Source organism: Schistocerca gregaria, chromosome 7 (genome assembly GCF_023897955.1).
Source record: "Schistocerca gregaria isolate iqSchGreg1 chromosome 7, iqSchGreg1.2, whole genome shotgun sequence".
Taxonomy (NCBI): Eukaryota; Metazoa; Arthropoda; class Insecta; order Orthoptera; family Acrididae; genus Schistocerca; species Schistocerca gregaria.
Genome location: NC_064926.1, coordinates 497,815,117 through 497,928,134, shown reverse-complemented (window position 1 = coordinate 497,928,134; position 113,018 = coordinate 497,815,117). Strand labels below are relative to the sequence as shown.

The 113,018-nt window shown below is 39.8% G+C and overlaps 2 protein-coding genes and 1 non-coding gene across 3 annotated transcripts; 1 reads left to right on the top strand and 2 right to left on the bottom strand.

Moving 5' to 3' along the window:
* Positions 1 to 39,564: 39,564 nt before the first annotated feature.
* Positions 39,565 to 111,955, bottom strand: LOC126281183 (alpha-N-acetylgalactosaminidase-like). Its single transcript, XM_049979883.1, has 10 exons — positions 111,858 to 111,955; positions 95,458 to 95,617; positions 81,435 to 81,609; positions 80,756 to 80,930; positions 69,475 to 69,569; positions 69,056 to 69,217; positions 54,852 to 55,049; positions 47,911 to 48,075; positions 47,739 to 47,811; positions 39,565 to 39,779 (listed from the first exon to the last, which is right to left on the bottom strand). The coding sequence occupies exons 2-10, from the start codon at positions 95,613 to 95,615 to the stop codon at positions 39,745 to 39,747; spliced, it is 1,236 nt and encodes a 411-aa protein (XP_049835840.1). The 5' UTR covers positions 95,616 to 95,617; positions 111,858 to 111,955; the 3' UTR covers positions 39,565 to 39,744.
* Positions 53,256 to 53,330, top strand: Trnas-uga (transfer RNA serine (anticodon UGA)). The gene has a single exon. It is a non-coding gene; the product is annotated as a tRNA-Ser (tRNA).
* Positions 109,406 to 111,115, bottom strand: LOC126282447 (uncharacterized). The gene is made up of 3 exons (XM_049982103.1): positions 110,821 to 111,115; positions 110,436 to 110,703; positions 109,406 to 109,457 (listed from the first exon to the last, which is right to left on the bottom strand). Exons 1-3 carry the CDS (start codon positions 111,113 to 111,115, stop codon positions 109,406 to 109,408), a joined length of 615 nt encoding a protein of 204 aa, XP_049838060.1.
* Positions 111,956 to 113,018: the final 1,063 nt, after the last annotated feature.

Here is a 113,018-nt window from a genome sequence, read left to right as displayed (position 1 = left end):
TGTGCACTTTATTTCTGTCGAATTCACTTACGCCCTGCTCGGTGGTTTTTAGTTTTCTATGATCATTTTCAAGACATTTGAGTCTATCAGTTAACACTTTGTTTTCTGCCAAGGATCTGCGCACAATTTCTTGCAACGAATTAATAGTTTCAACTAGTTTTGCTTTGTCAGGATGGACTTCACATGTTACACACTTATATTTTGATCTGGATGATTTTTCACTGGGAGTTTTTTGCGTGGCACTAGACTTGAAACTTTGCAAAGCACTTTTGTTGATCATCTTCTTCCTATTTATGCCGGATGGCCAATACAACACAAAAAGTAGTGTCAAATGGAAAAAAAGTTCCTGGAATTAAACTGGATTTGAACTTGAGTTCCTTCATACGAGAAACCAAAACACAAGCTCTGAGGTATTGGTGTATGGAACTTTGGGTCTGGTCATGAGTCGTGCTCAGATACCCCAACGCTATGCAACCAATCTTGATAAGCGGGAAATCCGGATTCGAGTCCTGGACTGGGACAAATTTTCATTATCGTCATTCCATTAACAGTTGTAGGAATTATACCTGATATACCGGTATAACAACTTGCTCAACAAGTTAAGTATACTTGCTTATTTCTCCATTATTCATCAGTGCTCATGCAGTTGCCATAGCAGTTTATTCATGTCTTCAATGGTTTAAAAAAATAATACTCATTGTATAGTTACTGCTACTAGAACTGAGAGAGAGCATATTTATAATGAGACGATCAATCATTATTGGCTGTTGCCAATATCAATTTTCCTTTCTTACTCTGCTGCTGAGTGTCTATAAAATATGTCGAAATTAATCACATAAATTGCGAGATGTCTCCAAGAATTGTTATGATATTAATTTTTATCTGCACTCATATGTACGAAACTGATAAGTCCTTTAACCTAACCTTAACTATTTGGAGCTTCAGCAGTGTGGGAATAGCATATCTGTTAATAACAACTTCTTTATTATTTCAGTTTGAATTTGCATAACACTGATGTATTGTTTTGTAATGTCACTTCATTTAAACTGATGATTACATTTGAACCTGATTCTGATCTGCAAATTTTCGCCAAAGTTGACCCTACTTCACCATGATATAGTCTCGAATTAAAGTTTATACAATGCAGATTTCAGAGTTAAGCTTGAGCTGATTTCATTTTCTGTGTTAACCTGTTCCAGCAGTTCAAATGCCTTATACAATCTGCCCCAAGTCCGACTGAACCTGTGGTACATTCCTGGGCATTAAGATTTTGTTTTCTTGCTGCCTTATGTGAACGAGCTGTCATAACTGTTACTGCACAATAAGTTAATCAGGGATAAGCTTGGGTAGCTTAATATCACTGTGTTTTAGTTGTCTGATGGCAGTAATTATGATAGATTAAGCAGCAGTTAGAGGTTATGTAGCTGACCCTACGTAAGTTTACGTTTTCTTTGGTACAATGAGTGCTTCAGTTGTTATTTCTGATTACGGGCAAGTGGCAGACATTGTAAACTCTTATATTGTTACTGGTTGCCAATTATAGGTTAAGAGTGAATTTGTTCCAAATTTGAACTTTTCTATTATTGTTAACAGGGTGATCGGTTTTGTCTATCACATAATCATAATTAATTGAATTGTTAGATCAAATAAACTGTTCTAACAAATCATATGAACATAATATTTTGTAAATAATTTTCTTTCGCTGATAAAGTTATATTTAATGTATATTTTCCCCTTATATCACAAATTAACTTTGTAACATGAATAATTTTAGCTTAAAACCTACATTTAAAATAGATAATGCAATCATTGCGAAATAATTTTAAATTAAGACTATGTACTAAAGCAAACAGAGTTAGAAATCACTTAGCTGCTTTGTTTGATGAAGCACAGTTCCTTGATAGTATATTTTAGGAGGAACCTAGCAGTCAAAATACACAACGTGGTACATCATTAAAGGACTTACAGCGAAGAAAAAAGAGGTGATATTAGATTTCAATTAAACTTTTTAGAAAATAACTTGAGTCACTCACCATTTGGTATAACCATTTGATATAATCTAATTACCATAGTATAACTACAAAAAAGCAGCTCACGAAATTCAAAGAAAAACAAAATATCTGTTATGAAGCATTGCATGGATTTAGAATAGAAAAATCTAAAAAAATGACAGCAGTGAGTGAAAGATAATAATATTATTGGGAAGGAGAGAAAACTATGCTTTTGCTTCTACTTTCTTGAAACCCTTTGGCAATGCTCGTATTTCTGCTTTATGCACCCCTCATGATTTTTGTGCATTTTCCTGTTTCTGTTATGCTCTAGAAGCAGGCTGAATACGACACCTGACATTGGCATTAATAAAAGAGGTAGTCATTACAACTAGCTGTGAATGGAAATGGCGCAACAGATAATTGGGGGAGGGGTACTTGAGAACACTGCCTAGAGAACAGAGCATGTCCTATTTTGCACATTACTAAGCAAGGGGCTGAAGGGCTCAATGCGGATGTGTGGGTCCTTCCATTCTATACTTTTTTATTTTATAACTCTTTTCCTTCTATAAATGAATGCTCTTTACACTGACCTCATTCTGATTTCAGGGTATGTTAAGGATTGATGATCATTGATAACCTATTTATTTTAAACATAAATGTTCCACTTTATGGCAATTACAGTAATTTTTCCACTTTACAGTAATTACAGTTTTAGAATATATAGCTTAGCTATATTGTATGCTAATCTGCACACACATTGTTGTTTTACAGCAAGAGAGAACTGCATTTGGCCAAAATGTGTACCGCCAAATTCTACCATTACTTTACTATGTGAGAGAGGATAACGGACAGGCTGAGGACCAGAGACATTAAAAAAAGGGGGTCGAAGCAGATTAGCAGAGTTATGTCTGTTTTGTCGCTATTTGAAACCCATGCCCTCTGGCAACAAACGATCGACCACGTAGAATTACAGTTCATCCAACTACAAAGAGAGTGGAAATGACAATCAATTTAACTGTGCCATGAGGTGGTGAATTATGATGTGGCCGTTCAATGTTATAATTGACTACCCAATAATCAACCACATTCACTATTACTAGCATGGGGCATACCACGTGTTCTAAGACCCGTTCACACAAAGAAACATTTTTACGGTTCAAATTTTTGGACCAAAGTAAATCACTCGCATTTGAATATATATTGTTGCACTCGATTTGCACGATAGAATTTATACATTGGAACTATTGATGAGACTTTGTAGCATACGACACCATGTGGCTTTGTAGAAAGGATGGGAGCCTACTCTGTTTCTACACAAAATTTTCGAAATTTCCGAGAAAGCAAGCATTGCATACATTCGTTTTCCTACATAAGCTGGAAATAAAAAAGCATCAGTTCCAACATTCAAATACCTTTATTCCTGTGAACACCAAGACAGATGCACTGAGGGCACGTTTGCTCACTAACCGTTTTCTGTAGAAGTTCTAGAATATGGCAGGCATCCGGAGGTCTTCCTGGATCCCAGTGGAGGGGATGGCCGAAGCACTTGGCCGTGACCAACCTCTCCACCCCAAATCTTATGATACTGGAAAACCTTTGACTTTGACCTGCCTGTGCTGTATGTATGATCCCCTACCAAGGAGTAAGGTTGGCATTACTACACTACAGAACTACTTCTGTTGTTTCCCAACTAGTATTAGGCCATGCTTTATGGAAATGTGAGAGGAGGCTTAGGAATGTTCAATTGCATGATTTGCATTCAAGTACAAGTAATACATGAAACACGACATATATAAATATGAATAATGAGGACTAACAAGTGGCTGGCCACGCCGTGCAATAAATTGGCGGCAGAGCCAGCTCAGTTTGTATTCCTGGTGCGAGTGAGCAGCAAATCTGGTGCTTATGGAGCAGTAACTACTGTACCGTTTCATCGCCCCCTGCGTGGATGGAAAGATATGATATGGAATGTTCTTCTAATGGGAGGACAATTCCAGTTCATTTCTTCTACCAATGCTATGTTCCATGATTACGTAAAAAATGGAAACATTCGCAAACAATAGTCTGCACTATAGAACAAGTTACAAAAAAAAGTTTGCAAGGTTCTGCTCTCCTGCCACAAGTGGAACAAATATGAGGCCACTTGGCATAAAGCGATGTCATGCAAACAATATAGCAAGTGAATAACAGTCTAAATTAATGTCCTAGGCAAACATTATTATGACCCTTACACATCAATTGTTAAGATCATCTGATGGAATAGTTAAGTTAACATCAACAAAAAAAATGATATTTGTAAAATCAGATGGTGCTGACATAAATTTAAAAGTCTAAGTGGAAAGCGCAAAATCAGAAAATCATTAATAAGTTATGTGAGAGTGATGTCTAAACTTTAATTGATATAAAAAAACAAATGCAATGATGCTAAAATCGTTAATACAAGTGGAACAAAAATAAGGCCACTTGGCATAAAGTGATGTTATGTAAACTACATAGCAAGTGAATAAGTTAACATAGTAGGCAAACAAGTGATGATCATTCAAAATCATTCATCATGTGATGAAAAAAGTTAAGTAAAAATGAACCAAACGAACGTCATTTGTAAAATCAGATGGTGCTGACATTCACACAAAAGTCTAAGTGAAAAGTGCAAAATCAATGATCAAATGAAATGATGCTAAAATAATTAATTAATACATGAAATTGAGGGTGATCAGTCTATAACCATTAATGTTGTAAAGAAAATGTTATACAAAATGAAACATATAATCTTACAATAAACCTTTGGTTGACTAGTGGAATTAGCCAAGAAGGCTGTGTACCTTTGTCCTTGATTGGAGAAGCTGAAGTATTTGCTTTTCATTAAGTTCTACTGACATTTCCCAAATTGGGCATAAATGAAATTTTGACTGATTAAATCAACTGCTAAAATTCAGAGTCCATAGTGAACAATGTAACTGTCAATTTTTTTATATAACTCATCAAACATTTGAACTCCTCTCTGGGACCTTTTTTCACTTGTTCATTCGTTGACAAGTAAAGAACCACACATGCAAAAAATCACAAACACATATATAAATGAACTCATTTACACCCTATTTTTCTGCAGTTTTCTCACACAATAATTTCACTGGGTATTTTTTCGGTGCTGGGGTGGATGTCTCTTCTAAAGGCGACTTGGAGGGTAGGCTACCAGGGAACCACAACACTGAAATGGGGAGTTCAAAGCAGTGTTGGGTGTGACGTCCGTCGTGTCGCCCTGGTTGTCTTTTCTATATAGCAGCCTGCAATGTTGCCTCACACCTAGTTCCACCACCTGTGTCCACACAATGGGATGGGTCGACGTTGGAGGTTGGTAGGACCTCACTGTTTGTCGTCCCTGTCTCGTTGTCGAGAAGTCAGCTTGGCGGTTGGCGTCTGCATATTGTGGAGGGATGAACTTGACGACACACGCCCCGTTCTTCGTCGCATCATCTCGTGGTCACTGGCAGTTGGTGCGTGTGGTATCGGTGACATGCCCCCTTCTGCTGGTGTGTGCCAATGGTGAGACACATCCCCTTCGTTGTAGCATCATCCTATGGTCGCTGTCAGTTGGTGTGCGCATCAATGATGAGACACGCCCCTTTCTAAAATGATTTTAGTTATGACTGGTCTCATTGGTGTACAATAATAAATACATCATTGATGACATATAAAACAAAATACATCTGCCAATGTGGCATGACATTGTTCACAGTTGCAGCACATACCATATTGGCTTACAATTGCTCTTTCTAATTTATGAGTTCCTATCTGTCTGTGATATTATGTCTCATGACATAGGTAGACTATTGGAAATGGGATCAAAATGGTGTCAGGTGGTTTTGGATAAGTTCCATCACCAGTCTATTCTACGTTTAGTTCAAAGCTATTCTCACAACTACCAAGAAATATTGATGTGATTACATGAAAAATGCCACTACCTAATACTTTGTCACTTTCCCTGTGTTATTACGCACATCTAGTTCAAATCGCCAACTCTTTTTCATGCGTTTAAGATACATACATGAAGTTGCTGTTCAAGCATAAAATAAGCATACAAAAGTGGGTGCCTATTTTACAAAACAAAATTTTGTCATGGAATGACACAAAACTATTCCAGCTTTACCACAGTTGTTCTGTGTTGGCCTCTTGAAGGTTTCCAGCTTGTAGTTAATATTGTTACCCTTCGTTTTGTCAGTGGGATGTTGGGAACGAATTACCGCTGTTTTAGCAGGTCGTTGTCTCCTGGACTCATTTATTCACTCTTTCCTTTGGCTCTGTAGACATAATTCAGATGCATATAAAACATATATTCTCATTAGGGGTACTAGATCACCAACATTTAAAGCAAACGTTTCAAACAGTATATTTAACATTTATTTGATTGCACTCATTGTTCTACATTTAAAAGATATTTACTTAGAGACGTATGTATACTCCCTGTTCCATTTATTTGTTTATGGTTTCTTTGTACAGATTATTGGCGTTGTTATTCGCCTGTCTCGATTCCTCTTTTAGTGCGGTCTTGCTTTTATCCTTCCTCTACATGTCGCTTGCCTTCACTGCATTCCTGAAACAAACACTGCAGGGCTTTCCTTCTATGAGGGTCCCTTCTACAAAATCACATTGGCGCACTGAGGCACAGAGGGCCAATTAAAACATTCTGCAACTTACTGCGTCTAGAATGTTCTGGAACAAACTGAAACTCAGTTCAAAATTGAACCCACCAATCGTGTGTCTCTGTTCGCTCTCGCATAACGAGGCGCCGTCTCTCAAAGGCCTGCCTGTGTTGTCCACACAATGGGTGCCTACCTGCTCCGGCGGCGCGTCTCCTCCAGTGGGACGCTCTCGCATGCCGACTCGTAATGGTCGGTTGTAAACTTCCGCACCCCTCTGCCCTTCCTTTGAGCAGTACCGCTCGTCTGCTCCAGCAAAACTCCGTGAAAATATCACCTGAACCCCGACTTCATGATGAGTTGGGTGCGTGTCTGTAGGCTGTGCAACATGGCCCAGGGCACATCTGGGTGGGTGTTTTGTGATAGCGTGATAGATATTCTGTATGGCTAAATAAATTGTTTGAAAAAATAAATAGGGTGCTGTCAATCATTACGCGCCCCTGCAGTGCAGATCAGAGTGATTGGCTTTCCGTCACCATCTCGTTTGCAGGCGAGTACTAAGTGTTTTCGCGGCGGCGTTAATTGTGAGTGTAAACAAGCTACGGGCTATTCTGTCAATACACGTGAAGGCAGGTGCAGACCTGAGACGCCGGCGGTAAACATGAGAAGAATAATGCTGCTTTCAGACGTGTCAGAGGAGAGTACCCTTTCTGGCCGGCTGTCACGAGCGCGCGGAAGCTGAACTTGGTTGGAGGCTCTGGAACTCCCTCTCCCGCCGACCGCACGCGTGCGCGGCCTGCATTGGAGTGTAATCTAAGGCGCATAGGTGTTAGGCGCGAATGCGACTGTGTTGAGGTCATGTTTGGGGGAGGCCGAGCAGAGACTTTTGGTCGGTTCGGCAGCTGGGGGTGTCTGGGCCCGTCTGTTGCACTATTTTGCAAGCATGTCTGTGCACTGTGCTGTTATTTGTTCGGAGAGTTTAAGCGTACAGAGCTCATCTGCAGATATTGTGTACTGCATTATTTAAGAGCAGTTTGCTATTGTGTGGTGAAATTAGGAGTTGTTTACGTGTTTGTGCCCTGTGTCAGATGACCACAGTCGGATCAGTGCGGGTGTTTTGTGACAAATATACTCCACGACTAAATAAAAGGGCTCAAAATAAATAGAGTGCAGTCCTTCCTCACTTCCCCGAGCAGCACAGTGCAGTCTGAGCGGTTTTTGCGCAAAAACGGCAATCTGGTCAGACTGTGAGTGAGTCAACAAATAACTGGACAAATTTATCTGTAGAGGAGTTACAGGTCTGGATTGGAATGAATATCTTGATGGGTGTGGTTGTGTTGCCAAATGTAGTGCACTACTGGAGTTCAGAACCTGCCTTAGGTCAGCCTTATATTTCGAAACCTATGAGATCCAAAAGTTTCAAAAAGATATGTCCCAAACAAATAAAGTACAATCCTTCCTCCTCCCATCAGCCTACGCACTGAAATTTTTTCCGAAAATTAGGAGTTGTTTGGCTGTTTGGAGGTAAATGTTTAGCATTCTTTACGAGTGGTTCACATGTCTGTAGGCTGTGCTATGCGTTATTTTTAACTGTTTACAATTAGCAAGTGTGTCTCTAGAACATTATACATGAGTTATGTAGGAGTGGTTTGCAGGTCTGTATGGTGCGGGACATGTCAGTGCGTGTGTTCTGTAATACATATACTCCATCCCTAAATAAAGTAAATTCGTTCCTCCATCCATGGGCCTAGTGCCGGAAGAGTCCTTTTACCTGAAACGCATAGGAAGAAGTTGAGTCCTGGTGGCTTAGTTGAGTGGTGATGAGCTTCGTTTGCAACAATTTTCTTAGATTGGTTGGCAAAGCGCAAATGAGCTTTGTTTACTGGCAGAATTCAGACTTGGCGCTGGTACCTAGGAGGAAGTGGCGGTCGTAGGCTGAGGTTAGTTTCTGTCCAACAATTTTCTTAGGTTGGTAGAGAAAGCGGAAGAGACGTTTCTTTACTGCCACAATTCAAACTTGACACTGGTTCCTAGGAAGTGGAGGCGGTCTGGTCCTTGAAAAGTAGTTGAACTTAGGTAGTTGAACACCTTTGCATATGTATATGAAATTGTAAATTGAATTATTTAATATGATTAAAATTGAAATGGAATTAAGTACTTAGGTAATTGATAGGTAAGATGAGCGACGTGGGAGTTAGCATATTTACAAAAGACTATGTTCGTCGCGTGTATGGAGGGTGCGTGACGTAAGCGGTCGGTCGTCAGCGGGACGGCGGCGCTGCGAGCGTCCAGTTATAAGGCGCAAGAGAGAGTCAATTAGCGAGCGTTCTCGTGGCGATCAAACGTGTTGTTATACAGTCATGGCGGATTCCACTGTCGAGCAAACTTTGGCGCCAGAAGTGTGGCACGGCGTTCTCGGTCGCTCAAAGACACGTGATGGACGGTGAACCGTCGGCATCGACAGGTTTGAACGTGTCCAGCGAACAGCTTTGGCGCCAACTGGTCGGTGGGGGCAGAATCCCCTGTCCACGAAAACATGTTGTTGATGAGAGATCTGGACTGGCCGTGACATAGGGCGATGCTGCCGCTTTCTTACCTGTGGCGCGCAAGGCTGTGCGACCGCTCGCTCGGCGACCATGGCGCCATGTGCGTCGACGATTTAAACTAATTCATTTGTAGCGCGGACATCGTGACGACTGCACTGGGATATCGAAGATGTGTACTGATTGTGTTGGAGAAAAAATGATGACCATACTGCTTGAAATAAAGACATAAGCCTTTTTTCCCACACATAATCAGGGGGGGTGAATTAGGTTACTATAAGTGCACTTTATTATTTGACGCGATTTTGATAAGTTACCAGTGAAAAAAGATAAGTAACGACAAAAGTTTGTACGTGTTATAGATTATGGTGTTGGAATTTGAACTTGTAACAGGTTTTTTGCTATGTATGTAATGCAAATGAATTTCTGCCCACCGAAATCAGACATATTGAATAAATAATAAATGATAATAATTAATAGAAGAACAGTTTTCGAGACATTATCATGTTGGAATTCGAATTTGGTGCAATTTTATAGTGGAGGTAGGCCAATAATAATAATAAATAATAATATATGATAATGAATAATAATCAATAATAATAAAGACAAGTACCGTTTTGCATGCATTATACTGTTGGAATTTGAATTTGACACCTATTTTATGGAGGGGCGGGGGTTAGGTTAGGTTAGTGAACATAGCCCAACTGGTGTATTTTCGCGCGAAAATTCAAAATTCCCCCAATTTTTTCTGCGGATTAGGTTAGTGGAAATAGCGCAGTCGGCCCTGTTTCCCGCCAAAATTCAAATCTCGCCCTATTTTTCTGGAGGGTTAGGATAGTGGACGTAGCCCAATTGGCTTATTTTCCCGCCAAAATTCGCCATCTTGGATGCCGTCACGCGCTGTTGCCAAGTCTACATGCCGCCATCTTGGATTACGCCACCATCTTGAATAAATTTGGCAAAAATGCAGAGTAAAGCCGCACCCCCTTGCTCTACTTCTGACGACATATTAATAGCAGAAAATACGTGGACTACATCTACGTGATTACTCTGCTATTCGCAATAAAGTGACTGGCAGAGGGTTCAATGAAACACCTTCATGCGGTCTCTCTACCGTTCCACTCCCGAATGGCACACGGGAAAAACGAGCACTTTCATTTTTCTATATGAGCCCTGATTTCTCTTATTTTATCGTGATGATCATTTCTCCCTATGTAGATGGGTGCCAACAGAATATTTCCCAATCGTAGGAGAAAACTGGTGATTCAAATTTCATGAAAAACGTCTTTGTTTTAATGATTGCCACTCCAATTCACGTATCATGTCTGTGACACTATCTTCCCTATTTCGCGATGATACAAAACGAGCTGCCCTTCTTTGTACTTTTTCAATGTCATCCCTAAGTCCCACCTGCTGCGAATCCCACACTGCACAGCAATACCCCGAATAGGGCGGAAAAGCGTCTCTTTGGTAGACCTGCTGCACCTTCTAAGTGTTCTGGCAATCCACCACAGTCTTTGTTTTGCTCTACCCACAATATTATCTATGTGATTGTTCTATTTTAGGTTATTTGTAATTGTAATCCCTAAGTATTTAGTTGAATTTACAACCCTCAGATTTGTGTGACTTATCGCGTAATCGAAATTTAGCTGATTTCTTTTAGTACTCATGTGAATAACTTCGCACTTTTCTTTATTCAGGGTCAATTGCCACTTTTCGCACCATAAAGATATCTTACCTAAATCATTTTGTAATTTGTTTTGGCCATCTGATGACTTTACAAGATGGTAAATGACAGCATCATCTGCAAACAATCTAAGACAGCTACTCAGATTGTCTCCTATGTCGTTAATATAGATCAGGAAGAATAGAGGGCCCATAACACTTCCTTTGGGAACGCCGGATGTTATTTCTGTTTTACTCGATGACTTTCCATCTATTACTACGAACTGTGACCTTTCTGACAGGAAATCACGAATTCAGTCGCAGAACTGAGGCGATACTCCATACGCACCCAGTTTGATTAGAAGATGCTTGTGAGGAACGATGTCGAAATCTAAAAATATGGAATCAATTTGACATCCCCTGTCGACAGTACTTATTACTTCATGAGCACAAAGAGTTAGTTGTGTTTCACAAGAACGATATTTTCTGAATCCGTGCTGACTTTATATCAATAAATCGTTTTCTTCGAGGTACTTCATAATGTTCGAATACAGTATATGTACTAAAGCCCTACTGCAAATCGAAGTTAGTGATATAGGCCTTTAATTCAGTGGAATACTCCTACTTCCCTTTTTCAGTATTGGTGTGATTTGAGCAATTTTGCAGTCCGGAACCGCGGGACTGCTACGGTCGCAGGTTCGAATCCTGCCTCGGGCATGGATGTGTGTGATGTCCTTAGGTTAGTTAGGTTTAAGTAGGTCTAAGTTCTAGGGGACTGATGACCATGGATGTTAAGTCTCATAGTGCTCAGAGCCATTTTTTTTTTTTTTGAGCAATTTTCCAATCTTTTGGTACGGATCTTTCTGTGAGCGAGTGGTTGTATATAATTGCTAAATATGGAGCTATTTTATCAGCATACTCTGAGAGGAACCTGACTGGTATACAATCTGGACCGGAGGCCTTGCCTTTATTAAGTGGTTTAAGCTGCTTTGTTACACCGAGGATATCTGCTTCTATGTTTCTCATATTTGCAGTTGTTCTTGATTGGAATTCAGGAATATTTACTTCCTCTTCTTTGGTGAAGGAGATTCGGAAAACCGTGTTTAATTACTCTGCTTTAGTGGCACTGTCATCAGTGACTTCACCGTTGTAATTGCGCGTCTTGCCACTGGTGTGCTTTATGTATGACCAGAATCTCTTTGGGTTTTCTGCCAGATTTCAAGACAGAATTTCGTTGTGGAAATTATTAAAAGCTTCTCACATTGAAGTAAGCGCCATATTTCGAACTTCTGTAAAACTTTGCGGATCTTGGGAATTTTGCGTTCTTTTAAATTTGGCATGCTTTTTTTCGTTCCTTCTTGGGAATTTTGCGTTCTTTTAAATTTGGCATGCTTTTTTTCGTTCCTTCTGCAACAACGATCTCAGCTGTTTTGTGTACCATAGGGATCAGTACCATGTGGTATATATCTCTCAATTGCTGTTGATACTATCTCTTTGAAAACATTCCATAACTTTTCTACACTTACATGATCAAATCGGACTGACTGAAGACTGTTTCTTTAAAAGGTATTAAGAGCATTTTATCAGTTTTTTTAAATAGATATACTTTGTGTTTCTTTTTGATGGTTGTAGGTGTTATGGTATTCAGCCTAGCAGTAACTCCCTTGTGGTCGCTAATCCCTGTATTTGTCACAACACTCACTATTTGTCCAGGATTATTTGTTGCTAAAAGATCAAGAATGCTTTCGCAACCATTTATGCTTCGAGTGGGCTCATGAATTAATTGTTCAAAATAATTTTCTGAGAAAGCATTCAGTACAATTTCGGATGATGTTTTATGCCTGCCGCCGGCTTTAAACGAATAATTTTTCCAGGATGTCGAGGGTAGATTGAAGTCACCACCGACTATAATTGTATGAGCGAGGTACCTATTTGAAATGAGACTCAAGTTTTCTTTAAACTGTTCAGCAACTATGTCTTCTGAGTGATAGGGTCGGTAAAATGATCCAATTAATAGTTTAGTCCGATTGTCATGTATAACCACTACCCATACTACTTCACATGAACTATCTACTTTAATTTCGCTACAACGCAAACTACCTCTGATAGCAATGAATACTCCACCACCAACTGTATTTAATCTCTCCATTCTGAAAACTGTTTCGTTTGAAAAAATTTCGAATGAACTTATTTCCGGCTTTAGCAAGCTCTCTGTGCCTACAACTATTTGAGCTTCAGTGCTTTCTATTAGGGCCTGGAGTTCTGGTTCTTTCCCAACACAGCTACAACAATTTACAACTACAATACTAATCGTTTGTACAACTACCTTACTGTGTTTTGCCTGCCCACTTTCGGATGGACGCCCCTTCTGTGGTTCCCTGAGATCCTCTAACCTAAAAAAAACGCCCAGTCCCTTCCACACAGCCTCCATTACCCAAGTAGCCGCCTCCTGTGTGCAGTGGACTCCTGACCTATTAAGCAGAACCTGAAAACCCACCACCCGATGGCGCAAGTCAAGGAATCTGCAGCCTACGCAGTCACAGAACCGCCTGAGCCTCTGATTCAGACCCTCCACTAGGCTCTGCACAAAAGGACCACAGTCAGTTCTATCGACGATGCCGCAGATGGTGAGCTCCGGCTTAATCTCGGAAGCAAGACTGGCAGTCTTTACCATTTCCGTTAGCTGCCCAAAACCAGACAGAATCTGCTCCGATCCAAAGCGACACACGTCATTGGTACCGACATGAGCCACCACCTGCAGTTGGCTGCACTCTGTACTCTTCATGGCATCCGGAAGCACCCTTTCCACATCCGGAATGACTCCCCCTAGAATGCACACAGAGTGCACACTGGGTTTCTTCCCCTCCTTGGCAGCCATGTTCCTAAGGGGTCCAATTACACGCCTAACGTTGGAGCTACCAACAACCAGCAAACCCACCCTCTGTGAATGCCCAGACCTTGTGGGCCGAGAAGCTTGCTCTGGAACGAGGCGGACGACTGCATCCGGCTCAGAGACATCGTCAGCCACACATAACACCCGAAACCTGTTCGTCAAACGAACCGGGGAGGCCCTACGATCGGCCGCACGGAAAGTTTTACGCTGCCTGCCAGGCTTTGGAATGGTCTCCCACTCGACCATGGGTGAGGGGTCAACCTCAGTGCAGGCAGTACCTGGGGAGGTCACAGCAGTGGACCGATCGGAGGACACGTGGGACGTGCTCGACGTCCCTCGCAGCCCCGCGTCCGATCCCCCACAGTGAAGCCACTTGGCAGCAGCCTCAAGCTGTGTGACGGAAGCCAATGCAGCCTGAAGCTGAGAGCGAAGGGTCGCCAGCTCAGCTCACATCTGTACACAACAATCACAGTTCCTATCCATTATTGCACTCCTCTTGTTTGAAGCTCGTAAAAATATGTAACAAGCGGACGGTGTACTCGCCTTATTAGTAGCAGGAACTAGCGGTGCGCTCTCGCTGACGGTCTAACTGCCACTGAGCTGTTCTAACCAAACAAACAAAAGCCTGCACGATACGAGAGTCGATACAACGGTCGATAGCAACGGCGGTGCTGTACACTACACTGTTATTGAAAGAAAAGGTTGTGCCTAGTAAGCACTCGAACACTGAAGAAATTACAAAAATTAACTAGTAACTACACAGATAACTGAAAATAAGTCACTCCTGTTTGAAGCTAGTAAAAATATGTAAAAAGCGAACGGTGTACTCGCTGACGGTCTCACATTGAGAAGTCTTGTTTTGAGAGCAGTATAGGGTTAGGTCTCTGTGACACGTGATAACAGGAGAAGGGATTAGTTCCCGCCCAGAGAGGATATTGGCAATTGCAAAGTTTACCACTCCTACAACCAGAAAACAACTGAGAGGGTTTCTAGGAATAATAAATTTATATAAGAAGTTTATCTATGTGGAAACATTAGCAAGTGCCCTATTCTGCCAATTAATGGGAGAAGGAGCACCCCGGGTGTGGGATGAGTGTGCAGACCGAGAATTCAATAATTTGAAGACGGCATTCGTCAATGCTACTATTCTCCGTGCGAATTGGTATGGGTGGAGGTTATACTTAACAGCCGAACTAAGTTAATAATTGGCTCCTTCTACCGACCTCCAGACTCCGATGATATGGTTGCGGAACAGTTGAGAGAAAATTTGAGTCTCGTAACAAATCAATACCCCACTCATATGGTTATAGCTGGTGGGGACTTCAACCTTCCCTCGATATGTTGGCAAAAATACTTGTTCATAAGCGGTGGTAGGCAGAAAACATCTTCTGAGATTGTCATAAATGCTTTCTCCGAAAATTATTTCGAGCAGTTAGTCCACGAACCCACGCGAATTGTAAATGGTTGCGAAACCATACTTGACCTCTTAGCCACAAACAATCCAGAGCTGATAGAGAGCATCATGAGTGATACAGGGATTAGTGATCACAAGGTCGTTGTACCTAGGCTCAATACCGTTTCTTCCAAATCCACCAGAAACAAACGCAAAATAATTTTATTTAAAAAAGCGGATAAAGTGTCACTAGAAGCCTTCCTAAGAGACAATCTCCATTCCTTCTGAACTGACTATGCAAATGTAAACGAGATGTGGCTCAAATTCAAAGATATAGTAGCAACAGCAATTGAGAGATTCATACTTCATAAATTGGTAAGAGATGGAACGGATCCCCCGTGGTACACAAAACAAATCCGAACGCTGTTGCAGAGGCAACGGAAAAAGCACGCGAAGTTCAGAAGAAGGCGAAATCCCAAAGATTGGCTAAAATTTACAGACGCGCGAAATTTGGCACGGAATTCAATGCGAGATGCCTTTAATAGGTTCCACAACGAAACATTGTCTCGAAATTTGGTAGAAAATCTGAAGAAATTCTGGTCGTATGTAAAGTATACAAGCGGCCAGACGCAGTCAATACCTTTGCTGCGCCGTGCCGATGGTACTGTTACCGACTACTCTGCCGCTAAAGCGGAGTTATTGAACGGAGTTTTCCGAAATTCCTTCACCAAGGAAGACGAATCGAATATTCCAGAATTTGAAACACGAACAGCTTCTAGTATGAGTTTCTAGAAGTAGATACCTTAGGGGTTGTGAAGCAACTCAAATCGCTTGATACGGGCAAGTCTTCAGGTCCAGATTGTATACCGATTAGGTTCCTTCCAGATTACGCTGATACAATAGCTCCCTACTTAGCACTCATATACAACCTATTGCTCACCGATAGATCTGTACCTACAGACCTATATCATTGACGTCGGTTTGCGGTAGGGTTTTGGAGCACATACTGTATTCAAACATTATGAATCACCTCGAAGGAAACGATCTATTGATATGTAATCAGCATGGTTTCAGAAAACATCACCCTTGTGCAACGCAGCTAGCTCTTTATTTGCATGAAGTAATGGCCGCTATCGACAGGGGATCTCAAGTTGATTCCGTATTTCTAGATGTCCAGAAAGCTTTTCACACCGTTCCTCACAAGCGACTTCTAATCAAGCTGCAAGCCTATTGGGTATCGTCTCAGTTGTGAGACTGGATTCGTGATTTCCTGTCAGGAAGGTCGCAATTCGTAGTAATAGACGGCAAATCATCGAGTAAAACTAAAGTGATATCAGGTGTTCCCCAGGGAAGCGTCCTGGGACCTCTGCTGTTCCTGGTCTATATAAATGACCTGGGTGACAATCTGAGCAGTTCTCTTAGGTTGTTTGCAGACGATGCTGTAATTTACCATCTAATAAGGTCATCTGAAGACCAGTATCAGTTGCAAAGCGATTTAGAAAAGATTGCTGTATGGTGTGGCAGGTGGCAGTTGACGCTAAATAACGAAAAGTGTGAGGTGATCCACAAGAGTTCCAAAAGAAATCCGTTGGAATTCGGTTACTCGATAAATAGTACAATTCTCAAGGCTGTCAATTCAACTAAGTACCTGGGTGTTAAAATTACGAACAACTTTAGTTGGAAAGATCACATAGATAATACTGTGAGGAAGGCGAGCCAAAGGTTGCGTTTCATTGGCAGGACACTTAGAAGATGCAACAAGTCCACTAAAGAGACAGTTTACACTACACTCGTTCGTCCTCTGTTAGAATATTGCTGCGTGGTGTGGGATCCTTACCAGGTGGGATTGACGGAGGACATTGAAAGGGTGCAAAAAATGGCAGCTCGTTTTGTATTATCACTTATAGGGGCGAGAGTGTGGCAGATATGATACGCGAATTGGGATGGAAGTCATTACAGCAAAGACGTTTTTCGTCGCGGCGAGATCTTTTTACGAAATTTCAGTCACCAACTTTCTCTTCCGAATGCGAAAATATTTTGTTGAGCCCAACTTACATAGGTAGGAATGATCATCAAAATAAAATACGAGAAATCGGAGCTCGAACAGAAAGCTTTACGTGTTCGTTTTTCCCGCTCGCTGTTAGGGAGTGGAATGGTAGAGAGATAGTATGATTGTGGTTCGATTAACCCTCTGCCAAGCACTTAAATGTGAATTGCAGAGTATTCATGTAGATGTAGATGTATTTTATCACATCCTGACTTATCACAGGGTTCTTTTGGCCGCTGATATCTCGAAGACCAGTCTGGGAGTTATGGTGTTTCAGGAGTTTGAACAAGATGGCAAATTAGTACACAGAACAATCGCCTTTGGTAGCAGGGTACTATCCAAAAGTGAAAGGGATTACTCTGTTACCGAACTTGAGGCCCTCGAAATTGTATGAGGATTTAAAAAGTTCAGGTACTTTCTGTTAGGTAGAAAAACAAAAGTCTATACGAATCATAGGGTCCTAGAGTTTCTCCTAACCGCCAAACATCAGCATGGAAGACTAGCGAGATGGGTAGCTGTGCTTGAGGAATAACAATTTTCAACGATCTATGTACCTGGTCCAACAAACGTCTTTCGTGACGCCTTGTCCTGCTTACCTATTAGTATAACAGAAGAGATGGCTGAAGCATTAGAGCAAGAGCACTTTTCGTTGTTCTACCTCAAAGGCGTGACATTTGAAACTTCGCTACTGGAACGATGCGGAATATCCAGAATGAGCATGACAGGGACCCAGATTGAGTCAAAATAAAAGAAAAAGGAAGGGATCGGACGTAGGCCTGCATAAGACCGCACTACCTCTTGCGGAAAGGGATTCTGTTCTATAGGGCAAACGTTAATGATTCGCTGTGGGTGGTGTGCATACCAAATGATTTAATAAATAAGTTTATATGTTATACACATCTAAGTTGCGCACATTTCGGCCCACAAAGACGTTTTATGACAATGAGGAGTTTCTGCTACTTTAAAAACATGGAGAACCGCATATGGAAAGTGCTAACCATATGTAAAAACTGCCAAAAGGCGAAATCCATAACTGTAGGAACCCAGGATCCTTTATACCCAATTATTCCTGAGACGCTAATGCATACGGCAGCCACGGACTTAATGGGACCATTACCCAAGTAATGTATTGCAGTATTTCGAGTAAAGAAGATTTTTGTGAGGTAAGTGATTCATGTAAGGTACAGATTATTTTCAGTCAGGGCCATTCTTTTGTAGGGATTATTGAAAGTCAGACTGCGTTACGCTAAAAATATTGTGTGTCAGTTTAGTGTTGATCAGAATAAGTAAAGAGAGAAATGTCCGAGTAAGTTCAGTTCTGCTCAGCTGTTTGAAAATCAAATAACGTATAGGTTTTCCAGCACTATCCATTCATAAATTTTGCTAAGGGGACGTCTCACAGTGCCATAAGATTTACTATTACCCATATTTCCTTTAAAAGAAATGACAGGAAGGCAACCATATTTCTGTTGTGGACTCAGACTTTTGCTTTTCGGTTTCATGAGATTTATCTGACAGCGCACAATCCACGGCATGGTAGTCGCAATAAGGCTTTGAGAGATTCCGACAACAGCGAAAGAATTGAAGCCAGAGCAGTGCATCTCCTAACTAAGAGAAACCACTTAACCAGCTGAGCACCGCATCTCGTACCCAATAAGCCGTGGATGCAAGGAGGAGCTGATCCTGCGAAACTCGTATGGTGCTTCAGGTAGGCAGTTTTCTCAGCTGTGGAACCAACGTTTGCTTAAAAGTTTAATTTTTACCATGCATTATAACGACAAATATTTCGGCTTTCATAGAATTCTGCGAGCTCTACGCAGCTATGGAGCAAGGGCTGCACAAAACTGTTTGCCTACTCTTAGTCAAAAAAGTACTACAGTCTGTGGCTGCAACCGTCAGGAGCATAAATAATTCGAACAACGGAGATGGCTAAGGTAAGACCGTTCTGCCAGCCACTGGAAGTGAAGCCAGACGATATTCAACAATTACCCAGCGACATTTACTAGTTTCCATTGCCTGTTGTTTAGTTTCGATTATACTCGTACAGAGGAGGACAGTGTATCTACTACATACTCCACTAGCCATAGAACCGTGCATGGGGGAGGGTACGAAGTGCCCCTACTAATCGTTTCTTCCTGTTCCACTCACAGATAGAACAAGGCAAAAACAAATATGTTTATACCTCCATACAACCCCTAATTTCTATTATCTTATCTTCATGGGGGAGGGTACGAAGTGCCCCTACTAATCGTTTCTTCCTGTTCCACTCACAGATAGAACAAGGCAAAAACAAATATGTTTATACCTCCATACAACCCCTAATTTCTATTATCTTATCTTCATGGGGGAGGGTACGAAGTGCCCCTACTAATCGTTTCTTCCTGTTCCACTCACAGATAGAACGAGGCAAAAACAAATATGTTTATACCTCCATACAACACCTAATTTCTATTATCTTATCTTCATAGTCCTTACGCAAAATGTACGTCGGCGGCAGTAGTACCATTCTGCAGTCAGCTTGAAATGGCGCTTCTCTAAATTTTCTGTATAGTGTTCCTGGAAAAGAACGTATTCCCCCTCCGGGATTCCCATTCGATTTCCCGAAGCAGCATGTAATATCTGAATGTTGATCGAACGTACCGGTAACGAATCTAGCAGTCCGCCTCTGAATTGGTTGGATATTCTCCCGTAACTGGACCTGATGCAGATCCCAAACACTCGAACAGTACCCAGGAGTGGGTAGAACTAATGCTCTATACATACTCTCCTTTACAGAAGAATCGCTCCCAATAAACCGGAGCTGACCATTCGCCTTCCCCATTACAATTCTTACATGCTCCTTCCTTTTCATATCACTTCCTATGTTACAAGACTGCTTTGTGTCTTAGGGTCATTAAAGATACATGAGTGGGCCTTTGACTCCTTCCTATGTTACGGGACTGCTTTGTGTATTAGGGTCATTAAAGATACACGAGTGCGCCTTTGACTCTGAAACCCCATACAGACGATGTTTCATTGAATGGTTAACAGGCTGAACCTTGCTGATGGCCCAGCATTGAAATCCGCAGTAATTTGTGGAAGCGTTGCACCTCTGTCACGCTGAAAGATCCTCTACAGTCATCGTTAGTCCCATTCTTGCAGGATCTTTTTTCGGCAGTAGCGATGTCGGAGATTTGACGTTTTACCAGATTCCTGATACTCACACTACACTTGCGAAATGGATTTTATGGAAAAATCCCCACTTCATTGCTACGTCGAGATGTTGTCCCATCACTAGTGCACTGACTATAGCACTCACTTAAATCTTTATAACCTGCCATTGGAGCAGAAGTAACCGATCTAACAACTGCGCCAGACAGTTGTCTTATACAGTACTGGGCCCATCAACACCGACAATGGACTGTTCATGACTGGAAACATATTGCCTGGTCAGATGAGTCTTCTTTAATTGTATCGAGTGAATGAGCTTGTAGCAGTATCGAGACAACCTCATGAATCCATGGACCCTGCATATCAGCAGGGGACTGTTCAGACTGGTGGCGACTCAGTAATGGTGTGGGGTGTGTGCAGTTGGAGTGACATGTGACATCTGATGTGTCAGGGTATGACTCTGACAGTGATATGTACATAGGCATTCCCTCTGATCACAGTTAGATTATATTGTGTTAGGTTGGGTTAGTTTGGGTTGGCTTAGGTTGGATTGGGTTGGTTAAGTTAGGTTGGATTAGGTTGGGTTGGGTTAGGTTGGGTTTGGTAGTGTTTGGTTTGGGTTATGCTAGGTTAGGGTAGGTTAGGCTAGGTTAGGTAAGAACAGAGGTAGGTTAGGTTAATTTAGTAGTAGGTTAGTGTTAAGTTAGTGTTAGGTTAGTGTTACGTTAGATTAGGTTAGGTTGAGTTAGGTTAGGTTAGGTTGAATTAGGTTGGATTGGTTCGGATAAGGTTGGGTTAGGCTTGGATGGGTTGGGATGGGTTAGGTTACTTCGGGTTACGTTAGGTGATGGGAGGTGAGGTTAGGTTAGGTTAGGTTAGGTTAGGTTAGATTACATTAGACTAGGTAAGTTTAGGTTAGGCTAGGTTAAGTTAGAATTTAGGTTGGCTTAGGTTAGGCTATGTTAGTTTAAGTTAGGCTGGGTTAGGTTCATTAGGTTGGTTAGGTTATGTTAAACTAGTTTAAGCCGGGTTATTCTACATTACATTACATTGGGTTACATTACGTTGGGTTACTTTATGTTGGGTTACATTATATTGGGTTAGGTTGGGTTAGGTCACGACACATTGGGTCGGGTTGGGTTGGGTTGGGTTGGGTCGGGTCTGGTTGGGTCAGGTAAGGCCAGGTTAGGAACGGTCAGGTCAGGTCAGGTTGGGTCGGGTCGGGTCGGGTCTGGTTGGGTCAGGTAAGGCCAGGTTAGGAACGGTCAGGTCAGGTCAGGTTGGGTCGGGTCGGGTCTGGTTGGGTCAGTTAAGGCCAGGTTAGGAACGGTCAGGTCAGGTCAGGTTAAGTCAGGTCAGGTCAGGTCAGGCCAGGTCAAGTTAGAATATGCTAGGTTAGTCTAGGCTAGGTTAGGCTACAATAGACTAGGTTAGGCTAGGTTAGGTTAGCTTAGCTTAGGTTAGGTTATGTTAGGTTAGGTTAATGTTAGGTTACTGTTAGTGTTGTATTAGTGTTAGGTTAGGTTAAGTTAGCTTAGGGTAGGTTAGCTTAGGTTAGGTTGGGATATGTTAGGTTAGGTTAGTGTTAGGTTAGGTTAGTGTTAGGTCAGGTTAGGTTAGATTATGTTAGTTTAGTGTTGGGTTAGGTTAGTATTAGCTTTGGTTAGGTTAGGTTAGTGTTAGGTTAGTGTTAGGGTAGCTTAGGTTGAGTTAGGTTAGGTTCATGCAAAGTCTTAAGGTCCTCAGGCACCAAAACCGGCCAATAACTGAATTTTCGATAACTAAAACTTGGCTTGTACTACTTCTTACTTGCCGATTGCATCAAGTTAGAAGCTTCTATTTTGTTGTTTCTGGTCCCAACGCATACCCCAGCATGCGATTTTATTTTCCAGACAATAACTGTAAACGTTTACGAGAGAAAAGCGACCTATGTGACGATCTGGCATTACGTCATTACGAAAGCAAATGACGAAAACGGGAGGTTTTCTTAGATTTTTACTACATACTAACTCGTTTCGCAGTTTCACGTGTAATGTGGCTGCCAGACCTCGGGTCATGCAAAATCTTAAGGTCCTTGGTAAACTGCAAGGCACCAAAACCGGCCAATAATTGACATTTTGATAACTGAAACTTGACTTGTACTACTTCTTAATTGCCGATTGCATGAACTTAGATGCTTTTGTTTTGTTGCTTGTAGTGCCACAGCATACCTCGGCACATGACATAAGTTTCCAGACGCTAAATGCAAACGTTTCCGAGAGTAAGCGACCAATGTGACAATCTGGAATTACGTCGTTATTTATTTATTTTATTTTTATTTATTTATTTATTTATTGTTCCGTGGGACCAAATTAATGAGAAATCTCGATGAGCATGGAACGAGTCAGCACATGAAATTATAACACGATAGTAGAAACAGATAAAATGAAATACAAGAAAGGTATTCAGGCGACAATTCTTAAGTTCTAATAATGAAAATGAACATTGTAACACTGGAATTTGCTTACTTTTTCAGCTCTTCCTGCAGCTCCTCGACAGAATAGAAGGAGTGAGCCACGAGGAAACTCTTCAGTTTAGACTTAAAAGCGTTTGGGCTACTGCTAAGATTTTTGAGTTCTTGTGGTTGGTTACTGAAAATGGATGCAGCAGAACAGTACACTGCTTTCTGCACAAGAGTCAAGGAAGCGCATTCCACATGCAGATTTGATTTCTGTGTAGTATTAGCTGAGTGAAAGCTGCTAACTCTTGGGAATAAGCTAATATTGCTAACAACAAACGACATTAAAGAAAGTATATACTGTAAGGGCAACGTCAGAATTCCCAGACTATTGAATAGGGGTCGACAAGAGATTCTCGAACTTAACACCACATATAGCTCGAACAGCCCTTTTTTTTTTAGCCAAAAATACCCTTTTTGAATCATAAGAATTACCCCAAAAAACAATACCATATGACATAAGCATATGAAAATATGCGAGGTAGACTACTTTTCGTGTTCAACTATCACTTATTTCAGATACTGTTTTAATGGTAAATAAAGCAGCATTTAGTTTCTGAACATGATCCTGAACATGGGCTTTTCACAACAGCTTACTATTTATCCGAACACCTAGGAACTTTAACTGTTCCGTCTCGCTTATAATATGCCCAATTCTGTCTGATCAAGATATCAGTTGTTGTTGAATTGTGGATTAGAAATTGTAAAAACTGAGTCTTACTGTGACTTAGCATCATATTATTTTCCACAAGCCACGAACTTATTCCATAAACTGCATTATTTGATAATGTTTCAATATTACACACAAGATCATTCACTACCAAGCTGGTGTCATCAGCAAACAGAAATATTTTTGAATCACCTGTAATACTAGAATAATATAAATAAGAAACAGCAGTGGCCCCAGCACCGACCCTTGGGGAGCGCACCACTTAACCGTGCCCCATTGGGACTGAACATCACTACCACTCTCAATATTGCGGAGAATTACCTTCTGCTTTCTGTTCTTAAAGTAAGAGGTGAACCAATTGTAAGACACTCCCCTTACTCAATAATGGTCCAACTTCTGCAGTAATATTTTGTGGTCAACACAGTCAAAAGCCTTTGTTAAATCAAAGAAAACGATAAGCATTCGCAACCTTTTATTTAATCCGTCCAAAACCTCACAGAGAAAAGAGAATATAGCATTTTCAGTTGTTAAACCATTTCTAAAACCAAACTGTACATTTGACAGCAAATTATGTGAATTTAAATGCTCCAGTAACTTTGTATATACAACCTTCTTGATAACTTTAGCAAACACCAATGGCATAGAAATACATTATCCCTGTATCCCTGTCGAAATACACCGAGGGTCTCACTGAAGCCTTCACTGACTACAATTATCCACCCAACCTTGTATAAAAAACAAATCTCCCACGCCTTATCTTTTCAGTCTCCCACCACTTCCCAAAGCCCACCACCTGGCCACAGAGTACCATTCCCGTCATAACTCAGGACCACCCAGGACTGGAGTAACTGAATTACATTCTCTGCCAGGGTTTCAATTACCTCCTGTTGTGCCCTGAAATGAGAAATATCCTGCCCACTACCCTTCCCACCCCTCCCACAGTGGTATTCCACCACCCACCGAACTTACACAATATACTCGTCCATCCTTACACAACTCCTGTTCCCAATCCCTCACCTCATGGCTCATACCCCTGTAATAGACCTAGATGCAAGACCTGTCCCATACATCCTACCACCACCACCTACTCCAGTCCGGTCACAAACATCACCTATCCCATCAAAGGCAGGGCTACTTGTAAAACTAGTCATGTGGTCTACATGCTAAGTTGCAACCACTGTGCTGCATTATATGTAGGCATGAATGGCCATCGACAAACTGTGGCCAAGAAACAAGTGGACCACCCTGTTGCTGAACACGCTGCCAAACATGATTCCTTCATTTCAATGACTACTTCACAGCCTGTACCATATGGATCCTTCCCACCAACATCAGCTTTTCTGAATTTCGCAGGTGGGAACTTTCCCTGCAATACATCCTACATTCCCTAACCCTCCTGGCCTCAGCCTTCGTTAGTCGCTGTCCTCAACCATCCAGCCCCCTGTTCCTATTTCAGCACTACAAAGCTGTCATTCCACCACCACATCCAGTCTTTTTTATTTATTTTATTTTGTTTTTATTTATTTCTCTCTATTTCTCTCCATTTCCACTACTCTCCACCCCTCCCCACCTCACGCCTGGCCACTGTCCAACCTGCAGCACTTCACTGTCTGCCATACCCACCATACTATCCCTTCCCCTCCTCACCCCAGCTTCCTCCTTTCCTCCACTCAGTCCCCACTCCTATCATGGACTGGTGCTGTTGCTCGCAGTGTGGTTTCAGTTGCCTGAGATTGCAGTCGTGTGTGTGAGTTGAGTTTGCATGAATGTGTGTGTGTGTGTACGTATGTGTGTCTATTGTTGACAAAGGCCATTGGCCGAAAGCTTTAAGTGTGAAAATCTTTTTGTTGTGCCTATCTGCCACTCAGTATGTCCGCTATATAGTGTGCACAGAAATTTTTACAAGACGGAGCTAGATTATAAAATTGTCAGTTTTGATACACTATGTGATGAAGAGTATCCAGACACCCTGAAAAACATTCTTTTTTCATATTAGGTGCATTGTGCTACCACCTGCTGCCAGGTACTCCATATCACCGACCTCAGTAATCACTAGACACCCAACTACCTGACCACGTTCAAGGTTTGTGAGTTCCCTGGAGAACCCCAGCTCCATGGAACTCACAGACTTCGAACCTGGTCAGGTGGTTGAGTGTCACTTGTGTCACATGTCTGTATGCAAGATTTGCACACTCCTAAACATCCCTAGGTCCCTTGTTTCCAATGTGATAGTGAAGTGGAAAAGTGAAGGGACACATACAGCACAAAAGCGTATGGCCGACCTCATCTGTTGACTGACAGAGACTGCAGACAGTTGAAGAGGGTCATAATGTGTGATAGGCAGACATCTATCCAGACCATCACACAGGAATTCCAAACTGCATCAGGATACACAGCAAGTACTATGAGAGTTAGGCGGGATGTAAGAAAACTTGGATTTCATACACTGCAAGTACTATGAGAGTTAGGTGGGATGTAAGAAAACTTGGATTTCACAGTTGAGTGGCTGCTCGTAAGCCACACATCACACTGGTGAATGCCAAAAAATGCCTTGCTTCGTGTAAGGAGTGCAAACATTGAATGATTGAACAGTCAAAATATATTGTGTGGAGTGACCCCTTGTTGTTTTGCATGGCACTATCACTGCACAGATCTACATTGATGTCTTAAGCACCTTCTTGCTTCCCACTTTGAAAGGCAATTTGGGGGTGGTGATTGCATCTTTCAACACGATTGAGCACATGTTTATAGTGTGCGGCCTGTAGCGGAGTGGTTACATGACAATAACAACCCTGTAATGGAGTGGCCTACACTGAGTTCTGACCTGAATCCTACAGAACACCTTTGGAATGTTTTGAACGCTGACTTTGTGCCAGGGCTCACTGACCGACATCAATACCCTTTCTCAGTGCAGCACTCCATGAAGAAAGGGCTGCCATTGCCCATGAAACCTTCCTGCACCTCATTGAATGTATACCTGTGGGAGTGGAAGCTGTCATCAAGGCTAATGGTTGGCCAACACCAAATTGAACTCCAGCATTACCGATGGAGGGCGCCACGAACTTGTAAGTAATTTTCAGCCACATAGTGTATCATGGGTTCAGTGACATTGAAAATGTGTCATACCAAAACATCAAAATTTGACAAGAAGTATAGAAAACGAATTGCGCCTAAAATTGATAGTTAGCCACTGTTTTTAAGATAGAGTACTTTGATACCTGAATGGTAAGTGTATTTCAATAATATATGGAAAGTACGTTTTTTCCACACACTGCTCATGAGTGGAAAAGTGAGGAAATAGCTTGAATGTAGTTCAGTGAACCCTCTGGCAAGCACTTAATTGTGTACTGTAGAGTAATCATGTAAATGGAGATGTAGATGTAGAAAATCATATTTTTCAACATGTTGTGACAGTGCCACGGCATTTAACAGTGCCGCGACGATACTACGCGCAAACGGCGATACAGGCGCTCCGCAACACGGCTGGGCGCGGGAGCGCCACCTAGCTACGAACGGCGCAGGCCGCATGTCACGGCACGGCAGTCGAATAAGAGATATTGAGTTGTTATCGTGTAACCAGCTATTGTTTCTAAGTGAGTGTGTTTGAATATCCACGCAATTATTAGTGATTGAAAGTTATAACACTTCTTGGCGACGAGGTCGGATATTTTCACTCCGTTGTGGATTTGTGTGTTCGTGACGGGACAGACATGGAACAGCTTATGCAAGCGCTCATTGAACAAGCACAGCTGACGGCTGCTATTCAGGCGTTGTCGACGTCGCTTACTCATTGTCTGTCTTCCTCTTCTCCGCCTCCATTCCCTCCTTACGACGAGGCCGCTGAAGACTGGGAGGATTATGAGAAGCGTTTGCGGCAACACTTCTTGGCTTTTGGCGTTGTCCAATGTGTAAGTCGTTATTTCTGTCTTGGATTTCCCCACGGATCTATCAGCTACTATCTCAGTTAGCCCCTCTGCGGGAACCTGCCTCTCTGTCCTTCCAAGAAATGTGTGACTTACTGTCTATTACTGAAAAAACACCCACGTCGTTGCCGCCCGCGTGGCGTTCTACCGGTGTCGGGCTTGGGCGGCGGAACTACACGGTCTGAGTAAGAAATGTCAGTTTGTCACGGACACATCATGAGTCTTATGCTGATTCAGTGGTTAGGGATGCTATTCTACGGCTTGCTCCTGATAAATAAGTTCGGCAACGTGCCCTACAACTGCCAAACCCGTCGTTGTCGGAAGTTCTAAGCATCGCTCAATCCTTTGAAGTGTCTCACGCTGCTGGCGCGCAAATAGAGGCGTGGTGTGATGTAGGCGCTGTACAGTCAACTTTCGACACGGACAATTTGCCTGTTTCACAGGAGAACGAAGATGTGGCGGCGTCAACAACGTCGCGTTGGGCCGCAACGCTCGCAGCGAAAACAGCAACCACAGAAGCCGGTTCGTTCAGCACTTCCTTCATGTCCACGTTGTTTCGTACAGCATGACAGGGCCGATAAGTTGTTTGTTACTGTTCGTGTTCTGGATAAAGACATTCGCATGCAAGTGGACACTGGCTCTGCAGTAACTCTCATTAATTCACGCACGTATTTGGAGTTGGGCTCCCCTCCCTTGTCTCCAGTTACGCGAAATCTGAGAACTTAAAATAAACAGAAAATTCCTATCATTGGCCAGTTTGATGCTTCCACTGCCTAAAAGTCTGTTGTTAGGCCCCTCACGTTCTATGTGGTGGATCACGCGGGCACTGAAGACCTGCTCGGTTATGATGCTTTCCAGTTGTTCGGGTTCTCCATTGATGATGATGTGCACCTCATATCTGAGGATTTTCCATATCAACAGCTGGATGGATTGTGTTCTGAATTTTCGTCCGTGTTCTCTGCCGGTCTGGGTCATGCCAAGGATTTTGAAGCCATGGACCTTGCCGTTGGTGGGGAGGCTTGCGTGCCTCAGCGATACAGATGGCCGTACCGTAGGTGCAACCACAACGGAGGGGTATCTGTTGAGAGGCCAGACAAACGTGTGGTTCCTGAAGAGGGGCAGCAGCCTTTTCAGTAGTTGCAGGGGCAACAGTCTGGATGATTGACTGATCTGGCCTTGCAACATTAACCCAAACGGCCTTTCTGTGCTGGTACTGCGAACGGCTGAAAGCAAGGGGAAACTACAGCCGTAACTTTTCCCGAGGACATGCAGCTTTACTGTATGATTAAATGATGATGGCATCCTCTTGGGTAAAATATTCCGGAGGTAAAATAGTCCCCCATTCGGATCTCCGGGCGGGGACTACTCAGGAGGATGTCGTTATCAGGAGAAAGAAAACTGGCGTTCTACGGATCGGAGCGTGGAATGTCAGATCCCTTAATCGGGCAGGTAGGTTAGAAAATTTAAAAAGGGAAATGGATAGGTTAAAGTTAGATATAGTGGGAATTAGTGAAGTTCGGTGGCAGGAGGAACAAGACTTCTGGTCAGGTGACTACAGGGTTATAAACACAAAATCAAATAGGGGTAATGCAGGAGTAGGTTTAATAATGAATAGGAAAATAGGAATGCGGGTAAGCTACTACAAACAGCATAGTGAACGCATTATTATGGCCAAGATAGATACGAAGCCCACACCTACTACAGTAGTACAAGTTTATATGCCAACTAGCTCTGCAGATGATGAAGAAATTGAAGAAATGTACGATGAAATAAAAGAAATTATTCAGATAGTGAAGGGAGACGAAAATTTAATAGTAATGGGTGACTGGAATTCGAGTGTAGGAAAAGGGAGAGAAGGAAACATAGTAGGTGAATATGGATTGGGGCTAAGAAATGAAAGAGGAAGCCGCCTAGTAGAATTTTGCACGGAGCACAACTTAATCATAGCTAACACTTGGTTTAAGAATCATGAAAGAAGGTTGTATACGTGGAAGAACCCTGGAGATACTAAAAGGTATCAGATAGATTATATAATGGTAAGACAGAGATTTAGGAACCAGGTTTTAAGTTGTAAGATATTTCCAGGGGCAGATGTGGACTCTGGCCACAATCTATTGGTTATGACCTGTAGATTAAAACTGAAGAAACTGCAAAAATGTGGGAAATTAAGGAGATGGGACCTGGATAAACTGAAAGAACCAGAGGTTGTACAGAGTTTCAGAGAGAGCATAAGGGAACAATTGACAGGAATAGGGGAAAGAAGTACAGTAGAAGAAGAATGGGTAGCTCTGAGGGATGTAGTAGTGAAGGCAGCAGAGGATAAAGTAGGTACAAAGACGAGGGCTGCTAGAAATCCTTGGGTAACAGAAGAAATATTGAATTTAATTGATGAAAGGAGAAAATATAAAAATGCAGTAAATGAAGCAGGCAAAAAGGAATACAAACGTCTCAAAAATGAGATCGACAGGAAGTGCAAAATGGCTAAACAGGGATGGCTAGAGGACAAATGTAAGGATGTAGAAGCTTATCTCACTAGGGGTAAGATAGATACTGCCTACAGCAAAATTAAAGAGACCTTTGGAGAGAAGAGAACCACGTGTATGAATATCAAGAGCTCAGATGGCAGCCCAGTTCTAAGCAAAGAAGGGAAGGCAGAAAGGTGGAAGGAGTATATAGAAGGTTTATACAAGGGCGATGTACTTGAGGACAATATTATGGAAATAGAAGAGGATGTAGATGAAGACGAAATGGGAGATACGATACTGCGTGAAGAGTTTGACAGAACACTGAAAGACCTGAGTCGAAACAAGGCCCCCGGAGTAGACAACATTCCATTAGAACTACTGACGGCCTTGGGAGAGCCAGTCATGACAAAACTCTACCAGCTGGTGAGCAAGATGTATGAGACAGGCGAAATACCCTCAGACTTCAAGAAGAATATAATAATTCCAATCCCAAAGAAAGCAGGTGTTGACAGATATGAAAATTACCGAACTATCAGTTTAATAAGCCACGGCTGCAAAATACTAACGCGAATTCTTTACAGACGAATGGAAAAACTGGTAGATGCGGACCTCGGGGAGGATCAGTTTGGATTCCGTCGAAATGTTGGAACACGTGAGGCAATACTGACCTTACGACTTATCTTCGAAGAAAGATTAAGAAAAGGCAAACCTACATTTCTAGCATTCGTAGACTTAGAGAAAGCTTTTGACAATGTTGACTAGAATACTCTTTTTCAAATTCTAAAGGTGGCAGGGGTAAAATACAGGGAGCGAAAGGCTATTTATAATTTGTACAGAAACCAGATGGCAGTCATAAGAGTCGAGGGGCATGAAAGGGAAGCAGTGGTTGGGAAAGGAGTGAGACAGGGTTGTAGCCTCTCCCCGATGTTATTCAATCTGTATATTGAGCAAGCAGTAAAGGAAACAAAAGAAAAATTTGGAGTAGGTATTAAAATTCATGGAGACGAAGTAAAAACTTTGAGGTTCGCCGATGACATTGTAATTCTGTCAGAGACGGCAAAGGACTTGGAAGAGCAGTTGAACGGAATGGACAGTGTCTTGAAAGGAGGATATAAGATGAACATTAACAAAAGCAAAACGAGGATAATGGAATGTAGTCAAATTAAATCGGGTGATGCTGAGGGAATTAGATTAGGAAATGAGACACTTAAAGTAGTGAAGGAGTTTTGCTATTTAGGAAGTAAAATAACTAATGATGGTCGAAGTAGAGAGGATATAAAATGTAGACTGGCAATGGCAAGGAAAGCGTTTCTGAAGAAGAGAAATTTGTTAACATCGAATATAGATTTATGTATCAGGAAGTCGTTTCTGAAAGTATTTGTTTGGAGTGTAGCCATGTATGGAAGTGAAACATGGACGATAACTAGTTTGGACAAGAAGAGAATAGAAGCTTTCGAAATGTGGTGCTCCAGAAGAATACTGAAGATAAGGTGGATAGATCACGTAACTAATGAGGAGGTACTGAATAGGATTGGGGAGAAGAGAAGTTTGTGGCACAACTTGACTAGAAGAAGGGATCGGTTGGTAGGACATGTTTTGAGGCATCAAGGGATCACAAATTTAGCATTGGAGGGCAGCGTGGAGGGTAAAAATCGTAGAGGGAGTCCGAGAGATGAGTACACTAAGCAGATTCAGAAGGATGTAGGTTGCAGTAGGTACTGGGAGATGAAGCAGCTTGCACAGGATAGAGTAGCATGGAGAGCTGCATCAAACCAGTCTCAGGACTGATGACAACAACAACAACATTACTCTTAAACCTACAGCTCGCCCTAAGTTTTTCCGGGCACGCCCTATTCCGGTGACGTTGCGTGCACCTGTCAAGGCTGAGATAGACAGGTTAACAGCTTCAGGGATTCTCCTTCCTGTTACCTCCAGCGAATGGGCATCGCCAATCGTGGTGGTTTCTAAACCAAACGGGAGTCTCCGATTGTGTGGTGATTTTTAAAGCCACTGTCAACGATCAGAGCAGCTCCGCAATTTGCGTTCACTGTTTCGGGTTTTGCATTCGGCTGTGTTGAGGTGCAATCTGGACAAGTCACAGTTCTTCCAACCCTCCATTGTGTATCTTGGTTTCCACTTGTCCCGTGAGGGTATACGTCCTCTACGTCAGCACGTTGCGGCCATTAACGCTCTACCCCGGCCGTCTACGGTCAAAGAACTTCAGGCGTTTCTAGGCAAGATTGCTTATTATCACACATTCATTCCATCCGCGGCGGCGGTAGCTCATCCTCTGCATCAGCTGTTACGCAAAAACGTCCCTTTCTGTTGGTCCGACGAGTGTGAGCAGGCTTTTGTCCGCCTGAAGGCTCATTTGCAGTTGGCGCCTTGTCTTGCCACATTCCGTCCGGGTCAGCCCTTGGTTCTGGCGATTGACACGTCACAGTATGGCCTAGGGGCTGTTCTCGCCTATGCTTCCAGGACCCTCAACGATGCGCAACAACGTTACTCTCAAATCGAAAAGGAAGCGCTGGCTATCACTTATGCTCTAAAAAAGTTCAGCGTTTTTTTGTATGGTTCTAAGTTTCACCTCATCACCAACCACAAACCGCTGGTCTCGCTGTTCAGCCCATCTGCGTCGCTTCCGGATAAGGCAGCTCACCGCCTGCAACGTTGGGCCTTATACTTGTCTCGTTTTCACTATGAGATTCACTATCGCCCCACGGCCCAGCACGCCAACGCTGACGCATTGTCGCAATTGCCGATGGGCCCCGACCCGGTTTTCGATCGTGACGAACTACTTGTTTCCACATTGATGAGGAAGAACGTCGTGCGGTCGAGGGTTTTCCACTTACAGGTTCGCAGGTCGCGTCGGCTACTGCGCGGGACTCGGTCATGCATCAGGTGATCAGTTTTGTTCAATTGGGTTGGCCGGACAGGACCAAGGATCGGGCATCGGATCCCCTTCGCAACTACCATGCCTTGCGCCTTTGTCTGTTTGTGATGGTGTTGTTCTTCTGGCCACGCATGGGGCATCTCCAAGGGTCGTGGTGCCAGCCTCTCTTCACAAAGATGTTCTCAAACTGTTGCATGAAGGCCATTGGGGTATTTCTCGGACTAAGTCCCTGGCCCGCAGGCACGTTTATTGTCCCGGTATTGATTCGGACATCGCCCACATGGTTGCTGCGTGTGATCAGTGTGCTCAACAACTGGCTGCACCTCGTACAATGCCCTCTCCGTGGCCTGATCCGGCACAGCCGTGGGAACGGGTGCACGCTGACTTTGCCGGTCCCTTCCTCGGTACTTATTGGCTGCTGTTGATTGACACCTTCTCGAAGTTTCCGTTTGTTGTTCGATGTCGGTCGCCCACCACTGTGACGACGACACTGGCTTTGTCCAAAATCTTTGCGCTAGAAGGTCTTCCATCCACGATCGTCACGGACAATGGCCCTCAGTTCTCTTCAAAGGCCTTCCGTGATTTTTGTACTGGACAAGGGATTCATCATGTTACAGCACTGCCCTTCCATTGGCAATTGAATGGGGAGGTCGAGCGCCTTGTCCGCACTTTCAAAAGCCAGATGAAAAAATTCCTTACTGATTTTTCCACATATGACGCTGTGCTGCAATTTCTGAGTTCTTATCACTTCACGCCTCTGGGTGATCGCAGCCCTGCTGAACTCTTGCATGGCCACCAACCGCGCACTCTACTGCAGCTGCTTCACCATGTCAGGCCTTGTGCTGTGTCCCCTAGTGTGGGAAAATACTCGGTGGGCGCCGACGTGTGGGCACGAGGGTATGGATCTCGCCCTAAATGGATCCAGGGGTGGTCAAGGCTCTTCGCAGCCGCCAGCTTTGTGAAATACATACGGACGACAGCATGGTTATTCGCCATTATGACCAGATGCGTCCACGAGTGGTGGCCACGCCGGTGCCACCGCCCCTTCCTTCGCCTCCACCAGCGCAAGAAGCCAGTCCTGTCACTGCTGCCAATCTACCATATGTGTTGATGCAGCTGATGTCGCTACTGCTTCCGAGTACGCCAGAACCGGCCCCAGTCGCAACACCGCCTTCTCTGGGACCCATCTTGTTGGAGCACACCCCCAGGTCCACGACACCTATGGATGCTGCTCCGGAGTTTTCACCCATCATCTCGTCCAGGAGGCACGTTTCACGCACGAGCTACTGTCCTGGACATTTTCGACCGTACTCTCGTCTCTCTCCGTGGGATCTTTTCAGGGCCTCACAAGAGGCCATGGATGTCTTCGCAATGTCCATGTCTCCAAGGATAGCGTTTTTTTTTTTCCAGGGGGGAAAAGTGTTGTGACAGTGCCACAACATTTAACAGTGCTGCAACGACAGTACGTGCAATTGGCGATAGAGGTGCTCCGCAACTCGGCTGAGCGTGAGAGCGCCACCTAGCTATGAACGGCGCCAGCCGCATGTCACGGCATGACAGTCGAATAAGAGATACTGAGTTGTTATCATGTAGCCAGCTATTGTTTCTAAGAAAGTGTGTTTGAATATCCACGCAATTATTGGTGATTAAAGGTTATAACACATTATTATATCCATTCACTGTGACAGCTTTACAACAACTTGCTGGCAGGACCTGTAGGGTCACATGGTACAACTGCACTGGTGGAAGCTGGAGCCTATGTCTTGCTGCATGGATAGCCTCCCCATCATCCATATACTGCTTAAAGTTGAATGCATCCTTCATTGGGCCAAACAGATGGAAGTAGAAAAGTGCAAGACTAGGGCTGTAAGGTGGATGAGGAAGAACTGTCCAATGAAATTTGAGCTGCTCTCAGGTGTGCAGATGTCATGGAGAAGGAAAATTTCACTTGCATTTTTTGTAGTGATGAACACAGTGATGATATTCTTCAATTTCTTGGGAGTAGTACAATACACTTTCGAACTGATTGTTGCACCATGATGGAGGATATCAAACATAATAACCTCTTCAGAGTCCCAGGAAACCATCACCATGACTTTACTGTCTGAGGGTGCAGGTTTGAACTTTTGGTTCAGAGGAGCGGTGGTGGGGTGTCATCTATGGATTGCCATTTTGTTTCCAGTTCAAGTGATAAACCCATGTTTAGTTATTTGTGATAATGTTACACAAAAAATTGCCAAGATCAGCCTCATAGGGAAAAAGCAATAACACACAGATGGTCCTTTGTGTCTTCTGCTAGTCAAATGTTCAAATGTGTGTGAAATCTTATGAGACTTAACTGTTAAGTCCCTAAGCTTACACACTACTGCATTTCTGGATGAGGTATCAAATATATTGCTTCCCCCTACTTATACCTCCCGAGGAGATCATGAATGTAAAATTAGAGAGATTCGAGCGTGCAAGGAGGCTTTCTGGCAGTCGTTCCTCCTGCAAACCATACGAGACTGGAACAGGAAAGGGAGGTAATGACAGTGGCACGTAAAGTGCCTTCCGCCACACACCGTTGGGTGGTTTGTGGAGAACAGATGTAGATGTACTTAACCTAAATTATCCTAAGGACAAACACACACACCAATGCCTGAGGGAGGACTTGAACCTCCGCCGGTACCTGCCACACAGTCCATGACTGCAGTGCCTTAGACTGCTCGGCTAATCCTGTGTGGCTTTCTGCTAGTCACATAGGAACCCTGAGGACACACACCTTTTGAATATCTCAACTTGTTGATGAGTGAGTCAGCACTACCAAAGGAAGACATCCAATTGTACAGCTAGTGTTGATTGTAGCCATCTTGAAGGGGAGTGTCTGCACTTTCCAACATTCTATGAGTCACAGCTGTGTGTGGCTAGCCAGCACCTGGGAGATCGAACAAGTTTGTGCAACTTTGTGATGATGACAGATGGCTTGCGTAATGGATCACCATGCTTTTGTTCAGTGACAGGTCTCCAAAGACATTCTGCAAGCTCCTACGAGTATCTGCAATCCTCTGGTTTTCCACCAAAAGAAACTTACCAGCACTTTGTTTGGAACACACCTTTGTTGCAGATGCAATTTTGAAGGCTACGTATAGTGCCACCACCTATAGAAAGTTCATAAAACTATAGGGGTTAAAGCAAGAATATTCCACAATGTCCCACAACAAACTCTGCATTTTTCAACCAAAACCACTGAGAAGAAAATCTGTTGCATTACTTACTGAAGCACACTATTAATACTGTATTCAAACATTATGGGATTTTTTTTCTACTCATATGCTTTAATTCAAATTTTTCTACATTAAACAATAGCTACCATTTTCTTTGGTTACTGATGTCTTTGAGCTGTGGATTAAAAATTAATATACACATGTACATTGTTGGGTTCTTCAGAGTCTTTTACAGTAGTTGTGCCAAGTAAAACTGGATGTCGAATTAGCAAGCCATTATAATCTTTCTTGCAGGTGCATATGAACGACTATCACAAGTAATATTATGCAAAATAATGGCAGTTTATTGTTAACATTCTGCTATCCAGTGATACCACAGAGGTGTCGTGCTCAAAATAGCAATAAATGGCTGGTGACACCACAGTGGTGTTGTGTACGTAGTATCACTCAGTGGCCGATGACACCACAGAGGGGTCATGAGCATAGTATTGGGCAGTGTCTGACAACAGCACTTTTGTATCTTTTGCATTCTGTTGGTGTTTTGTTGAGGTAACAATAAGTTACACACAACAAAACGTTTTTTTGTATGTACTTGTGTCCTTTCAGTGTGGCAGTCAAAAGAGACAATAAGATTATTTACGATGAATGTGCAGAGCAAAACTTGGAGGTTGCCACTACATCATGTACATCTCATCGTGATCTGTTTGACAGACTTTCCAGTCATGTAAAGCAACACCAACTAATTGGCCTACATATTTCTGAAACCAATAAATGAAAACGAAGAAACTGCCATGTATGTTACAAAAACAAAAAAAAAAAAAAAAAAAAACAACAAACTTAACGTGCATGTCTTGTGGAGTTGGATTACATATTGGAGACTGTTTTGCTGTGTGTCATATAAAAGAGAAATATTAAGAACCATAGACAATGCAAATAAACAAATATATGAAACAAACAAATTTTGTATGTATTTACATATACATATCTTCGAAATCCCATGAAAGTAGGGGAACAGGGTTGAGAACTTATGAGAACTAATGATGAGATTAGTAAAATGTAACAACTGATAATCTCCAGATAATGTCAAGAAGGGCCAGCAACAAGCCAAGTGATCCGAAATAGCACTGCCAGCGCCAAGCGAATAAATTTGTACAAGACGTGCGGATGGCAAAGTGTTAATACTGTGTACAGTAAATTTCTACAGATATATTTATTGACTCGGTCTGCATCCATGAAGGTTCTCTTTTGTAATGGGATCTATGGAACAAAAATGATAAATGAACTGAATGAATGATTGTTTCTACACTACACTGCAATAACACCAGTCAAGCTGCAGGACTAGGAGACAACAACAGCAACAGGTGTGTGTGTGTGTGTGTGTGTGTGTGTGAGACAGTGAGACAACAACAGCAACAGGTGTGTGTGTGTGTGTGTGTGTGTAGTTGAAATAGGTTAATACAATGCAGTAAAATTGAGCAGCTAATATTTATATTAATGCGCTGTGGGAATGAAACGCTGCTTATGTACTATTAATAAATGTATCATACACAAAATACCTAATCTTGAATGTTGTGTCCAAGTGTTGTCAAAACTGAAATCTAAACAATACTTTTACTTAAGCTGGCTTAACAGTCTCTGCTAAGATATTCATTTATGGAGTAGAAGGAGTTGGCTATTGAAAAGTATTTCAAACTCTATTCAAACCATGCTTTATCTGAAACATTTGACATTAGGAAATTCATAATTGAATTACAAGGACCTATCCTTATAAAATTTAACCAAATACTTAGATTCTGAGTCTGCAAATCCCTCTTACCGCTGTAGCAACCACATTTACTGAAACTAAAACTTCATTCCCCCACTAATTACACCTATTATGGTTCATAATGCTTACATAATTGTTAATTATATACAAGGTCAGTTCAAAAATTTTGCACCAATGGTATGTTGGACCAAAATTCAGTTGGTATCCCTGCACCCTTCTGTGTTTAATGTATAGCTGTCAGAAGTTTCTTTGGTGTATATCTGTTAGTCATTTTTCAGTGCTGTATTGAGTAGAAAATTGTGCCATACAGTTAGCAAATTTTGGGATGGCAGAATTAGAGGACCAACATATCTGCATTAAATTTTCCATGAAATTCAAGAAAACCTTTACATAGCTACACCAAATTATGCAGGAAACCTGCATTGATGAGTGCTTAAGCCATATACGGTGTAAAAAATGGTTCACATGGCTTTAAATGGTCAGGTGGAAGTTAAAGGTCACCCTCATTCAACATGTCTGCTGATAAAGCTCATGTCAAGAATGTAATGAAATTGTGCATGCCAATCATAGATGGCTGTCTGAGAGATTGCAGAAGAATTTAACATTTCAGTTGAATTAGGTCATGAAATCTTGATACAGCATCTTCGAATGGATCATGTTGCCGTTAAGTTTGTCCCATGACTCATGAGTCAAGACCAGAAAGATCTTCACCTCACAATCTGTGAAGAGTTTTTGCATTGCACAAACGAGAATGAGATGTTCCTTAAGAGAATCATAACTGGTGATGAGACATGGGTCTATGGTTATGATGTTGAGACCAAGGTTCAATCTTCAAAATGGGTAGGGAAAGGTTCTCCAAGACCAAAAAAAGTTGTCAAGTCAAGTTAAATGTCAAAGCCATGCAAATAGTTTTTTTACTTTGAAGTATTAGTTCATCATTAACTTGTGCAATGGGGACAAACTGTTAATCAATGGTACTATCAGAAATTGTTGCAATGCCTGTGAGAAAATGTTAGAAGGAAATGGTCTGAAAAGTGTGAGGTGATTCAAGGCACTTGTATCATGATAATGTACCTGCACATTCAACCCTGTTAGTCCACGACTGCTGCACAAAAAACTAAATAACTGTGCTGCTCATCCCCCATACTCATCAGACCTGGAACCAGTGGACTTTTTTTTTATTTCCAAAGTAGAAAACCCCATTGAAAGGAGAAAGATTTGCAATGATAGATTAGATAAAGGAAAATTCGCAGACAGCGTTTTGTGCAATCCAGCAGGAGGCATAACAAGACCGCTTCTGGAAGTGAAAACGGTGTTGGCAGTAATGTGTCAATTGTCAAGGAGAGTATTTCAAAGGAGACCATATACAATAAGTGAAAGGTAAGTGTAGAAAAATTTTGTGGGCAAAGTCCTGGGATGTTTTGAACAGACCTGGTGCTAATAGATAGATAGAAGTCTTTTTCCCCTAATGAGTTAATTTTATGCTGACTGTTTATGATACAAATTTATAACATTTTTAAATGTAAATAAATCTTAACAAATAATGGAAACTAAATATCAATAGCGATAGTAGTTAATGTAGTCATCAAAGGAAACTAATCATAGCTGCAGTGTTTTATGGTAACATACAATTTGATTGTTCTCCATCTCAAATAATTTTTCCTAATGACAGATATACAGAAAATGGTGCAAATGTGTGACTAATTAAAAGAATGTGTGTATTAAAGCATGTACAGAATTCAAAGACTGTGTGTCACGCTAAAGAAAGGAAAAAATATTCGTTGTTGTAGGTAGATATTTTATTGTCTTACAACATTACATCATCTGTACTCTTTGGTAGACCTGTATTTCCTTAAATATTTGAATTGTACATTAGTAAAAATTTCATTTTTGTATGTAAAATTATCACAGATAATATTGGTTGTTTGAAACTGATAATTGTATTAAAATCATGTTGATATTTTGAAAAGAAAGACTACTCTGTGTATATATAAATTGGTAATATGCTATTATTCTATTACAGTAGCCCTGTAGAACTTCACTCCTGAAAGAAGTAAAAGAAAAGCAGTAGTTAGAATTTCATGTCTTTCAACTCAAAATAAATATTTCTTTTTGTGATGATATAAAAGCCAAAGTCTAAATATGAAAGTCAAGAATGATGGTCTGAAAATAGGAAATAGTTTGACAAAAAATTTCTGATCACCCATAACTTGGAAAATAATTTCACTGAGCAGTGCACACACAACAAAGCATGTTACAATGTGCCAGCCGTGGTTTATGATACAAATGGCCACAATTGGTATACTTCACTGTAAAGAAACCAGTTTCTCATCTTCTCATGTCCTGTTCATATACTTGAAAAAGTCTACCTTCCTCTCCATTGCTTATTGTGGCATCCCATACTCCCAGGGCTACCTGACATTCATCCCTTGTCAACAATATTAGGAGACATCCCATCCTGGTGTTTCCATTGTTTGATCCATGTCATATATTTTACTAATATCCTTGAATATTCTCTCTGTTCTGACATTAACAGCTTGTGGTGCAGGCCTGGAAATGTATATAATGGTAGTTTGTAATTGCTTTGTCCGAGCTGTGAGAAGAATTTGTCTGCCATTGCACTGCTTCCAATAATTTATCCTTTAGCCACTGTCCTGCTAAACAAGTTGCCAACAGCTACTACATTAATCACTGTTGCTATTCTATAACTGACCAAATTCCTTGGCAACATTTCTCATCTCTCTTCTTTCAATACATACATATTTATTCCCCTGAGTACATCCCAAAATATTTGTGTGTTCTCTGCTTTGTTGTACTCTATAGTGGCTTCTCCTCACGTGACAAGTGAATGAATTATATTGAAACAAATCTGCTACATATATTTTGGCTTCTCTATCTCTTAAGAGGATTTAGAAGCATTGCTTTGTTTTTTAGTGTTAGAAATATTAATAATTTATATGTTAAATTATAACAGTAACTATTTTTCTGTTTGCCTTCAATTGTGATCTATCAGTAAATTATATTTTTCACTAGTTTCTCATCTCTGTACAATGTTGCTCCTTCTCACATAGCCCAGCAGTAAGAGATTTTAGATAATTTTTTTTATTTGTATCATTATTGTTTTCTGCTGGCCCCTTTGAGCTGCAAGCATTTCTGTCAGAGGAAGAGAGTTTATTTTTTAGACTATATTTCATCATCCACTCTCCTTATGAAGTGCAGTTGTTTACTTATTGTTAGTGAAATGTCTATTGAATCACAGTGACCATCAAAAAAGTTTTCAAACAATTAAGCATAAAAACCTTCTAAGGCCAAGGTCGCATAAGTATTTCTTTATTTACAGCAACTGGTTTTGACAAATTTTGCTGTCATAGAGGTCCTCAAATTTTTTGCTACAAAACATGTTGATTGTGAGCTGGAACCTCATGGCCAGTTGTCAAGTTAGTGAAAAAAAAAAAAGATAGCACATTATAAAAAAAGTTTGTCAGGAACAAACAAACCGTTTACTATCAAAATGCTCCTTGTACACATGGCCATCTCCATACATGTAATGGTTCAAATGGCTCTGAGCACTATGGGACTCAACATCTGAGGTCATTAGTCCCCTAGAACTTAGAACTACTTAAACCTAACTAACCTAAGGACATCACACACATCCAAGCCTGAGGCAGGATTCGAACCTGTGACTGTAGTGGTTGTGCGGTTCCAGACTGAAGTACCCAGAACCACTCGGCCACTCCAGCTGGCGCCATACATGTAATGCTCACAGATGATTGTTACATTGTAAAAATCACATTATGCAATAAAATGCATATTACCACAGCAGTTTGTTAGCTTGACATGTTCTGTTCATTGATGATCCACCTTATACAGCATGTATTGTAGTGTCAGCATTACATGTATAGTCATGGCCATGTGTACAAGGTGCATTTCGATATTAAATGTTTTATTTATAACTAACATTTGTATAATGTGCCACATTTTATACAGTAACATGATAACTAGGCATGAGGTTCCAACTCACAAGGAAAACGTTGGCTAGGAATGTGGGAAGGGTGGCAAGTATATGAGTTGGGACCCCGTACTGGCCTGAGGAAAGCAGTACACACAGAAGGCAATGAGAGGGTGTGAAATGGGATGGGATGAAAGGACAGAGGAACCAGAGACTGTTGGGTGGAGGATGGATAAACAGTGATTTAGCTGAGATTGAGGCCAAGACAATTATGAGAGCAGAGGAAGTGTTATAAGAGTAACTCCCGCCTGTGTAATTCAGAGATGCTGATGGTGGAGGGTAGGATCTAGATCAGGGATAGTCATCCTTTTTTACCTAACACCCACTTTTGTATCTCTGTTAGTAGTAAATCTTTCTAACTGCCCACATGTACCATATTAAAGGTGATTTATAGACTAGGGAAGTAACTTAAGCTCATAAAATTTATAAAGCAGAGTTACAGCAAGTTAAAACAAATAATAATAATTATTTACTTTAGGTCAAAATTTTATGAAAATCTAATGAAAATGTTTTTAAAATCCCCAGTCTACTGCCCACCATGAAAGCAGGAACACCCAATAGGGGGCAGTTGGGAACAGGTTTATTACCCCTAGATGACTCAGGTTGAAAAGCAGCCACTGAAATTGAGAATGTTGTGCTCAGCTACATTCTCGGCAAGAGTTTGGTAATGGCCATTCAGCCTGGTGGACAACTGGTTGGTAGTAATACCAACATAAAAAGCTGTGCAGCATTTGTGGCAGACTTTGTGTATGACATGGCTGCTTTCACAGGTGTTCGGGCACCTGATGTGGTAAGTCTGTGAGAAGACTGGAGTAAGAGGTACTGAGTGGGTGGATTTGGTGGATCTTTTGGTCCCTGTGGCAAGGGGTTAGGAGTGGGAGTGGTCAAAGGGTGGACTAGGATGTTGTTTTAGTTGGGTAGGTGACAGAACACCACTTTGGGAGAGGTATGAAGGATCTCTGGTAGAATGTAGCTTTTATCAGCACAGGATGAGAGATAAAGCCCTGGTGAAGGATATGTCTCAGTTGTTCTGTTCCAGGATGATAATGGGTGGTGACGGTGGTGCTCCTTTGTAGCTGTTTCTTGGGGCTGATGGGAGGATTATGGATGTGTGGGAATATGGCATGAGGATCTGTCTGTAGACTAGATTCAAGGGGGCGTACTGCCTGTCTGTGATGGGATTTGTGAGGCCTTCAGTATATTGGGCAAGGGAGTTCTCACCACTGTAGATATGGAATCCAGGATACGAGGAGGAGGTGGAGAGAGAGTGGTGGGAGGAGGAGATGGCCAAAGAGATGGGGGAAAAATGAGATGGGGAGAGAAAGGGAGGCAGGCATACTCTGGTGATGCCATGGTAAAACACTCTTTTTTTTATTTAAAAGCTCAAAAAGTAACATTAGTGTATAATGTCAGCCTCAATTGCATGATTGAAGCTTCAGTCAAAACTGTTCCCAGCCCCCCCCCCCCCCCCCCAATAATCACTACATAATCTTCTTTGCCAAGATCTTCACCCAGAGAGCCTAAATTGCAGGTGTCACTTCTAAGCCTTGCACTTGGCCTAAAAATATTTGTTAACTGATATTTTGTATCCAGTGAGTTCTGTACTAACTTGAACATTTCCTTGCCGTCACCACTTTCTAACAGAAGGGCCTCTTGGTCCTTTAATCTTCAACCACTATTTAGCTGAACTTGGCCTTTTTCCTTGTCTTGCCAGACTGGTCCTGAACTCCTTAGTTAGTTCACAGACTAACAGAGCAGTGAAGCCCTTGGAAGATGTTTAGATCAAAGCTAGCAAAGTTCTAGCTTCTCTTAAACCTCTTGCATTATTTGACCGCAGTCTATCACATTCATAATCTTACTACTGTCAAATGCAGCTCTGAACTTTTTCCTCTTCTTCTTTTTTTGCCATACAGTGATTCATCACATTTACAAAGCATTTTTCTGAATGTTTATTCCACTATACATATACATCATGTGAAGTGCTATTTACAAAAAAATTGGGCATGAATAAATGATTGATACATGTCACCACTATAAGGTACTCATGAAGTGATTATACCATATTAATAATAATAAAAAAGTAACATTGCACAAAAATTCATACACCATGTAAACAGTGTCTCCAGATCACATACATATATTTAAGTGGTTGAACATCAAATTTAATACTAGTGTGCACTTCTGGGTTGACAACAACATTGCAGCCAGTGTTGGAAGATGAATCTTTGCATTAACATATGTCCTGATAAAGAATTTTTGTTGTGCCTTTTTATTATAGCCCCCCAGTGGCTGTCACAATGGAGGCAGATAAGCTAACATGGGTAGAACAGCAAACAGCAGAGTAGTTCTAAATATCTGCCATAAAGGGCACACACATTGTATCATATGGACAGAACTGCTGATGGATATGTTTGCTTGCAAGTGGCCGTAAGTAGAGCAGCGAGTGCTCCTGTGAAGTTAAACTCCATGGACCTAGCCTTGCACTTCATGCCAAAAGTTGTCATGTGCTCAGTTGAAAGCCACCCACACCAGTCACATGCTGAGTATGTTTCTGTTCCCCAGTTGTTACTGAATCATTGTGTGAAGTACCCACCCCCAACTATGGTGAGTAGCAGCAATGTCATGCATTCTGCAGATACTGAAGTCTTGTATCTGGTCTGTGAGAATAGTAGATGATTCACATACCCTAGTTCATTGCATAACCACACAAAGTAGATTCAATCCTGCTCAAAAAAGTGCCTTGGGTCTCAAATTCTGTCTATGATACTGCCTTATCTGTTTTCAGTTTTAAAGTCAACTGCTTCTTAGATGTGGGTTGGGTGGAGAGAAGAGCACTGTCTGATGGAATCCGCAGGGAATACATGGGGGCATGAGTAGACATTGGAAGGCTGTGAAGCAGGGAGAGCAGTGAAGGGGAAAGTTTGGTGGATGCATTAAATAATGACAAAGGATGTGGTTCAGTTGTTCCAGTCTGTGGTGGTATTGGTTGACTATGGAGACACTTCTTTGTAGCTGGTTCATGAGGATGGTGGGAGGATTTGGGGTGTGTGGAGGAAGGCACAGGAAATCTGTTTGTTGACTAGGTCTAAGGGATAGTACCTGTCTGTGAAGAACTTGATGAGAACTTCAGCATACAGGGCAAATGAGTTCTTGTACACAGTACCTGGATGGATAGGCTGGATGGGAGGGACTTTTTGTTGTGGATGGAATGGCAGTTGTTGAAATGCAGGTACTGCTGATGGTTAGTGGGTTTAATGTGGACAGAGGTGTGGATGGAGCCATTAGAGAGGTGGAGGCCAACATCCAAGAAGGTGGCAAATTAAGTAAGGAGGACCAGGTGAAGTGTATGGGAGAGTAGGTGCTGAGGTTGTGAAGGAATGTGGTTAGGGCTTCTTGACCTCGAGTACAAATTCTTCCCATCCCTCCTGGAAGAGTTCAATTGTCCATCCAACCTACACAACATCCTACTCCATCTGTATGCCACTCCCACTCCCAGCCCTTGCTACAGGGATCATACCACTGAGGCAGACAAAGGTGCAAGACCTGTGCAATCAGCCACCTAGCACCTCCTGCCCCAGTCCTCTCATAGGTTTATCTTACCTCGTCAGAGGCTGTGTCACCTCTGAAAGCATCCAGGTCATATACAAACTCTGTTGCAAACACTGCACAGTTTTTTATGTCAGAATGGCTACCAATCAACTGCCCACCAGGATGTATGGCCATCACCAAATTCTTGCCAAGAACAAAGTTGATCACCCAATGGTACAACATGCAGCTGAGCATGACATGCTCAATTTCAATGGCTGCTTCACAATCCAGATCATCTGGGTCTTCCCTTCCACAACCACCTTCTCTGAACTGTGCATGAACTACGCATCAAATCACAAGTTCCAGTGTGCCACTTAAATGTTAAAATACATATTTACAATACATCCTTCACCCCTGTAATCATCCTGGCCTCAATCTCAAGCAACTCTTTGTCCCCACACCCTTTACCCAGCAGTTTCCCCTTCCCCCATCCTGCCAACCTCTAATTCATGTCTCCATGTTGACTCCAGCATGTACCGCTCCCCACCACCCTCTACAATTGTGTGTTAAATGCCTACCCCATATATCTGCTATCCCTCCCTGTCTCACTCCTAGCTGGCAAAGGAGCTGGCTCCCAGTGAGCACTAGCCACAGTACTCCCTGCATCCTACCTCCCTATCGCCTTACTCATCCCATCTGACAGTACCCCACCACAACCAGTCCACCAGCTGAACTACAGCACTGCTGTAGCTCATATAAAAGGATAACTCTGAAAGCTAGCAAGTTTTCTTTCTTTTGTGTGCGTCTATTGACAATCAACACTTCTACATTCCTGTGAGTGGTCTCCTTTAATCCAAAGTATTTACAGTCTTCAAGAACTTTCCTACAGCACAATGTTTTAAGTGTAGTATTGGTCATTATATACACTCATGCTCATAAATTAAGAATAATGTGGATACAAGGTGAAATAACGCTCTGGCAGGTGGTTTGCAGGTTTAAATCACCTCGGGGTATGACCATGTGGTGCATTTGACCTGCGGTTGTCGCACGGTGGTGCTGGCAGCAGTCCACATATGCAGAGGTGCATGTCAGAGTACGGTGCAGTGAGTAAGTCTGCAGACGTTTTCAGACGTGCTAATGGTGACTGTGTGTAGAAAATGGCTCAAAGAACCCATATTGATGACATTATGAGGAGAAGAATGCTAGGGTGACTGGAGGCTCGTCAAACACAGCAGGTCGTGACATGGGCCCTCTGTGTGCCACAAAGTGTGATCTCAAGATTACGGCAACAATTCCAGCAGACAGGAAACATGTCCAGGCACTACAGTATGGGACATCCACAGTGTACAACACCACAAGACGACCAATATCTCACCATCAGTGCCTGCAGATGGCCATAGAGTACTGCAGGTAGCCTTGCTCAGGACCTTACCGCAGCACCTGGAACAGTTGTCTCCAGACACACAGTCTACAGATGACTGAAAAGTCATGGTTTTTTCATACAGTACATTGTCATTGGAACAGTGGTCCCAGGTCATGTTCACGGATGAGTCCAGGTGTAGTCTGAACAGTGATTGTTGCCGGGTTTTCATCTGGTGTGAACCAGGAACCAGATACCAACCCCTTCATGTCATTGAAAGGGACCTGTATGGAGGTCGTGGTTTGATGGTGTGACATGGAATTATGATGGGTGCATGTACACCCCTGCATGTCTTTGACAGAGGAACTGTAGCAGATCAGGTGTATTGGGACGTCATTTTGCACCAGTATATCCACCTTTCCTGATGGATGATAACGCATGGCCCCACTGACCTGCCATCGTGGAGGAATACCTTGATATAGAAGATATCAGGCAAATGGAGTGGCCTGCCTATTCTCCAGACCTACACCATATCAAGCATGTCTGGGATGCTCCTGGTCAAAGTATTGCTGCACGTCTTCAAACCCGTATGACACTTCAGGAGCTCCAACAGGCACTGGTGCAAGAATGGGAGGCTATACCCCAGCAGCTGCTCGACCACCTGATCCAGAGTATACCAACCCATTGTGTGGCCTGTGTATGTGTGCATGGTGATCATATCCCGTACTGATGTCAGAGTACATGCACAGGAAACAGTGGCATTTTGTAGCACATGTGTTTCGAGACAGTTTTCTCAACTTATCACCAATACCGTAGACATACAGATCTATGTTATGTGCGTTCCCTATGTGCTGTACTATTAGTACCAGTATTGTGTAGTGCCACATTGTGTGGCACCACATTCTGCAATTATACTTAATTTATGAGCATGAGTGTATATGTACAAAATCAGAAATGTGTACAATTTTACAATGTTCAGTCAAATAGTTTGGCGGAACTGTGGTTTTAGCAAAGATATGTAATCTTATTTAGAGTATTTAAATTGAAGAAAAAGAAGCAGCTGAAATGAGAGTTAATTATGAGTCATACTGGGAGCAGATAGTTACCTGTTGGCACCACTCTGAACTGCAATGTGTCATTCTGGCTAATAATGAACGTGTCATTGCTGCTGAAGAGCTCCTACAACACAAAAAGTGCATTTATTTTATCAGTCTTTACTTAATGTTTCAGGAATAATATGTAAATTATGTAATGTAGACTAAAATAGATTTTTAATACCTGAAATGTGTAGCCATTGGGATTATTGAGATTCAACTCCTGTAAAGTAAATTGCAGTGGATATGGAATACCATCTGTTCGTAGACTCACAAATGCAACTGCATAAGAATACTGCTCATTGACAACAGGTGTTATTGGTCGAATCCATATCTCTATATTTTGTTTCTGTTACAGAAAAAAAATTACATCACATAGCTGATCTCCATATTACCTTGAGGGCTTGAAGCAAGTTAAAACCAAGTATAAAGTACATCAAAAAGAACAATGAATGTCACAGTAAATGATTAAAATACTGCAAGCTGGATAGACTTTCAGTTTGGAAAAGAAAAAGATAGATTTTTATTGAGTTTGCTCTTGCAGAAGCTTTGCAGTAACTGTAGTGTTCTCACAGTTACATGGACGAACTTTTTTATTTAATTCAGTTTTTATTGATCCCAGAAATTCTTATGTGTGTTGTTACAAAAAGATATGGACAATTCATAGTTACAGTTTGTATAAATATGAAATGATCATATGGCATTATTGGCTGGAAAACCCCATTTGGGTGTGTTCACCCATGTGGTACAAGTCTTTCTATTTGATGCCATTTTGGTGACTTGCGCATCAATTAAGATGAGATGAAATGATTAGAACAATACAAGCACCCAGTCCCCAAGTGAAGAAAATGCGCACCCAGTCAGGAATCAAGCCCATAATACAGTGATCTAGAGTCAGCAATGCTAACCACTAGACTACAAATTGCAGATTATGAATATTATGACTAGCTCATATTAAAGAAGACAAGTTACATTTGTAGAGTGAAATAAATCAGCTAAAAGCTGATAGTATTTAAGGAAACGTTTAACTTGGTTCTTCTAGATGCATAATAAGAAAAAATAACTTCAGAATGAATTAAAACAGTTATTTTCTTACAAAGATTTAATTTTGTTATATTAGGTGCACATTCTACTGTACAAAAGCAGTTCTTACAAAGTAGCATTTTTACTTTTTCTCTAAACCCTTGTCTATTTGACTTTAAGCTTTTGGGTAGCTTGTTGTATAGAAGGTCTGCCATGTATCTTACACTGCTGTGTCCTTTACGTAGCTGTTGGCTAGTTATACATAATGAGAGGCAGTTGATGAAAATTGAACACCCACCAGAATGAGACTAAGTTAGGTTCCACTCAAAAAGAAATCATCATATGTATTAAGACATTTATCCCACTCAGATGAGATGATCAGTTGCTGTTTCATAGAATGGCTCCACAATTGCACACACTCTTGTACTTCCTCATCTGACTGAAACCAACACCCATGCATGTCTTTCTTCAGGTCACCAAAGATATGGAAATCACATGTTGAAAGGTCTGGCTGTATGAAGGATGTTGCACTGTTTTCCAGCCAAATAACTGAGGTGCAGCCTTCATCTTATTTTGTAGGACAGGACTTTATCATGCACATGGAATGATTCCATCTGACAGCATCCCTGAGCATTCTGACTTTATGGTGTGTCACTCTTTTTGCAAAGACTCTTCATAGTGCTGCACTTTGATTGTGGTTCCATACTCGAGGAACTCAATGAGTCTACAGTCAAAGAAGAAAGTCATCATGATCTTACTGGAACTTATGTGAACAGCTTTGAATTTCTTTTGTGGAGGATATGTGAGATGTTTCCATTGTTGGCTTTGCCATTTGCCCTCAGGTTTTCAAAGTGCTGTTGGACAGAATGATATTGTTGCATGATAATGCCCACCCCAACACTGCTGATTGGACAAAGTCTACACTTTAGGGATTTGGTTAGGAAACACTGCAACATCCTCACAGCCCAGATCATCACCGTGTCATTTTCACATCTTTGGAAACCCAAAGAAAGACGTGTGGATGTTGGTTCCAGTCAGATGAGAAAGTCCAAGAGTGGGTGTGGTTGTGGCACCATCAATGGCCGACTGCATTCTATGAAACAGGAATTGATTGATTGTCTCATATCCCAGTGAGATAAATGTCTTAATGCATGTGGTGATTACTTTTGAATGGAGTCCACAGCTCGTGGTCTTGCGGTAGCATTCTCACTTCCTGCGCACGGGGTCATGGGTTCGATTCCCGGCAGGGTCAGAGATTTTCTCCTCGTGATGACTGGGTGTCATATGTTCATCATCATTTCATCATCATTGACTCGCAAGTCGCCAAAGTGGCGTCAGCTAAAAAGGACTTGCAATACGGCTGCCGAACTTCCCCGCACAGGGCCTCCCAGCCAACAATGCCATATGGTCATTTCATTTCATTTCATTTTGAATGGAACAGTTCCATGGTTCCGTTGCAGCAGGTGTTTGGTTTTCATTTGATTGTCTCTTATATATGACTGAAATAACAGATCTGATGATGGATGTCTTCGTTTTTTTAAAACTATGTAAATTTTCATAAACAAAGCATACTGTTTCATGAATATAAATACAAGGCACTGGCAGGATACCGAGCTTCAGAAATAGATGTTTAATGGTGAAGGAGTGAAGCATGTGTCTCATTATCTTAACTACTCTCTTCTGCATAGTGAATATCTTTGTGTGAGATTGTGTATGTCATGTCATCCCACTTTAAACAATATTTGAACATTTAAATAGCACTCTGGCACTTGTGATCTGATTTGAGACATTGTTGTGGCCAGCATGGGCATGAGGCAGTCAGCTCGGGTTGTACCTGTGTGACCGACTAGACAGTGCAATATCATAAAGTAAATCATGTAACACAGAACATATTCACATTTCCACAAAGGCTTTGCTGCAATGTAGTTTGAATATTGCGAAGAATTGGACAAAAACATTTTCATAGAAATGTACTGAATTTGATAACTAATGGAAAGTATTAATGTTCGTATTATTTATGTAGATGTGAGCATGAATAATTATAAAGATATTTGTGAGTGTGTCACTGAGAAACTTCAGTAACATTAAAAAACTGAACACTGCTTGTGTATAAACATGTTCACCAACAGTACAATGCCAACATAGATGTCTTCAAGGGGGAGGCAAAATGGGCCATTTACCTCGTCCAGGAATCTGGTGCACAAATTTTTATTGAAAACAGTATTCAGTATTCTCATGTATTTCTAGCAACTCTAGTAAACTGTGGATTTAACATTACCAAGCACAACAGGAAATACTGTGAATTTAATAGTCACTACATATCTTGACTTTTTTTATTGGCATGCTGTTTATTGGAAATTATAGCAACTGCTTGGTATGGCACCAGTCTCATACCATTATTATTATTTCCTCAATATTTTGTCTGTAGCTTCCTATGATAAAAGAAAAAACAAATGTGAGGTTTCAAGGTTGAAAAACATCCATTCCAAACTCTTTCTCAGACTCAGTGTGTGCAACACAGTGGGACATACAGTCACAGAATTATGAATTTTGTGCTTCAGATGTCATGGCTGCATAATAATATGACAAACTGAAGATGTGAGGGCATATCAATATGAGGGTGGTTTTGGGGGACTTCCCACATTCATCTAGTTGCATACTGACACTGAGTTACATTTTATCTACTCAACACAAAACAGCTTATGAAACATAATTTGTTCAGCTTCAGCTATACCAGTCTATATCAGGAAATAGAAATCATGAACTAAAAAACTAAAACTCCTCCCAAACAGGCCATGAAGGCCCAACCGTACCGACCAGCCGCTGTGTCATCCTCAGCCCACAGGCGTCACTGGAAGAAATCATGAAAGTAATGTAATAAATTCACCTGTTAAATCCAGCATGCAAACAAAGTGTCCTCAGAGCTAAATAAACATTTTTGAAGTTATTCCCTCTTTCTCCACTTTGAGGAGCATAATGTCCCATTTTTTGTTAGTTATTGCAATTGTTGTGACTTTAATTTTTAATTTTCAGTGGCAGTCTAACATTAGACTGCAAACAGTACTTCCGTGAATATTTTCCACCTATGATTTTAATTCATTGGATGCTGTGAATTTAATCATATTAGAATTTAAATTTAATATCATTGGATTGAAAAGGTAGCATCTATATTCACAGTAACAATATAAAAGATGCATTTTTCAGATGCTATTGAAATATGCATACCACTTTGGTATCAAAGTATACAACCTTAAAAGTGCTAAGTGGATAGCTATCAACTGAAAGAGATATAATAAGTCTGGTATACATCCTGTCAATACATGTGTTTTGAAGTGAAGCAACTTTTTGTACTCTCTCTGAGAGACATGACCTAAGCCAATCATTAGCACTTTATCTATGAGTAATTCAAGGCTGATGAAATGGAAGTCCTTTGTAAGTTGAGAAATACTCCTTTTGTATACTTTCTGTCACTGATGCTCTATAAAATTCAGTTAGAAATTAAAGTAGGGCACCATGTATTGATCTCTCTTTACAAAAGTCAAACTGAAGAGGAGTAAATAAAAAATGCTATCTGGCAACTTAATAACATAGTCATATACTGCTTTCTCAAGAACCTTTGTTAGTTTTACACTGTCAGGTTCAGCTCAAAAGGGATCTGTAGTTATCAACATCACTCATTTCTAAAGAGAGGTATTGGCCTGACAACAAGGAGCATTTTATTATATCTGATATGGGATAAATACATTAGAGCAGATTTGTTTGAAAAAGTAATCAGTTATGCTACCAGAACCATATGTGTGAGTTTGGTTTCTTCTTTGTAGCAGCTTAGATTTTGTCTTGTGTGGATGGATTGAGAAATAATGTTTTGGTGAATAACTAGCTCTGAAGAGAGGTGGAAAATAGGAGTACCGATTTGCTACCAATGTTTATGAAGTGGTTGCTGAACATTTCACATATTTCTTTAGGGACAGAGATTTACTTTTTGGTAGCATTAATACTTCATAATGTTTGCTGTGGACATGTTTGATCCTGAGCTACTGTCAGAAATATCTTGTTTCTGTCTTTTCATCAGATCAATGCTTCATTTATATGCTGAGTGATTGTATTTCTTCACATAATTTACATCCCATCCAGTATTTTCTGTTATATTATAGGATGATAGGATAGTACTAGATAAACTGTGGAATATGTAACAATAACACAAGACATAAAAACTTATCTAAAGTCCTGATCCAAAGTCCTTAACAATTTTCTTATAACCATAAAACAGAAAATGAGAAGAAACTTCCTGGCAGATTAAAACTGTGTGCGGGACCAAGACTTGAACTCGGGACCTAAGTCTTTCATGGGCAAGTGCTCTACCAACTGAGCTACCCAAGCAAAACTCACAACCCGTCCTCACAGCTTCAATTCTGCCAATATCTGGTGTCCTACCTTCCAAACTTCACAGAAGCTCTTCTGCGAAGAGACGAGATACTGGCAGAACTGAAGCTCTGAGGACAGTTTGTGAGGGTAGCTCAGTTGGTAGAGCACTTGCCCATGAAAGGCAAAGGTCCTGAGTTCAAGTCTCAGTCCAGCACACAGTTTTAATCTGCCAGGAAATTTCATATCAGAGCACACTCCGCTGCAGAGTGAAAATTTCAATCTAGAAAATGAGAAATCTCCACAAATGGAAACTGTACCTTATAATTCACACCAGTAAATCATCTGAAAATAGTATCTACAGGGCCAAAGGTAGTTTTCTAATAGCGATTGTTATCGGCCAATAATATTGGGCTAGTGCACAAGTTCACAGAGTTTTTATATGACATTAATAAATACAACAGATAACATAAAAGAGACTTTAAGTCATCAATGATATATTCTCCCAAACTATTTATAACAGTCTGTCAGTGCTGCGATAACTTTTCATTTCCTTGACTGTAGAATCACATTATTTTGAGGTAAAGAACCCATAAAGCCATGTTTGGAGCACATTTTCATCCAGAAAGGAAGTTCTTTGAAGGTTGTTCAATAGAGAGTGCAAAAGGTGAAAATCTGGGGGTGCATGATCAGATGATTACAGTGAGCGAGCAATGACTCCCCAACCCAACTCTTGTATAGTGTTGTTTGTCAGTGTAGCAGAATCCATGTGGGCATTATTGTGAGGTAGCATCACTTCACACAGCCTTCCTGATCATTGTTCTTGGTTTGCATTTGCAAGACATCTCAGTTGTTGGCAAAAAATGTCAACAGTGGCGGTTATATGTAAGTGAAGTAATTTGTACTAGACCACACCATTGCTGTTCCACCAGGTGGAATATTTTCTGGATGCGTGTAGTTGTACAGGGCGTTGCTGCTTTGTTTGTACTCAGCCATTCCTTTCTTTTCCTTATGTTAGAATGAGGACACTATTTCTCCTCACCATTAATGATACAGGATAGGAATGGTCAGTGTTCTTTGTGAGCCAATTGATGACGAGCAAGCAGAGATACACATATGGCTACCTGCCAATTTTTATGATTTTGCCATAGAGCATGCAGTATCCATACACCTTCCACATTGCATGCAAATGTTGCAAAATGGTGAAATGATCACAGTTCATCAGATTTACCAGTTCTTGAATATACTGACATGGATCATTGTGGATTAACGCCTTTAAATGATCATCATCAGACCCCGAAGGTCTTCCTGAACATGGAGAGTCGCTAAAGTCAAAATTGCCCTCCTTAACATAAGAAAAATCATTTTATTGTCATGGTCAGTCCATTGGCATTATCTCCATACAGGGTACAAATGTTTATGGCTGCCTCACTGTTGTCACCCCTTTACTGAACTCAAACAGAAGAATATGTTGGAAATGTTCCAGTATCTCCACTTGGCACTCCATTTTCTGGTATCCACAGCTCCACTCACTATCTCCAAATTGACAAAATGGCAATATGTAAACTCAAACAGCAACAGTGAACTACAAATAAAAAGTGACAATCAATGAATGTACCCATATCAACCAGAATAGCAACATGTAAAACAAAAATGCTATGAACTTATGCACCAACCTAAGATGAACATTAAAAAATAAATAAAGTGCTCCTAAAAATATTAACTAATTACAATATTTACCTTTCCGTATCTTCTACCTTGAATACCAAGTGGATCTTGATTGATGGCAATAGCATCTGTATTCTGAAGAACTGCCTTGAATTGTGGTTCAACAGCACTCAAGTCATTTGACATAAGTAATGGTGCTGCAAGTATGGCCCACACAGCCATCTGGACTTTACTCTGTTCCAAGCTTAGTCCATAATTTCCAATAATCAGCTAAAAGAAAGAAATAGTAACATAAGTGCAAAAACAGGAAGTTAACAGTAATCCACAATCCATATAAATATGTTTCTAATTGGGGAAAAGGTTATATGAAACTTTGCTGTGGTACTGAATTACAATCTCTTAGTAAGCCACAACATACTAAATTCACCTATTTGCCTTGATTGATGGCTTCCAGGATGTCATGTGGGAGAGGTTCACATGTTGCATTTCACATAAAAGATGTTTTCATGATCCATGGTGGTTGGCATGGAGGAGGTCATTCTGTTAGAGATATTTCATTAAATTTAAACTCAGAATATGTTCTAACACTCTACAGTAGATGAATGTCAATGATATTGGACATTAGTTCTTTAGGTCACTTCTGCAACCAGCCTTAGAAATGGGTGTGGCCTGTGCTTTCTTCCAGCAACTTAGTACAGACATTAATTGAAGGAATGCCCAGTATATTACTAGGAGAGGAAAGAAAAGGAATTTCCCTGGGCCTAGTAGCCTTGTTAAATTTTAGCAGTTTTTTTCATTTTCCATACCAGTGACACAAATATGTATTTCACCCATATTTGCAATCGTGCAAGCAGTAACTGGAGGAGTGCACCCATATCTTCCTTAGTAAAGGAAGATTTGAGAATGGAAGTCAGTATTTTTTCTTTGCTGCTCTTGATTTCAGTTCTGTGTTGTTCATGAGAGCCTGAACAGTATCTTTTGTGCCGCAGACAGCATTTGCATATGATCAAAATTTCTCTGTTTTGTGAGTTGTGTTTCAATAAGTTTGTCCTGTGGTAGTTATTGAAAGCTTCAGCATTGTCCCTTTGACAGATAAATGTGTTTCATTTAGCATGTATCTGTCTCTAACTTTGTGATTTGTTTTACAAATATTATGCAGTAGTTACTAGTGTCTTAGAAGTTATTACCATCAAGAACTCATCTACTTAGTGCTTGGTCAAATATTCCTTTCAACTTGAACCACAGTTCCTCTACAGCCTACATATTTTCCCCAGAACTAAAGTGCCATCTCTAAGAGGTCAGGGCTGTTCCCATTAGATCTAGCACATTTCCATCATGAGTGAACTTCTAATCTCTCTCTTCTAAGGAGTTTTCAGAGAGGACATTTAGTATAGGTTTACAGCATGTCTAGTCATGCTCTCCAGGACAGTTGATTATTCGAAGATTAAAATATCTTCCAATGAAGACAATGGAACATGTACTAGTAAGCTAAGGTTTCATCTGTAGTTTTTGGTTACATGCAAGGATAAGTCTTGGTCAATAGAAAGATCCAGTTATAAAGTGTTTTAAAGCTCTTGATATAGAGCCTTGCCTAACAGTCTCTCAGTGCTTAAATTTATTTCTCAATAAGTTGTCCATTGCAATGGATACACTTCCTCCATTTTCCATTAATCAATCCATTTAATATATACTTAAATTTGTCTCCATAATATCTTGGCAGTCAATCTTGGGTGTTACCCACTTCTGTAACTAGTGTTGTGTGAACTTCACTGGTAGAACTAAACTGTCTCAAAATAAATTTTGTACCATCATCTTCACTTGCATGGCTTGTGATTTTTGATTGGAAACAACATTAATCAATGCTTCTTTCAAGCAGGAAATTGCTGCGAGGGGTGGACAAAAATATGAAAAGATCACGAGAAATGAATGGTTGAACATAAATGCAAATGCTAACCAAGCCTGTTGGTTGTTTTGTTGTATTTGACCATGAACAGCACCTGTGCAATATATTGGAACTGTCAGCTGTGGTCAGAAGAGTCTTAGTTAACTTTATTAAGCATTACACAGTGGCAGGCTGCCCTCTCCCCGTGTCTCAGGGTGCATGGAAGTGGAAGAAAGAACTGCACTTGAGTCCTGGCATGGTCAGTCAGCATCCACTTTGTGGGCCATATGGATGTCTCTCAGCTAGTAGCACTCATAGCATATTCTGGCCAGTAATAGGTCCCAAGCCGAATCTAATGGTATGTAAGATCTCTGTTTATGAAACCATCAGTAGTCCTAACAATAGCTCCCCATATTAAGCCTACTTTACATGGAGATAATTAGTTGAAAAAGTCATTGCTTGAAGCCAGCATTGTGAAACTATTTTAGCAAATGGCTGTCTACACATTGACATCAGTTCAGGCTTGTCTGTCTAAATCAGTACAAAAGAAAAGGAGCAAATGTTCCTTGATGTTTGGTGTGACTGTGCCTGGTGACTGTTCTCATTCTGTTTCATGTGAAATTCTAAAGTATTGATTTCATGTCAATTTTGTGCTGTTTTGTACAGTGTGGTGTAATATTTTGATATAATCTTAAATGAAGTACTCATATCACATCCCTAAAATCAAAACTAGCAAAAATGAGCTATGTAGTAAGAATTCTCTGCAACAATACTAGTGCGGAAATGGTTAGGGCTGTATGCTTTGCTCATGTACATTCAATACTGAAGTACGGTATTATTTTCTGGGCAAATGTACACCAGGCCATAACAGTTTTCAGGAAACAAAAGGCAATTATAAGAATAATAAAAAAAGTGAGCAGCAGAAAACCATGCAAACCTTTCTTTAAAGATCTTAAGATCTTACCCCTTCCCTGCATTTATGTACTGGAAGTAGTCATGCATGTCAAAAAAAAAGTATACTGAGAAAACAAAACCTTTTTCCTCAAAACAAAAGTGTCCATGATTACAGTACCAGATAAGACAGTGACATACATGTTAATCATTGTAACACCACACTATGCCAAAATGGTGTATATCATGTAGTGACAAAACTATACAACAGATTACCAAGACATATAAAATCTCTTTGTGAACTACAGAGCTTTAAGAAGTCTGTGACAGCCTACCTTCTGAAAAACTGCTACTATTCAATCTCGCAGTATCTCATGCAAGAAAAAAATGTAATTTGTGTCTTTAATTGTAGAAATAGTTAAAAATATACAGTATTTAAAGAAATTGTAATTATTATCTGTGTAGATCCAATTTGTCATAAAAATTTAAATAGTGTAAGTTTGATGTTTGAAAAACCAATAGAAAAAGGGTTTCTGTCCAATATCCTGTGTACGATATATGTTCTGAAAAAGAGATTTATATGGATAGATAGATAAATAAATGAATAAAGATATTTCCTGTAATTTTTTGACTATTCACTCCATAGATATTTTATATTTGTTTGAATTCATGACTGGATACAGAGAAGATTTCAGCTAGATTCTCAGTGACAGAATTTTGGTAGAGTACTCCAGAAGCTACCAACCATCTAAAAAGATCTCAGAACAATTCACAGTTCTTTACAGAGTTGAAGGTGCTATAAGGAATGGTCACTAATGCATGGAGCATTATTATCAGAACTGAAACTGGAGAACACACAGTTTTTCTTTTCAGCAAGTAGAGATTTTTGTTCCTTGTCTCTTTAGCATCCATATGGCATTCCAAAGGGTTTTCGTTTCATACATATTAAATTTTCTGTGCTCATTGTTAGCTCCATGTTTTATTCTTGTTTTAGCCTCTGCATTTATGCAGCTGTGCTTTTAATGAAGTCAGTCACTTCATAATGGTTTTATATTGATGTGGAACCATCTACAGAGATTTGCAAAAGCAGAAAGGGATCTTCATTACTCTCAGATGTCTTATTATTTCTAAAGAATATATTTTGTTCACTAACTTCAGCATTGCCAGTCTTTCAATGTTCATATCTACAGCTACATACACAACTATACCATGCAAATCACTGTGATGTGCATGGCAGATGGTACATTCCATTGTACCAGTTATTTGGGTTTCTTCCCATTCCATTCATGTGTGGAGCACTGGAAGAATGATTGTTTGAATGCCTCTGTGTGTGCAGTAATTATTCTGATCTTATCCTCATGATCCCTATGTGACAGATATGTAGGGGGTTGCAGTAAGTTGTAGTATATTCCTAGAGGCATCATTTAAAGTTGATTCTTGAAACTTTGTTAATAGACTTTCTTGGAATAGTTTACATCTATCTTAAAAGAGTCTTCCTGTTCAGTTCCTTCAGTGTCTCAGTGACACTCTCCCATAGATCAAACATACCTGTGAGCATTTGTGTTGCTCTTCTCTGCATACATTCTATATCCTGGAAAGGAAAGATTCTACTCAACATATAGCACAGATGCTGAATCGCAGATAGGCACAACTTGGCATCTCCATTATATGGTGAGTAGCAACTTTCCTTTTCACAATATTGTTACATTACATCCTAGATTTTCCATTTTTTGATTACATTCAATATCTCCTGTTACTCCTATTTGGTATGGCTCCCATGCGCTTGAGCAATATTCTAGAACTGCTCATACAAGTGACTTGTAAGCAATCTCCTTTGTAGATAGATTGCACTTCCCCAGTATTCTACCAATAAACTGAAGTCTGCCACTTGCTTCACCCATAAACGAGCCTACGTGATCTTTCTATTTCATACCCATACAAAGTGTTACACCTATGTATTTGTATGAGCTGGCCAGTTCCAACAGTAACTCACTGATATCATATCCATAGGATAAACATTGTTTTTCATTTTGTGAAGTGTACAATTTTACATTTCTGAACATTTAAAGCAAACTGACAATCTTTGCATAACTTTGATTCTTACCAAGATCTGATTGAATACTTAGGCATTTTCTTTCTGACAGTACTTCATCATAGATAACTGCACCATTTGCAAAATGTCTGGGGTTACTATTAATATTGTTAGCAAGGTCACTAATAAACAACAGGAATAGTAAGGGTCCTAACACACTTTCCTGAGGTACATCTGAAGTTACTTGTACATCTGACGATAACTCTTCGTCCAAGATAACATGCTCCACCCTCACTACCAAAAAGTCCTCAATCCAGCCATAAATTTTGCTTGATACCCCTTATGATCATACTTTGGATGATAAGCATAGATATGGTACTGAGTGAAATGCTTTTCAGTAATCAAGAAATACTACATCTACTTGACTGTCTTGTTCTAAAGCTTTCACTATGTCATGTGAGAAAGGTTCAAGTTGGGTTTCACATGAGCAATGTTTTCAGAATCCATGCTGAATGGTACTGAGGAGGTCACTTTGTTGGAATATGTTCTAAGATTTTACAGCAAATTGAAGTCAAGGATATTGGATGACAGCTTTGTGGATCACTTCTACTATCCTCCTTGTCGATGGCTGTGATCTGTGATTTTTTCCAAGATCTTGGCATGGCTTTTTTCTTCAAGGGACCTGTGATGGATGTTAGTTAGAAAAGGGGCTAACTCAGCCACAAATTCAGTATAGAATCTGACTGAGATTCCATTGGGTCCTGGAGCTTTGTTCAATTTCAACAATTTCAGGTTTCTCAGCACTACTGACACTAACACTTATTTCATCTATCCTTCCAGTGGTATGAGGATTAAATCTGGGCAACTCTCTTGGGTTTTCCTTTGTAAAGGAAAATGGAGTTAAGCATTTAAATGGAGTTAAGAATTTCAGCTTTTGATTTGATCCTCTCAATTTCAGTTCCTGTCTCATGGCCACTAACTTTGGTGACACCAACAGCATTCACATGCAACTAGAATTTATTTGGATGTAGTAAAATATCATCTTTAAAATTCTGCTACATTAGTCACTGAAGGCAGCATGCACTGCTCTCTTGACAGTCAAATTCATTTCATTCAGCATCTCTCTCTAGTCCTATACTTTGTTTCATCCCTGTTATGCAGTAATCTATGTTTCTTTAGAAGTTCCTTTCCAGTGACTGTATACCATAGAGGCTCCCTCTCATTATGAACTGTTCTACTGATTACATACCTACCCAATGCATAGTCAACTATTCTTTTAAACTTGAGCCATAGTTCCTCCTCTTATTCTGCCCTGTGCTGAAAGTTTCAGGTTCCTCATTGAGAAACAACACTACAATTTTTTATCTAGGTTACTAAACATAAATATCTTTCTGTTTGTTTTAGTTGTCCTTTGTACTAAAGTAATTATTGTTTCCCACAACCACGTCATGGCGTGTGACGAGGGCCTCCCGTCGGGTAGACAGCTTGCCCGGTGCAAGTCTTTCAATTTGATGCCACTTGGGCAACTTGCACATCGATGGGGATGAAATGATGATGATTAGGACAACACAACACCCAGACCCTGAATGGAGAAAATTTCCAACCCAGCTGGGAATCGAACCCGGGCCCTTAGGATTGAGAGACTGTTGCGCTAACCACTCAGTTAACGGGGGCGGACAACCACGTCATGACCACTGATAACAGTTTTGATGTGGACATCCTCAAAAAGGTCAGGTCTCTTTGTTGCCATTAGATCCAATATATCATGAAGAATTGTTCAGGTGCAATACCGTATAGCACTTCATCCTTGTAATGATTAGAATTAATGTCCCACAAGCACCTATACGTAGCATGAGTACCCAGAAACCAACAACTTTCTTGGTTCCAGACTCCATGTTGGATTTATTAAAGAGACACCTTACATAAAAATTCACAAGAATAATAGTTTTGTATCATGGAAGTTGTAACACCCAGAAACTGAATAATTTCACCACTGTAGTCACATCTTCACAGCTCCTGAGTGCACAGTTCCAAAACTTAGTTTCACAATATGGTGTCTCCATGTAAGCCTGGCTTCATCTCTCCCAAAATCCACTGCTCTGCCCTGCCCAGCACTCTCACCTACCAAAATCAAACACATTCCTTTCTCCTAAGTTTTTCTGTCCCAGACAAATGAACTAATGTGCTCCAAGTGGTGCTACTGAATAAAACGTTATATCTGTGCAGTATACCACACACTCATATTGAGTGCTAAAGATGCCAGGTGTATGGAGTTCCACTGGGTCCTTGACAGAGTGAACTAGATCTTTAATATGCTGTGATGGTCAGAAGATTGTTCTAACAACATATTCCTTAAAGGTCCATGCCATCTGTGCTGTTTGTCATTCAACATAAGGTAGAAACAGCAATTGCTCGACCTCTTCCTTTGTTTATTTTGGAGCTGCATGTTGTATCCTTGTATCCTTTGTCTTACTAGTTTGTGTGTCATTGTAGCCAGTCTTCAGACACACTTTCCTCACATGTTCAATTTGGGAAAAGGCTTTAGCATAGGATAGAGAAAAAATATCAAACAGAAGACATTTCTGGTGATTAATGGCAGATGCAGGTATGTCCTAAGCTACTGTTTATAAGAAATATTAGTCACTAGTAAAATCAGACTCAGTGCAAAGATCAGTCAAAAATGCAGGATATAGGACCATTGTCCATTGACGTCCCAAAGCAGACTCTTGTAGTGATAGTGAGTGGGATAGGCAACATTCTGGGTAGGACTGGGGGATATGACATCAACAGTGACATGAAAATCATTGCTTTTAGAGACTCATGGTGCAAACATGTATTTTGCCAGGTTGTTTTGGCTTTTTGAGGTGAGGTGGGTAAGTGCATAGTTGCGAATGGCTGCACTTAAGTCTGGCATAGGCTTCATTCAGTTGGTATAGTTTTTAGAATGTTGGTAGGTGGAGATTTACAAGACACAGCATAAAGCTAAATAGGTGTGGAAAATAGGTGCTCATCCATCTTATTAGTCGAAGTGCAGTGGGTGGGACTGAGTTAAATTGTGGTGTTTCATGCAGTTATAGGCAAGAGAGACAAATCATTCAATGGAGAATTTAGGATGGAATAATGACACTGTTATGAAAAGGATAGATCGCTACTCAAAATATATTGGAAATGTTGAAACACAAACAGGCACAACAAAATGACTGCTAAACAACTAAGCTTTCAGCCAAAAAACCTTCTGAATTAGACACACACACACACACACACACACACACAGAGAGAGAGAGAGAGAGAGAGAGAGAGAGAGAGAGAGAGAGAGAGAGAGAGATCCAGCCAGAGAACTGGTTATGTGTGTGAGAGTTCAGAAGAAGGCTTTTTGGCTGAAAGATTACTTGCTTAGCAGTCTGTTTGTTGTGCTTCTCTGCAACTCAACATTTCCACCATATGATGAGTAGCACTCTATTCTTTCCATAATACTGTCAGAGATGAATCATAGTCAGTTTGAATGTGGCTTACAAGTATCGTTGCTTATGTGGGCTACTTTATAATTAAAAATGTTTGTCCAGTAGTTACAGAAAAAACATCACAGGTCTTTTATTAAATCATTAGCAGTATGGAAAGGCCGATATATGGTGTTCCTTGTTTCATATTCTCTGAAGTGAAAAGTTTGTGTGATTTCTTCTGTAGGAAGGACCAACTCTATCTACAGATATTCCTTGCAGGTGGGAGGAGCTACCTTTTGTGCAAATACATTATCTGATCAATATATTGCAAGGCAGTATATATGCAGCATGCAGGTAAGGTCACAAGTGTTATTTCCCTTATTTTCAAAGTTTACAAAAAAAAGTGGAGAGAGAGACATTTGATGAGGCTCAAGAGATACCAATAAAGCAATAAAGCACTTGAGTGGTGAATAAAAGTAATTGTATGTCACCAGAATAACAAAATGTCACACAATGCATGGGCATCAGTGATGACTGTGTGATGTGTTGTAAACATAGATGGAGATTTGAAAATATAGTGTCTCAGACATGAATTCCGTATCTTTAATTTTTTACAACTTTACTGGCTGTAAAATTTATGGGCCAGTAATACTGAAGATTCTTCTGCACTAAAGACAACAGCATGTAAAAGACAGGTAGAGAAGGTAGGAAGCTAAGTTAGACCACTTCAGACTTATCAAGAGTGAGTAATTATATTGAGAAGTAGCAATAGTAGACAGTACGGCACATTTTCTGATGTACACAGATAATTTTTAATGCTTATAGAAAATGATTGTATATTAACCAGATATCAGAGCTACTTACCACTGTCCCACATTCAGGAGAAGATGGCCCACAAACATCAGCCATACTTCACAAAATGTGAGCACCCGCATAAATAAGTATAGTCCATGTGTTTATTATTATGACATATCAAGTACTCAAAAATGATAATGTTGAGCATTGATACAAACAACAAATAGGTTTCAGACAGACACAAGAGTCATTGTCATTTTGTTGTAGACCTCTTGTTCCAATTTTCCACACAGATCAAAATGCAGAGGTGTTGAGTCTAGTGACCATGCAGGCCATTTTGTGTTTCCTGACCTACTGATCCAATGATCTCCTAATGTTCTGTTATGAAGGTCTACAATTATCTGTGTGAGATAGGCGAGATGTCCAACATACTGGTACCATATGGATTGCCTTATATCCAGTGAGATGTCTTCCAATAACTGTTGCAGCATATCTATCAGAAGCTGTAGACACATTTTGCAATTTAGTATCCCTTCAGTAAAACACGGACCAATGGTGCAATTCTTGAAAAGCCCGCACCACATATTGATGGACCAAAGTCATTGTTTATCTTCTCTTAGCCAGCATGGATTTTCAGATTACCATTAGCATGTATTGGGAAATAGATTTGCCCATGGTTTGTAAAAGCTATTTCATCTGCGAATGCTCTCATTCAGAAAAATGCTACATCTCTTTCCAGCTTTTGTAGGTGCCATTCAAAGAACAGTAATTGATTTTGAACATCATTGCTGTGCAGCTGTTTGATGGAGTCAGATGTAGAAAGGATGAATTGCAATGGAATCTAGTATTTGCAAAACACTCCTTTGGCTGGTCACATTTTCACATTATAGATGCCTCATTGTGACATGTGTATTGTGTATTACAGCTGCTAAAATGTTAGTTGTGTTACCACTGCTAAAATGTTACCTCCATTTCTCTGATCAGTTTGCTGTTCTCTTTGGTTGGTATATTTTATTCTTCACATTTACAGTTTCCTATTGAATGAGGAAAATGTATGAGAGAAGTATGAGGAGGGAGATATAAATGAAGGAATGACCCAAAATATAAGTAGGAAGAAGTCGAACACTTGATGAAGAAAATGAACAATGGGAAGGCCCTAGTGGCAGACCAAATCCCAATAGAAGCATGGAAAAGTATGTGAGAACAGTGAACAGATATTTTCTGGGATCTAATGCAGAAGATCTAGAAAGTAGCAAGATTGCCACATATGTGGTGAATTAGTATACTGGTTCCAATTTATAAGGGAATAGGGGATATCCAAAACTGTGGCAATTATAGAGGGATAAAACTGATGTCCCACACAATGAAGATCTGGAAAAGGATAATTGAGAAGAGGTTGCATCTAGAAACTGAAGTATGTGAAGAACAGTTTGGATTGAAGCCAGGAAGAGGAACAACCAATGTAATATTTGCACTAAGGCAACTGATGGAAAGGCACAGAGAAGTACAAGCCAAATTGCACATGGCTTTTATTGATCTTGAGAAGGCATATGACACAGTGCCAAGGCAAGAGATATGGAGATGTCTGAGAAGTAAATGCCTGCCAGACAAATATATCAGGGTGGTAGAAGACATGTATGAAGGTGCGATGAAACAAGTCAGGAGCACTATAAATGCACCAAAGGCATTTCCAGTGAGAGTAGCACTACATCAGGGATCTGCTCTCAGTCCATATCTCTTTGACCTTGTCATGAATGTACTAGCCAAAGATGTGAAAAAAAAGAGGCACCTTGGAGCATGATGTTTGCCGATGATGTTGTAATCTGTGAATCCACCCAGGAGACATTTCAAGACAAGCTTGAACGGTGTAGAGAAGCTCTGGAGGAAAGGGGAATGAGAATTACCAGGGTGAAAACAGAATATATGTGTACAAAGGATGCCAAAGATCTATATATTAACCTGCAAGGAGAACAACTGATGCTGATCAAGAAATTTAAATACCTAGACTTTCACATGCAAAGTGATGGAGGACTGCAGGCTGAAATACAGCACAGGATAAATAGTGGATGAATGAACTGGAGGAAACTGACTGGAGAACTGTGTGAAAAGATAGTTGGCTGCAGAATGAAAGGAAAGCTTTACATGTCTGTGGTGAGGCCTACAATGCTGTATAGTGCAGAAATTTGGCCAATTGCATAAGCCCAAGGGAAAAAGATGGCAGAAATGAGAATGTTAAGGTGGATGAGTGGGGTGACATGAAAGGGTAGACTAAGGAATGAGTACATCAGGGGAACAGTGAAACTGGGGCCCATAGGGAAGAAGATCCAAGAAAGTAGGCTAAGATGGTATGGACATGTGCAGAGAAGATGGGAGTACTATGTGGGGAGAAGAGTTGAAGATGTAGAAATCAAAGGATGAAGGAGAAGACGAGGACCAAAACTGAGAAGGAAAGCCAAGGTAGCTGGGAACCTATGGGAGAAAGGATGGCTCAGAGAAGAAGCACTGGATAGGCATTTATGGAAGAGAAGGATCCACCAAAGTCACGCTGACCCCACATGATGTGGGAAAAGGGTGAGATGATGATGATTATGAGGAGGATCATGATTTACAGTTTAATGAATTTCTTTTTGTAAATTTAGCAAAAATGCATTTTGAGGGCTTGACACAGTGAGAAAATCTTTCAGCATACACCCAGACCACTGCTCTACCAGTCTGGTAACTTTTGCCACAAATGGAAACAGTAGCCAGTTTCCTGACTGCCATACAAATTATGATTGTCTGAAAAGCTCACATGCAAGTTGTTGGATTACTGCAACAGCGGAGCTCAGTTTGATGGACTTCAAGTACACGGGTAACCACATTAAGGTTGTTTTTAACACAAAAGGGGAAGCACAATGCTGCAACTAAAATCTTTGACCACTTACACAGTGATATAAAGTGTCTGACAGATATAAAAGTAAAAAGGAAACAAACTGAAAAAGTTTCTCCTTAACAACTCCTCCTGTTTTACAGAAGAAATTCTGTTATTGTAATGTGTAAATGGTGGTGGGCAGGAATTACTAACTCACATCTGTATATTAAAAAAAACAGTACTTATAGATTTCAGCATGTTACTGTATTTACAAATTAATTTTCAATGTGAATGTAAAATGGCTCATTCCACATCATTACAATTTATTGTGCAAAATGATCCATGGAACATGAAACTAATTAATTGTACTTGAGTTATGTGTTTGCTTACATTTATCACTGTTGGGCAGGCACTCATGGGACCTTGTAAAGGGACATCCTCTCTAGCATTACTTTTCCTCAACAGAAGTAGTTGATACCAGAAATATTTTCGACTTTTAGACAGGTCAGTATTGTCTCAGCTGATTTTCTAAAATAATTCATATGATTTTGTACACATTTAAAATTAAAATCTGTAAAAAGAAATTACCTTATTTTCCTTTTCACAATCAACAATCAATTTGTACTAACATTTGAAATTATGAAATATTTGGCACACTTAAAATTTCTGTTTTTAATTACTCAATCTGATACTGTTTATCATGTTTATTTCTGGATTCACTTATAAATTAATATAAATTCATTAGTCAAGAAAATTTGTAAATCCTTTGGAGTATTATTATTGCTGCAGAGTGAGGAAGTAGTAGTGGGCATGCCTCTGATGTGATCGGATGTGCTTTTGTATTTTGGAAAAAACAATGTTATTTTGGCTTTGTTAATGTGAAAATTCAAAACACAGAGTGATGTAGTAAAATATGAGAGGATAAATTATCATAAAAACTAAAAATTTGCATAGGCGTTTTTCAAAGTCAAATTTTCAACTGGAGCCATGAGCACCTCCAATGTCAAAAACTTAAGCTTCAAGAATAAGCCCCAAGACATACAGAACTGGAGACAACTATGCGAAAAGAAGATAAGTAAAAAGTTTATTGTAAATCTTACTCCTCTAGTATTTTTTTTAAAAAAAATGACTTTACCATCAGCAATAGTAGTGATGGCATCCTCTTATACTGATGGCAGGACTTTTTATCTTGTTACAATATGACCAAGTTTCACAAGTGTTAGGTCATCCAAGTCTTCTTTGAATATCCTTTCAAATACCATTGAAAAAGCACATAGTTTCATATAAACCACAAAAAGTATACCTCATTATAGTCACTCATTCTTGATATATTTGGGATGGGCTTTCTTGGGGATTGCATATAGAGGGGACAAGTAGCAACATTTTAACTTCAGGCATTGACATGTTTAAAATATTGTCTGCAAAATTTCATGGGAGTCACTTTGCAGAGCAGAGAAATGTCAATAGAAAAAATATGCATGAAATATGAATCATCAAAGCATTTTTCTTAAACTAGTAAATCTGCTAGTTAGTTTTACATCATGTAAGTCATATTCAGGGTGAATATTGTGATGGGAACTTACCAATTGAACTAAAATTGCATAGGGTGAATATTGTGATGGGAACTTACCAATTGAACTAAAATTGCATAGACTGTATGATAAAATGTTGGTCATCTACAAGTTTTTAACTAACTTCTTATTTATGTTGGAGTTAAATTTTGAAAAATTTGAGAAAAAAAGACATATATAGATGAAAGACTGTAAGTATTAGATGGATCACAAAATGTGTACTTATGAGCAGAAAGACATGGGTTGTGATGCTACATTGAAACAATGTTAGGTCTATCAAACGTAGAAGACAATAAAATTTCAAGGAGGCAGAATGGCTGACCAGTACTTCAGTAGGTGAAAGTCTCAGCACTGCACAAAGGCACATATAAACGTGCAAAAATCTAATATAGCTTTCAACAATGTTAGTACCTTTCTCAGGGAGAAGAAAGAGATAGATTGTGGAAGTACATACAGGAGGAGCAGGTGACTCAGGTTCCAAATTCAGATGGCCCCACCTTTTGTAAGGGCAAGGCAAGACAAAAATGGAAGAGATTTCAGAGAGCTCATTAAAAGGAAATATTTTTTTAAGCAAACAGCCGTGCCTTATCTGTGTTTTAAAATCAGTATCATAAACTAGTTCAGCTATACAAAGTTTGAATACCAATTCTATATAGCTTGCAACATCACAACATATTCCTCATCATTATTTGTGGGCAAAACTGTAAATTTATGTTTACCACAAATCTTAATTTTTTTGTTGTATTAAGTCTGTCTTATTTTTCACTTGTCACACTTCTTTATCTTTTGCATGAAATTCTATTCTCAGACTTACCATGTCAGGGTCATTCCAGTGGCCTGGTCCAGCATGATGTGCAATTCTGTCTTGATTTGAAGAAAAATAACTCATTATGCTTGTAACACTGTTCCATGAATCATCAATATCACCATAATTGCGCCACAGATTACAATATTGTTTTAAGAGCTCGAAATTAACCTGAAATAAAAAGTGCAGTTTTGAACTGAATAATCACTAAATACATAGGAAAATATAAAAGAAGTTTTTTCTGTCTGTTTAGCTGCAGGGCTGTCTTTTTACTATCCTTTCACCTCAAAGGCTATTGTTTGGTTTCATTTGTAGTTTATTTGATTGACTAAATTATCTAACTGCTTATGCAAATAATTTGTTTTAAATCATCCAAAATATCAACTCAATTGAAGAAAACAGGTGTTAACATTAAAAGCATAGCTTACCGGAAGGCCATCTTGCTCTTGATATACAGGCCAACTGCAAGAATACACCATAGGTCGACCAGTTGCATTCAAGTACATGCCAAATTCTGGATACCCTGTTTGAGATGTTAAAATTCTATTAGCTTGCAATGAACAAAAATTATACAATAAAACTGTTGACTTTGAGCATTATTTTGCTATTTATTAAATACAGTTTTTTTGTCTTCAGTTTGTTTTTCTTTTCTTGTGCAGCCTTCTACTTCTGCTTATCATATACCAAATTCTTCATCACTAAATACTTATTGAAACAGAAGCTATCAATAATTCATGCAATTATTCCTGTCTTCATTTTCCCATACGATTTTATTTTCACAGCTCACTTCATAATTACATTTACTAAGCTTGGATGTTTTAAGAAAAAGTTTCTTGGAAACCTTCTGACACATTAAAACTGTATGTTGAACCAGTACCTAAAGCAGAAACCTTACCTTTGACAGAACTAAAACAATGAAGATGGGTGGATACGTCATGTCTGTATCAATAAGACAACTGTCTGTGAAAGGCTAGGATCCATATTCAAGTCCCCATCAAGCTTAAAGTTTTAATTTCTCAGAAGATCATAGAGCGCTCTCCTCTGTAGCGCGAAATATTAATTATGAAAAGAAACCCCAGAATGTGGCTGAACAACTTCTCTGCTATATCCTTTTTCAGAGGGGTGCTGGTCATCAAGATGTGTAAGAGACCTTCTGAAGTGTTCAGAACGTAGGAGAGAAGAACTGAAGCTGAAAGGGCAGGCTGTGAGTTATGCATGGACAGAAACTCTGTTGGTGAGAGCATTGTCCTTAAAAGGTGTGGGTCTGTATTTGGATTCTGCTACAGCACTTTAATCTGGCAGAAAGTTTCACAGTAGTGCCCACTCCAGTACAGGGTGAAAGAGTCATTATGGAACAGTTTGTTTGCTCTGTTCTTCTAAGTAGCAATTTTTTTCCGCCATAGTTGGATTGTTGACTTAGTTTCTATCATACTTCTGTAATGTAAGGAGTTGCTCTCTCTGTTCCAGGTCAACATTTAATGTATTCTGATCCCTACTTTTATTTTCCCAATACAAAATTGCCTATAAGTAATTATTTATTAACCTGTAGAGCATTGGATGTATGACTGGGTCATGTGATAAGTTCTCCATGATGCTAGACTGACCACCATTCTTTAACTGAAATTTTCACATTAACCTTGAATCTGAATAATGATAATCTTCTTCATGCATAAGCCCTCATATTTTGAATTTTTCCTTTAGGCTTATTATTGCTTATTGAGCGTGTAAGTGTGCCACTATCATAGTAGTATTACATTTTTTCTAGTATTTTTTAATTTTTCTGGCACTTTATTATAAGGTATTAATATTTTCAGTTGTAACTCATCATCTTCTTCATTGTCATCACCATCACCACCATCATCATCATCTTCTGCTTCTTCTTCTTCTTCTTCTTCTTTTAAGGAGTGAGTGATTCATCTATTTCAGTCACAGAGGAAGTTGTTGGCAACATTTCTTTGATTTTCCCATGAGTCAAACAAACCTGTGATGATTTGTGCTGTCCTCAGTATACATGTATGATATCCCCTCTTAATCATATCAGGTTATATTTGTCACACTTGAGAAGGGATGCTCAAGTTTTCTATAAGCAATCTCCTTTGTAAATTGCCTGAATTTTCCCAGTATCCTGCCAATCTACCTATGTCTGCCACCTACCTTCCCTTAGACTGACCTATCTGATCATTCCAGTTAATGCTGATATTCTGTTTCTTGCATTCTAGTCAGGTGTCAAAGCTTCCTGTTTTTATGTTTACTGATTCTATATTGTATTTTAAAAATATTCAATTCTTTCTGATCATCATCATTTGTAAATCTATCCAGTCTCAGGCAGACTTTTATGAGTCTCAGAAATCTTATTTCTGAGCCTTGTATCTTACCAAGATATTTAGCCTCTTCAGCGGACACTGCATTGCAGGGGTACTGTCTGTGAGGCCAGAAAGGTTTGCATGTTTGAAACAAGCTGAGGCCTATGCCAGTGGTAGCACAGCTACTAGCAGGGTCTCCCATACTGGATAGACCTCAGTCGATGAACCAGAGGAAAGGTGTCCCAAAATGCCTCATCTTTCTCATATCCACTTCTATACTCCTTCCTTAATTCGCTAGATACCCAACCCAATATATGATTCGATCTGTGCCAAATCATGCATGGCACAAAGGAAAATGTGTAATTAATGGAGCCTAAGTGATACCGGATATCCTCCCTGAGTAATTAACTTTGCACCATGTGGGGTTCCACAGTGTCAACCCAATGGACCCTAATTCTCGTGGGATCAAAATGCAGAAAATGGAAAATAAAACAGAAACTCAGTGACTTGATGAGACAAGTCCAAGAAGTGGAAACTGTTACTGAGAGGCTTGACCAGGACAAGATCAAATCCTTGTCTGAGATTCAGAGGATTAAATTCCTCAAAGTACAAAAAGAAAAGGAAGATAAAGAATGGCTTCCTAAATCTATATTGTAATCCCCAAATCCTCAAAAAATATACCTATTAAAAAAAGCAGATAAAAATTCACTTGACACCTTCCTAAGAGAAAATCTCCACTCAATCCAAATTAATAATATAAGTGTAGACCAGATGTGGCTTAAATTCAAAGAAATAGTATCAGCACCAATTGAGAGATTTATACAAAATAAATTAACAAACAACAGAGCTGATCCTCCTTGGCACACAAAACGGGTTAGAACACTGTTGCAGAAACAATAAAACAAACATGCCAAATTTAAACAAATGCATAATCCCCAAGATTGGCAATATTTTACAGAAGCTCAAAATTTAGCACAGACTTCAATGCAAGATGCTTATAACAGTTTCCACAATGAACTTTGTCTCGAAACCTGGCAGAAAATCAAAAGTGATTCTGGTTGTATGTGAAGTATGTAAGTGGCAAGAAACATTTACAAACGATAGCAATGGAGATACCATCAAAGACAGTGCTGCCAAAGCAGAGTTACTAAACACGGCCTTCCGAAATGCCTTCACAAAAGAAGACAAAGTAAATATTCCAGAATTCGAGTCGAGAACAGCTGCCAACATGAGTAATGCAGAAGTTGATAACCTCAGAGTAGTGAAGCAACTTAAATCACTTAATAAAAGCAAGTCTTCTGATCCAGACTGTATACCAATTAGATTCTTTTGGAGTATGCTGATGCATTAGCTCCATACATAACAATCATATACAACCATTTGCTTGACGAAAGATCTGTGCCCAAAGACTGGAAAGTTGCACAGGTCACACCAATATTCAAGAAAGGTAGTAGGAGTAATCCACTAAATTACAGGCCCATATGGTTAACGTTGATATGCAGCAGGATTTTAGAACATATATTGTGTTCGAACATAATGAATTACCTCTGAGAAAACTGTCTGTTGACACACAGTCACCATGGGTTTAGAAACCATCATTCCTGTGAAACACAACTAGCTCTTTATTCACATGAAGTGCTGAGTGCTATTGACAAGAGATTTCAGATCGTTTCTGGATTTCCAGAACGCTTTTGACACTGTATCATGCAAGCGGCTCATAGTGATATTGCATGCTTATGGAATATCATCTCAGTTATGTGACTGGACCTGTTTGTTGTAATTGATGGAAAGTCATTGAGTAAAACAGAAATGATTTCTGGCATTCCTCAAGGTAGTGTTATAGGCCCTTTGCTGTTTCTTATGTATATAAACGATTTGGGAGACGAACTGAGCAGCCATCTTTGGTTGTTTGTAGGTGACGCAGTCATTTATCAACTAATAAAGTCATCAGAAGATCAAAACAAACTGCAAAATGATTTAGAAGAAATATCGGAATGGTGTAAAAAGTGGCAGTTGACCTTAAATAACAAGAAGTGTGTGGTCATCCACATGAGTGCTAAAAGGAATGCATTAAACTTTGGTTACACGATAAATTGGTCTAATCTAAAAGCTGTAAATTCAACTAAATACCTAGGTATTACAATAAGAAACAATTTAAATTGGAAGGAATACACAGAAAATGTTGCGGGAAGGCAAACCAAAAACTGCGTTTTATTGGCAGGACACTTAGAAAATGCAACGGACATACTAAGGAGACTGCCTACACTATGCTTGTCCATCCACTTTTAGAATGCTGTTGCACAGTGTGGGATCCTTAGCAGATAGGACTGAGTGAGTACATCGAAAAAGTTCAAAGAAATGTAGCACATTTTTTATTATTGTGAAATATGGGAGAGAGTGTCACAGAAATGATACAGGATTTGGGATGGACATCATCAGAAGAAAGCCATTTTTCGTTGTGATGGAATCTTCTCATGAAATTCCAATCACCAACTTTCTCCTCCAAGTGTGAAAATATTTTGTTGACAGCAACTTACATAGGGAGGAACAATCACCAAGATAAAATAAGGGAAATCAGAGCTTGTATGGAAAGATATAGGTGTTCGTTCTTACTGCACACTATATGACATTGGAATAATAGAGAATTCTGAAGGTGATTCGATGAACCCTCTGCCAGCCACTTAAATATGATTTGCAGAGTATCCATGTAGATGTAGATAGAAACATAAATGGAGGGAACTAAAAGATCTTGAACTGAAGACCTTAGAAAAGGTCTGTTCTAGAGTGAAGGGGGCAACCAGACTACTTCTGGCTCTAGGACAGATAACAATAGAACAAGGCAGGAGTCCAGTACACCTTCTTCTCACAATAGAAGGATCCAGAAAAAGTCAAGGCAGGAAACAGGGAAATAGACCTACAGTGGTGCAGTCTCTGTTTTTTGGATAGCAGCCAACAGGGACATCCATTGGTCAGCATCACCTCACAGCAGGTGGAGCTCGTTCAGGTGTCAGGTGACACTCCTTCCAAAGATTGTGGGGCTGCAGGTGAGGGAGGAGGGGGGAGGCAGGGTGGGGACACACACACACAAGTGTCTAAGATCCAAATTCAGGAGGGTCGATCTGGACAAAGATGTCCTTAAAAAGATTGCACCTGAGTATAATATAACAAGACCTATGATAATTTATGGGACTACTGCTAAGGAATTTGGAAACATGCAGAGATTGGCCTGCTTCAGTCAAAATTAGCAGCACACCAACTGTTGGGAGGAGACTATGCTGGACATGCCCCATTACATCTGTGAATTACCATGGAGGCAGCAGCAGGAGCATACAGGTTAAAAACTAGAAATAACTGGATTCTGTTAGGATACCCAGAATCTCACACCAACATAGTGAGTGTGGTAAATACAGAAATGGTTGGGGAAATGACAGCACATCATACAGTAACTTCCAGCTGCTTCAATAAACCTTTCAGTCCAACAATTGGAAGAAGGAATCAATGAAAGAGTGAACAACAACACAGGAGACATACTCTGATTTAGTGATGGGTCAAAAATAGATTAAGGCACTGGGGCTGGAGTATATGGGGTGCAGCCTAGGCTAGAGACAGTAGTCTCTCTGAGTAAGCTGGCCACAGCATTCAGAGTGTAAATATCTGCTGTCACATTGTGGATGGAGGGGAATTTCCATAGATGCAACAAGGAATGCAGCACCTACATTTATTCAGAAAGGCAAGGAGCTCTGAAATATTTATCAGACCCTGCAATGAGATCAAAGATCATTGCAGAGAGCCACTAGGAGAAAGGAGCAGAGTAAAGCTGCTGTGGTTACCTGGTTACTCAGGAATTAGTGGCAATGAACAAGCTGGTAGTCTGACCAGAACAGGCCTGATAACTCCATTTATTGGATCAGAACCTGTACGAACCATCACAAAGGCAATGGCAAAATCAAAACTACACAGCTGGATTAGGAGGCAGCACGTTGAGTATTGGACTATGGTCCAAAAACAAAAATATGGCAAGTTAATGATGCTGAAGCCATGTTTCAAGAGAAGTTCTGTAATCCTGAACTTGAAGAGGAAAGAGGTTAACCTTATGGCAGAACTCAGAACTGGCCACAGGAACTTTAAGAAACACCTACACACAATGGGTATAGAGGAACAAGTCCCTAAGTGTAGACTCTGTGTTGAGGAGGATGAAACCACACCCATCTAATCTTCCAATGCAAAGCTCTGGAGGGCAAAAGACACAGAATATTCAAATCAGTAGAGCCTGAAGAAATATTGTCTAGTAAGGAACTAGTAAAGGATATCCTACTATAACTGAAGGGTTCCGATTGGCTTTACTAGGCTCACAGGAGCAAAACTGCACAATAAATTTAGTTTCAATGTGGACAAAAGTGGGCTAAGACCACTGTTGTTTCTATTTTTCTGCATAAATCAGATCAAATCAAGATGTTTAGCACTCATCAGCCATGTCTCTGAACCATAAAGTAAAACTGGTACAGCCATCAGTTTATAAAATTTTCTTTTGTTTTTTTCCCCTCACTTTCCTAGATAATGCTCTTCAGATCATTCCATGTATGACCTGGTTCTTAATCATTTTGTGATAGATCTTGAGATCAATGTCTTAATTTAATGTCACGGCCAAGATATTATAAGTGAGGCACTTGCTCAATAGTTCTATTTCTGTTATACCTGGTTATTTGCCTCTAAAAGCCAAAGTCCTGGTCTTTTGTGGAGAGAATTTCTATTATTGTAATGTGTAAAAGGTGGTGGGTAGGAATCACACTTCTGTATATTAATAAATAAATAAACAAAAATACAACATATAAATATTCAACATGTAGCCATATTTACAAATTAATTTGTGAAGTTAATGTAAAATGACTCATTCCACATCATTATGATTTATTGTGCAAATGATCCATGGAACATGAAACTAACTAAGCAAGTAACTAGCTAACTATTATATGTTGAGCAGACCTGCTGAAGATAATAGACAGGTCTCTGAAGGTCAGCCTCAGTTTGTTGTATGACGACCTGATTGTCAGCAAACAGCATTGTATTTAAGTGTATTCTTTCATTTATTTTAATTCTTGGGCTTGCTCTGAGCTCCCATTCTGTAACTGTAAAGTAAATATTGAAACTTATAGGAAACAAGCTACAGCCCTGATGTATTCTTTGGTTTTATACAAATTTCTTCGGATGGTAGATTTTCCATTTATAATATTATTTATGTGCCATAGTATAAGATGTCAATGATATGCCATAATATGGAGAGGATATTCTTGTTTAATCATAAAGTCCCATAGCAGGGATATTTTGACATAGAAGATTCTATAATGTCATCCAAGTATAAAATAATTTCAGTTTTATTGCCATGTCAGATCTGGGATTATCTTAGATTTTTAATACAGTCATCCATTGTCTTTGTCAGGAACATATTTTTGACTTTAACAAAGGCCTTGTCATAATCCATGTTTGCAAAGTGAGTCTCAAGGTTCAATTCTAATCTTCTTCCAATCAGTATTTTCAAGGAAAATATTTTTTCCTGTGCATGATCAACTGTTTTTAAATGCAACTCATTCTTCAAGCAACAAACACTCTGATACAGAACATAATCTTTCATGAACTATTTTTCCATGTACTTTATATGTGGTGAATTTAGCCCTCTGTAATTTGTTGTGATACTTCTACCACCTCTTTTAAATATAAATATCAGCAGAGTGTATTTTGCAGTGTTGCCATCACATATTAAATAGACACAACAGGAAAGTCAAAGAATGGGATAATGACAGTATTATGGAAAGGATAGATTGCTATTCACCATATAGACGAGACTCCGTTGATCCATTGTGAACATGGGACAGCAGCTGGTCAAATAGTTAACAATGAAATTTGCCAAAAAGTCATGCAGTTGAAGTTATTTCATTTTATTTTCACTACCAGTTGTGGCAATTCATTATGTCATCTTCAGGCCCCACATGAACCTTTAAAAAATAATCAATATTGGAATACAGGGACCATATGTTTCTGGATGTCATGAATTCTCAAGTGCTCACTTAGAAGACTTGACTGCAAGTTATGAATTCTTAAGTGCTTCCTTCAAAGACTTGACTGCAGAGTTGCAGTCAGGTCTTCGAAGGGAGAACTTGAGAATTCATGACACCCAGAAACATATGACCACAGTATGCCAATATCAACTATTTTTTAGAGGCGCATGTGGGGCCTGAAGATGGCATAATGGCTAGGCAATACTGGTAGTGAAAATAAAGTAAAATAACTTCTCAATTGCATGGCTGTTTGGAAAATTTCATTGTTAAATATAGAGGAGATGCTGAGTCACAGCCAGACATAATGAAAATATTGCCATACATGTGAGCTTTCCACCAAGAGAGAGAGAGAGAGAGAGAGAGAGAGAGAATGTGTGTGTGTGTGTGTGTGTGTGTGTGTGTGTGTGTGTGTGTGTGTGCGTGCGTGCATGTGGGCGCTCGCCCATGAGTTGTTGCACGTTACACGAATGTGTGTGTTTTCCACTTTAACAGGAGACTGTCTGGCTGGAAGCTCTCATGTATACCAGGTTTTTTTTTGTTGTGCCTGTCTGTGACTCAGCTTCACCTCTAAATGGTGAGCAGTGGTCTATTCTTTTTATAATATTGCCATACATGCAACAGTCTTAGTTAAAAGGGTTTACTGGCATATTTCAGTAGCTGTGAATTTATTCCAGCTCAACCAAATGCTTTTCAGTTTCTCGTGATCTGAATAGCATATTCTGCTTCTGTTTCCACTGAGCTGTTGTTATCAAACAATAGCATTTTATATTGCTCAATGCAGTGCACTATTTACATTAAATAAATAAATAAAAATACAGATTAATTGTCTGTCCTTCCTCTTGATTCAGATGTTTTATTTTGCATACCACTGTTTGCCACCCATGTACATCATTTTCAATTTGACTAACAAATCTGTTTCATGACTTTTGATGCACATTTTGTATAACATTATTTGTAAAATTTCATTTTTCATTTATCTTTGTTTGGAAGTATTTATGCAAGGCTATATTTGTTATCTTTTATTGCTTGTTCTACATCTTTATACCAAATTTTCAATCCTCTTTTATGCTTATTGCCAAGAACTTGATTTTCTACTCATATTTTTTCCAAAGGATTTCTTTATGTTGTTCAGTTAAATTTCTATACTTTCACTTTTCGAAACTACCGGTGTATATTTAGGTAGTATTATCTGAAAATTACCATGTGGAGACCTACTTTCTTCCTGTAGTTGGTAAACTTTATACATCTCAGATCCTGTTTTTGTAATGTTAGTTTGAACTTTTCTCCATCTTTTCCAAACTATGAAACTATAGTATAATGTGCACTTTTAATGTAACAGCCTCTAAACACATGGGTATCTCTGATTTTGATGTCATTTGTTTATTAATTATTATGTTATCAGTCAGTAAGTTTAGTGCTCTTGATGATCAGGTAACTTAAACTGTAAATTGTATTCTTATAGTTTACAGTTTGTTTACTTTAGAGCTATCCAAGGCTTTTGACTCTGTAAATCATTCTGTTCTTCTACATAAATTAGGAACTTACAGAGTCAGAGAAGTAGCATTAGATCTGTTAAGATCCCACCTTGCTGACAGCAGACAATGTGTAAAGCTGTATTATACAACTGGGAGACATAACAAACAGTAAAATCATCTTATAGAATTCTTGTGGAGTCCCTCAGGGCCGTTTTTGTTTATTGTGTACATCAATGATATAATAATTCCACAAAATTCAAACCTAGTAAATGATGCTTATGGTACCTCCTTCATAAGTTGGGGCTCTACAAAACAGTTAGCAGTACAAAATAATGAAGTGAACATAGCCTCATCACAGAATATCTCACTGAAAACAAATTGGCACTAAATAAGGCAAGACAATTCTGATGGAGTTTCTGCTAAATTATAGATCAAGACAAGTGGATGGATAACCAGACCTACCAGTTGCAACAATTGATAAACCTAAATTCCTGGGTATTATAGTAGATGAACATCATACATGGAAGGAGCACATCAGCTACACATGTAAAAAAAATCTCCTGTAACACCTACCTGCTAAAGCATCTTTCTAGCATAATAGTGCAACCTGTTTTAAGACAAATCAATTTTGGAATTATACACTCCTACCTGCAATATGGTATTGAGATTTGGGATGGGGCACAAACAGTATATGTGGATAAGGCTTTTAGAGCACAGAAAAGAGCAGTTAGGATAATATGTAATATTAGCAAGTGGCAGTCCTGTAGAGAATATTTCATTAAGTATAACATACTAACAGTATATTCATGGTATGTTCTGAGAACTATACTGTTTGTAAAAGAAAATATGGAACACCCATAAAATGTAGTAATAAAAGAGCAACAGATCATAGTCCATTTTGTGCTGGAAAACATTGCCAAATAATATAAAATTGTTAAAAGGAAACATATTTAAGACAAAATTAAAGAAACTGTTAATTGATTAATGTTTGTACTCCATAAAAGATTTCTAATGTTACTGTGTATAATTTTAATGTTCTTGTGTTTGTAAACTGACTATGTCCATGACTGTTAAGTTATTACAAACAAATAAACCATTTATTTATTATTATTATTATTATTATTATTATTACTTCTTTGTGTTTGTTTCAGGTGTTAGCAGCAATCACTGAGCATGCTACGAGTATTTTTCAAAAACAATCTAATGTGGAATTACCACCTACAACTAATTGTAGGAAAAATATATGCCTGGCTGAGATTCATTGGAAAAATCATAATGAAATTTAATTTACCTACAAATGAAATGGTGAATAAACCATTGGTTTGTTCATTCCTCGCACACTGCTGATCAGTCCGGAGTCTTTACTGGCATGATTAATAGATGTGATATGTAAGATACAAAAAAGAATTACATATTTTGTCATGGGTTCATTTAGAGGACAAAAGAGTGTAATGGGGATACTCTTCAGATTACAGAGGCAGATACTGCAGCAATGACTTAGTGTTTCATGGATAGTTTTGTCAAAAATACATTCATGTCAATCCACGTTGTATGAGTGTTTTGGTCAATTTTTGTACCACTTGCTGCTACTAGCAAAAATGTATTATATTATCTGTTTGTTCTTCAGCTCCAGACAAACAATGAATTAACATGAAATATTATGATTCATGTCATGATGATGTCAAGATAGTTCTTGTTACTTCAGATTTACTGTTAAGAAATTTATATATTTGAACAACATTGTTTATAGTTCTTGTTTCTCATGTTCTAAGTACAAAATTTCACAAATTTTAAAATAATGCAATAATATTGTACACAAAAAATATGAAGCTATTTTTAACAGCTTAAAAATGAAGGAAGTGCATAAAGTTCTTATACCTTCATTCATATCTTTTGTGTCCGCATAACAACCATCTAGTTTCACATAGTCTACTTCCCAGTCAGCAAATGTCTGAGCATCTGTTTCCAGGTGTCCCAGAATACCAGGATATCCAGCACAGGTATTTGTCCCATAGTCTTCATATATTCCAAATTTTAGACCCTTTGAGTGGACCTTTAAAGATACATATGATTGATATTTAATACACAGTTGTTTGTTTAGTCTTTAAGCAAATGAAAAGGGATATGGAAAAAATGGTACAATAATAGACATTCCAGAGCAAACAATAAACAAAAGTGGGGAAAGGCTGTAGCCTTAATTAATTCTATGTGTGGCACAAAGAAATATGTAACAGGACAAATGTGTAAATAGATTTCAAGCTATCACTCTTTTTTACCACAATCATACTCCTACAGACATCCAAATGGGTCTATCCATAGCTGGAACAACACTGACTGGTTATAAATCTGTGCCACAGTGGGAGGATGCATTTGGTGTGTAATTTCAGTAGAAAAAGAGTGATAGCTTCAAAGGTATCCCTGTGCTGTTATTTGTTACTATGAACCATGCATGCACTCCGCAACAGGCAAGTTGTTGCCTTTTATCATTTCTGTTTATAGAGACATAAAATTACTCTCTAGGAGAATATGTAACTTGTTACCAAGATATTCAACTCACATAATCAGCCAATGCTTTAATACCACTTGGAAAACGATCTGGATCAGGCTGGAGGCGACCATTTGCATCTCGTGATGATGCCAGCCAACAGTCATCAATAATGACATACTCATAACCAACATCAGCATATCCTTCAGAAACCATCAGGTCTGCTGTTCTCTTGAACAACTGCTCACTGAAACATGATTTTACCCAGTCTACTTATTTACACATAAAAAGAGCATTCCCCTTTCAGCTTATTTGTATATAAGAAAAAACAGAGAAATATATAAAATGTCAAATCCTTTAATTGCCTTTGAAGATTTCACTTTCAGTGGGTCTTTTTGAATAAATAACTAGGTAAATGGCAATATCTTCAAGAAATTAATTCATGATAGATACACTCCATGAATTATGGTTATACTATACAGATCATTGTCTATTCATAGTTGATTAGTATGAAAAATGTAGGCTATTTGTCACACAACTCTGGAATCCTCGAGCAGAGTAAAATCCTTTACTTTTTATCTACTAACACATTTATTTAACAGTTCAACAACAATACAAATTCCTTGTTGGAACAAAACCTAAAATAAGAAAAAGGCAACCACTCACCTATATCAGACTGAAGTTTGCAACATAGAAACACATAACAACAAACTGTTTCAAACTCTTGCTCTTCTTGTAGCAAATGCCCATCTATTCACAGAAACAACCACACAGACAACACTCTTGAAGCTGAGGCAGGACTAATTATTAATTGCTGATTATTAAAAGCAGTTGCCTGGGATAATGGAGGTGAGGAGGAGATAGGGAAGGATGAACGAGGCAAGGAATGAGTAACAAAATTGAGCGGGGCATGTCTTTTGACAGACAACTCAGAGACTGCACAACAAGACGAAAGCACTTCAGAGGGTAAGGTACACAAGAGATACAGAGAGAGAGAGAGAGAGAGAGAGAGAGAGAGAGTGAGAGAGAGAGAGAGAGACTGCCCGCATGGGAGGAGATGGAAGTGAAGTAGTGGGACAAGGCAGTACACAATGTGGATGGGAAGGAGTGGGTGTGGACAGAAGATAAGGGAAAAGGGAAAATGATAGGTGAGGCAGTGGAAAACAGGTTAGTGGAAGCTTGGAAGCTGGATCAGGGGGATTGCTAGAACACGGGATATGCTGGACAGACAATTTCCGCCTGCGTAGTTCACACAAAATAATGCTAGAAGGGAGAACCCAAATGACACCGCTGTTGATGTTATTTCTGTTGTATGCAGTATGTTCAGCAACTGGATGATCACGTTTACAGTCTGCCACAGTTTGGTGGTGGCCATTCATGCAAGTAGACAGTTGGTTATTTGTCATGCCCACATAGAATTCTGTGCAGTAATTGCACCATATCTAATAAATAACATAGCTGTTTTGACACATGAACCTGCATTTTATTGGGTAGGAAATGTTGCGCCTCAATTGTGGTAGGAGAGGTGGATGGGTGTAAGGGGCAGTTTTGTACCTTTGTTGAGCACATGGAAATTACCTATGGGGCATAGAATTGGGACCAGAATTGGAATAGGGATGGAAGAGGATATTCTCAAGGGTGGGTGGTGGAATGCTACTTTTGGTGTAGTGTGGGTAGGATGTTCCTCATCCCAGAGCATAACCAGAGCCTTTATAGACAGATGCTCTGGGCCTAAGATGTGGATGAGTATTTTCAGCAACAGGGTGTGTGATTGTAATAATCATACTGTAATGTGATGTACGATGATAATGTGTAGTGACCTATAGACTGTCACACACTTACTTTCTACATCTACAGCTATACTCTAAAAACCACCATGAAGTGCATGGAGAGGATACATTCCATAGTACCAGTTCATAGGTGTTCTTCCCATTCCATTCACATTTGGTGTGCATGAACAATGATTGGTTAAATGCCTCTGTCCATGCTGTAATTATTCAAATCTTGTCCTCACGATGCCTACATGGGCAATACATAGAGGGTTGTAGCATATTCCTAGAGTCATCATATAATGTAGGGTCTTGAAACTTTGTAAGCAGGGTTTCCCAAGATAATTTACACCCGTTTTTAAGAGTCTGCTGGTTCAGTTTCTTCATCATCTTTGTGAAACTCTCCCACAGATCAGACAAAAATGTGACCATTCATGGTGTTCTTCTCTGTATACATTCAGTATCTCATGTTAATCCTATCTGATATAGGTTCCATACACTTGAGCAATATTTTAGGATGGGCTGCATGAGGTTTCATTATTTCTATGTTTTTTTTAATGAAATCTCATTTGTAGACTGATTGCATTTCCCCAGTATTCTATTGATAAACTGATGTCTACAACCCCTTACCCATAACTGAGCCTATATGCACATCCTATTTCATATCCTTACAAAGTGTCACACTCAGGTTTGTTTGTATGAGTTAACTGATTCCAACTTTCTCACTGATATTGTAATCAAGGAATTCTATGTTTTTTTGTTTTGTGAAGTGCACAATAATACATTTATGAACATTTAAAGTAAGTTGCTAATCTTTGTATAACTTAGAAGTCTGAATATTTATGCACCTTCTTTCAGAGAATACTTCATTGTAGATAACTGCATCATCTGCAAAAAGTCAGTTATTATCAATATTGTCCACAAGATCATTAATATACAGCATGAGCAGTAAGGGTTCCACCACACTTGCGTGGGGCACACTCAAAGTTACTTCTACATCTGTCAATGACTCCTTGCGAGTAACTTGCTGCACCATCCCTACAAAAAAATCATCAATTCACTCACAAATTATGCTTGATACCCCAAATTATTATACTTTTGATAATAATTGTGGATGTGGTACTGAGTCAAATGCTTTTTGTAAATGAAGAAATAATGCATCTACCTGACTGCCTTGAACCAAAGCTTTCAGTATGCCATTTGAGAAAAGTGTGAAGTGGATTTCACATGATCATTGTTCTCAGAATTCAGTCTGGTTGGCATGGAGGTGGTCATTATGTCAGAGGACCTCATTATGTTTGACTTCAGAATGTGTTTTAAGATTCTGCAACAAACTGATGCAAAGGATTTTGGATGGTAGTTTGTGGATCACTCCTACTGCCCTTCTTTTTAGTGGGTGTGACATGTGCTTTCTTCCAGGTACTGGTAGAGTTTTATGATTGTGAGATCTGTGATGGACTATAGTTAAAAGAGGGGCTAACTCAGCCACAAATTTTGCATAGAATATGATGGAGATACTATCTATCTCTGGAGATTTTTTAAATTTTACTGACTTCAGCTGTTTCTCAATAACATTCTCAATAACACTAGCACTAACACTTATTTCACTCATCTTCTCATTCATATGAGGCTTAAATTGTTGCAATTCACCTGGATTTTTGTTTGTAAAGGAACATTTGAAAATGGAGTTACACATTCCTGCATTTGCTTTGTAGCCCTCAATCTCAGTTCCTGTCTCATCAGTGGATGGCTGGATGTTAACTTTGGTGGCACAGCCTTTACATGCAACCAGACTTTTTTTTGGGTATTGTGAAAGATAATTTGACAATATTCTGCTGTGGCACTCAATGATGGCTTTGTGCATTGCTCTCTTAACAGCCAAACACATTTCATTCAGCATCTCTTTATCGATCACCCCATTATGAACTGTCCTACTGGGTATGTATCTATCCAGTGTATTGTTTTAAACTTGATCCATAGTTCCTCTACATGCCCATGTCCTGTGCCAAAAGTTTCAAGTTGTTCCTTGAGAAATGACACTACTGCTTTTGTATCTAATTTATTGCATATACATATATTTCTATTTGTTTTAGTTGCCCTTTGTACTTTGGTAATCATTGTTATCAAACCCATCTCATGCACTTCCTATGCATACTACATATGTTTCATCAATCATGTATATTCCAATTCTTTCTACATGTATCTAATATTTACTAAATTTGTGTGCATTATTGATTGCTATTTTCAGTATCATTGTTCATTTGCAGCCGATTGGTAAGTGAAGTCCTGTGACTACTGTTGATTATATATTCTGGGTAAAATCAGACACGTTTAGTATCAATTATGTGGTGTCATGGATGCTAAATAAATATAAATCCATAAATCAGTATGGGTCCACCAATGCTCTGTATTAGATTGGCTACAGTGGAAGAGTCCCCTGTCAATGATTTTATTATTGTGGTTTTCCAGGCTTTCTCAGTGTAGTTCAGTGGTTACAAGTTTTTGGATTTGCAGCTAAGTTGTCAATATATTTGCAAAATGTTCTGACAATTTCCCCTAATTGTCTTCTTCAGATTGCAGTGTGGACTTAAGCCAGGCTATGAATTGAACATGTTATGTTGCCCAAGCAATTATTTTCTGCTGCCATCAATGAACATGAGGGGGAAGTTCTGGTTGGTTACACCAAACCACACTCATTTTGCAATAGTACATTTATTCACCTAAACACATGCAAGACTAACAAAGAACTGACATGGCAGAACCGCCCAAAGACAATGCTCAGAGTCCACAGATGAACGCATATTGATGCTGGTGGTGACCTCATCGGAGCCACAAATATAACAGTCTCACAGAAATGAACATGACAATCTGTAAATAATGTAGAGAAAAAGACAGCTGAGCTGTAAACCCAAAAACTAGTTATTATTGAAGGAGAACTTCAAGGTGTGTAGGAGCTCAAACATACTTTTATTCAACTTGTACCTTCACCAGCAGTATGCTTTGTATAATTATCAACATAATAGTGATGGCTGTAAGAGACCTTCTCAGAAGGAAAAAAAGCGGAGGTAGTTTTGAGTTCAGTGAAGATGATAAGGAAGGATAGAATAACACCCCACTGATGGAATGTATTCTTTGAGATAAAACATTAGACAAAGTTCATTGATCTAAAAGATGACTTTCAAAAATATGTTCATTTTTTTTATCTAAAAAAAGTCATATTGCTCTTCCAGAACACTGAAGACAGTGTACTGTACACAGTTCTCTTGTTATCCAGTGCACTTACCAAGATAAATGTCAAATGCCCTGCAGGCATTTCAGTCAACAACTCAGTGCCCCCATTATGGATACATGGGTTGCGGGAGATGACAAGAAGACCTTTGACCCTGTTTGTGATACTGGCAACATCCAGTAACCAGTTGTGGTAAGATGTGGAAATAGAGTGACCTAAGAGGTCATCTGACAACTACATGATAGACTTTTTGCACAACTGCAGGACTGCAATGCAGCTAGAGGAAGCTATACACAGTTCTGAATTTGCTATCCAAGATAGTCAGTCACATTTCATCTGTGTGCAACCATTACTTCAAGATGTACTGTGACCATTTGTTTAGAGTGTTTATTTGTCAAATTGCACTACCAGTATGATATTAAAAACAAATGCTAGTTAAAAAGTTTAGTAGTAAAAGTAAAGACAAGAATTAAAGGATCTGTGAAAAAAATTGTGCAAGACATATATACTGAAGAGCCAAAGAAACTGGTACACCTGCCTAATATCTTGTAGGGCTCCTGCAAAAACACAGAAGTGCTACATGATGTGACATGGACTCGACTAATGTCCAAAGTAGTGCTGGAGGGAAATGACGCCATGAATCCTGCAGAGCTGTCCATAAACCCATAAGAGTATGAGGGGTGGAGATATCTTCTGAAAAGCATGTTTCAAGGCACATTTCAAGGCAAGTCTGTAGCAATTCTGGACATGTGGGATGTTGAATTGCCCTGCTGTAATTGCCCAAGTCTGTCGGAATGCACAATGGACATGCATGGGTGCATGTGATCAGACAGGATGCTTACGTACTGTCATCTGTCAGTCATATATAGATGTATCAGGGGTCCCATATCACTTCAGCTCCACATGCTCCACACCATTACAGAGCATCCATCAATTTCAGCAGTCCCCTGCTGAAATGCAGGGTCCATGGATTCATGAGGTTGTTTCCATAGCTGCACACATCCATCTGCTTGATACAATTTGAAATGAGACTTGCCCAACCAAGCACCATGTTTCCAGTCATCAACAGCACAATGTCAGTGTTGGCGGGTCCAGGGGAGGTGTAAAGCTATGTGTCATGCAGTCATCAAGCATACATGAGTGGGCCTTTGGCTCTAAAAGCCCATGTTGATGATGCTTCATGGAATGGTTAGCATGCTGACACATGTTGATGACCCACCACTGAAATCTGCAGCAATTTGTGGAAGGGTTGCACTCCTGTCACGATGAATGATTTTCTTCAGTTGTTCTGCAGGACCTTTTTCCAGCAGCACCAATATAATTTTAGATCTGATGTTTTACTGGATTCCTGATATTGATAGTACACTTGTAAAGTGCTCATACAGGAAAATCCCATTTCATTGCTACCTTGGAGATGCTGGGTTCTATTCCTCATGTGCTGACTATAAGATCATTTTCAAACTCATTTAAATCTTGATAACCTGCCATTGTAGTAGCAGTAACTCAGTAACTGATCCAACAACTGTACCAGACACTTGTTGTCTTATATAGTCATTGCTGACCCCAACACTATATTCTGCCTGTCTACATATCTCTGTATTTGTAAATAAAATAGAAAGAAACTTCCACAAGGGGAAAAATTTATTAAAAACAAAGATTCCAAGACTTACCAAGCGGGAAACTGCCGGCAGACAGGCACAATGAACAAAACACACAAACACACACACATAATTACTAGCTTTTGCAACCGATGGTTGCTTCTTCAGGACAGAGGGAAGGAGAGGGAAATCGAAAGGATGTGGGTTTTAAGGGAGAGGGTAAGGAGTCATTCCAATCCCGGGAGCGGAAAGACTTCCCTTAGGGGGAATAAAGGACAGCAGACATGTCTGCTTGTGTCTGTGTATGTGCGGATGGATATGTGTGTGTGTGCGAGTGTACACCTGTCCTTTTTTCCCCCTAAGGGAAGTCTTTCCATTCCCGGGATTGGAATGACTCCTTACCCTCTCCCTTAAAACCCACATCCTTTCGTCTTTCCCTCTCCTTCCCTCTTTCCTGAAGAAGCAACCATCAGTTGCGAAAGCTAGTAATTCTGTGTGTGTGTTTGTGTGTTTGTTCATTGTGCCTGTCTGCCGGCACTTTCCTGCTTGGTAAGTCTTGGAATCTTTGTTTTTAATATATCTCTGTATTTGAATAAACATGCCTATACCAGTTTCTTTGTTGCTTCAGTGTAGTTACCTGTTCAACACAGTATTATTTTTGGTCATGTATGTTGATTATTTCTTTAGTAACTTAATTACCATTGAAGATAATTTCATATGACATCCTAAGTAAATGTATCTAAAATAAGCTGATATTTTTGTCTTCAAATCAACACAATTACAGTTACTACTAAATGCACAGAAGGGTGACAGGAAAGTATGTGACAACTGTTGAGGGATCACACTCATATCCCAAGTAGCAAAAATAATGGAGAGGATGCTGGAAAGATGAGAGAGAGAAAATGTGAAAGGGTAGTTAGAAGAGGAACAATATGGCTTTTGTCATGGTAGATCAACAGTGGATCCAATCTTTAGCATGAGACAGTTGATGGATAGACATTGAGAGAATGGGAAAAATCTGGTGGTGACATTTCTTGACCTAGTGAAAGCATATGACAGTATTCCCAGGGAAAAGGTATGGGCAGCAACCTTGAAGAGAAAGGGAGTTGGAAAGCAAACACTTGAAGTCATCCAGGCAATGTATGAAAAAAGCTGTAGCTGTGTGCAGACACCAGTTGGAAGAACTGAATGGTTTAACAATGTTATTGGACTAAGATAAGGAAGTGTGATATCAGCACTACTATTTATAATGGTGATGGATGAAATAGTCAAACAGACGAAGGAAGCCCATAAAGGAAGGGAGATGAAGCTGTTACTATTTGCTGATGATATTGTGGTGTGGAGAACAAGCAGTAAGGAGGTACAAAAACAGACAGATATCCTAAATGACAAGTTCGAGAAATATGGAATGAAATTTAGTGTGGAGAAAAACAAGACCATGGTGGTAACCAGAGGGGATAGAGAGGGCAAGGGACCAATTCATATTAAGGGAGGGGATATTGAAATAGTGGACAACTTTAAATATTTGGGAAATGTATTAATGGGGAATGCTTGTTTGGAGACAGAAATTAGCAAAAGAATATAACAGAGTAGTACATTTTACCAGTGTGTGAGGGGCTTGGTGTGGGGAAGGGAAGTGCCAATGAAGTGCAAGCTGGTGCTATACAAGACTTACCTCACACCCATACTAACCTACAGCTCAGAGACTTGGACTATGACTGGAGGGGAGAAGAGTAGGATAAAATACACTGAAATGAAGTTTCTGAGAAGTACACTAGGAAAGACGTGGAAAGACAGAGCGAAAAATGAAGATGTTAGGAAGGAAGTTGGAGTGGAGAAGTTGACTGAGAAAATTGAAAAGAATAGATTAATATGGTTTGGGCATGTGAAGAGGATGGGAGAGGGAAGAATACCAAGAAGAATGATGGGGTTCAAGATTGAGGGCAAGAGGCCAGGAGGAATACTGAGAACAAGATGGATTGATACAACAGAGATGAGTTTAAGGAGGAGAAACCTGCTATGGAACCAAATTATGGAAGAAGAATGGTGGAAAGACTGAGTAAAGTGGCAAAGTGCCATTGATGCCCCAACCTGACCAGATGGTGGATAGAGGGGAAACGATGATGATGATGATGATGATGACTAAATGCACAGCAAAGAAAATTGAGCTGCTTGATTATGAAAAGGATAGATTGCTTCTCACTGTAATGATGACACATTTAGTTATAGACAGGCACAGCAAAAGACTGTTGCCCATTGAGCTTTTGGCCAAAGCCTTTTCCAGAAAAGAAAAGACACATACATTCACTCAGGTAGGCACACCTCAGGCACACATGATCACTACTTCCATATTGGTGCTTTCATTCAATGTAAGAGTTGTATTCTGGCTGGAGTGGCTGGAGATAGCAGTAATGTGTGCACAAGGTGTGTCTCCTTGTGTGAATGAGAGTGTGTTTTCTTTTCTGAAGTAGGCTGAGGGTGAAAGCACAATGTTCAACAGTCTTTTTGTTGTGCCTGTCTGCAGCTCAGTGTGTCATCTTTATGGTTAGTAGCAATCTATTCTTTTCATAATGTTCTTGATATTTCAATCTGGACATCCCATTGTTTGAGCTACTTGACTAGTTTACATATGTCTTCAAAGGGAAAATTGACATGAGAAACTATAAATTTGTGAGATGAAATTGTTGGCCAGTACCCCATCAAGAGTCAAAATATTTAGTACTGACAGGCAGTGCAGTGCCTGAGAGAGAAGACAGCAGCAAGAACAGTTGAGTCAACTAGTAACTTATAGCAGACTGGAATGAGGTGGACACAACCAGTGCTGATTTGTAGCTGGTAAACAATACTGCATCGTTAACAGAGCAGGCACACACCAGAAATATCAAAGGGAGAAAGTAACCACTGTGTCTCAAATCCAGAACATGCACGATGTTAAGGGACTAATGATACACAATGTGGGAACTGCCAGTAATGTCTGTCAGTATAGCCCAATACTAAGGGATGCAGCTGTGAAGTGTCTCTGCACAGGGGATCCATTTGTTCTACAAAAGCTGCAAAGCTCAATGGAGTCACCATTACAAACAGCTTGCTCAAGCATGGCTGGGATGCTGGTTCCACTTGTGGCAGGGAGCATTGTGAATGCATATATAAGGCCACTGAAATTCAACTGCATGGATTCAGTAATGCACAAGACAGTAAGTTCAGAAGGACTTGATGTCCACTGAGCCTCAGGTCCAGACTTAGAATTTGCTATCACTTTTCTGCTCAATACTTAGCCTCATGTACCTCATTCATGGGAACTTCAACTTTGTACTGAGTTAACTCTTGTGCCTTCAAGAATTCACTAAGGCAAAAATGAAAGGTAATCAACTGAAGTTTGCATTGTTGTACACAATGATCTTGTCAATGTTTCAGTTCTAAATATCCCAATAGAGAGTGATTCTCAAGAAGAAATGAACAATAAAAATGTAATGCTCTCTACAAATGACAAGCTATAAGTTGTGTAATACATCTAAAGTTACCAACATGTGAGGCACGTAAACAAATGTATGCATCCATTTTATTTCCAAATTTACTACAAAACTAGAATTTTTAGACACATCATAAATGAACAACGTGGAATGACTATCTCAGTGACACATGTCTCACCTCTGTACTGTATGCAAACTAATGTAAAATATTTCACAATAATTGCTCATTTCACAAAATAAATAATTTTGTACTAAAAGTTTCTTTATAGCCTAACATGTAACAACATTCTTGCAGCAATAAAATAAACATATAAACCCACTGAAGATACCACAGAAAGTGCACAAACATGTCTGGGTGAAAACAAAAGTACAAATAGTGTCTTGCATTAGGCAGAATTCCTCTCCGATATTGTTGTTCATATTCCCTTCCCTTCCCCATCTTTGACCTCCTACACACACACACACACACACTCTCTCTCTCTCTCTGACAAAACCCCTTCTCCAATCCCCCACCCCTTCTTCATCTTTGTCTCCTGTGGTCCCCACAACAAATGGGTCCCATTTACCCAGTGTGAGTGACCTGACCTTCCTTTCCAACCTATTCGCTCTCCTCCCTTACAAAGAAACAATTAAAGCTGGAAGCTAGGGTAATACGTATTTTCACTTGTGCCTACTGGCAGTAACAAATAGTTTATCTTCTGAAAATAAGTAATAGCCATAAATTCAGAGTTTTATTTTTGTATTCACTACATTTTAATTTCTAACCTGGTTGGACATAAAAAATAGCAAACATAGTGTTTCACTTGCTGTATGATCCTGCATCTTTGAAGGAATAGGAAGCAACTGATTTTGGAATTGAGTAATGATTTTCACAGCACAGATGTAGGAAGCCATTTGTTCTGCTATACAAATCACCCAGATCTACTACCGACAACAGTGCTTCCAGATGCTGTAGATGGGAATTGGCTATACAACAGATATTATGTTCTTAATATTCACCAGCTCTTAATTTATATTTATCTATGCATACTTGTCTCTTTCTTCTTTTCCATTTTCTCACTTACATTCTTCACTAAGTGCCTCTCTGTCTGTTTATAAATGTTAGCTTATTTCCTTTCAGTTTATTTTCTCTGCTCTTTCTAATGCCACTTTCTAATCTTCCTTCTCCCTCTCTGTTTCTTGCTTGTCTGTCTTTTGTTATCCATTCACTCAATTTCATTTTATCAATCCTTTACCCCTCTCTTTTTTTCTCCTCCACAATCCTTTTTACGTTGTTATCTCTCTTCTTTTACTTACATCTGTAGTTTATATTCTTGCCCTTCTTTTGAAATATTTGTTTTCTCTTTACTTTCTCCATGTTCAGTCATCACAGTTTTTATTTCTGAATCTGGCCAATGTGGACCTTTTATTATTTGTTTTTTCTTTTTTACATCAACTTACGTTCTTAACTTTTAACATTTGTAATACACTCCTGGAAATTGAAATAAGAACACCGTGAATTAATTGTCCCAGGAAGGGGAAACTTTATTGACACATTCCTGGGGTCAGATATGTCGCATGATCACACTGACAGAACCACAGGCACATAGACACAGGCAACAGAGCATGCACAATGTCGGCACTAGTACAGTGTATATCCACCTTTCGCAGCAATGCAGGCTGCTATTCTCCCATGGAGACGATCGTAGAGATGCTGGATGTAGTCCTGTGGAACAGCTTGCCATGCCATTTCCACCTGGCACCTCAGTTGGACCAGCGTTCATGCTGGACATGCAGACCGCGTGAGACAAAGCTTCATCCAGTCCCAAACATGCTCAATGGGGGATAGATCCGGAGATCTTGCTGGCCAGGGTAGTTGACTTACACCTTCTAGAGCACGTTGGGTGGCACGGGATACAAGCAGACGTGCATTGTCCTGTTGGAACAACAAGCTCCCTTGCCGGTCTAGGAATGGTAGAACGATGGGTTCGATGATGGTTTGGATGTACCGTGCACTATTCAGTGTCCCCTCGACGATCACCAGAGGTGTACGGTCAGTGTAGGAGATCGCTCCCCACACCATGATGCCGGGTGTTAGCCCTGTATGCCTCGGTCGTATGCAGTCCTGATTGTGGCGCTCACCTGCACGGCGCCAAACACACATACGACTATCATTGGCACCAAGGCAGAAGCGACTCTCATCACTGAAGACGACACGTCTCCATTCGTCCCTCCATTCACGCCTGTCGCGACACCACTGGAGGCGGGCTGCACGATGTTGGGGAGTGAGCGGAAGACGGCCTAACGGTGTGTGGGACCATAGCCCAGCTTCATGGAGATGGTTGCGAATGGTCCTCGCCGATACCCCAGGAGCAACAGTGTCCCTAATTTGCTGGGAATTGGCGGTGCGGTCCCCTACGGCACTGCGTAGTATTCTACGGTCTTGGCGTGCATCCGTGCGTCGCTGCGGTCCGGTCTCAGGTTGACGGGCACGTGCACCTTCCGCCGACCACTGGCGACAACATCGATGTACTGTGGAGACCTCACGCCCCACGTGTTGAGCAATTCGGCGGTACGTCCACCCGGCCTCCCGCATGCCCACTATACGCCCTCGCTCAAAGTCCATCAACTGCACATACGGTTCACTTCCATGCTGTTGCGGCATGCTACCAGTGTTAAAGACTGCGATGGAGCTCCGTATGCCACGTCAAACTGGCTGACACTGACGGTGGCAGTGCACAAATGCTGCGCAGCTAGCGCCATTCGACGGCCAACATCGTGGTTCCTGGTGTGTCCGCTGTGCCGTGCGTGTGATCATTGCTTGTACAGCCCTCTTGCAGTGTCCGGAGCAAGTATGGTGGGTCTGACACACCGGTGTCAATGTGTTCTTTTTTCCATTTCCAGGAGTGTATATTACTAGCAGTGCTTTATAATTTAAAACTGGACTTTTTGACCTCTTCTTTATTCCTCTGGACAATGTAACTTCTCCTCCTGTGTCTGCAGTGATTTCTCTCTCTTCAGCATAACTCTTTTCTTTTTCTTTTTAAATACTGACAAATTAATTTATAAAATTTTAAAAACTTAAGAATAACAATACTTTTTTTTAAATTTGTGGGACTTGTCAATGCACATCAGTTTGTTCTGTTTTATTTGCTTACAAATAAGAGGTGCTCCTCTCATAAATATTTTTGGCAATCTTTTTATTATCATTTTGAGGCAAAGTCAACATTATTCAGTTTAAAACAGTTAACAATAAACTGTCGGTCCTCCAAATAATTTTTAATGGAAAATCATTAACTCAAAATCACTGTTTAAAATCTCCCAGTGTATAGATTAAATGTAATAGTAATGAGTTCGGCACACTGCACTCCTGGCTGTTGTCGACATTCTGAACTTGGTGCCACTATCTCTTAATCTGGTAGCTCCTCATTTGGCATCTCAATGCTAAGTACAGCCAGGTCCAGTCCTCCCAAGGAAAAATTTCTTGCAGTACAGGGAATTGAACCCATGTCCCCAGTATGAGGGTCTGTCACGCTGAGCAGACAGCTATGGATGTGGACTGATAATACGATTAGAGAACTTAATTTCAGTGACATGGTACATACATGTCAGTGTAACATTTTTTGATAATGAAAAGAAAAGTCAGATGACACATACCTATTACATCCTTATCTACTACTGAGGTGCAGTTTGGTATTGTAGTACAGAAAGATTTAATGAGTGTAAAAAAGGGATTGTGTAAATAGCCATAAACAGCAACTGAATAATACAACTGCAAAAAGTAAGAATTATTTTCAGACAATAACAAAATTTTCAAAAATAAAAATTATTTTCAAACAACAGCTTTTAAAGTTTTTGAACACCTTTTTGATTTGCAAAAATTTTAAAATACAAATAAAGTTGTGCTGTGTAGTCTGTCATTAACATGAGCTGATAGTAGCTGTAACATGCAAAACCGGTTTAAACACCTTTGTATTTGTGTTCTCCTTCCACTGTGACATATAAAAAACAAAAAGATATTAAGTTAATAATTAGTCAACATGTACTTACCTAATACATTCATCAGGATAGTTTGTACAGTCAATAACACAGCGAAATCTTTGCCATGCTAACCATCCCATTGGAGGTGTCAATGCCAAGCCATTATCCAAGGCGATTGAAGTTTCAGCCAGAATTAAAGAAAGAAGCAGCAATTCTATTCCTGCCATATCTGGAAAGAGTAAGACCAAATCAACTACCTGTTATTTGTAAAGTGTCGGGTTTATAACGATATCCAAATGTTATCAATTGTTTCTTCTCTGTATTATCTGTTTGATAATAATTTAATGTATTTAATGTAAAGATAATGGGTACTTGGAGAAGGTGCCCCCTTAAGAAGATAATACATAACAGAAATGTGAAGAGTTGTTTTCAAGTCTCTTTCACCTGCCCTCAGTTGAGGCCTTGAAAGCAACTGGTATCTGCTTTCTTTGCTAGTGTAGTATTATCAAACCTTCTCTCTTGATATAATCTCTTGATAAAGTTTTAATGCTTCTTAATTGAGGTGAATGGTCGTTTGAAGAGTGGTTCTTGAGAGGGCTGACTTTCCTAACTGATATGAGCACTATCAAGAGCTGGCTACAAAAACACTTTCAAATGCCCTAAATTGTGGCCTGTACAGGGTGATGTTATCTGTACTCCTTTCTTTTGTTTGCTGTCAACTACAGTTAAGTATTTAGTTCAACATTTATCAGGAACAAGTATAAGTAGATTTCTATGCGTTATGAAATCCTAGTTTTATGAGGCAAGCATTATATTATTTTAAATTTATCCACTGGATTTACATTAATGCAAACAATTACTTATTTCACTTCATTATCTTACAAAGAGGAGTAAAGTATTAGCTCGGTCTGTCTATTTTACAGACAGCAAGAAGCAATTACTGATTTCACTCCATTATCTTACAAAGAGGAGTAAAGTATTAGCTCGGTCTGTCTATTTTACAGACAGCAAGAAGCATTGCCACATCAATTTGGATCCTTAAAAATTCTAAAATTTTGTTTTTGTTTTCATTATGAGAATATTTAAACTAAATATTTTCATGCACTGGTGATTCCTAAAAACAAGTGCTGTACAAAGTAAATGGCATCTCCACAGACAGTTCACTGTTTTATATCTGTATCAATATCTCTCATCATGCCTATATATTCTTTATATCACAAAAAATGAAGAACTTACAGTACCTATACATATGTTAGATCCCTGTGGTTTCATGTTGTAGGATCTACAAAGAGATTAATTTTTTTTAATTGTACAGGAAATCTCTTAAATCATCACTGTTTCATGCCTAATATGCCAAACAATGGAAAGTCAGTGTTCCCTGCTGAGTGGCACAGGGACAAACAGTGAGTGCTCCATGGATTTATATACAAACTAGGAGAGTCTCCAAGGTCCTATTTTGTTCCATAATTCAGAATTTAGAGGCACTGACTTCAGTATTCTGCAATATCAGTATTTGTGTTCTCATTTGTATAATCTGTGGTATGAGGTCCATTTCAGACACATGTGTCCTTTTTGGGATTGCAATTTTCATTAATGTTGAAATATTTATATGAAGTAGTTTTTATAAAAACTGTCACATTTATGTACATATAATACTACAAACTTCTTTTATCCCAGGCAAACACTCTAGTGTGTGTATCTTAGCCATATTATCCTTTATTCCAATCAATAGATTTTAATGTCAGGTTGAATAATTTTTCCAATACCAAGTTCATACAGAAAGATTTAAATGATAATTTTTCCCACACACTGCTAGACAGTGGAACATACTACACTACATCAATAGATTAAGAAGCTCAAGCTGTTAACTAGAAATAAACCACAAATAATAAATGTTATACATTTTATCAAACTATCTGTAAAGGACATTAATATGATAATGAAGAAATAATTAGGGTGCTTTTATACGAAGCATGTCAGACAAAATAAAAGAGAATAAAATAACAGGAAAATATCCATTTCAGTTAGTGTAGGCAATAAAAATAGAGTTTGGTCAACATAATCATAGACCATGATAGGATCAGAGTGTTTAGAGAAAAACAAATTTAATTTTGTTATAAATATATTAAAGAAAGACTTTTATTAAATTCAAATGACTATGTTCATTAGCACAAATTAAGCTACCACATAAACAGTACTACATAATATTCTGACTTCATCAGGCTAATGGGGAATTCAGTCAGGCCATGAGATTCTACATCACCAAAACAATTTTAGCATCACTACAGGAAAAACAGGAAACAGAAAAAAAGCAGATGGAATACTTGTTGACGAATTATGCATGAATCACTATCATTTTGTTGATTGCATTGTACTGTTTGTTAGTGCAGATAAGCTTCAATAACTAATGGAAATGCATAATTGAAATAGTTTTAAAGAAGACCTAAAAATCATTTATAATAAGACTAAAATAGTGTATTCAGTAATAAAAATACAAAAAAATGAGTAGTACAAATTAACAACAAAGTAATAAAACAGCTCATGACATTTCTTATAAAGGCCAGTTGGGAACAATGATTGGATTGATAGCAAAAGAAATAGGAGTAAAATGGCCTAGAGTACTTTCAGTAAACTATGCAGAGTTTTAAAACTCAGCTTCTGGTGTGTTGCAATGGAAAATTAAGAAGCAGTGATTGCCAGTTTTCACTTGGGACATGCACTTACAATGCAAAAATTCTTCAAAAACTGATGGTTGCTCAGTAAGTAATGGAGAGGAACATGTCAGGCAGTACTAGGATAGACAGCAAAACACAGGAATAGAAAGGGGAACAAATTGAAAAGAGAGATGTAATTATGCTTGTAGTCAAAGTGGAATGGAGGGGTTGGACAATATCCAAGCAAACTGAAAGTCGAAGGGCCTAGGGAACACTTTCCTGGTTTTTTACAGATAAGACCTAAAAGATGGTCTGAGAACATTAAAATCTTGCAGGAAATACAAGGATGCTTATGGCTGGAGACTGTAAAGCATGGAGAAGTCTGGAGGAGGTTGCAGATGTCAAGTGGCTCATGGCGAAACACTGCTTCACTGAGTCATAGAAAGACAGAAAGTATGCTTTTGTATCTGAAAGGGCATGTCAATGTTGCAAATCCACCCTGTCAGCACAAATGTCACTGCTGTAGCCAACAGTGGTTGCTCGATCCAAAGGCTGGGGAGATGGCCCCCAGAAGAGAAAAACCTTGGCATGAGGGTCAATCTACAGAGGAACATAGAGACTGAAATGGAGAAAAACACAAAATGTGACCAGCACAAATGACTGAAACTAGCATGTGGGACCAAGAGCCTGGTGTGACATGAAAGCCAGGTCCGTGTTAGTTGATCTCAGCAAAAGAACTGGCTGGCCCGGCCTCTCACCACTGGCAAGTAAACATCTGGGTCAGCAGTATGCATTACTCTGCTGCCAGCTTATCTGCGTCAATATGTATGTCAACTGGCAGGGGTAGTAAATTCCTCTCCCATAAAAGGCCATTAGGATCAAAAATGTCTCAGTTTGTGCCATTATCTCCATTGCAAAACTGGAGAGGGCACGAGATTCTTCGGCAGTCAGTCTACCACAGTAGTGGGCAACGATGACTCAGTTGACTCCATTTTGAACGAAATTATCCACATTGGCTGTAAAATACTTTTTACTGAAAGTAATGACCAGTTTCATTCATTGAAGACATATCCTCAGGTGACAGAGATTCTTTTTAACAAACTGTAGGTGAAAGGCAACTGTCTTAGAGCAACTCTGTATCATTCACATCAAGATATAAACAAATTATGCACTTAAAGTGGTAGTTGACAGTTAAAATGGAGTGTATAACAGAACTGTGCCACCATGAAGGTTGTTAAGTGGCAGAAAACAAGGTAATAACATGTTCAGTTGACTCCACAGCCAGTAGATGTATCCCTGTGTTAATGCCTTCATAGAAGAAATAGCTCAGTGTGACATATGCAGCAGTTGGAGTATGCGAGGACAAAAAGCTGAAGGAATAATGACTTGATAGTTTTGCTTTTGTGTGGCAAGTATGAGGACCTCTTGGATAATGTTGAATTTACTGCATGGTAGGAAAGATGTATGTCACACTAAATCCATTCCTAAACGGGCACATTTGGGCCACCCCATCTAGACTGTTGATACGATATTCCAGAAAAACAGGAGGTAGTCATGGCAGTTGTGACCAGTCTTGCCATCAAGGGACAATCCAGCAATGTCTGCTGCAAGTATTGCCCAGTGTTGAAATGAGAGCCTCCTGTTGATGGAATCTGGATCAGGTCCCACTGGCAAAAGTGATAATGCATCTGCATCAGCAAGCTGAGCAGTGAACCAGTAAAGAATGTCGTACAAGTGCCCGCCTTTGCAGTTGATGTGCAGTCCTATCAGGTAGCTTAAAATGGGAGCCAAATAATGAAATCAGTGTTTTGTGTTGGTGATGAGTATGAACTTAGCACCATTCCAAGAGCACAAAACTTTTAATACCACAAATGTAAGCCAGTACCTTCTTTTCCACCTGTGAATAGTTACTTTGCTCCACTGAAAGCATCTTTGATGCATAAGTGATGGGCTGCTTGGTACCATCTGGGTTCTGATGTGATAGGACTGCACCAATGCCATACTTGGATACATCAAAGGCCGGGGTTAATTGCTTACCTGGCTTAAAAGAAGTCAAACGGAGAGCAGAGTATGAACACTGCTTGAGGAAGTGAAAAGTGCGCTGAAAATCCACAGACCACATTAATTTGACACCTGTTGGTGAAGCTGGTTAAGAGGCTGACAGATGCTTGTGAAACCTAGGGAATGAACTTAGCATAATAAGAAATCTTGTTCAAAAAGGAGTGGAGCTCCATCAAATTCTTGGGGCTGGCAGGTGGATGATGCATTTGATGTGCTTGTGTGTAGGAATAATGCCATATTTGCTAAACACATGTCCCAAAAAATGCACCTTTGCGACAAAAAGATACATTTTTCAATTGTGCCACAAAGACCACTGAGCAGAAGGCATTGGAAAGCTGCCTGCAGATTCCATAAATGCTCCTCTTGCCATGGAGCCTATGGCCCAGAGGTCATCAACTTAGGTGACACAGCAGGGATGTCCTTGATCAAATGCTCCAAATACCTTTGATAAATTACTGGGGCAGAAAAATTCTAAAGGATAAGAGAATAAACTGGGTTGCTGTATCTTCACTCCTGATATATGTGATTTCAAAGATCACACATCCATACAGTTCACAGGCTCACTTATAAAGGCCACATGTGTCGTCTCCCTGACACGTTCTGGTGAGCCGCCAAAGAAACAGTATTATTTAAGCAATCGCAAATGAGCGCTCAGCCTATTCTGTAATCTGTATTACTGTTGTCCATTCAATGTGTTCAGTGCTATGCACACCCTGTACTGTACTGCATCCTACATTGGCTCTATGAAGTACTACATTCCATAAATCACGTATGTTCTTGCTATAACAAACTTGGTGATGAGCAAGGGTTACGTTTTCTATGTGTGTTAGTGTCAGTGTTAAATCTCCCAACAAACATATTGATGGAAGAAATACCCCAACGTATCACAGTTCAAGAGCAAGCTTTTGTGGAACAACAGTAGGCTCTTATCACTGCTCTCAATTAAGTGGTATGCACGTGTTCACAGCAGATCACTCTTCCATCAGTACAACCATCATGCTTTTTGGCATATGATGAATCAGCTGAAGATTGGGACCCCTATGAGACATGGTCGTGGTATGCACGTGTTCACAGCAGATCACTCTTCCATCAGTACAACCATCATGCTTTTTGGCATATGATGAATCAGCTGAAGATTGGGACCCCTATGAGACATGGTTATGTCAATGTCTCCAGGGTTTTTGCATGGGCAATACAAACTTGTGTAGCACTTTCTTTCTTTCCTGGCTTTTACCGTGCATGTATCAGTTGTTGTGCCAATATTGTGAAAAGGAAAGTTGCTGCTCACCATATAGCAGAAATGCTGTGTCACAGATACACACAACAAAAAGACTGTCACAAATATAGCTTTTGGCCAGTAAGGCCTTTGTCAAAATTAGACGACAAACACACATATACACACACATGCAAACACAACTTGCACACACATAACTGCAGTCTCAGGCAACTGAGGCCAACTTGCACATCCGCAAGAACTGGCCAGCTTACCATTTGGTGAAATGTGCAACTTCTCTCAACCAATTACTGCGACATAACATAATGTCACTGAGATGTGTGTAGAATTTTACCATTATCAGAAATGTCCAAACCAATCTTACAAAGTGTGGGCTGCAGAATTACATGGGTTGAGCCATCATCATAAACTAGTCATTGGTACCCTTCATCAATCCTATGTTGATCACATGGTGCATGATGTTATTATTCATCTACCCCAGATAGGGAAGTGTGTGAAGAAGCACTTAGGTATGAGACTCTCACACTTACATATGTGGTTAATAGAGCAAAGTCCTTTGAAGCATCATGAGTCACAGGTGATCAGATCGCTGCATGGGGAAAGGTACTGGAAGTTACTCAGTCATGCCAGTTGGGCACACAGCAAATGTACAGGCAAGTTGGAAGCCATGCATCAGAATAACCTTTGACTCAGTGTCATTAGGGGCAGCGTCGGTTACGGCCACAGCAGCAACAGGATGTATCACAGCAGTGACCAGTTGCTGCCTTTCTGTCTTGCCTGTACAGCTTTATCCAACATAAGTGTGCTGAATTCCCTAATAATTGGGCTGTTTGCAACAAGTGTTGAAAGAAAGGCCATATTGCATTGGTGTGTAACTTCTCTTCAAATGTGGTGGGCACAATAGTACTGATGGACATAAACTGAATCTCTACAGTGACTGTCCCCATGAATAAATTGTTTATTGGCTTGCACATGTTTAAAAAATCGTCAAAATGGCTCTGAGCACTATGGGACTCAACATCTATGGTCATCAGTCCCCTAGAACTTAGAACTACTTAAACCTAACTAACCTAAGGACAGCACACAACACCCGGTCATCACGAGGCAGAGAAAATCCCTGACCCCGCCAAGAATTGAACCCGGGAACCTGGGCTAGGGAAGTGAGAATGCTACCACATGACCACGAGCTGCGGACATATGTTTAATAAATTGCTAAAACACAGGAGGTGAGGTGATTTTAGCAAATGCACAAATGTACGTGGACTTGGTATCCCCTCCCCTCACACAGATTTTACAGAAGTTGATTAGCTACAGTAAACAGCAGATTCTGATCCTAGGTCAGTTCTCCACTCCCATCTCTTACAAATCTGTTGTTTGCCTTTTCACCTTCCTTGCTGTGTATCTTTCTCATACCGCAGACCTGTTCAGGTTAGATACATTTAATGCTTTTGGTTTCTCCATTGCCGACGAGGTAAATTTACTGGCAGATCAAGTTCTGTATCAGCAATTGGAGTCCCTCTGCTCTGAATTTTCATCAATATTTTCCCCTGGGCTCAGTTGTACTATTGGTTTTCAGGCCCACATTACCATGAAAGAGTCTACCCGCCCTCCTTTTTTCTGTGTGCGGCAGGTGGTTGTCATGTTATATGACTCTGTCAGGGCTGAATTGAACCATTCAATGTCACATAATGTCATTTGGCCTATTTCTGCCCATGATTGGCTACACAACTGGTCTTCGTTAAGAAGTCGATGGGTAAGCTTCACCTCATTGCTGACTTCAGTGTCACGATCAATGCACAGTCTATGATAGATATATATCCTTCGCCCCACTCTGACGAGCTGCTCATAAAATTATCAGGTGGCCACTTTCCACTGAAGACTACCTTACCAATTGTTTTACATTTTGTAGTCTCAAGTACAATGTTGCCTTTTCAGTTTTCTTACACAGTGATCAAGCTGTTGTCTCATCCTGTCGATGCAATTATGGCTTTGCAGTGGCTGGTAAAGTTACATACTACGATAAGTTTTTAATGGGCGCATCCACTGTTGTTCAGCCCCTGCATGCACTTTTGCATAAAAATGTGCCTTTTTTCTGGTCTCCAGCTTGCGGCTGGGCATTCAATTTGCTTAATTCTAAGCTTCAGTCTGTTCCATGTCTGGTCACTTTTCAGCCAGGTCAGCATCTTGTGTTGGCTGCAGATGTATCTCAGCATGATCTTGGCCCACAAATATGTGGACAGGTCTGACTGACCCACTGCTAAAACTTCTAAGCCTTTAACTCCCACTCAGCAGAGGTATTCTCAGATTGAAAAGGAGACTTTAGTGATGGTGTTCACCATCAAGAAATTTTACATCTTCTTGTATGGTTCTAAATTCCATTTAATCATAGATCACAAGCTATTGGTTGCTCTTTTTAATCCTTCAGCTTCTGTAACAGACAAGGCTCTCTACCTGCCCTGTTATCATTTCATATCATTACAAGCCAACTGCACAACACGCCAACACTGATGCCTTATCTCACCCTGCAATTGGGCCGGACCCGTAGCTTGATCAGGATAAGTAGATTTGTTTATATGTAGATACTGAGAACCAGAACATGGTCAATGGTTTTCCCATTACTAGTGTTACAATAGTGCCAACCATCACCATGGATCCTGCACTCAGTTGGGTCCTCTCTTTTGTGCTGCACAGGTGGCGAAAAAAACCCCGGACTGTGCCTCATATCCTTTGCATATTTACTTCTTCCTTCAGCATCACCTTTCTGGGTTTGATGGGGTTCTTCTGTTAGCTATGGAGGATGCTGCTCCCCAGGCTGTGATGCCCTTTTTCTTACACTATAATGAACTGTGGCTTCTGCATGTCGGTCACTGGGAGACCTCTCACACCAAGACTTTGGCCCACTGACTTGTGTGTTGGCCGGGCATGGATGGGGACATTACACGGCTCATTGATGCTTGCACTCACTGTGTTCAGCAGCAGGTGGCCCCATGGGCATCTTTCTAACCCAGCCAAAGCAAATGTAACAGCGCCCTTGGAAGCGTAAACTAGCCGATTTTGTTGGGCCCTTCCTACAACAGTGTTAGCTCATTGTAATGGATGCCTATTCCAAGTTCACCCTATATAGCGTGTTGTTGGTTCACATCCATGTGAAACTATCGTTCCACTATTGTTATTTTGTAATAAAACCTGGCATAGTTCAAATAAAGTAGTCACTTTTATATATACACTCCTGGAAATGGAAAAAAGAACACATTGACACCGGTGTGTCAGACCCACTATACTTGCTCCGGACACTGCGAGAGGGCTGTACAAGCAATGATCACACGCACGGCACAGCGGACACACCAGGAACCGCGGTGTTGGCCGTCGAATGGCGCTAGCTGCGCAGCATTTGTGTACCGCCGCCGTCAGTGTCAGCCAGTTTGCCGTGGCATACGGAGCTCCATCACAGTCTTTAACACTGGTAACATGCCGTGACAGCGTGGACGTGAACCGTATGTGCAGTTGACGGACTTTGAGCGAGGGCGTATAGTGGGCATGCGGGAGGCCGAGTGGACGTACCGCCGAATTGGTCAACACGTGGGGCGTGAGGTCTCCACAGTACATCGATGTTGTCGCCAGTGGTCGGCGGTAGGTGCACATGCCCGTCGACCTGGGACCGGACCGCAGCGACGCACGGATGCACGCCAAGACCGTAGGATACTACGCAGTGCCGTAGGGGACCGCACCGCCACTTCCCAGCAAATTAGGGACACTGTTGCTCCTGGGGTATCGGTGAGGACCATTCGCAACCGTCTCCATGAAGCTGGGCTATGGTCCCGCACACTGTTAGGCCATCAATTTCAGAAATTGGGCATCCATACAGTTCACAGGCTTGCTTGTAGAGGCCACCTGGGTCAGCTCCCTGGAGCACTCTGGTGAGCTGCCAAAGAAACAGTATTATTCAAGTGAGCACAAACAGGTGCTCAGCCTATTTCGTAATCTGTATAACTGTTGTCCATTCAATGAGTTCAGTGCCACACAGCCTGTATTCCATCACTGCATCCTACATTGGTTCTCTAAAGTACAATATTCCATAATTCATGTTTGTACTATAACAGGGGTATTGAGCTATAACAGGGGTATTGAGCTCTAAGATGTGCTGAGAAGTGGAGCCCAATGGCAATTGCAGGTATGTGTTATGCAAATCGTTGTGGGGGAAAATACTGGCCTCTGACAACTTCACCATCTTCTCCAGACGTAGAGTGGCATATGAGTCTGCAACAGATTGTACATTGACTGTTTAAAATTGCCACAAAGGCACACAGCACCACCTGGATTTTGGACCAGCACCAAAGGGGTGGGTAGCTCACTGACTAGATGGATTAGGAAAAATGACACCAAGTTCCGGCCAATGCTACAATTTGTCCTTCACTTTGTCACATGTGATGAAGGGAATGGGGCAGGTGTGACAAAATTTAGGTATTGCTGATGACTGAAGGGAGACATGGGCCTCAAAATTTTCTGACCAACACCAGGTATTTTCAAATAGCTGACCATACAACCATAATAAAGAGACCAAACCTTGGAAGGGGACCAGTTGGGAAACTAAATGGATTCTGTCAATGATCTGGAATCCTAATAGGAATCCAGACCAAAAATATTTTGTGCCGACAGTGAATTCATCACTAACAACAAAAGTGTCCATTCCACACTCTTATAATATACAGAGATGAAGAATTAACCCAACAGTGGAATATGCTGTTTACTATAAGATACAGCACAATATAGTGGTTACTTCAATGCAGAGCAGTCCAAGAGTCTTTATGTGTCTAATTTAATTAGGATGACTGTTGCCCCATATCTATCTGAAACTCAAATCATTCAGAACCAACATAAGCATAATATGCTGGGACAATGCTTATGGAATATGTACTCTGCTCACACAACCATGTAGATTCAAATGCACCCACCTGCAGCACCAGTGACAGTACTCACACAAGAAAGGGAGTGGTAGTTCAAAAGCTAGTTGTATTTCTGTGCTGCTACACGTGGACGTACGGATGGACACACACACACACACACACACACACACACACACACACACACACACACACAGGTGCACGCGTGCACGCTAATGCAACTCACACACAGAGACTGTTGTCATGTGCGTGCATGTGTTTGTGTGTGTGTTTTTCTGCTTCCATTGAAGGCCTTGTTGGCCGATAGCTTACTTGCTGACAGCCTTGAACCAACTTATGACGTAGATGCAGGTGAACGTAGGAATGTTGTATATGTAAATAAGTCATCAGCTAGAATCTAGTGTATTACAAAGGGCTTAGGAAAACTATTTCACATTTTTGCATACTCCCAGATTTACATGAGCTGAATCAGAGAAATCAACTCTTCATCCTTCAAAAATAAAGAGAACTTACACACTGCAAAAAGCAACTAACGTATTAAATATGTAAATGTTAGAAGGTAGAATACAGGCTGTTGGACAATTGTCTCTACCTACACTGCTCTAAATGCTCTCATATAGGATACATTCATTGAACTAAATTTTTTATTAAAAATAAATGTTCTTGTTAACGAAATGTCATTTCATGCTAAACGTAAGAGCATAATGACAGTGTTAACAGCTGTATGCAGTATACACAGTCAACTTATTTGACATTGTTATGTAATTTCATACATATGTAAATGAAATAAATAATTTACTAGCAATGATTTGGTAGCCACCCAAATCACATAATACATATTTTGTCTTTAAAAAATAACTTTATCCTTTATTCAAGCTGTTGACCAGGAACTGAAAGGCACATTTGCAGTCATCATCTGAAAGAATGGTGAACAGATGCAATTACAGTGGATGATATGGTAGAGCATGCACTGGTGATTTGGCTACACATATTGACTGGTGTAGTTGGGACTTTATCATAGACTGTATCTTTGAGTGTTCCTCAAAGAAAGAAATCAAGAGGAGTCAAATTAGGAGACCTTGTAGGTCAACTGACAACAGAATTTTGTCTTATCCAGTGTCCAGGAAAATTGTCATCCATAATTGTGTTGCAACACGGGATGAGTAAGCTGGATAACCATTGTGTTGCAGCCACATACACTGTCAAATATCCAGTGTTACCTTTTCTAGAAGAAATGGTAGAATAGTTGTCAGAAGGTGCACATATGAATGTCCATTTAGAATGCCTGAGATGAAGTAAGGTCCCACAGCGTAATTTCCTATGATGCCGCCCAATGCTTTTATGCTCCACAGTCATTGATGTTGCACCTGTGCCCGTGTGGATTTTCAGCTGCTCAGTAGTGCATGTTATGCACATTTACATTAGCATGGTTAGTAACAGTTGCTTCATCACTAAAGAGCACACATTGAAAAAATGAAGTGTCATCTCTCAGTTGTTGGAGGGTAAACCGATAAAATTCTGATGATGTTTGAAATTACCGCTGGCAAGTGCCTGATGTAGTAACAGGTGATAGGCATTGAAATGCTGTCAATGGAGACAAGAATTACATTTATGTGGCTGATTCCATGTTTCTTGGCAATATGTCTCCTACCACTGTGTGGATTCTTTATCATCATAACCAGAACAACTTTTTTGTGTTCTCTGTCCATTGCAGTCTTCTTTCTTATACTCTTTTTCACATTAAAGAAGCCAGTCTACACTAGACTCTTAATAATTCATGCAATGGCCTGCTGTGTCAGACTTGGAGATATGGATGGCTAGCCCCATATCACTGTACTATTTCAATGAGATTTCTTCTACATTCACCATATAAAAGCAGTATAGTCAACTTCTTCTCATTGATGTACTTGTCTGCATGCAACAAATTCTGAAGCAGAAATGAGCAGCCTGCAGTGCAGATGAGTAAACAGGCAAATGTGCTGGCATTCTGACTCAATGTATTCACATTCTGACACAGCGCAGCATGAGAGCTCTGCTTGGAAGTGTTTGCACCACTAATGCTAATTCCAGCAACCGTGCTCTGAAATTCTAGGACATTTCTAGAATTTGTTGATATTTTATCATAACCATGACATTTTTTCTTCTTTTTTCTTTTAAAGATTTTATGGTGGACATTGCTTACACTAGTGTAATAAGAGCCATATTAATATTACTAAAATTATTTTTGATGGCTGGCCTAAGGTATTCCATGGCAACATAATATGAACCTGACAGCCCCTTCTTTTGAATACAGTTGTGAAATGTTTATTAAATAGTTTTGCATTACTGCACACTCTGTTAGAAATGTAGTATTTACCCTTAATGCTATCTTCTCATCTTTGCTTTTAGTTCTATCAATTTTCTTCTTCACTATATCCCATATTGTCTTTATTTTGTTACCTGATGTGCCTATCTTTCTCTTGTAATGCATTTGCTTTGATGTCTGTATTACTATTGTCAACATTTTGCAGTATGTCTTGCAATGAGCTATAACATTAACAACAGAGCTGTTTCTAACTGACAGATACAGTTTCCTTTTGTCTTAACAAGGTACCTTTATTCCTTTAATAATCTGTGGCTTCTTTGTAGAGTTTGGCCTAATCTGGTCTACTTTTGGGGGAAAACAACTTTCAGACAAGGTGAGAACTTTATCAGTAAAGCATTGTATTTTTCATTGATGCCATGAGTACTGTATATACCAGTATCACTCCAGTTCATGTCTTTGAGGAGTTTCCTAAGATAATCAATTTTTGTCTTACTGATCAACCTCTTGAACCCAGTAAATTTTGTATTCTGAGCAGTATGAACTTTTAACAAAAGGAACTGGTATTTCATGGTATGAGAGGCCATTGACAATTGGTTTTGTAATATAATTTTGTTTGTTAGACATTTTTATAAAGATATTATCACTGAGTGATTTTGAAGAATTTGCTATCCTAGAAGGGAAATAATAATAATAATAATAATAATAATAATAATAATAGCTTTATTCAACATCAAATGGTACACTGCACATGTACAAAGAAACAGTAATGATTAAAGTTATTTGTACAATATGCAAGACACATTCTTCTGAATACGTCATTAATTTACAACAAAATTACAATAAGATGTTTACTGATTTCTATTCACATAATTTCACAAAGCATTTGTTGTTCTTCATATAAGTATGGTACTCTTCTAATGAGTAGAAAGGGTGTTTTACTAAAAATTTCTTAAGTTGATGTTTCAGTTTAATTGTAGGACAAGCCATGACTGCACTAGGCAGTGCATTAGCTAATTTTATACCTGCGTACTGAGGCCCCCTTTCATAAGGCGCTGTTCTGTGGCTGCCAATGTAAAATATTTCTTTATTTCTAGTATTGTACTGGTGGAAATCTGAATAAGTGTTTGGGTGCAGTCTTTTCACAAGCAATATGGCTTTTAGAATGTATGTGTTTATAACAGTTAACACCTCTGTTTTTGGAAACAAGTTGCAACAAGATTCCCTATATTTTCCTCCACAGATTATTCTCACACCCCTTTTTTTGAAGAATGAGTAGCTTATCTAGATTAGCTTTGGTTGTTGCCCCCCAAATTTAAATACCGTAGTTCAAGTGAGAGGAGAAAAGAGCATGGTATGCAGTCTTTAGGACTACGGTGTCTCTACAGAACTTGTTAATAGTACTGATTGCAAATATAATTTTTGACAACTTAGTTGCTAGGGAGTCAATATGTGTGTCCCATTTCAGGTTGCTTTGGATTGTTATGCCAAGGAATTTTACACTAGACTCTTTCTTTACCAGTTTGTTGCCCATGTATAATTTAATTTCAGTATTCAAACTACTTTTGTTAAACTCCATCAAACATGTTTTACTGGTGCTTACATTTAAATGGCTTTCATTAAAAGACTGAACAATTTCTTTTGTCACATTATTGCACTCAGCCTTTAGTTCATTACATGATTCCTTTTTACATACAATGGACGTGTCATCGGCATACAGAACAATTTTGGAATTTATAGTACAGTATTTAATATCATTTACATAGATCAAGAACAGAAGGGGGCCCAACACCGAGCCCTGGGGCACACCATATTTTATGCAAGTGATCTCAGGTTTGTAGACACCACTTTCCGTTTTAAGTAGAACAAATTGTTTTCTATTGCTCATATAACACTTTATTAGGTCATAAGCAGCGCCTCTAATGCCCATTTTCCATAGCTTGTCCAATAGGATGTCAACATTCACACAATCAAAGGCTTTTTCCAGGTCTAGGTATACACCTGCCACATGTTCCTTGCTTTCGATACCCCCTATCACTTCTTCAATTAGTTGAGCAGCTGCAGTGCTAGTTGATTTACCTTTTAGGAATCCATTTAGATTTTCGAACATCAGGTTGTGTTTGTTAAGAAAGTTTATAATCCTGTTGTATATAACTTTCTCAACTATTTTGGAAAAGACAGGAAGGATTGAGACTGGTCTGTAGTTTTCTCTTTTGTTGTTGTCACCTTTCTTAAAAATGGGTGTTACCTGTGCTATTTTGAGTCTGTCTGGAAAGGTGCCTGATTCTATTATATTGTTGACTGCTGCAGACAGATGTACAGAGACATTTTGGCTACAGGCTTTTAAAACGTTAGTATTTAGGCCATCATGCCCAGCTGAAATAGAGGGTTTTAGAGAGCTAATGATGCCCATTATTTCTGCACAGTTTGTGGGGACTAGATATATACTATGGTCACATGTATTACCTTTAAAACTGTAGTGCATGCTTTTATGTTTGCCATTTATGGCTTCCCCTATGGAAGAAAAATATTCATTAAAAATATTTGCAATTTCCAGTTGGTCTTTTATGAGCATACCATTGTGGTTAATAGTAAAGTCCATACAAGATTTGTCATTGCAGTGCACAATAGGAATAAGTTGAATTATAATGTTCCTGACTGCAATAAATTATTACTGGAAGAATTTTAGGATAAAGACATTATCAATGGCTGTTATGAACAGTCAACTATCATAGTTGAGAAGGAATTAAGTTGAATGATAATGTTACTGTCTGCAGAGTTTTGAGTAAATATACCACCAGAAACCACTATTTCAAAATTTACAAATGTCTATGTTTTTAAATTTATGACACTTTCTGAAGAATGTGACAACTCCTCCTCTACCCATTTCTTATCTAGAAAAGTAAGATGCTAACTGTAATCTTGTAACACTTTATACATCTAGATTAGTGGTCATATGATGATCATAGAGGCAGATTATGTCGACTGGGTTTGATGACTCTAATTAATCAATGGAAATAAGTACTTCATTAATTTTACTTTGCACTCCTTTAACATTTTGCCATTTTGCTTGAATAAAGATAGCTAGTAGTTAATATTTAACTGGGTGGAAAAAAAAGTTTTGGTGACTGGTGAAAATTTTGAACCTACAGCTGGTTGTACTGATGCAGAATGCCACAATTATTTTGTTTAGTTTCTTTCTCATAGTGAATATCTGTTTCAAACTTAACCTCTCTTAAAACTTTACTTCTTACTGTCCTCCATATAGAGATTTAATATATTTCTACATTCAACATTTGTGAATATGCAGCACTCACCACTGAGTAGACAGAAAGCAGTATCTCCTAGAATGAAACGTGCACTGGCTGGTCACTAGAAAAGAAGCTGCTTGTTGTTATTAGTTGGCACAGGTGTAGTGGAGCATTAAAAGTATGGAAAAACAGTGCTCATCATATTGAAGTGGTATGTTGTCCTAATGATCTTTGTGCTGCACAGAAATGGCTGTATGATAGCTTTTCAAATGCAGAATGTTTTTTGTATGCAAATTATGCAGGACCTCTCATTACAGATGGAGATTGTTCTCCCCAGGTAATTGCAGGAAGAGACTTTCCTGGTTGTGCTCAAACAGTGTTGGTAGACAAAGTTAAAATGCCTGTTACCATTGACTCATTTTACAAACACATCATTAATATTTGTGGCACTACCTGTAGAATTGTGAATACAACACTACTTAATTAGCTATCTAATAAAAATTTTTTGTAGTTGAAAAAATATACATTACACATATAGCTCAATAAAATTTAAGACAAGAGTAGAATTTTGATCATAAGAAATCAGTTTTTTTGTGGATTACTGCAAAACAAGCTTTACAAAGTTGCAACAAGAGGCATTTTCTATACAATGATATGAAAATAAATCACTATGTGGGGTGAAAATAGTGGTAGTATGCTATTTGACATATAGTATTCATCATGTCCCAGGCAACTAGTGAATAGTCCCAAGTAATAGTATTTTTAACTTAAGTCCAAGGGTCAGGAATGTGATCTGTGATGTGAATTCTTCGGGGGCTGATCTTGGGAAAGAAGATCTTATAACAAAAGTAGTGGGTGCCAGTAACAGCTTTGAATTCGAATCCCAGAAAACTCCACATTAGATACCAAGAAAAGCATGACAGTAAATAAAGATCTTCAGTTACAATCTGGTTAAAGAAGACTGGAATGAAATTCAAAGTGACAAAGGAAGTGTCCACAGTTTTGGCTTATGCATAACCAAATATTCTGAACATATTAAGGAGGCATTCCCTATTAAAAATTGATACATAACAAATGAAGAAAGACTACAAGCAATTAATAAAATACATAAAGAAAATTGATGTTGAATAGGACAATATAAATTCGGGCAACAGCGGAAAAACAGTGGGAATGATCATAAATCCAGTAAAAATACAAAAATAAAAGCCCCTAAGAAATAAGATGGAA

Excerpts from the sequence above, each read along its gene's own strand:
- LOC126281183 (XM_049979883.1), bottom strand. The coding sequence starts at position 95,615 with ATGGCAGGAATAGAATTGCTGCTTCTTTCTTTAATTCTGGCTGAAACT. Across the intron at positions 69,218-69,474 it reads AAGAGCAAGATGGCCTTCCG|GTTAATTTCGAGCTCTTAAA; the intron begins GTAAGCTATGCT and ends TTTTTATTTCAG. Across the intron at positions 39,780-47,738 it reads GTTCAGAGTGGTGCCAACAG|GAGTGAAGTTCTACAGGGCT; the intron begins GTAACTATCTGC and ends TACTTCTTTCAG.
- LOC126282447 (XM_049982103.1), bottom strand. The coding sequence starts at position 111,115 with ATGCTCATAAAAGACCAACTGGAAATTGCAAATATTTTTAATGAATAT. Across the intron at positions 110,704-110,820 it reads CAACAATATAATAGAATCAG|TTGAGAAAGTTATATACAAC; the intron begins GCACCTTTCCAG and ends TTTCCAAAATAG. Across the intron at positions 109,458-110,435 it reads GCTGCTTATGACCTAATAAA|AAGAGTACCATACTTATATG; the intron begins GTGTTATATGAG and ends TCTACTCATTAG.